Source organism: Pristiophorus japonicus, chromosome 8, assembly GCF_044704955.1.
Source record: "Pristiophorus japonicus isolate sPriJap1 chromosome 8, sPriJap1.hap1, whole genome shotgun sequence".
Taxonomy (NCBI): domain Eukaryota; kingdom Metazoa; phylum Chordata; class Chondrichthyes; family Pristiophoridae; genus Pristiophorus; species Pristiophorus japonicus.
Genome location: NC_091984.1, coordinates 119,008,565 through 119,152,743, shown reverse-complemented (window position 1 = coordinate 119,152,743; position 144,179 = coordinate 119,008,565). Strand labels below are relative to the sequence as shown.

The window sequence follows — 144,179 nt, the reverse complement described above, 5'->3', positions numbered from 1 at the left end:
TTCGAAGTTGCTGATTGTGTATGTGTTTCGTGTGCTGCATACCATTGACCTTCACTCTACTGTTCCCTTCCCATCGTATCTGCTCCTTCCTCCTCCCACCCCTGTATTTTAATTTTATAATGAGCAGGGAATAAGCGCAGAGGACAATAGTGTAAGTAAAAGAATCTGAAATTTATGGAGCATTTATTTGTCTTCAGGAAGTCACAAAGCACTTAACAGCCGAGTTATTTTTAGAAAAAACTGTTAAACATCATCTCTCATCTTTTGAGAGTGCTGATTCTTGCCGGGGTATAGTTTCATTAGTGTTAATTTTACCACAGTGGTCATCACAGCTGAGCCTGCTGTCCTTGCTCAACCGCACACACACAGATCACTGGATAGCCATCACTAGAAACCCTAACTGATTTTCTTTTTCCCTTTCTCTGAGCCCAGAGGCACTAACTGCAAACTGAGATCAATTCACTCGATATAAACTGGGATCAAGAAAAGGAATCTTCTTTGTCTGTACAGCTCTGTTCCACAACAAGTACTGCCTTTACCAACAGCTGTCGGGGGGGAGCTGGTTCAAAGCTAAACCTCTTTTATCATTGAGCCATATATTGCCAACCTTGCAACAGTGATTTACTATGTAATATTCTCTAAGACTATCACTATCTCTAGATTTTTGTTTGCAGATATATAGATGAATTATTTACCTTTGTTCAGGTACAGCTCTCTGATGTTTTTAATGATTACAAAAACCAAGCACTCCTATGAATTATTATCTCTAAATGACATTACACAGGGAAACGGTGGCCAATCGCCTGTGGGGGAAAGCTGCAATGTTGCACAGTGGATTCTCAGAGTAGAAAGTTTTTCAGGTCAAGTCACTGAGAAATTATTAATTATGACCGCCAGTCTTCAAATTTTATTTTATTGCCTGTTCCCAGCTTGATTTTAGAATGTATTCAGCGACTATTCTTTGAATACCGTTGAAGTCTGTTCATTGGCACTGTTTAAGAGCTAGAGCATCATTTTTTTCCACACCTGTGCTTGAGATGCAACCATCATTCAAATAGTACAACTTTCAAACATTTTATTAAAAAAATACTTTGATTTTAAAAGAAACTTTGGTGGAGAACATTTGAGAATTTGTTTTTCTTTGCTCGTGGTCCTCAATTCTCAGATTTTGTTCAGTACCCCTAGTATACTATATTTCTTTGTTTCTATGATGCCTTAATGTTTTTATAAAATCTTTTATTCACTTAGTATCCTGCTCTGGAGTAGCAAAATAATTCCCTTATATCTTCTTAATCGTGTGCTCTTTTTATTCTCTAGCCACTTTGTTTTGGATGTTATTAAGACCATAATAATGTAAATGGTAGAGAATGAATAATAAGGAAACAATGTTAATCTCTGGGTTTAAAAATCCACAAACCACTTGCTTTGTCTCATGGTTTAAGAGGTTTTCTGAGCTCTCGCAATTAAATAAATCCTTTAATAGTCACTTCCTTTCTATAATTTTGTCTTTTGAGTTATTTAAGTAAATTTAAATATCCTGCTATGAGGTGCTTTTCAAAAATGGACTATTGCACTAAACAATAGAATCTTCTGATTTCCTGTTCACTTCATGTGCGGTAACTTTCACATTCCAGCCATGAACTGTATTGTGTAACTTGCAATTGTTTTCTCTTTCCAGATTTGATGGCCGAGTGGTAGCAAAGCTCCCATTTGTCCCCTTGTCATACATCCAGGGACTGTCCCATCGCAACCTCCTTGGAGAAGATTACACTGACTGTTCTTTCATTTTCTTGTACATTTTATGTACAATGTCTATTCGACAGGTAAGCATACCTCATAAGGAGCGGCGAGTACAGAGGAGAGAGTGTGGAAAGACATGTCGACATTAAACATAACATTTACACAGAACACCAAACTGCCAACAAAGACGTGGCATGAAAATAAAACCAAAGTCATTATTAATATCTAAACTTAGAACTTTATGTAGGGCAAAGATCAATCTTTCTTTAGCTGACTCCAAGTTTGAGAGCTCCTGCTAACAATAATTAACTTCTGCTGATAAAAATCTAAAAGGAAAAAAAGTAATGGCATATGATACAATAGTACATTGTGATATGGATTAAGTCTGACTTCATTCAGTTTTAATCAACTCAAATTGAATTTTGTCGTGCTAGTGCTCAGTACACTTCTGTGCAAACTATTTCATGCGCGGTATCTGATGTGGCCTGTATAGCATTGTTCTTTTGCATAAATGTTTGGCATATTGCAAATAAATTAATAACATTTGCCTGTGATTTAGAATGCCTGATTTAAACTAACTGCAAATGGTTTAGAAGTTAAACTTCACTTCATGATGTATCTTCCTGATTCACCTCTGTATTCTCATACTGCAACAGTTTCACTCGAGAGTAGCTGGTGCTGGACTTCGTACTCTACTACATTTTATGTACAGGGTATTTTCAATTTCAAACATGAAAATAATTAACAGCCTAGAGTACAGTAACATTTATTTTTTAAGTATACTTTCTATTCATTTTCTATTTAGTAATATTGGGCCCAAGTTTCCACACGATAAAAAACGGGCGCCCCTCCGAGCTGGGCGCCCGTTTTTCGCTCCGAAAACGGCGCCGGAAAAAAAACGCGCGATTCTGGAGCACCCTGCAGCTCCATGTCTGCTTGGCGCGGCGCCCAGGGGGGTGGAGCCACCACTCGCGCCGATTTTGTAAGTGGGAGGGGGCGGGTACCATTTAAATTAGTTTTTTTCCTGCCGGCAACCCTGCGCGTGCGCCTTGGAGCGTTCACGCAGTGTGAAGGAAACATTGGCACTCGGCCATTTTTGTAGTTCTTTGTCGCTGTTTAGTTTTTGAACATTTTTTAATAAAAGCACATTGCCATCAGCACAGAGGCTTCTTGCAGCAGTGAGAAGGCTGCAGGACGCCTCAGAAAGTTGAGGCAGCCTCCCCCCCACACGGGAACGAACAAACGGCTGCCTCCTTCCCCTCCCCGCGGGAACCAACGGCTGCCTCCTCCCCCCCCCCCCCCCGTGGGAAGAAACGGCTGCCTCCTCCCTCCCCCCCCCCCCCCGTGGGAACGAACGGCTGCCTGCCCCCCCCTCCACGGGAACGAACAAACGGCTGCCTCCTCTCCCCCCCCCCCCCCCCCCCCCGTGGGAACCAACGGCTGCCTCCTCCTCCGCCCCCGTGGGAACGAACGGCTGCCTCCTTCCCCTCCCCGGGGGAACCAACGGCTGCCTGCGCCCCCCCCCCCCCCCCTCCACGGGAACGAACGGCTGCCTCCTTCTCCTCCCCCCCCCCCCCCCCCCCCCCCCCCCCCCCCGCGCGGGAACGAACGGCTGCCCCCCCCACCCCCCAAACGGCTGCCTCCTTCCCCCCCCCCCCCCGCAGGAACGGACGGCTGCCTCTCCCCCCCCCCCCCCCCCCCCCCAGCGGGAACGAACGGCTTCCTCAACTTGTGAGGCTTCCTGCAGCATTCTCCCTGGCTGAAGCACTTTCACACAGGTAGGAAGATGGTTTATTTAATCTTTTCTTTGCTTATAAATTTTTATTCAGGTTGGATTTATTTGTATAATATTTGTATAAGTATAAATAAGGATTTATTATAGAATTTAATGACTTCCCTCCCCCCGCCCCCCCCACCTCGTTCCGGACGCCTAATTTGTAACCTGCGCCTGATTTTTTAATGTGTAGACAAGGTTTTTTCAGTTCTACAAAAATCTTCACTTGCTCCATTCTAAGTTAGTTTGGAGTACGTTTTCACTGTGGAAACTTTGAAATCAGGTGTCAGTGGCCGGACACGCCCCCTTTTGAAGAAAAAATTCTGTTCCAAAGTGAAACTGTTCTAACTGACTAGAAATGCAGAAAAAAAAATGTGAAGAATTGCGATTTCTAAGATAGTTCGTTCTCCACCAGTTGCTCGTAAAAATCAGGCGCAAATCATGTGGAAACTTGGGCCCATTGAGTGGAATTGGTTTGTGTGTGCTTAGTTGTGAGTACTGTATGACTTGGTTTGCTGAGTATTTTTACTTTGTGCAGGAGTGTTCTTTACTCACTACATTAGAAGGGAAGGAAGAAGTGTAAATCCTGTCTTAAGAGTTCCTTCGCATTTCCTGTGTTTAGGAAATTATTTTGAGTGGATTTATTTGTGACTGATGTTCCTTGATGCAGAAATCTTTACCTCACATTTTTTCTTGGATGACAGTTTTCCATGTTTTGATATTTATTAACTCAAATCAGCCTTTCTTAATGTTCATATTAAGAAAAATATGTTCCTTGTTTTGCAACCCATATTGAATTTTTAATTAAAATGCATAAATGTTCATCTAACACCCATTAATTTGCAGATTTTGGGGGGAAACATTTGTTAAAGCCCTTAAGTACAGAATATAACTCATTTTAAAAAAAAAATATTTCGAAAGCAACAGTACTGAAATCTTACTCAAATGTTTTAATCTTTTTCTGTGCGTTTATATCAAGTTTATGTTACTGACTAAAAGGTGACCTGTTACTAATGTAATTGTTCAAATTTGTACTATGATCTTATCACTGGACTTGCTTTCAAGCAATATTCTTGGTTTATTAGTTTTCTTTCTGCTTCTCATAGAATATTCAGAAACTACTGGGTCTGGCTCCTTCCCGTGCAGCTACCAAACAGGCTGGAGGATTCCTGGGACCTCCACCTCAAGCTAGCAAATTCTCATGATGAAACTGCAGTGTAGTATTGAACACCAAACATCTGTCTGCTAGATGCGGTATAATTAGTACTATTCACAGCTAAAGAGGCCATTTGAACTTCTTTTGTATCTAGCAATAAGTGAAATGCCTCTTGGGTGGCAAGATATAGAAAGGCTGGTGTGTAAAATTGTTGAAATATTTCCATGATATGAAACTGCCATTTTTAGGAAACAAAATCAGAAGCCAGGTAAACCATTTTCTGCATGAGTGTGGTTTGTTTGAATTGTGGAACAGATAATGTCATTAGGCTTAAGATGGTGAAATTTTAAAACAAGCTCCGAACTACCCGTATTATTTCTTGTGGTTATATTGGATTTGGTTAAATGTATAAGTTCAATAAAACCAGATTTTTTCTGAAGCAGTATTTTTTGAAATGTTGTCCCATGAAATGGAAGATTAATTTGTGTAATGCAGCTGATATCTGGAAAGAATAAAAGCTTTTAATCTTACAAGTCCCAACTCTGATCATTTTTTTGAGTGCATTAACAAAACAAAAAAATGCATTTGACGCCACTTTACAATTCACAGTTGAACCTGTAAATTGACAAATTGTGATCCTGTAGTACTTCAATACTTCAATCTTTTTTTTTTTAAATGTGTCCCCGCCAGGAGTTAAATTTAAAAAGTAGGACTTCAAAGGTAGTAATCTCAGGATTGCTACCAGTGCTATGTGCTAGTCAGAGCAGGAATTGCAGGATAGCTCAGCTAAATACGTGGCTTGAGGAATGGTGCAAGAGGGAGGGATTCAAATTCATGGGACATTGGAACCAGTTCTGGGGGAGGTGGGACCAGTACAAACCGGACGGTCTGCACATGGGCAGGACCGGAACTGATGTCCTAGGCGGAGTGTTTGCTAGTGCTGTTGGGGAGGGTTTAAACTAACAAGGCGGGGGATGAGAATCTATGCAGGGAGGCAGAGGGAAGTAAAAAGGCGGCAGAAGCAAAAGGTAGGAAGGAGAAAAGCAAGAGTGGAGGGCAGAGAAATCAAGGGCAAAAATCAAAAAGGACCACATTACAACATAGTTCTAAAAGGACAGAGTGTTTAAAAAAAAAACAAGCCTGAAGGCTCTGAGTCTCAATGTGACGAGTATTCGTAATAAGGTGGATGAATTGACTGCTCAGATAGCTGTTAACGGGTATGATGTAATTGGGATTACAGAGGCATGGCTCCAAGGTAACCAAGGCTGGGAACTCAACATCCAGGGGTATTCAATATTCAGGAAGGACAAACAGGAAGGAAAAGGAGGTGGGGTAGCGTTACTGGTTAAAGAGGAGATTAACGCAATAGTAAGGAAGGACATTAACGTGGATGATGTGGAATCTATATGGGTAGAGTTGCGAAACATCGAAAGGCAGAAAACATTATTGGGAGTTGTGGACAGACCACCAAACAGTAGTAGGGAGGTTGGGGATGGCATCAAACAGGAAATAAGGGACGCTCGTGCAATAAAGGTACAGCAGTTATCATGGGTGACTTTAATCTGCATATTGATTGGGCAAACCAAACTGGTAGCAATACTATGGAGGAGGATTTCCTGGAGTCTATAAGGGATGGTTTTCTAGACCAATATAATCAAGGAACCAGCTAGAGAGCAGGCCATCCTAGACTGGGTCCTGTGTAACGAGAGAGGATTAATTAGCAATCTGGTCATGCTGGGCCCCTTGGGGAAGAGTGACCATAATATGGTACAATTCTTCATTAAGATGGAGAGTGACACAGTTAATTCAGAGACTAGGGTCCTGAACTTAAAGAAAGTAAACTTCCACGGTATGAGACGTGAATTGGCTAGGATAGACTGGAGAATGATACTTAAAGAGTTGATGGTGGATAGGCAATGGCAGACATTTAAATATCACATGGATGAACTGCAACAATTGTACATCCCTGTGTGGCGTAATAATAAAAAAAGGGAAGGTGGCTCAACCGTGGCTAACAAGGGAAATTAGGGAAAGTGTTAAATCCAAGGAAGAGGTGCATAAATTGGCCAGAAAAAGCAGCAAACCTGAGGACTGGGAGAAATTTAGAATTCAGCAGAGGAGGACTAAGGGTTTAATTAGGAGGGGGAAAATAGAGCATGAGAGGGAACAAAGCTTGCAGGGAACATAAAAACTGACTGCAAAAGCTTCTATAGATATGTGAAGAGAAAAAGATTAGTGAAGACTAATGTAGGTCCTTGCAGTCAGAATCAGGGGAATGCATAATGGGGAACAAGGATATGGCAGACCAATTGAACAAATACTTTGGTTTTGTCTTCACTAAGGAAGACACAAATAACGTCCCGAAAATACTAGGGGACCGAGGGTCTAGCGAGAAGGAGGAACTGAAGGAAATCATTATTAGTCAGAAAATGGTGTTAAGGAAATTGATGAGATTGAAGGCCGATAAATCCCCAGGGTCTGATAGTCTGCATCCCAGAGTACTTAAGGAAGTGGCGCGAGAAATAGTAGTCATTTTCCAACATTCTATAGACTTGGGTTCAGTTCCTATGGATTGGAGGGTAGCTAATGGAACCCCACTTTTTAAAAAAGGAGAGGGAGAGAGAGAAAACAGGGAATTATAGACCGGTTAGCCTGACATCGGTAGTGGGGAAAATGTTGGAATCAATTATTAAAGATGTAATAGCAGCGCATTTGGAAAGCAGTGATAGGATCAGTCCAAGTCAGCATGGATTTATGAAAGAGAAATCATGCTTGACAAATCTTACAGAATTTTTTGAGGATGTAACGAGTAGAGTGGATGTGGTGTATTTGGACTTTCAAAAGGCTTTTGACAAGGTCCCACACAAGAAATTAGTGTGCAAAATTAAGGCACATGGTATTGGGGGTAATGTATTGAAGTGGGTAGAGAACTGGTTGGCAGACAGGAAGCAAAGAGTGGGAATAAACGGGTCCTTTTCAGAATGTCAGGCAGTGACTAATGGGGTGCCGCAGGGTTCAGTGCTGGGGCCTCAGATATTTACAATATACATTAATGATTTAGATGAAGGAATTGAATGTAATATCTCCAAATTTGCAGATGACACTAAGCTGGGCGGCTCTGCAAGCTGCGAGGAGGATGCTAGGAGGCTGCAGAGGGACTTGGACAGGTTAGGTGAATGGGCAAATGCATGGCAGATGCAGTATAATGTCGATAATTGTGAGGTTATCCACTTTGGTGGCAAAAACAGGAAGGCAGATTATTATCTGAATGGTGACAGATTAGTAAAAGGGGAGGTGCAACGAGACCTGGGTGTCATGGTACATAGGTACATAGGCACATAGAAAATAGGTGCAGGAGAAGGCCATTCGGCCCTTGGAGCCTGCACCACCATTCAATAAGATCATGGCTGATCATTCACCTCAGTACCACTTTCCTGATTTCTCTCCATACCCCTTGATCCCTTTGGCCGTAAGGGCCATATCTAACTCCTTCTTGAATATATCCAATGAACTGACATCAACAACTCTCTGTGGTAGGATAATTCCACAGGTTAACAACTCTGAGTGAAGAAGTTTCTCCTCATCTCAGTCCTAAATGGCCTACCCCTTATCCTTAGACTATGTCCCCTGGTTCTGGACTTCCCCAACATCGGGAACATTCTTCCTGCATCTAAACTGTCCATTCCCGTCAGAATTTTATATGTTTCGATGAGATCCCCTCTCATCCTTCTAAACTCCAGTGAATACAGGCCCAGTCGACCCAGTCTCTCCTCATATGTCAGTCCTGCCATCCCGGAAATCAGTCTGGTGAACCTTCGCTGCACTCCTTCCTGAGAACGTCCTTCCTCAGATTAGGAGATCAAAACTGAACACAATATTCCAGGTGAGGCCTCACTAAGGCCCTGTACAACTGCAGTAAGATCTCCCTGCTCCTATACTCAAATCCTCTATGAACGCCAACATACCATTTGCCACCTTCACCGCCTGCTGTACCAGCATGCCAACTTTCAATGACTGATGTACCATGACACCCAGGTCTCGTTGCACCTCCCCTTTTCCTAATCTGCCACCATTCAGATAATATTCTGCCTTTGTGTTTTTGCCACCAAAATGGATAACCTCACATTTATCCACATTATACTGCATCTGCCACGCGTTTGCTCACTCACCTAACCTGTCCAAGTCACCCTGCTGCAGCCTTTTAGCGTCCTCCTCACAGCTCACACCACCACCCAGCTTCGTGTCATCTGCAAACTTGGAGATATTACACTCAATTCCCTCATCCAAATCATTAATGTATATTGTAAATAGCTTGGGTCCCAGCACTGAGCCCTGCGACACCCCACTAGTCACTGCCTGCCATTCTGAAAAGGACCCGTTTATCCCGACTCTCTGCTTCCTGTCTGCCAACCAATTCTCTATCCACGTCAATACATTACCCCCAATACCATGTGCTTTAATTTTGCACACCAATCCCTTGTGTGGGACCTTGTCAAAGCCTTTTGAAAATCCAAATACACCACATCCACTGGCTCTCCCTTGTCCACTCTACTAGTTACATCCTCAAAAAATTCTAGAAGATTTGTCAAGCAGGATTTCCCTTTCATAAATCCATGCTGGCTTGGACCGATCCCGTCATTGCTTTCCAAATGTGCTGCTATTTCATCTTTAATAATTGATTCCAACATTTTCCCCACTACTGATGTCAGGCTAACCGGAGTATAATTACCTGTTTTCTTTCTCCCTCCTTTTTTAAAAAGTGGTGTTACATTAGCTACCCTCCAGTCCATAGGAACCGATCCAGAGTCGATAGACTGTTGGAAAATGATTACCAATGCATCCACTATTTCGAGGGTACTTCCTTAAGTACTCTGTGATGCAGACTATCAGGCCCCGGGGATTTATTGGCCATCAATTTCCCTAACACAATTTCCTGCCTAATAAGGATTACCTTCAGTTCCTCCTTCTCACTAGACCCTCAGTCCCCTAGTATTTCCGGAAGGTTATTTGTCTCTTCCTTCGTGAAACCAAAGTATTTGTTTCATTGGTCCACTATTTCTTTGTTCCCCATTATAAATTCACCTGAATCTGACTGCAAGGGACCTATGTTTGTTTTCACTAATCTTTTTCTCTTCACATATCTATAGAAGCTTTTGCAGTCAGTTTTTATGTTCTCAGCAAGCTTCCTCTCATACTCTATTTTCCCCTTCCTAATTAAAGCCTTTGTCCTCTTCTGCTGTATTACAAAATTCTCCTAGTCCTCAGGTTTGCTGCTTTTTCTGGCCAATTTAAATGCCTCTTGGATTTAACACTATCCTTAATTTCCCTTGTTAGCCACGGTTGAGCCACCTTCCCCGATTTAGTTTTACTCCAGACAGGGATGTACAATTGTTGAAGTTCATCCATTTGATCTTTACATGTTTGCCATTGCCTATCCACCATCAACCCTTTAAGTATCACTCGCCAGTCTATTCTAGCCAATTCACGTCTCAAACCATTGAAGTTATCTTTCCTTAAGTTCAGGACCCTAGTCTCTGAATTAACTGTGTCACTCTCCATCTTAATAAAGAATTCTACCATATTATGGTCACTCTTCCCCAAGCGGCCTCGCACAACAAGATTGTTAATTAGTCCTTTCTCATTACACATCACCCAGTCTAGGATGGCCAGCCCTCTAGTTGATTCCTCGACATACTGGTCTCGAAAACCATCCCTAATACACGACAGGAAATCTTCCTCCACCGCATTGCTACCAGTTTGGTTAGCCCAATCAATATGTAGATTAAAGTCGCCCATGATAACTGTTGTACCTTTATTGCACGCATCCCTAATTTCCTCTTTTATGCTGTCCCCAACTTCACTACTACTGTTTGGTGGTCTGTACATAACTCCCACTAGCCTTTTCTGCCCTTTGGTATTCCATAGCTCCACCCATATAGATTCCACATCATCCAAGCTAATGTCCTTCCTTACTATTGCATTAATTTCCTCTTTAACTAGCAACGCCACCCCACCTCCTTTTCCTTTCTGTCTATCCTTCCTAAATGTTGAATACCCCTGGATGTTGAGTTCCCAGCCTTGGGTCACCCTGGAGCCATGTCTCCGTGATGCCAATTACATAATATCCATTAACTGCTATCTGCGCAGTTAATTCATCCACCTTATTCCGAATACTCCTCACATTGAGGCACAGAGCCTTCAGGGGGTTGTCTTTTTAACACCCTTTGCCCCTTTAGAATTTTGCTGTAATGTGGCCCTTTTTGCTTTTTGCCTCGGGTTTCTCTGCCCTCCACTTTTACTTTTCTTCTTTCTATCTTTTGCTTCTGGCCCCATTCTACTTCCCTCTGTCTCCCTACGTAGGTTTCCATCCCCCTGCCATATTAGTTTAACCCCTCCCCAACAGCACTAGCAAACACTCCCCCTAGGACATTGGTTCCGGTTCAGTCATTGAAGGTAGGCTTGCAGGTACAGCAGACAGTAAAGAAGGCAAATGGCATGCTGGCCTTCATAGCGAGGGGATTTGAGTATAGGAACAGGGAGGTCTTACTGCAGTTGTACAGGGCCTTGGTGAGACCACACCTTGAGTATTGTTTGCAATTTTGGTCTCTTAATCTGAGGAAGGACATTCTTGCTATAGAGGGAGTGCAGTGAAGGTTCACCAGACTGATTCCCGGGATGGCAGGACTGACATATGAAGAAAGACTGAATCGACTCGGCTTATATTCATTGGAATTTAGAAGAATGAGAGGGGATCTCATAGAAACATATAAAATTCTGAAGGGATCGGACAGGTTAGATGCAGGAAGAATGTTCCCGATGTTGATAAAGTCCAGCACCAGGGGTCACAGCCTAAGGATAAGGGGCAAGCCATTTAGGACCGAGATGAGGAGAAACGTCTTCACTCAGAGAATTGTAAACCTGTGGAATTCTCGACCACAGAAAGTTGTTGAGGCCAGTTCGTTAGATATATTCAAAAGGGAGTTAGGTATGGCCCTTACGGCTAAAGGGATCAAGGGATATGGAGAGAAAGCAGGAATGGGGTACTGAAGTTGCATGATCAGCCATGATCATATTGAATGGTGCTGCAGGCCCGAAGGACCGAATGGCCTACTCCTGCACCTGCTTTCTATGTTTCTATGGACGTCTCAAAAGTGCTTTACAGGCAATGAAGTACTTTTTTGGAGTGTATTCACTGTTGCAATGTGGGAAACGCTGCAGCCAACTTGCGCACAGGGAGAAGGAATCTGAGAATCTGCCCACCTTTCAATGCTGGGTAGTATCTCGAAACAGGTATTTTTCCAAGGAATATTTGTGTTTACCAAGGTGATGGACGTCTATTGAAGGGAATGGAATACTTTCATACTTTCCCACTTTCCGCAACTTGTGTCTGCATGAAGTAAAGTTCGTATTACTTTTCCTCAACAATAACATAACTCAGACCTCCAGAAGAGGCCAAGCAGAGCATATACTCTTCAATGTCACACTGATGGACTGCTGTATTGACAGAAGTGCCATTATTTAGATGAGATGTTAAACTGAGACCCTTCTGCATGTTTATAGGAGTAACAGATCTCATGGCACTATTTGAAGAAAAACGGAGTTCTAATTTCCTGGCCAATATTCCTCGCTCGACCAACACCATCAATAGTTCTTTGGCTGTTTATGGGATCTTGCTGTGTGAAAATAGGCTACACAACACTTGAAAAATAATCTAATAGTTGTAAGGCACTTTGGAATATCCTTTACACCTTTGAAGTATGTTGGGATATTTTTCTATGGTAAAGGTGTATAAATCCAAGTTGATCAGGCCCTGTATAAATGCAAGTTATTTCTTTTAAATTTTGAATTTAACACTTTATGCACAAACAGTCCTTATTGCCCTTGTGTACAGTTTTGGATTAAATGTAGTATCTCCAAATTTGCGGATGACACTAAGTTGGGTGGCAGTGTGAGCTGCGAGGAGGATGCTGTGAGGCTGCAGAGCGACTTGGATAGGTTAGGTGAGTGGGCAAATGCATGGCAGATGAAGTATAATGTGGATAAATGTGAGGTTATCCACTTTGGTGGTAAAAACAGAGAGACAGACTATTATCTGAATGGTGACAGATTAGGAAAAGGGGAGGTGCAAAGAGACCTGGGTGTCATGGTACATCAGTCATTGAAGGTTGGCATGCAGGTGCAGCAGGCGGTTAAGAAAGCAAATGGCATGTTGGCCTTCATAGCAAGGGGATTTGAGTACAGGGGCAGGGAGGTGTTGCTACAGTTGTACAGGGCATTGGTGAGGCCACACCTGGAGTATTGTGTACAGTTTTGGTCTCCTAACCTGAGGAAGGACATTCTTGCTATTGAGGGAGTGCAGCGAAGGTTCACCAGACTGATTCCCGGGATGGCGGGACTGACATATCAAGAAAGACTGGATCAACTGGGCTTGTATTCACTGGAGTTCAGAAGAATGAGAGGGGACCTCATAGAAACATATAAAATTCTGACGGGGTTAGACAGGTTAGATGCAGGAAGAATGTTCCCAATGTTGGGGAAGTCCAGAACCAGAGGTCACAGTCTAAGGATAAGGGGTAAGCCATTTAGGACCGAGATGCGGAGGAACTTCTTCACCCAGAGAGTGGTGAACCTGTGGAATTCTCTACCACAGAAAGTTGTTGAGGCCAATTCACTAAATATATTCAAAAAGGAGTTAGATGAGGTCCTTACTACTAGGGGGATCAAGGGGTATGGCGAGAAAGCAGGAATGGGGTACTGAAGTTGAATGTTCAGCCATGAACTCATTGAATGGCGGTGCAGGCTAGAAGGGCCGAATGGCCTACTCCTGCACATATTTTCTATGTTTCTATGTTTCTATGAATTAGACTGCTAGTTTAGCAGTATTCTTTGCTGTAATGGGTAGTTTTAATTTTGTGTGTATGTGCTCATTAGGAATGGGATTCCAAATGGAAAGGTTGGGGGTGGGTGGGGGATAGATAAAGAAAGGAATTTTCTCCATTGGATTGGCTAGATTTGATTCCAAGCCCCAGCATTGAAAACAGTGTGCTACTGTTCTCTTTCCCCACCCCAAAAAACCTTCCCTTTTTTCAATACTTATGTGAGAGACACAAATGATACCAAACTTCAATATATTCTGAAATATACATGTGAGAATATTTCAGACCTTGCTTTTGTCTGGTGTAGGTCTATGTGCAAAAGTAGAAGCTTGTTTTATTTTATGGTTGTTGAGTGGACTTGTTCTGCCAAGAAATTATTACATTTGCAGCTCCAGTAGCAGGAGTGCTACTACTAATTAATCTACAAACATAAAAGTACAGTTTGTTATGCAGCTACTAGAGAAGCAGTAGGGATTTATGCCATCAGGATTCTATCTTTTTTATAACCACCCTTTTGGTTCCTCCACCTCTTGCCACTTTCATTTGTTTAGATGATCTCATTGAATTTACAAGCTTGAAGGAGCTACCAAGACTGATTGTTAAAAGTTCTGCTTAATTATTAGAATTCTGTTGAAGTCAGGGTTGATTCAGCAGCAACTATGCATATATTGGGCTTCCTCGCAATGTCAGGTTCAATTGTCTGTTGACGTGGTTAGCATTTAATGTTCAGACAAAACTATTCCAATTAAGTCATTGTAATGAACACAACAGAAAGATAGCAATTCTTTGACACTCTTGAAAGGGAACCCGATGTTAATGATCCCTTTTTAAAACAATTTCAGACTTTGCTGACGGAAATCAAATACAGTATCTAACAATACTAGGACATTCCTGCCTCTAAAATATTAAAATCTGTCGGTTCGTTTTTAAGTGTAAACCTAGTTGTATTTTTATGTATCTGCAATGATGCAACTAGCTAGCCAGGAGAACTTTGGTAACATTTTCCAAGTCCCTGTACAGCTGCATGATCTAAATTAATTGACTTCATGCAGCAGGGAGAGGAGTACAGACACCCGGTAATGTGTCTTTCACAGTCTCTTAACATTAGCAGATTTTATTTAAAATGTAAATTTAAATGCTTGAATTACTTGCAGAATACCGTTGAAGTAGAAATATCTCCCATAACCATAATTTTTGTGTGGTGTTTTTCTCTCAGCAAACATCTTTTGTCTTAAAATAGAAAAAAAAATATTTGGTTGGGCAGCAATCCAATCATAATGCAGTAACCTTGGAATCCTGAGAAGCTGGATTTCTTAAGATAACTTCCAGGCTTACTGGCTTTTTTCTCCTGAAAATGTATAAGCTATTGTATATTTCCTACATTACAATAGTCACTACACTTTTAAAGTCCTTAATTGACTGTAAAGTTCTTTGGGATATCCTGAGGTCGTGAAAGGCGCTATATAAAGGCTGTGTTTATTTGCACTAACTGAAAGGCAGCAGTTTCTCTGATTGGCTCTCCATTTTCACATGACCTATTGCTGATTGGTCCCGTTGGAGGATAAGCCACACCCTGAAGTTCCTTTGGAATGTGTAACTGGAATCGCCCAGCCCAAGTTCCAACTGACTTTCTAATTCGTAATTCGATCCATTTTGACTTCAGAAGCCACAGGATAGATCTCCCCAAAAGCCACCAAGTTCCAGCCAAAGCCCCTTACCCCAGCGCAAGTGCATCCCTCCCCCAGCTGAAGACCCTTACCTCAGCACATGTGCTGCCTCCCACAGCCAAGTTCCAGCCGAAGTCACTTACCCAAGCTCAAGACCTCAGATGGGGCATTGTGTTAACATGTTTATTGTGTATGAAGTGAACAGTGACAGTGTCGTGACTTCTGGATTTAATCCACTCCAATGATTTCCCCTGTAACGCATGCACCAGGGAGTTGGAAGAACGTGATCTCCCCTCCAATTGCCCCCCACCCACCCCTATCTCTGTGTCTTTTTCCCCTTCCTCACACAGGCTCTCTCTCTTCCCCGCCCCCTCCCCCAAGCTCTATCTCCCCCCTCCCCCTACCTCCCCAAGCTCAGTCTCCTCCCTTCCCCCCCCCCTCCGTCTCCTCCCTTCCCCCCCCTCCAAGCTCAGTCTCCTCCCTCCCTCCCCCCAAGCTCAGTCTCCTACCTCCCCCCCCCCACCCCCCCCAAAGCTCTGTATCCTCCCTCCCTCCCCAAGCTCTGTCTCCTCCCCCCTACCCCCCCAAAGCTCTGTATCCTCCCCCCAAGCTCTGTCTCCTCCCTCCCACCCCCCCTCCAAGCTCCATCTCCCCCTCCCTCCCCAAGCTCAGTCTCCTCCCTTCCCCCCCCCTCCGTCTCCTCCCTTTCCCCCCCTCCAAGCTCAGTCTCCTCCCCCACTACCCCCCAAAGCTCTGTCTCCTTCCCCCCCCAGCTCTGTCGTCTTCCCCCCCCCCCAGCTCTGTCTCCTCCCCCCCCCAAGCTCTGTCTCCTCCCCTCCCCCAAGCTCTGTCTCCTCCCCCCAAGCTCTGTCTCCTCCCTCCCACCCCCCTCCAAGCTCTGTCTCCTCCCCCCCACCCCTAACTCTGTCTTCTCCCCCACGCCCTCACCCCAAGCTCTGTCTCCCCCTCCCCCTCACCCCCCCAAGCTCTGACTCCTCTCCCTGCCCCCCCCAAGCTCTCTCGCTCTCTCTTTCCCTTCCCTCCCCCCACTCTCTCTTTCCCCCTCCCACCTCTTTCCCTCCCTCCCTCCCCCCAAGCTCTCTCTTTCCCTCCCCCCTCCCCCCCCCAGCTCTCTCTTTCGCTTCCCCCACCTCAGCTCTCTTTCCCCCCACCCCCCCAAGCTCTCTCTTTCCCTACCCCCACCCCCAGCTCTCTCTTTCCTACCCCGCCCCAAGCGCTCTCTTTCCCTACCCTCCCCCCCCAAGCTCTCTCTTTCCCTAACCCCCCACCCTCCCAGCTCTCTCTTTCCTTCCCCTCCCCCCAACCCCATGGAGCACTTTACGGTGCCCCTTGACTCTACACTCAAACTGCCGCTCGAACTGGTCCTGGCCTCCAGCTGTGTGATTGGAGGCTCCTGATGGAGTGGAGGCAACGTGTGAGGCCGGTTTCGGATCATGGGGTGGGGGACGGCGTCGGTGATATTTGTCCCAACTCCCGCTTCTCAATGCATGCGCAGAAGGGAGATTCAGTACAAATAGTTACTCCGCTATATAAATGCAAGTTCTTTTATTGTGGTCCAAGCTTCTGTTTTTATGATTGACCTGTCCAATTTAGAGCTTCTCCTACCCTTTATCATCTTGATACAAACATTCTGAAGTGTTGCATGTCATTTCCTTTTGCTACTTTTACAGAAACTTTATTTGGCAGGCCCTCTTCTCCTCCTCCCCCCAACCCATACTAAACAATAATGTCCTCTCTGCAGTTTGTGCTAGATGAATCAATTACCGCTGAGTCACTGTGAGCAGTTGTAAGTATGATGAATTTGGAATGCCCTTGTTGCTGTAAACCTTCGACTACATGGATAATTTTCTCACACACTATTTCAACGTGAGACTTAAACCCTCTGCATTAACAGAAAACTAGCAGTCGTGGCAACTTGTGCTGTTAATTTTAATAAAAGTTGAAATTTCAATAGCGATATATTTTGATAGGTTCACCTTTTCGAAAATGGATTTGCAGATGTGCATTCACCCTACACTCTCTGAATTGTACTTGGCAAGTTTCCTAACTGATTTACAAAGCTCAAAGATAACCTGGTTAATCGAACACTACTTCCCCTGCTTTAGCACAAGAGTAAATGTATCAATGAAATGTGTTTTTATTGCAATTAAAAAATGCCATTGACAAAAAAATTTTAAAACCTGAGAGCTGCATCCTAAGCCTGTGTTTACACAAATGATTGCACCATCTGGTATTGACAGGATTTCAACCCAAACCACTTGTGATGGGAGACTTAATTTGATGCTTTTCATTCTTCACAGAATATATTTATTTAAGATATTCCATCTATGTATCTCAAAACATTTTCATCAACCTTACTGGATAAATCCTCAACTTTATTTAGAAGGATGACATACCCTGATTAAATGAGTTAAATTTCAGCTGTATGCTAAGGTGCAAGGTTTGGCTTTATGGTTTTTTTTGTGACATTTATAGTTGGCGATTTGTTTCTCTGTGTCTGAACATGGGGTTAACAAACGCCTATCTCACTCACGCTCTCTTACTTTCCAGATATCAATTACCACTCTGTCATCAACCATTCCTCGATTGAGGAGGATTCTTGCGATGACTTTTCCAGTGGCCCAGATGTAAGAACATAAGAAATAGGAGCAGGAGTAGGCCATTTGGCCCCTTGAGCCTGCTCCGCCATTTAATAAGATCATGGCTGATCTGATCATGGACTCAGCTCCACTTCCCTGCCCGCTCCCATAACCCTTTATTCCCTTATCACTCAAAATCTGTCTTATCTCCACCTTAAATATATTCAATGACCCAGCTTCCACAGCTTTCTGGGGCAGAGAATTCCATAGATTTACAAACCTCTGAGATGAAATTCCACCTCATCTCAGTTTTAAATGGGAAGCCCCTTATTCTGAGGCCATGGGCTCAAATTTGGTACACCCCTTTTTTCGGCACACTCAACAGAGATGCGCCTACTTTGTGGGCTGAAAACGGCGCTGAAAAATGTCCCCCGATTCTGGTCGTTGTGTTGCCTCTCCCAGTGCTTGGCACGGCGTGGCCAGTCGATTGGGGGGTGGAGCTAGGGCCCTGCGCAAGAAACAGTGCCGGCAGCTCTCCACATGCGCATTGGAATGTGCGCGCATGCCCCCAGCGTGCTCCTCGCCCCCAGCGCGTCCTGCAGCTTGTGTGGGAGGGACCGGATACTCGTTGCCTCTATCCTGGCCGAGTGGTCTCGCACCGGCTGGGCCTGCTGTGGAATGCACTTTAGATAAGCTGAGTAGGAACAGGAGTGGGGTCAGACAGAGAGGATTCTTTGGCAAGGGATTGGAGCTGGAATCTGGATTTACTTCTGTTGCACCGGCCGGCCCACTGACTTTCCGGGCCGAGTTTTGATAGGAAGGTAGGACTTGGTTTTATTTATTTTTTCTTCTTGAATGTTTTTATGTGTTCTTGAATGCTTATTACTTGTTGTGCTTTGTTTAGTGCTTTGCAAGGTCCTCTCCACTTCTCTTCCCGCCCCTATCTCTGGCCGAATGGTCTCTGATGTACCTACCTGCGCTGATTTCTTAACTCTCCGCAAGGGTTTTCTGTGCGGCCACAAGTGGCCACATACGCTGGCCTAAGTTAGTTTGGAGCAATTATTAGCTATCCAAAGTGGCTTAACTGGCCAAGACGGGCGTAGGTGGCTGGTAACGCCCCCTTTTGAAAAAAAAACGAAGCTAAAAAAATTCTATCTGGCGCAAACTGAATGTGCAAAATGGGGATTTTTAACATACTCCAGAAAAATAAATTTGCTCCAAAAAACTCCTGGGCAATTTTGAGCCCTGTGTCCCCTAGTTTTAGTTTCCCCTATGAGTGGAAATATCCTCTCTGCATTCACCTTGTCAAGCCCCCTCATTATCTTGTATGTTTCGATAAGATCACTTCTCATTCTTCTGAACTCCAATGTGTATAGGCCCAACCTACTCAACCTATCTTCATAAGTCAACCTCATCTCTGGAATCAACCTAGTGAACCTTCTCTGAACAGCCTCCGATGTAAGTATATCCTTCCTTAAATACGGAGACCAAAACTGTACACAGTACTCTGGGTGTGGCCTCACCAATACTCTGTACGGTTGTTGCAGGACTTCTCTGCTTTTATACTCTATCACCCTTGCAATAAAGGCCAACATTCCACTTGCCTTCCTGATTACTTGCTGTACCTACATACTAACTTTTAGTGTTTCATGCGCAAGGACCCCAGGTCCCTCTGTACTGCAGCACTTTGTAATTTTTCTCCATTTAAATTATAATTTGCTTTTCTATTTTTTCTGCCAAAGTGGATAACATCACATTTTCCCACATTATACTCCATCTGCCAAAGTTTTGCCCATTCACTTTACCTGTCTATATCAGGGAGATTCCTCTGTAGTTGCCACAGTCAGGCTTATCCCCTTTTTGAAGATGGTCACGATTATGGCATTTCTGAGATCTCCTGGCATGCTCTCCTTCCAGATAAGAGCGATTAGGTCCTGCATTCGTGCCAACAGTGCTTCTGCGCCATACTTTAGTGCCTCAGCGGGGATTCCAACTGCTCCTGATGCCGCCTTCTTGAGCTGAAGGATGACCTTTTCTACCTCGTGCAGGGCTGGGGTTTTGCTGAGATGGTGGCAGGTAGCATGCTGCGGGATGGAGTCAAGGACACTCGTGTCGAAAGCAGAGTCTCAGTTAAGGAGATCTTTGAAGTGTTCCTTCCAACGGACCCTGACTGCCCCAGTGTCCTTAATGAGTGCCTCTCCATTCTTGGCCAGCAGTGAGGTGGGGCATTGGGTGCTTGGGCCGTAGGTAGTCTTGATTGCACTGAAGAATCCTCACACGTCATGGTTGTTGGCCACTTGCTGGATCTCCTGTGCTTTCTCCACCCACCATCTATTCTTTAGGTTCAAGTTTTTTGTTGGACCTCAGCCTGCAGCTGCCTGTAGAGCTGCTTTGCTGCTCACGAATTGGGTTGCTGCTTTAACTTCAGAAATGCCTTGCGCTTGCAGCTTATCAGCTCCTGGATCTCCCGGTCATTCTCGTCAAACCAGTCTTGATATTTCCTGGTTGAGTGACCGAGCGTCTCTTTGCAGACACTGGTTATGGTTAAGACAGAGGTCCTCCACCAACCTGACCCCGCCACACATCACTTCCGCACCCCCCTGTAAGGGGAGCTTGGGTGTGGGTTCGAATCCACACTCCCCTGAGGTTCTGTACGTGCGATTTATGAGGGTGGGTGAGTAATGAGGCACCAGACACAGTGGGTAAGAGTACAAAATGGCTAATGTTGTTTATTTAGAATAGCAAACACAAAGATAGAGGGCATAGGAAGAGGTCATAAAATAGCAGTAATGGCAAAATCTCATTCAACAACCCGAAAAATCTCGCAACAGGGAAGGGGAAAACAAGAGGTTAAAACATTCCACTCACACACAACCACACCTCCCACTCCCACCCTTCCTACCAACTCCTAACCTAAATTGAGTCTGTGAGGGGGTTTGGGCTCTACTCACAATTCCATCAACTCCGGGGTTCTGGAGCACTTATTTCAGCTCGGGGTTCCTCTGGGGTGGGTTTTATGTTGTTGCGTCGGTTTCTTCTATCTGCCTCTCGGTTATCGTCAGACTACAGCTATGAATCCAGGTTATTGAACCAGGTGTCCAGGTCTGCACAGCTCTGCGTGCCCCAGCCTGATGCTTCGGCTATTCTCACCCTGTCCAGTGTGTTCAGGGCTAACAGCAGCACGTGCTGCCACTTACCAACCTCGTGGGTTTTTAGTCTCGACCAAAATCAAAGTTTGCAAAACTCTCTCAGCTCCTTTCCCCCCAGCAGCCAGCAGCTCTTTCAAGAACTGACCCCAAACTGTGTTTCCAACTGCTCCAGCTGCATTCCCCCTCCAGCAGCCAGCAGCCTTTTCAAGAACTGACCCCAAACTGTTTTCCTCCACAACTCCTGCAAGTCTTTTCCTCTCCACACCTTTCCTCCACTGTGAACTCTGCCCACAACTCTTTTTGGTCCACAACTCTTTTCTGGTGGTTCTGTGTCCGACATTTGCATTCAATTCAGTTCTGGTCTTTTCGCGCTCAAACCCAGTGGGTGGTCCATTGTGTAAGTTTGGGCGGGGAGATAGCTTTGAATATTTAATCAGAAGATGTCACAGGTACACGTAGGTGTGAGGACCAGGGTATTGTTACAGGGCACATAGGTGCCTGAAAGTCTGTGGGTCCTTTGTTATAGTCCTGGGAGTCAGTGGGCCATTCCTGCAGTGATTCATGGTTTTGATTCCGAGCTATTGTCCATATTAATTAGGTAGATAATGGCCCACATTCGTAGTTTGATTTGGGGGGAGGGGGGGGGGGGGAAAGTCATTTTCAAATTGGACCGGGGAGTCCTTATTGGTTGAGGATTTCCCCACTTCAGGCCCGACTCGACCCCTGATTGGCCTGCCAGAATGCACTTTCCCCCCATTGGCCAGTGCCTGTCTCGCTTGTGAGCCCAGACTCCACAATGTCTGTATCCAATGTCTCTATCAGCCCATACATTTTCCTAGCCTGCTTTTAACTTGGCCAAAAATGTTCATTTAGTGTATGGAACGATCCCACGTTAGTTTTCTTGTCCTTACGATGTTTCAAATGCGGCCGTGGATTTTCGAACCTTATACTCCCCCAAAAATCAAAATCCACAGCACGGCCTTGGGCAAGGTGGACCTTTTTCCATACCTCGGGAACCTACTATCCGCAAGGGCAGACATCGAGGACGAGGTCCAACACAGCCTCCGGTTGCCTTTGGAAGAGAGTGTTTCAATACCAGGACCTCCAGTCTAGCACCAAGCTTATGGTCTACAGGTCAGTAGTGATACCTGCCCTCCTATATGGCTCAGAGACGTGGACTATATACAGCAGACATCTCAAAGCGCTGGAGAAGTACCACCAGCGATACTCTCACAAGATCCTGCAAATCCACTGGGAGGATAGGCGCACCAACATCAGTGTTCTCGCCCAGGCCAACATCGAAGCACTGACCACACTCGACCAGCTTCAGTGGGCGGGCCACATCGTCCGCATGCCCGACACGAGACCCCCTAAGCAAGCGCTCTACTCGGTCCTCCTACACGGCAAGTGAGCCCCAGGTGGGCAGAGGAAACATTTTAAGGCCACCTCCTTGGTAAAGTCCAACATCCCCACCTGCACCTGGGAATCCCTGGTCCAAGACCACCCAAAGTGGAGGAAGAGCAACCGGGAGGGCGCTGAGCACCTCGAGTCTCGTCGCCAAGAGCATGCAGAAATCAAATGCAGGCAGCGGAAGGAACATGTGGCAAACCAAGCTCGCACCCACCCTTTCCTTCAACCACTGTCTGCCTCACCTGTGGCAGAGACTGTAATTCCCGTATTGGACTGTACAGCCACCTGAGAACTCACTTTTAGAGTGGAAGCAAGTCTTCCTCGATTTCGAGTGATTGCCTATGATGATGATGATGGTGACGATTCCTCGCCTACAGCTAGGGAATGGGAAAGATGTTACGTGGAGCTTGGGTTCTGTCAAACTCTCTTGGACATGACATCTATTTGATAACTCAAGATTCTTGACCTCCAAGCTAAGGTAAAGCACTTTCAGTATCTTTAACCAAGGAACTATTCAGTGGAGTAGTAAGAAACTATGGCCGAATGTTCTGCTAGGGTGCTCCTGGAGGGTGAGGCATTGAGTAAGGAGGAAATTAATTCTGTCATTCCACTCTCTACAGCTGATGATATACTTGTGAAAAAAATGTTAATTTCCACAGCTTAACATTACCCACTGAAGGATTTTAGCTCTACCAATTGCTTATGGTAAGTCAGAAGATGCGCTGCTGTATAAGGACAGGAGCATTGCACCGTGTATTTTTCTGTTGCTAAGCTGGAGCTGGTGTGTCCCTTTTAAGATCACATAATCTAATTGATGTATGGACACTCGGGCTGAAATTGCCCGTGCTGGATTTGCAGCGCATAATTTGAATTAGTAATTTGTCTTATGCAGGCGTGGATTTGGCCTCTTTTAGGAAAAGAAATGGTATGGGCAGTAACCATGCGTTTTTGGCGGGCGACGCTCAGCGGCGTGCGACTCACATCAGCACGGCCCTGATGGCATCAGCGTGTCGTTGACGCTCCGCGTCATGTCAATGCAGAGCAACGTCCCGCCCCTTCTCTTAAAGGGGAAGGCCTCTGCGATCTGAGCAGCATCTTCAGTGCCGCCCGGCGGACGCCATTGTCGGGTCGACTGAAAATTTGTCCGACACAAAAAAAGATGGCGGCTGCCGCGGCGGCACCTCCCCTTTGAGTGGTCAGGTTACCACATCCACCACAGCTTCTCACACCGAGAAGCCGCCGGTGGCATCACCCTGTATAGACCTCACTCCCATGGTGCAATTTCTCCCGAGGGGCGCAAAGGGGTCGGCGCGCATGGCGGTGATATCATTGCCAGGGTGCTGCACAAAACCCTTTTCACCCGCCGACCCCTGGGGGCAATTCCGGGGGGAGTGCTCTGTGTGCACCACCTGGGCGAAAACCTTTAGCGCACACATATCACCTGCCGCCGTCACTAACTGGCCCTGTGCAAAGGGGCAATTTCGGCCCCTCAGTGCTTTGGGTTTTTTTCACCATTTTTTCCAGAGAGGATTTTGAAGGGAGGACGTGGGGTGGGGTGCGACAGCGGGGAAGAGAAAGAGTTACTTTAAATGTGTGAATAAAGTGTGCTTTAAAACCCGAATATGTTTTTTTAAAGGCACTGCTACGATAGGTAGTTTAAACAATAATGAACTAATTTTTGATGTTATTTCGCCCATAGACTAAATAATCAATTTGTAACCTCTCTTGGCAGTCAATAAAACACCTCACACCTATTGTGTTGGGTAGTCTGGTCCCCTCAAGCTGTGAACAGGAGAACTACAAGACAGGCACAAGTAGGTGGGCAAATCCAGCAAGGCTGGTTTAAAACCAGCTGTATGGAAGTTTTTACCAGGCTCAAAAAAAAGAAAGACTTGCATTTATATAGTGACTTTCACAATCACCAGATGGACTCATAGCGCTTTACAACCAATGAAGTACTTTTGGATTGTAGGCACTGTTGTAATGTAGGAAACGTGGAAGCCATTTTGTGCACAGCAAGCTCTCACAAACAGTGAAAATGTGATAATGACCAGATAATCTGTGTTTGTTATGTTGATTTAGGCATAAATATTGACCATCATCATCATTATAGGTGGTCCCTCGAACGAGGATGACTTGCTTCCACATGAGTTCACAGATGTTTCAATGAAGGACCCGATGTTCCAGTCCTGAACTCCAATTGGGGATGTGGAACATGCCTGTGCGTGGATTTTTTTAACATGCGTTGACCGTTGCACACCAGCCACCACACGAGCTTGACGGAGCTAGACCTTTATCCAGTGGCAAGAGGTAACCAGGACGACTGGAGACCTGCTCTGCTGCATAGGCCTAGTGCGCACACATATCGCAGTGCTGCCCCTAGGCCCTCGGCTCTTCTGGTAGGGGTTCGGGGTTGGTTAGGGGTTTGAGAAAGGTTAATACTAGTCTCTTAAAAGACATTCAGTTCAAATCCCAAGAAGACAGTTGCAAAACTACTGAACTAAATTGATTCTTTTTAAAATGCTGCACTGGAGAACCACAATTGCCTCAGTGTAAACGGATCCCATGGACCCCACAGACAAGAAAGGTCTCTGGTTCAATCTCAGTCTAAGCTGAGTCGGTCTATCTAGCTTTGAGGTCAGGAGGGCAAGGGACAACTTGTCTCAGCCCAGGAAAATAAATAACAAGCAGGACTCACTCTCCTGCGGAGGTCAATCAAGGAGAGGATAAAGGTCAGGTGTGAATCTCTCTTCCCCCACCGCCATACAGTCGAGGTGCTGGCTGTATAGGGCTCTCTTAGCTGGGTCTCTAAGTGCCTCGGCATTAACTTTTTTGCGGAACTGCTTCTGCTCCAGGCCAGGTCCAAGATCACTCCAACCACAGTCATTGAGCTGCAGAATGCGGACGATGCCTGTGCCTGTGCACTTTCAGGGGCTGAACTCCAGGATATAGTCAATGTATTCACTGAGGCATATTAAAGCATGGGCCTTATGCTGAACATCCGTAAGACAAAGGTCCTTCACCAGCCTATCATCGCCGCACAGCACTGCCCTCCAATCATCAAGATCCACGGCGCGGCCCTGGACAACGTGGACCATTTCCCATATCTCGGGAGCCTCTTATCAACAAAGGCAGACATTGATGCGGATATTCAGCATTGCCTCCAGTGCGACAGAGCAGCCTTCGGCCGCCTGCGGAAAAGAGTGTTTGAAGACCAGGCCCTCAAATCTACCACCAAACTCATGGTCTACAGGGCTGTAGTAATACCCACCCTCCTGTATGGGTCTGAGGCATGGATGATGTACAGAAGGCACCTCAAGTCACTGGAGATATATCACCAACGATGTCTCCACAAGATCCTGCAAATCTCCTGGGAGAACAGGTGCACCAACATCAGTGTCCTTGACCATGCTAACATCTCCAATATTGAAGCACTGACCACACTCGATCAGTTTCGCTGGGCAGGCCACATAGTACGCATGCCAGATACGAGACTCCCTAAGCAAATGCTTTATGCAGAGCTCCTTCATGGTAAACGTGCCAAAGGAGGACAGCAGAAACATTACAAGGACACCCTCAAAGCCTCCCTGGTAAAGTGCGACATCACCACTGACACCTGGGAGACCCTGGCCTTAGACGCCCGAGGTGGAGAAAGTCCATCTGGGAGGGCATTGAGCTCTTTGAGTCTCAACGCAAGGAGCATGAAGAGGCCAGGTGCAGGCAGCGGAAGGAGCGCGCGGAAAACCAGCCCTACCGACCCCTTACCCCGACGAATGTCTGTCCCACCTGTAACAGGGTCTGTGGCTCCCGTATCGGACTGTTCAGCCATCAAATAACTCACTTAGGGAGTGGAAGCAAGTCCTCCTCGATTCCGAGGGACCGCCTATGATGATGATGACAGTCGAGGTTCCTACAGGAAGATGAGCAGTCAGTCATTTACCAGTGGATGATCCAGCACTAAGACTCATACCCCAGCAGAAGTTGGCAACTTCAAGTGAAGGACTAACTGAAAAAAGTGATTAAAGAATCATACCAATTTCTTTTAATTCCCAACCGATTGTCTTACCTTTCAGTCGGTTGTTTTAGGTGCATGAATGCATCATTCACTGCTCACGCCCATTACAATTTTATGCATCTTACTTTGTAAAAATACAAAATTTGTACATTAAGACATTTCATGTAGAAAATTAAGTTTAATATAAGCTTAATCTCAAAGAACAATAGAGAAAAATAATTTTCAGAGAGGTCTGGCCTAGTGGACTATACAAGCTCATTTCCACTCAACAAAATATTAAGCGTTAATAATTTCGGTGTTTTTTTTTAAAAAGCATTGCAATGCTATACCTGTATTGAGTTAAATTACATCAATCATGCTTTAATTTATTGTAAAAGATACCAAACATTCAGGACTGAATCTGCCATTAGAGGTCAAGCACGCCTGCCACAGTCGCCAAGGCAACCTAACAACAATCATCCATTTACTTGCCATTTCTTTAATTATGTCACTGTATTTTAAATAACGGAAGATTAAAGTCATTAATCTATGCAACATTTTCTCTGTTCCATGGTCACTGGACATTTCAGATTATCTCCAAATTGCCTTGAGTTTTGCTTTAGAACTGAAATTGTACTGGAGCTAGACCAACTTCAACTATGGTTACTTTTAAGATACTGAATGTTTGTTTCATTATCTAATTGCTGATATTTAGAGCAGCCATCTATTCATTTGAAAAAGAATGATACATGGCTCGTCAGCAGATCACAGATGACATTGTTTGCTATTGCTGCCTAAAATTCATCAGCAAAACTTCAAAATATTAATAGTTTTTTTTTAAACGCTAGATTAAAAAAAACAGATTTTAATTAACGATTATGCAGGAGGAATTTGTGCGTGCTCAGAGTCATTCTGCACTGTGCTGAAAGCTAAAGTAAACTGAACTTAAACCACAGAGCTCTGGGAATTTCCATGTAATTTCTGCCAGCCTGAAATAGAGACATCACAATTTAAAGGTACAAGGCCATCGACAACTCTATACAGCAGCCTTCAGTCTGTGGAAAATATCCAACTGAAACTCATCTTTCTTAAGTAGATTAAATAAAAATGAATTGGAACTAGAAACTAATAGATGTTCAATACTGAAAAAAACAAAATAAATCTATATTAAAAGCCATTTGGAGCCAGAGTTTCCTTTTCACCATGTCCCCACAAGTAAATACATCTAATGTCCACTAGTATTAAAGTAACATTCATAACCCATTTTGGCCTCTTAGAATTGGGCTGCTAAACTGTTGAACAAACAATATTTATTGAAGATGATATGCATGCAATTTTCTCTCTTCGCTTACATCTATATAGTTTACTATTTGAATAAAAAAGTAGTCAACAAAAAATTCACATTTTATCATAAAAATGTAATTTTTGAGTACCTCAATCCATTTTTTTAAATTTATGATCAGTTACATTTGTTTAAAAAAAAAAATCTGCAGCATTCAACTACTCTATTCCTTTTGCAACGACTTTCTGGTAAATGTTAATAAGTTACATTTCTAATACATCCAAAAAAATACTGTTCATGTACACAACATTGAAGTTTACCAACACGAGTCAAACATCTGCCTATTGTTTCATACAGGCATAAAAAAATCTTACACTTTTGTTGAGTAGTTTTCCATTTCTTCCTGCAAGCAAAGTATGCCACAAAAATAATCAGAAATAAAATCCAGGACTTTTCAAATGAACATAAATATGAATGATTGAGTGGAGAAACATTCCACTGTAGTAAATAATCCAGAAAAGTAATTAAAGTTCCCCTCAAAAAAAGTTGCTGAACTATCGTTTTAGATGAGATACAAGTTACATAATGATCCAAGCTTAGTGTTTCTCTATTCAGGTTTGGCTGTGTCCCTTGACATATCAAAGGGAAAAGTTTAGTTTCAATGTTCAGAGAATTGATACTGTTCCATTCACTATTCTGTGAACTTTTATTTTGTTTGTTCGAGAGAACAATCTATTTCGTAATGCAAATAGTGTAATGTAGGGAAATAATTTTGTAAGCCTCTACTTAGTAAAAGGTGCTGCATCTTTGAAGTTTTCAGTATTGATTCTTGACGATGAAGTTTTATAAAACAATTCTATTCTCAACTAACATTCCTTAAATAGCTCCTATAATCAAGGTTGAACAAAACTTTACACAGTTTAACTTGTACAGCTAGCTGTCAACAAGATTTGGAACCACATTCTATTTTAAGATTAGCTATCGTTGCCACAGTTAAACAGTAAGAATAGTTTACTGAGGTTCATTGCTTTGCATTGCCTAAAATAAATTCAAATTTGGTTTACATAGACATTCAGTCAACTAAGAACTCCAAAAGCAGATAAACGTCACAACATTTACTGCCCATTGTATGGTCACAACTTTTTCTGAGAGGTTGACTTTTAAATCATGTATTAAAAGAAAAATACAACCCCTAGTAAGGTTTCATAAGCATTGAAATGTTGCATTGGCTTCATACATAGCCTTTATACATGGTTGGATAAATCATTTACATTACAGTTAACATTGGGCATCTTGGATTCAGATTTGTCATCAGTGCACTTTCTTTACGCGATACCTGCCATGTCCTCTGTAGCCTTTCTCTTTTGCCATGCTGGCGCAGGCGTTGTGCTTGTTTTGCTGCAAGTGGTTCCAGTATTTGATTAATTCACTGGGCTGGAACTGATGGGAGGTAATCAGATGGCTATATTTACAGCTGGAATAAGAAACTCGCCAGTGATTGAAGAGGAACTCATTGGTAGTGGCACAGGGTCAATTCTCAGTTTGGCAAGACATATACCAACATCGACATCCTCTAAATGCAAACGCCTGATGCTCAAAGAGACATTGGAAATCTTTTCAGCTAAGTCCCCAGAGAAAACATACCCAGTTCCCGAACAAAACACTGGATAGCACTCACTGGGATAGAGTTCTGGAGGCATGTACCATTTGCTATCCTTGTTGCGATTCGGGGAATAACCACACATCAGATATCCAGTGAAATAGTTGTGACGTGGAGGATGTACAGGCTTTAACAGTTTGTTTATTAAATACTCCGTGTTCACAAACATGTCGCTGTCCGTCTTCATAACATACTAGGCATGCGGGCAGTATGTTGCGACCCAGTTCATTCCCATCAGAGTTTTAATAGTTAGATTATAATATGTATCCAGAAAGTCTTGTTGAATAATGTCATGATACTGTCTGCTTTCTTACAGTAAAGTCTGCTGAAAGCTGCCACCAGCCTTTCTAAAACCTAGGAGAAAGAGATGTACCATACGTAATCCAGGGGCAATGCTTTCATTTCCCCAGGTTTGTTTAATGGCGTGTCTCGCTTCAGTTTGGCTAGGTTCAGCTGCAATCAACACAATTAAGAATGGGCTTTGTCCTTCACATTTGTGTGGTTCATTAATAATGTACTTGTATTGGTGATGAGGTATATACCCTATTTTCTTTTCATGGTATGTAGTTCCATTAGCACTCAATACGTCCCCTAAAACCTGGAGGAGAAAGTGCAGTGCTAGAATTCGCTGTCTGAATCTTGTGTACTTGAGCAGTCTCTTTCCAAATGCTCCTCGTTGTGCTCTGGTTGGTAGTACTTTTTGGTGACCTGAATCCCCTTATTGTATGAGAAACAGAATAACCAGTTTCTCTTGACCAGGTTTTGCTAGTTACCCAGTCATGCTGATTAATGAACAGAAACATTGCAAACAAAAACACAAGGCATATCATTGCAATAATATGAGTACAAAACCGAGACCATTTAACATTCCGGGTCATCTTCATTAGGCAGCAGTTCTTCTCCACTGAAGCATGTTGTAGCGGGGCTGTTTGCAATGCCTAATGCTTTTTTGCTCTCACATTGGCTGTGTTTTATTGCACAGCATATTCTATTAGGCTGTACCTTATTAAAGTGCTTCGGGAGCTTGGTTTTTGTAATGTATTAGTGTCTGTTTCTTCAGAAAATAAATGGGATAGGTTGGTATTTGGCCTATTGCAGACCTTATTCCTTTTATCAGCTCATCCAAATGAAATCAGTGAGTAAGTAATTCATGTTTACGTATGAATATGTATTGAGCTAGAAGTTCCATTCAAGCAGTATATTTATTTCAGCAAATGTGGATGACATTTGATATCCAAATTTCCAGATTCTTTATTCTTAATATTCCGCAGAAGGAAACTGCAAGACAAATGAGTCATTATAATTTGTACTCAGAGGTTCAAACTTATACATATTGCATTAAATTCAGGTTATTGACACAGTAGAAAGTGCTCATTATGTTTGTGTATATTTTAAGTATCAAAATTCTTCCGTTTTAATATATTATTACAATGGGCACAACTTGAACAACTTTTAATGCTTTTTATTACACATCTACATCATAAGGGCATTATAGTTTCTATTTTACATATTGGAAGTGAGAAATTGTACATTTTGCCATGTAGAGAAGATTTCATCTACTGTCGTAGATTATTTTAGTGAAATACTGCATTGTTACAGTTACACCAGCCTGTCATTTTGAATTTTTAATCAAATAATTCAAATTCATGTGTGTCCCATCCATGTTGCAATCATAAGAAACATAAGAAATAGGAGCAGGAGTAGGCCATTTGGCCCCTCGAGCCTAATCCGCCATTTAATAAGATCATGGCTGATCTGAAATCAGTAAACATTCAAGTCTTAAACAGGGCAGACTGGAGGGATGATTATAAAAGAATCACGTTAGTCATAGTGCACGGCTGAGCCTTGTCTCTGTCAATCTGTACTGTATTTTGAAAGTCAATGAGGAGATGCACCTGTCAAAATTAATTTTCAGGCTTCAGTTACTTCATTGCAGAGTCTTTGAACACTAGCACATGATAAACATATCTACATGTCATTCACCTTTAAACATACTTAAGAACTATGAAGTTGAAAAGAGTAGTTTTATCGTGTTGCAGTAAGTTTTAAATTAATATTTGTGCATGATGAGTTTTATGATTTGCTACATCTTGCCATGTACTACAAAAAAACAGCTTCGGTATTGCTACTGATGAAATGAAACCTGAAACATGGGCAGTCCTGATTTCATACAAATACAACGTTAAAGCATTTTCTAGTACTTGCAGAAACTCACAAGTCGTTGTCTAATATCTGTAGGTTATGTCTTTAATTTTGTATCTAGTAGAGGTTAATGCCTATATCTCTACACAATGCTTTTGACAATATTTAACAGACCAAAACACCGATTTTAACTCTGCCATTGATAGCAATATTGTTGAATATTGTTAAAAGCAGCTAACAATATTTTCCTGAACATTGAATTATTTATTCCAGCTTCTGGAGGACTCATTTAGTTTAAAAAAAAATTAAGCTCTTTAATGTCAAAATTGATTTTATATTGTCTTAATGTCACTTGAAATCTTTAGCACATTGCTTGGCTCGAAGGAATGCAGTTAGTTTTCTAAAAGTTAAAAGCAAAGGCTGGTATAACTGGACAAACAGTGTATGACAACATCTCAGCAATTTGTAGTCAAAAATTAATTCACAATAGTTAGAGAACTCTGTTTAATGGACGAAACAAATAAAATCTTGGCTATTTGCTCCAGTTGTTATAGTTTCAACAGTCCAATCAATAAATATGACCTCAAAATACAATGTCCACATTTGTGGTTATGAATGTATGTGAAAATAATGCATTTTAGACTTAATCACTGGCTATGTTAATCAATACAGCCTTGCTTATTCCTTCAGTACACTGTAGCTAGATCGAGCAAGAATTATTTATTTTTCCCATATATATCATAACTTTCAATTGAGCAGGTAGATAAATGGCTAAGAATCAAGATACAAATTTGGATTATTCTTCATGCTATTGTGAAAATTCAGTAAGAGATTTTATACTCAAGGATTTTATTTAAGAACATGTATGTTCAATAAATAGACCATTCTTTCAGCTTAAGTTACAATATTACATTTGCATATAAGGATTGTATTCTACATAAAACATTTAAAGCTCTATAAATACTTAGCATTTAAGTGTAAGATTTGTTTTATGCCTGTATGAAATATTGACCAGGACATCGGGGATAACTCCCCTGCTCTTCAAAATAGTACCATGGGATCTTTTATGTCCACCTGAGTGAACAATAGGGGCCTCGGTTTTACAACTCATCCAAAAGACAGCACCTCCGACAGCGCAGCACTCCCTCAGCACTGCACTTGCGCTCAAGTCCCTGGAGAAGGAGAATGCAGAAGGTTAGTTCGGAGTTATTTTGTTCCAATCATGCAACTGATGTGGGGAAGGGTGGTGCATTTAGTGGGCCAAACATTGCGGTCACTGGCGTACCTCTGAAATATGTCGCCGACCTGAAAAAAGAATACACACCTAGCTGATGCAAAAACATGCACTCTGACACTAAGAGTAGGAGGACAGCATAATGGTTCACGGATCCCAAGGACACAGCCTGTACGGATGTGTACCTGGGATCACATGTGCCTGGTGCTCCAATCAGAAAACTAATTTCTTTCATTCATTTAAATTACTACATTACTTAATTACTTAATTATAGCGTTTAAAATACATACAGATTTGGCTTTTATAGTGGGAGTCCAATTCATTCCTCATAAATCCCACTTCTAAACAAATACTTTGTACTGTGCAGAAAGCTATGAAATGTAAATGTTATTTATCCCCTTGCACTGTGGAAATGCCATCTGAGATCGTGCCATCATACCCACTGCAAATTCCACACGATTATTTTATATTATTATGCAAAGACAAGGTGTACTGGTTGATCTAAATGATTCTGATCTTAACAGATACTATACATGTTCACTCTCTGTGAAATAGAACATCTTCACGGTTCCACATCTGGCTTTGTCTTTCCAAGTAGTGTCTCTGTCTGCCTTGGAAAAGATTGCAGCATATGCACATGCACAAAAGCCACGAATATCCAGTTCAGAGTACACATTGTTATACCCCTGGTTAATGCTAGTTGGATATTGGGCAGTACAAGCACAACACGAACCATAAAATGCCTGATTGCTTCTTTCTTTCTGCAAGAGTTACTTTTCAAAAGTTTGTCATGTATTCCAGCCTTTGGATTAATTATTAACATGATGCTTACATCTTTGCTGGCGATTGGGGGTGGGGAAAAGTTGGTACTTAAGGCCTGGAAATTATTTTGTGTACCCTCCTGGAAAGCCAGTGGTGTGTAGGTATGGCCATGCCCATCCAAATGAACCCTAGAATGTGTTTAAGGGAAGGTGAGATAAACACATGAGAGAGAAAGGAGTAGAAGATTCTACTGATAGTTAGATGAAGAGGGGTGGAAGGAGGCTTGTATGGAGTGTAAACACTGGCATGGACTATTTGGGTTGAATGGCCAGTTTCTGAGCTGTAAATTCGATGCATGTAATTAGTTCAGCTACATTTTAGCATAAACAGAAAAATTAGGAAATTTAAAGTATGAAAATGTAGGCTATCCAGAAGTGGTGCAGCCTAATTGCACCAAATGCCGACGCCTTACCATTGAACCTTTCATCAGACAACACTGCATCTATTCAGTTATAGACATTTATTCTGTAATGTTTACACGTCGATAGAAGGTTGACTATCTTGGTCCAGGGAATATTGTAAAACCTACACTATCCTCATGAATGCTTGAAAGGGATGAAGACCATCATGATTTACCACTTGGCCAAACATTAATGATGGCATAAGATCACAAAAAATGGAAGAGGAAGTTGTGGAGATCAAGGATTCAACTTAAACATAGTTGAAGAACAGGAAAATTAATATTTTGGAAATGTATTTTAATTGAGAAAGTATGATAAAGGACTATGCCCCATTGTGCAGGACCATATATTTAACTGTGTCATGGCAATGATAAAAGACAAGTTCTGTTGGCTTCCAAATCCCTTAACAAAAGAGAACAGTTGTGCTTGGTTTTCACACTGATGTATATTCTCAACATAGCAGTTACAGCAGGGTACATTGATGGCCTAACTGTGCATGTTTATTCAGTTATTTACTATACTTTGAGTGCAAGGAAGATTTAAAGAAGATTTTAAAAGATAATGCCCAGAATGTCAAGGTAGATCAATATGTGACACTTCCAAAGCTATACTGTCCAGCCTCCGATCCTCTAACTTTCTCTGTAAATATCAGCTCATCCAAAACGCTTCTGCCCATATTATATCCCTCATCAAGTCCTGCTCACCCATCACTCCTGTCCTTGCTGATCTTCTGCCCCAATGCCTCCAATTTAAAATTCACATAGAATCATAGAAGTTTACGGCATAGAAGAACATACGAAATAGGAGCAGGAGTAGGCCATTTGGCCCCTCGAGCCTGCTCCGCCATTCAATAAGATCATGGCTGATCTGATCATGGGCTCAGCTCCACTTCCCTGCTGGCGCCCCATAACCCTTTATTCCCCTATCACTCAAAAATCTGTCTATCTCCATCTTAAATATATTCAATGACGCAGCCTCCACAGCTCTCTTGGGCAAAGAATTCTATAGATTTATAACCCTCTGAGAAGAAATTCCTCCTCATCTCAGTTTTAAATGGGCAGCCCCTTATTTTGAGACTATGTCCCCTAGTTTTAGTTTCCCCTATGAGTGGAAATACCTTCTCTGCATCCACCTTGTTGAGCCCCCTCAGTATCTTATCTGTTTCGATAAGATCACCTCTCATTCTTCTGAATTCCAATGTGTATAGGCCAAAACTACTCAACCTATCTTCATAAGTCAACCCCCTCATCTCCAGAATCATCCTAGTGAACCTTCTCTGAACATCCTCCAATGCAAGTATATCCTTCTTTAAATACGGAGACCAAAACTGCACGCAGTACTCTAGGTGTGGCCTCACCAATACCCTGTACAGTTGTAGCAGGACCTCTCTGCTTTTATACTCTATCCCCCCTGCAATAAAGGTCACCATTCCATTTGCCTTCCTGATTACTTGCTGTACCTGCATATTAACTTTTTGTGTTTCATGCACAAGAACCCCCAGGTCCCTCTGGACTGCAGCACTTTGCAATTTTTCTCCATTTAAATTATAATTTGCTTTTCTATTTTTTTTCTGCCAAAGTGGATATCCTCACATTTTCCCACGTTATATTCCCATTTGCCAAATTTTTGCCCACTCACTTAGCCCGTCTATATCCCTTTGCAGATTTTTTGTGTCCTCCTCACAATTTGCTTTCCCACCCATCTTTGTATCATCAGCAAACTTGGTTACATTACACTCGGTCCCTTCATCCAAGTCATTAATATAGATTGTAAATAGTTGAGGCCCCAGCACCCAGCCCTGCGGCACCCCACTAGTCACTGTTTGCCAACCGGAAAATGACCCATTTATCCTGACTCTTTGTTTTCTGTTAATTAGTTAGCCAATCCTCTATCCTCTGACCATTCAGCCCATTGTGTCAACACTAGCTGAAAAAGAGCTATCCAGCCTAATCCCACTTTTGAGCTCTTGGTCCATAGGCTTGTTGGTTATGACACTGCAAGTGCTTATCAAAGTACTTTTTAAATGTGATGAGGGGTTTTGCCTCTATCATCTTTTCAGGTGTTGAGTTCCAGACTCTCACCATCCTCTGGGTGAAAATAATTCTCCTTAACTCCCCTCTACTCCTTCTACCAATGACTTTAAATCAATGCCTCTGGTTATTGACTTCTCTGTTAAGGGAAATAGGTCCTTCCTATCCACTCTATCTAGGCCCCTCATAATTTTATACACCTTAATTAAATCTCACCTCAACCTCATCTGTTCCAAAGGAAACAACCTCAGATTATCCAACCTTTCCTCATAGCTAAAATTCTCCAATCCTGACAGCAACCTCGAAAATCTCCTCTGTACACTCTCTAATGCAATCACATCTTTCCTGTAATGTGACTAGAAATGTACGCAGTACTCTATAGCTGTGGCCTAACTAGTGTTTTATACAGTTCTTGCATAACCTCCTTGCTTTTCTATTCTATGTCTCAACGAATAAAGGAAAGTATCCTGTATGCCTTCTTAACCACCTTATCTACATGTCCTGCTCCCTTCAGGGATCTGTGGACATGCACTCCAAGGTCCATTTGTTCCTCTACACTTCAGTATCCTGCCATTTATTGTGTATTCCTTGCTAGCCCTTCCCAAATGCATTACCTCATATTTCTCCAGGTTAAATTCCATTTGCCACTTTTCTGTCCACCTGACCAGCCCACAGTTTTCTTCCTGACTATCAACAACACTACCAATTTTTGTATCTGCAAACTTCTTAATCATACCCCCTACATTGAAGTCTAAATCATTCATGTATACCACAAAAAGCAAGGGACCTAGTACTGAGCCCCGCGGAATCCCACTGGAAACAGCCTTCCCAGTCACAAAAACACCTATCGACTATTACCCTTTGCTTCCTGCCACTGAGCCAATTTTGGATTCAGCTATTCCATGGGCTTTTACTTTTCTGACTAGTCTGCTACGTGGGACCTTGTCAAACGCCTTGCGAAAATCCATGTGGGATCTTGTCAAAAGCCTTGATATGCCAAATTCACTACCCTCCCTCCTTGTTACCTCCTCAAAAAATTCAATCAGGTTAGTCAGACACGATCTTCCCTTAAGAAATCCATGCTGACTGTCCTTGATTAATCCGTGCCTTCCTAAATGACGATTAATCCTGTCCTTCAGAATTTTTAAACATCCTCATGTTTAAATCCCCACATGGCTTTGCCCTTCCCTATGTCTGTAACTTCTCCAGTCCTCTGACTCTGGTCTCTTAAGCATTCTCCCCTCCCTTCACCCCACTTTTAGTCAGCCATGCCATCAGTTGTAATTCCACCTCCCCTCCTTAAATCCTTCTTTGGCGCGGTGTCCATTTCTATCTGATTACACCTCTGTGAAGTGCCTCTGTGCATTTTTCAACATTAAAGGTGCAATATAAATGTAATTTGTTCTTATTTTAAGTTACACTTACATAACTCCCCTGTTTGGGGAAAATAATTGAATTTTGTACAGAATTAATGGCTAAAAGAAGAAACTATTGTGACACATTCAACAATAAATGCAGTTTATCAGTGCAAAGTAATAAAGTGAATTCACTAAGATGCCAAATTGCATTGCACACACAAATTAGGGCCATAACATCTCCCACCAATCACAGAGAGGGGGAGGGAGTTACTTCTGCTGATCTAGCCTGATTGGAGAGAGACAGCGAACGTCTATTTTAGGTCCGTTGGAAGATATATTATTGCACACTTCTTTTTATTTTTAAAGAACGTGCACACTCGCCGTAAACATTTTCAAATAAAAAATAGCAGCAGTGCCGGTTGCACAGGTTTTATTTGCATTTGTTGGGTTTTGTTTTAACTTCCAACACATTTGCAAGTCCGCTCTGGGCTGGGGCTCCTCTCTGTGACTGAAGCACCGCTAGGCCTGTATGGAGATCCTACGGACTCGACTGATGTCAACTCCCCTGCTCCGCGCTGCCTCCACCGGCGCTTTCCAACTCAAGGAGCCGCTGAACTACCGGCACGGGGGCCGAGTGCAGCCGAACAGAGGGGATGGGGACGGCAGGAGCGAGAAGGTGCATGAACCTGCCTCAGGTAAAGCATCTGCAGGGGGAAATCTTGTGTCAATAGCTGCCGCCACCCTGTCCAGCATTATAACGGTTGAAAGATGATCTGAAATGATACAATCTTTGCAAAGATAATTGAGTTCAAAATGTTCACAGGATAGCCTGAGTACATAACCAAAGTGAACTTAACAGGGACATTCCCTGACACTGCTGGTGTGTATTGTGAATAGAGGAAATGTCTTCCTGCCCTTACTATCTGCAAGTAGTCTGTCATAGGACACTTACACTGCTTGGTATAGATCACTTTATAAACATACAAAATCTGCATTATAATTCCAGGCAAATTGGCATGAGTTTGAGATTTTTGGCTCAAGCCACGAGACTGGCTCAAAGTACCCTTGCACCATTTTGACTTTCATGCAACAGTACAATTGCAATTGGTGCAAAGTCAGCTTTAAATTTTTTTAATGATCTTGAAAGTGCTCAACTTTACCATCGTTGTCTTTCTGATAGCAACAGACAGCTGTTGCTAACATTGTGCATTTGTGGTATGTGCTTGTGTGTTAAGCACATATGTACGGAGCTCTGTGGTGGCAGTTGTATAACAAGATGCTTCTGTCTTGCTCTGAAAACAGTTACCGCTTCCAACATTAAAGGAGTCATACCACCTTTACTGTGGAGTTTCTGGGCAGAGACCGTTCTTGCAACAGTGGGTGCAGAACCCCATTGCACCTGTGCTTATAGTGTGACAATTCCATTACTGTTTGAACCACTGAATCCAAACAGTTTGGACCGTCTCGACCCCAAGACCACTACCATCACATTAATGGTCAAGTGGCAGCAGCATTGCATTGCCTCCAATATAACTTGTGTTCAGAATGTGATGGCAAAACACTGAGGGTACCTCAAGGTAGTCTTGCACCTGGCATAAGTCCAACCACAGTGGCATGCTACTCATGGTGCTATAACAGCATCTTTACAATCTGCATTATAACAAAATAGCATGAGGGTACCCCAAAGCAGTTTCACACCAAGCGTCAACGGATGTAAGCCTGAGGTATTCTGGTTTTCTTTGAGACTTGTGAACATAGGAAAATGTGGACAGAAAAAGACCAGCTGTGATGTCTTGTGCATCAGGTCAAGAGACTTCCTACCCTCTAGGTGCCATGTAGTCTTCTGGAAAAACCAGATCAAAAATCCAAGGCCAGTTAGGGGAAAAACCAATCTGGAAAAATCCTCTCCGATCCCTCTAGGTGATCAAAACTAATCCAGGAGATCACATTGATCGTGACTTGTATGAATTGATGTATATTTCTTGTACGATGCAAACTCTGCCAGGAACAGGCCTAGCTCCCTCTTGAAGGTAAACAGTGCATCCATCCTTCTCATCCAAAGGCACAGTCTGCGACTCTAATAAATTGCTAAAGAGGAATGCAAGGTGTTCGGAAAGCACAAGTACCAACTCACTGAAGTCCCTCGGGTGGATATCTGGACATTTAAATGCATCCCAATCTATTTTGATGTTTTTAATTCTATCTAAAATGATGGCCATTTAGTTTAACATTTACAATTTGATTAAAGATTGATGCGAAGTAATCATTTCATCATCATCATCATAGGCGGTCCCTCGAACGAGGATGACTTGCTTCCACACCAGATGTTTCAATGAAGGACCCAATATTCCAGTCCTGAACTAGAGGGGTGGAAGATTCCTGTGCGTGGATTTTTTTAACGTGTGGTGACCTTTGCACATCAGCCACCACACAGGCTTGACAGAGCTAGGCCTTTATCCAGTGGCAAGGATTAACCAGGACGACTGGAGACCTGCTCTGTTGCACGGACTTCGTGCGCACACATATCGCAGTGCTGCCCTTGGGCCCTCGGCTCTTCTGGGCCCCCTACCCCATTTGCCGCACCTCCGCCACAATCTCTCGCCGCTCCTCCCATATCTCTGCCATCCCGAGAGTCCATTTGGACCTGTCCCTGGGAATTTTCAGATGCCCTATACAGTCTTTAACATGACCTCTAACTTCTAATGTAGCTAAAAATGTATTTGCCATTCCTACCACAATTGTATACTATCCTCTTCTCCAGTGTCTGACTGGTCACCTACTGAGGCAAATTAGACTATAAACAAAATTATTTTCATCGATTAAAAGAATGTAATTCTCAGGATATATACCATGCACAATTAAAGGAAATAAAAGCTCAAATAGCAGCTTTTATTTCCTTTAATTGTGCATGGTATATATCCTGAGAATTACATTCTTTTAATCGATGAAAATAATTTTGTTTATAGTCTAATTTGCCTCAGTAGGTGACCAGTCAGACACCTTGACTTAGTCTTGCCATGTGCTCTTTTGACTTTAGGGACATGCATGCTATTTTGTGCTTTAATAAACTCTCAAGATTTACCAGTTGTCTACAGTATCGGTAGCATCCCCACCGAGTTGAGTTAAGCAATTGACCCGATTTAAGTCTTCTGCCATTCAGTAAAGCTAACACTTTTAAAATCTAGAATTAACTAGAGAGTTTTAATACCTAGAATTTTACTAACCAATTGAAATTGAATAATATTGTGGTCACTGTTGCTCAGGTGTCTCTCTTCCCCCGCCCCACCAACATGGAGGTCTGATACCAAATTAGGCTCTATACTACATACTAGATTGAGTCCATGACTACCCCTGGTTACCTTATTAATGGGTTGAGTTAAGAAACTATCTTGTTTAATTTCTACAAATCCTTCAGCTGCACTGCCCACAACGTTAGATGGTTTACCATTATGCCAGCAAATTCCTGGAAAATTACAATCCCCCATATAACAGATATCACACGTTAGGAATTTGTTTCCACAGTCACATGGAACTTGGAACACCACTAGGCACATACTTGTGTTTTGGAGGATATAGGTATCCCCAATGTATCATAAAATTAAATAAAATATAAGGCACAGAACAGGCCATTCAGCCCAACCAGTCCATACTGCGTTTTATGCTCCACGAACCTCCCCTGTCCTCCCTCATCTAAATCTGTATCTATCAGCATAGCCCTCTATTCCCTTCTCCCTCATGCTTATCTAGCTTCCCTTTTAATGCATCTATACAATTTGCTTCAACCACTCCCTGAGGTAGCGAGTTCCATATTCTCACCACTCTCTGGGTAAAGAAGTTTCTCCTGAAATCCTTTTTTGTTTTCTTGGAAATTATTTTATATTGATGGCCTCTAGTTTTGCTCTTCCCCACAGGTGAAAATGCTCTTTCTGTTGTTTATTGAAACCTTTCATAATTTTAAAGACCTCTATTGGGTCACCACTTAGCCTTCTCTTTTCAAAATAAATGAGACCCAGCCGGTTCATCCTTTCCTGTAAGTATAACCTCTCAGTTCTAGTATCATCCTTGTAAATCCTTTTTGTGCCCTCACTAGTGCCTCTGGATCCTTTTTATAAAATGGTGACCAGAACTGTATGCAGTACTCCCAAGTGTGGTCTATCCAAGGTTCGATACATGTTCTCAACTTTTTAATTCTATGGGCCCAAGTTTCCACACGATAAAAAACGGGCGCCCCTCCGAGCTGGGCGCCCGTTTTTCGCGCCTAAAACAGCGCCTAAAAAAAAATCGCGATTCTGGAGCGTTCTGCAGCTCCTTGTCTGCCTGGCGCGGCGCCCAGGGGGGCGGAGCCTACACACGCGCCAATTTTGTAAGTGGGAGGGGGCGGGTACTATTTAAATTAGTTTTTTTCCTGCCGGCAACGCTGTGCGTGCGTGTTGGAGCGTTCACGCACGCGCAGTGTGAAAAAAACATTGGCACTCGGCCATTTTTGTAGTTCTTTGTAGCTGTTTAATTTTTGAACTTTTAAAAAATAAAAGCACATTGCCATCAGCACTTGCAGCCTTCTCACTGTCTACTCCCCCCGCCCCCCCGCGGGAAGAACAGGCGCCTCCTACCCCCCCCCCCCGGCAGGAAGAACGGGCTCCTCCTACCTCCCCCCCCCCCCCCCCCCCGCGGGCAGAACGGGTGCCTCCTCTCTCTCCTCTCCCCCCCCCCGGCGGGAAGAACGGGCGCCTCCTACCCCCCCCCCCCCCCCCCCACCCCCGCGGGAAAGAACGGGCGCCTCCTCTCCTCCCCCCCCCCCCGGCGGGAAGAACGGGCGCCTCAGGCTGACTGCAGAATTCTCCGTGCCTGAAGCACTTTTACACAGGTAGGAAGATGGTTTATTTAATCTTTTCTTTGCTTATAAATGTTTATTCAGGTTGGATTTATTTGTATAATATTTGTAGAAGTATAAATAAGGATTTATTGTAGAATTTAATGAGTTCCCTTCCCCCTCCCCCCCCCCCCCCCCACCTCGTTCTGGACGCCTAATTTGTAACCTGGGCCTGATTTTTTTAATGTGTAGAACAGGTTTTTTTCAGTTCTACAAAAATCTTCACTTGCTCCATTCTACTTTAGTTTGGAGTACGTTTTCACTGTGGAAACTTTCAAATCAGGCGTCAGTGGCCGGACACGCCCCCTTTTGAAGAAAAAATTCTGTTCCAAAGTAGAACTGTTCTACCTGACTAGAAATGCAGAAAAAAAAATGTGGAGAATTGCAATTTCTAAGATAGTCCGTTCTCCACCAGTTGCTCCTAAAAAATAAGGCGCAAATCATGTGGAAACTTGGGCTCATAATCTCTAGAAATAAACCCGAGTGCTTGATTTTCTTTTTTTATGGCCTTGTTAATCTGTGTCGATACTTTTAGTATTTGTACCTTTCCGCCAGAACATAAGAACATAAGAATTAGGAACAGGAGTAGGCCATCTAGCCCCTCGAGCCTGCTCCGCCATTCAACAAGATCATGGCTGATCTGGCCGTGGACTCAGCTCCACTTACCCGCCCGCACCCTGAAACCCTTAATTCCCTTATTGGTTAAAAATCTATTTATCTGTGACTTGAATACATTCAATGAGCTAGCCTCAACTGCTTCCTTGGACAGAGAATTCCACAGATTCACAACCCTCTGGGAGAAGAAATTCCTTCTCAACTCGGTTTTAAATTGGCTCCCCCGTATTTTGAGGCTGTGCCCCCTAGTTATAGTCTCCCCGACCAGTGGAAACAATCTCTCTGCCTCTATCTTGTCTATCCCTTTCATTATTTTAATGTTTCTATAAGATCACCCCTCATCCTTCTGAACTCCAACAAGTAAAGACCCAGTCTACTCAATCTATCAGCATAAGGTAACCCCCTCATCTCCAGAATCAGCCTAGTGAATCGTCTCTGTAACCCCTCCAAAGCCAGTATATCCTTCCTTAAGTAAGTTGACCAAAACTGCACGCAGTACTCCCGGTGCAGCCTCACCAATACCCTATACAGTTGCAGCAGGACCTCCCTGCTTTTGTACTCCATCCCTCTCGCAATGAAGGCCAACATTCCATTCGCCTTCCTGATTACCTGCTGCACCTGCAAACGAACTTTTTGGGATTCATGCACGAGGACCCCCAGGTCCCTCTGCACCGCAGCATGTTGTAATTTCTCCCCATTCAAATAATATTCCCTTTGACTGTTTTTTTTCCCCAAGGTGGATGACCTCACACTTTCCGACATTGTATTCCATCTGCCAAACCTTAGCCCATTCGCTTAACCTATCTAAATCTCTTTGCAGCCTCTCTGTGTCCTCTACACAACCCGCTTTCCCACTAATCTTTGTGTCATCTGCAAATTTTGTTACACTACACTCTGTCCCCTCTTCCAGGTCATCTATGTATATTGAAACAGTTGTGGTCCCAGCACCGATCCCTGTGGCACACCACTAACCACCGATTTCCAACCCGAAAAGGACCCATTTATCCCAACTCTCTGCTTTCTGTTCGCCAGCCAATTCTTGATCCATGCTAATACATTTCCTCTGACTCCGCGTACCTCTATCTTCTGCAGTAACCTTTTGTGTGGCACCTTATCGAATGCCTTTTGGAAATCTAAATACACCACATCCATCGGTACACCTCTATCCACCATGCTCGTTATATCCTCAAAGAATTCCAGTAAATTAGTTAAACATGATTTCCCCTTCATGAACCCATGCTGCGTCTGCTTGATTGCACTATTCCTATCTAGCTGTCCCGCTATTTCTTCCTTAATGATAGTTTCAAGCATTTTCAACACTACAGATGTTAAACTAACCGGCCTATAGTTACCTGCCTTTTGTCTGTCCCCCTTTTTAAACAGAGGCGTTACATTAGCTGCTTTCCAATGCGATGGCACCTCCCCAGAGTCCAGAGAATTTTGGTAGATTATAACGAATGCATCTGCTATAACTTCCGCCATCTCTTTTAATACCCTGGGATGCATTTCATCAGGACCAGGGGACTTGTCTACCTTGAGTCCCATTAGCCTGTCCAGTACTACCCCCCTAGTGATAGTGATTGTCTCAAGGTCCTCCCTTCCCACATTCCTGTGACCAGCAATTTTTGGCATGGTTTTTGTGTCTTCCACTGTGAAGACCGAAGCAAAATAATTGTTTAAGGTCTCAGCCATTTCCACATTTCCCATTATTAAATCCCCCTTCTCATCTTCTAAGGGACCAACATTTACTTTAGTCACTCTTTTCCGTTTTATATATCTGTAAAAGCTTTTACTATCTGTTTTTATGTTTTGCGCAAGTTTACCTTCGTAATCTATCTTTCCTTTCTTTATTGCTTTTTTAGTCATTCTTTGCTGTTGTTTAAAATTTTCCCAATCTTCTAGTTTTCCACTAACCTTGGCCACCTTGTACACATTGGTCTTTAATTTGATACTCTCCCTTATTTCCTTGGTTATCCACGGCTGGTTATCCCTTCTCTTACCGCCCTTCTTTTTCACTGGAATATATTTTTGTTGAGCACTATGAAAGAGCTCCTTAAAAGTCCTCCACTGTTCCTCAATTGTGCCACCGTTTAGTCTATGTTTCCAGTCTACTTTAGCCAACTCTGCCCTCATCCCACTGTAGTACCCTTTGTTTAAGCATAGTACGCTCGTTTCTGACACAACTTCCTCACCCTCAATCTGTATTACAAATTCAACCATACTGTGATCACTCATTCCGAGAGGATCTTTTCATAGGTTTATATGTGACCTGCAGGGCTGCTGACCGAGGGCCGTGTGGCTTTTTGTTGGCCGGCGCGGACACGATGGGCCGAAATGGCCTCCTTCTGTGCTTTAAATTTCTATGTTTCTACTTCCAGATCCCTTTGCTTCTCTACCCCATTTAGATTCTTATTTTCCAAGTAATATGTGACCTAATTTTTCCTACCAAAATGTAAAACCTCACACTTAGCTAAGTTGAAATTCATTTGCCAATTATATGCCCATTCTACAAGTTTATTATTGTCGTCTTGTAATTTTTTGCAGTCCTGCTTAGTATTGACTATCTTCTCCCCCAATTTGGAGTCGTTTGCAAATTTAGAAATTGTGTTTTTAATTCCAAAGTCTAAATACTTAATATAAATTCTTGCAGCCAGCTAGTTATCCATTCTGCTACTTGTCTCCTGATTCAGCATGCTCTGACCTTATTCATTAGTCTGTTATGATCAGTGCTTTGGTTAGGAGAACGTGCAAATTTAAAATCACTACTACAAGAACGAGGAATGAGGTTAGGAGAATATGTTGACACAGCGGGTTATGGAAACAGTGATGGAAGCAGAATCCATAGTAGATTTTAAAAGGGAAATGTATGAATATATGAAAAAGAAACATTTTGAAGGGTTTGGGGAAAGGGCAGGGAAATAAGTCTTGAATGGGATAGTTTCAGCGAGCTGATACAGGAGGACCGAATGTGCCGTGAAAATTCTATAATTCTGCAGCTAGAGTTGGCTTTCGATATACCACGATCATGCTGGTAACTTGGCAGCTTATATGTTGAGGGCATGAGACTAGCAGATGATGCCTGCTGTGAACCTTTGCGAGTACATTTAATTTTTAAAGTTTAAAAACTTGTTGAAGACATGCTGAAGGTTACTTTACCAAGCTATTGCTTAAAAATTTGGTAATTTGTCTGGTCATGCACATGTAAATCAGCCCTTTAATGGTCCATCGCCAAAGTTTCCAATAGTGGAATATTTATTTCCTCATTGTGACGAGTGGTGATAAACAAGGGAGTGAGGGGGTGGGGGGATGGCGGGGGAAGCTGGCAACAACGGCAGAATAGGCACATTTTTGGGCCTAACTTCCAGGTTGTGCCCACGGAGGAATTTCCAAGCCCCTCGTGCCAGTAATGTCGCACAAACAGCCATGAAATGAAAGTTGGTGGTGGCACTATAAGAACTTTCAGCTCTTTGAACAGTTGCGTGAGATCTTTAAATTCCATTTGAGACACCAGAACATCTTAACACCACTGTTTTCCAACTTCTCTGGGTGTCAGAGTTTCAGTAAATTCTGATGTATGTAAGACCCTGAGCCTAATCTCACACTTTTTCTTCATTTGTGCACTTGAATTGTAGACACTCAAATGTACGTTCTTGCTTAAGAAAAATGTACCTCCATATCAGAAGTGAGCATTGTACTGTTTTTGCACTTGAATAAATTATGTACCTTGCTTGTAATGTGGATGATTCTGGGTCATTGCGACGCACTCCTAAAAGTGCTTTTATCTGACTCGACAGACACATTCTACCTACGTAAACTTGAGGTCATCCAAAACTTGGCAGCCTGTGTCCTAACTTGCACTAAGTCCTGCTCACCCATCACTCCTGTGCTCGCTGACCCACATTGGCTCCCGGTTAAGCAACACCGCGATTTCAAAATTCTCATCCTTGTTTACAAATCCCTCCGTGACCTCGTCCCTCCCTATCTCTGTAATCTCCTTCAGCCTCGCAACCCACCGAAATGTCTGCGCTCCTCAAATTCTGCCCTCTTGAGCATCCCTGATTGTAATTGCTCAACCATTGGTGGCCGTGCCTTCAGCTGCCTGGGCCCCAAGCGCTGGAACTCCCTCCCTAAACCTCTCCGTCTCTCTACCTCTCTTTTCTCTTTTAAGACGTTCCTTAAAACCTACCTCTTTGACCAAGCTTTTGGTCATCGACGGTAATTTCTTATGTGGCTTGGTGTCAAATGTATTTGCTTTGTCTTTAACACTGCTGTGAAGCACCTTGGGATGTTTTACTGTGTTAAAGGTGCTATATAAATACAAGTTGTTGTAGAGCACTGTGGATTGCAGCCACACAGGTCTTGTGCTGTCGACAACATTTGCAAATGAAAATAACGAACTTCACACAGTTTAAAAACAGCAAGCTTTGCCTTTTTAAGGATTTGCGATCTTCTGTCAGAACAGACGAAGGAGGTTTGATAGGGTAGACGTAGAGAAGGTAGAGACTTATGGGGGGGTGGGGGAGGGAGTCCAAAACTAGGGGTCATAAATATAATATGGTCACTAATAAATTTAGTAAGCAGTTCAGGAGAAAGTTCTTTACCCAGTAATTACAAATGGTCCAAAAAGGATTATATAGCACATGTATCATGCTGGGAGATTAAGGATGGGCTGATCAAAGGGCAAGGCTGCAGATGTCACAACTGCCTTTCAAAATACTGCTCCTCAATTCTCTGCTGCACAGGCAGGCAATGCTTCAATCGCACATCAAAATCTGAAAACAAAGTTATGGAGAAACTAGCCACGTGTTTAAAACAACAAGAACAATATGAGGCACTGCAGCATTGAATCTCATAAAGGTGGCTTCAGAATGCGATATATAGAATTAGAAAGGACAATTGGATCAGAATGTCTGGTTAATATTGTTGTGTATGTACTGTAACACTAGACCACTGAATTGATCTTCACACGGTATACACCATACCTGTACCACCAGAGGGTGCTACTGGTGGAGACCTAAGGGTCACCTGCACACTGCAGATAACCAAATATAAAAGGGAGCTCACCTCATTGTGTCCTCACTCAAGGAGCTGCAATAAACGGACTAAGGTCATTACAGTTCAAGTACAATACCCTTATCTCGTGGATTCATTATTAGAATGCATGCATATACCACGAATATCGTACTCTGCTCTCCCCCAGCTCTCGATTGCTTCCGCAACTGCTGTTTCAATTTATTGACACATCTACCTCCCCAGACAGTCTGTTCCACATGTTAACAACTCGCTGTAAGGTACTAAGCTATCTGTTCACCGTTCCTTTCCTGAGCCTGACTGTCCCCAGGTAGAGTTTGAGACATCAGGCATATTATAGTTAATTTTATCCTTGCCCCTTTAGGATCCTGAATATTTCAATATGATCTCCCCTGAGCATTTTCAAGTGTAAAGGTTCCCAGTTTCTGTAGCTGCTTCTCATAACATAGTAGTCTGGTCCGAGGTATTGATGCAATCACTCTTTGCTCCACACTGTCGAGGTAAATCTTGCCCTCAGCTGAATGTGAATGGATGGCTGGGAACTCATAGTTGCCTAGTGCCACATTGGAGTAACTACTTTTGTACATCTGACCTGATTTTATCTTAATTATCATTTCAAGTTTAATATTTTTATTTATAATTGTGTTTAGTGTTTATATTGTGTTTAGTATGTATATTGCAAATTAGGCTGCCTCATGTATGTTGAAATGCTCTTTTGGTTTGTAAAGTCTGCTTGATGCTCCCATGGGTTGGAGTCCCACACCAGAGCTTGAGCAAAGAACTAGGTTGACGCTACAGTGTGGGAATGAGGGTGTGTTCGATTGTCAGAAATGCTGACCTTTGGATGAGATGTCTAAGGGCCACCCTGCCTGTTCTGTTTCAGATGGACTTTGAAGTTCTCATGACACTGTTCAAAGAGCAGAAAGTTCTTAAAATTTCTTGACCAACTTTCATCTCATGTCTGATTGTGTGTCATTACTGGCACAAGAGGCCTGCAAATTCCTCTGTGGGCACAGCCTGGAAGTTAGGCCTGAAAATATGCCCATTCTGCCAATGTCCCGTTACGTGCTCATTTTCTGCCAATCTCATTAGAATATGTCTGAACATAAAAAATGGTCGAAAACACCATAAACAATCGGGGCCCAAGGAAAACATCGAACTCTCACCATATAGTGCCCTTCTTTAAGTATGAAAATTAAAGTTTCAACAGGATGAATAGGCACTTTTCTCTTGAAAAAAGAAGGCCGCGGGGTGAGCTAATAGAGGTCTTTAAAATTATGAAATGTTTTGATAGAGTGGATACAGAGAGAATGTTTTCAGCTGTGGGGAAAGAGCATAAACTAGAGGCCATCAATATAAGATAGTCACCAAGAAAACAAATAAGGATTTCAGAAGAAACTTCTTTACCCAGAGAGTGGTGAGAGTATGGAACTTGCTACCACAGGGAGTAGTTGAAGCGAATAGTATAGGTACATTTAAGGGCAGGCTAGATAAGCATATGAGGGAGAAGCTGATAGAGTTTGATGATAGAGGAAGGATGGGACGAGGCTTGAGTGGAGCATTAACGTCGGCATGGACTGGTTGGACCGAATGGCCTGTTTCTGTGCCGTATATCCTATGCAATACAATGTAAAACTCGTTCAACCATCATTCATGCATATTTGAGAAACTTTAGCTATTCAAATCTTGGAGTCTGTTTGGAACTTCCAAGAGATACAGTTCAGACTAGTGCAGATCTCAATGGTCAAAATACAAGAAGAAAAGAAATTGCATGTATCAGTTATTTTATAAAAGAACGGCTTAGCATTCTTAGCATGGCTTAGTAGTTAAACCTAAAACAAGGTCTGATATTGTAATACTTTACCACTTGTTGCAGACTGGGAAAGGATCTTGCAGAGGCGTGAATAATTCCAGCAGCTAAAATCATTAACAGAAAGGTGGTTCTGTTTGTTGCTGGGAGCCAAAAGCTTACCTCGATGTCAAGGCTAGTGAAAATGCTCGCGAAGACGTAACAAGTTGACACTTGCCTATGAGAGTGAGCTAAAATACAAAAGCTAAAGAACCGAGCGTAAGAAAGATAGAGAAGATGCCAATACTGACCCTGAAATTCCCTTTTGGCCTTCCCACAGGCATTTTAGAGAAAAAATACGCACCTACCTTAAGCTGCTGCCGTCGTTCGACTTTCCAATGCTGTAGCCTGAGCTGACTGCGCGTCGCAGCACGTGCACGTCGGGACATGCGCAGGCCTGGAGCTGGAATACCATGGCCCTGGGCAGCCAATCAGGTAAAGTATATATTCATTTAGTAATAGGAGTTCCGTAGGGTACTAAACTCCTATTACTATGAATGAGAACCACCCCCCCCCCCCTAAACATCCAAAACAGTAATAAAAAATAGAAAATGTACACTACATTCATTTAAATTAAAGTTATTAATGTCTTTTTAAAAAAAAAAAATATTGTCCCGATTTTAAAAAAAAATAAACTTACCATTGTGGGGAGGGTTTTTAAATGATAATATGTTTTAATAACTTTATTTTTTATAAGTTTTTGTATTTTTTAAAACACAATCCGCCTTATTACTAATGCTCCTTGCATTGAGACTCAGCCTTCAGGCTTGTTGTTTTTAACATTCTTTGTCCTTTTAGAATTATGTTGTAATGTGGCCCTTTTTGATTTTTGCCCTTGATTTCTCTGCCCTCCACTCTTGTTTTTCTCCTTCCTACCTTTTACTGCGTCCCCCTTTTTACTTCCCTCTGCCTCCCTGCATGGATTCCCATCCCCCTGCCTTTTTAGTTTAAATCCTCCCCAACAGCACCAGCAAACACTCCGCCTAGGACATCAGTTCCGATCCTGCCCAGGTGCAGACTGGTCTCACCTCCCCCAGAACCGGTTCCAATGTCCCAGGAATTTGAATCCCTCCCTCTTGCACCATTCCTCAGCTCGAGGAGCTGAATGGCCTATTCCTGTTCCTATGTGTACGTAGATGCCAAAAAGCATTTGACAAAAGTACCACATGAAAAGCTAAAAGTCAAGCTCAAAGCTGTGGGGATTCAAGTAAATATTGGGGCTCAATTTTCCCCAGTTATCTTCGCCGTTTTTTTGGCGTGCGCCGCTTTTTTTGGTGTAAGTTAAAATATCGAACTTTCTCAAGTTTCTGTGCCAGCGTAACTCAGTTACAATTTTTAGGTTAATATTTTTTTTGCATCATGGGGGTGTAACCTGATGTTTGCGGCAGTTTTTCACATTTGAGCAAGTTTGGCCAACTTACATTTTTCCCAGAACGGCGTATGTGACTACTCCCGAAAAACCTTCTGGGCACTTAAGAAAAATCAGCGCACATTAAAAAATCGGCACAGAAAGATGCCATTGTTTTTATGCGAAGTTTTGGAGGGGGTCAAGAAGGCAAAGAATATCCATCATGAAGCTTAATTTTTTTCAAAGTCAAAAGGGAGAAAATAGAAGTCTAATGCAATTCTTTAATTTTTTTTTGAAACTACCACACCATCACCGAACGTCTCCTCACCAGGCTCGAGGGAGCGATTCTGCCGGCCGACCCTCGAGCCCGGTGAGGAGACGTTCGGCCGGTGGTGGGGTAGTACTTTGAAAAAAATCAAAAATTTAAGAATTACATTGGACTTCATGGCACCAAATGTCTTCATTGAATGCCTAGCTTCCGGTTCGAAGCAAGCCTATTAGGCCTGCGCAGACCATGGTGTGGTCAATACTTGGGCGTTGACCTTTTGGGGGGGGGGGGGGAGGAGAGAGGGAGAGAGGGAGAGAGGGAGAGGGAGAGAGGGAGAGGGAGAGGGAGAGAGGGAGAGGGAGAGGGAGAGGGAGAGGGAGAGGGAGAGGGAGAGGGAGAGGGAGAGGGAGAGGGAGAGGGAGAGGGAGAGAGAGAGAGAGAGAAAAGAGTGCTTTGTCTTGCTATTTTGAGCTTCTTGCAAAGCTATAATTTAATTATGGGGGCAGTATTGACTGCCATACCTCGTGCAAGCCTTCTGCATAATGGTGCCGCGGAGAAGATTCATTAGACATCTTCGCATGAGGAACCTCAGAGCATGTAGGATGATGGGCAGGAGGCCTTACCCACATCAGGTATATAGAGACAGGTGTTCATACCTGCATCTGAGTGATGCAGACTGTCTGAGAAGCCTGTGTTTCCTCAAAAAAGTTGTAACCGCGATCTGTGAGTTAGTAAAAGCAGACCTGCAACCTAGAAGCGTCAGGACTGCTTTGTCAGTTGAAGTAAAGGTTACAGCTGCACTTTCATTTTATGCAGCTGGATTATTCCAGGCCACAAATGGGGATGTGTGCGCCATCTCTTAACATGCAACACATATCTGCATTCGGCAGGTGACTGCTGAACTATATTGCCGAAGGAATAACTACACAAAGTCCCCCATGACCACCCAGGCAATGCGTGACAGGGCTATGGACTTCTCCAGGATTGCTGGCTTCCCAAAGGTACAGGGCTGCATTGATTGTACCCACACCGCCTTGCAAGCACCTTTGGAGGATTCCGAGATGTACAGGAACAGAAAAGGCTTCCACTCCATGAATGTGCAGCTCGTCTGTGACAGCATGCATCGCATCATGTCAGTTGATGGGAGTTACCCTGGGAGCACCCATGATGCGTTCATCCTATGCGAGAGCATTATATCTGCCATGTTTCAGCAGCAACCAGAAGAGCAGAGCTGGCTGCTGGGGGACAAAGGGTACGGCCTCGCCACCTGGTTCATGACCTACGCTTAACCCGGACGGAAGCTGACTGGGAATACAACATGTCGCACATTGCGATGCGCAGCATAATAGAGAGTACCATTGGCATCTTGAAACAATGTTTCCGATGCCTGGACCATTCCGGAGGCTACTTGCTATACTCCCCTGAGATTGTCAGTCAGTTCACTGTTGTGTGCTGCATGCTGCACAACTTAGGCATCATGAGGCAGCAGCAGCTGGTAGTAGAAGACCCACCTGAGGTGAGAGTGGCTGATGAGGAGGAACATGCAGATGATGAGGAGGAGGACGAGGAAGCCATACAACTACCTGAACCCGAAGCATCAGGGCGGAGGAGGGCGGGCCGTCGTGCCCCTTTAATGATTGCTCGAACCTTGCACCAGCAAGTGAACGCTGCCTGAAGGTTCAGCGGCAACTATTCCAAATGGACCATGTTTACTGTTTGGACCTGTTCAGTAATGTTGTGTTATGTTAATGGAACAAATAATGGAAATGATTCAGTTATAATTTAAAATATATTTTATTCAAAAGTTTAACAATTGTTTGTACTTAACTTTAATAAAAATATTCTTGTATCAAACTAAAGTTTTCAGTTAAGATCACTTACAAACTTTTAAACTTGTAAATTTACATAACTTACAAAAAACTTTTAATTTGAGAACAGTTACAACAGTAACAATAATAACAACAGTAGCAGCGCTGCACCCATCTCTCCTCCACCTTATTCTAAGACCGCCTGGTGCACTTGGTCTTGGTGACTCCATCCCTGCCCACAGGCGGTGGTGCAGCGTTTCTCGGGTTGATACCAAGCTTATTCTTTCAAGCATCTCGGGTAATGTGCACTTCTTGATTGGGTGCGTGGGTAGGCGGTAATGTGGAAGGCCCGGCTTGGGCCTCTTCAGAGGCTGGTCTGGGGATTGGAGTGGGAGTGGCAGTTGATTCTGTCAATGGCCGTGGGGTCTGGGTGTGTTCCCTTATTCCAGCAGCTACCTGCGACATTCCCTCCCTCATGTGCCTGGACAGTGTTCCCATTTCTCGTGAGAGTGTTGTTATTTCTCCCGACAGTCCTGATACCTCGTCACCCACTCCACTGATGGTGTCCAGGAGTGATCGGATAAAGTCAATGCTCTCTGCACTCATTGCCATCATGTGTTAGATCCTGCACTTCAGGAGAGCACTGTGAAACTCTCCTTCCCCTCCTCGCCCTGGTTGTGCCTCGCTGCACCCCACTGGGACCCGCAGCCTCGGACGGTGGGGCCCTGGGTGTGGCTCGCTGCACCCCACTGGGACCCGCAGCCTCGGACGGTGGGGCCCTGGGTGTGGCTCGCTGCACCCCACTGGGACCCGCAGCCTCGGACGGTGGGGCCCTGGGTGTGGCTCGCTGCACCCCACTGGGACCTGCAGCCTTGGACGGTGGGGCCCTGGGTGTGGCTCGCTGCACCCCACTGGGACCCGCAGCCTTGGACGGTGGGGCCCTGGGTGTGGCTCGCTGCACCCCACTGGGACCCGCAGCCTTGGACGGTGGGGCCCTGGGTGTGGCTCGCTGCACCCCACTGGGACCCACAGCCTTGGACGGTGGGGCCCTGGGTGTGGCTCGCTGCACCCCACTGGGACCCACAGCCTCGGACGGTGGGGCCCTGGGTGTGCCTTGCTGCAGTAATCTTCTGCAAGTTGGTTCCAGCATTTCTTTTCTTTTGGTGAAACTTTTATGTGACCTCTTCTGGTGTCCAGTTCGTGCCATCTGGCCTCAATTACAGTAACTAATGCCTCCACTTTGTCCTGTGAGAAATTCTTGGTCCTTGAGCCACATTGCATATTGTATTGCAGCTCCGATTTTTCCACTAAGAATTAAAAGTTCTGACACACAACTGGATCTTTAAAAATGCCCGAATGCAGACCAGGAGGTGTACTGGGCATGCGTGACCATAGCAGTTACATAAAAAAACTTTTTTTTCGCGCATGCGCAGAAGGTGGGGTAACATCGCTTTTTCAGCGCAGACATTAGGCTCCACCCCCCGAAGTTAAAAGACAGGCAGCGCGGTGCCAATTTCAAAAATTAGAATTTTGGAGTAGTCAGGGCCAAAAAAAAACGGGCATAACTCCTGAAATATGCCAAAGAAAATATTGGGGAAAATTGAGCCCATGGAAATGGATAAGAAATTAGCTGAAATATAGGAAACAATGGGTACTTGTTAGAGGAGTTATGTTAGTTTAAAATATTTATCGATGATTTGGATGAGGGGACCGAGTGCAATATATGACAGTTTTCTGACTATACAAAGCTAGGTGGGAACGTAAGCAAGAGGCTGTGAAGGGATGTAGACCGATTTAATTGATTTGTCAAGAAGGTGGCAGGCGGTGAACAGGACTTGGTGCACATTAGGATATGGCAACAGAGTTTTGCATGTGTTCAATTTTGAGAAATGGTAGGCCAGCCAGGAGAGAATTTGAATAGTCGAGTCTGGAAGTAACAGTAGCCAATTTGAGGAATGGAATTAGTAGTGAGGGAACAGACTTTATGGCAGGGCCGAAGACAATGGCTTCAGTCTTCCCAATATTTAATCGGTGGAAATTGCGGCTCATCCAGTACTGAATGTCAGACAAGCATTCAGACAACACATGCAGTGGAAGGGTCGAGAGGTAGAGCTGGGTGTCGTCATAATTTGTTAGAGGATGTAATTTGTGACTTTGATTCGGGCCATTTCATTGCTGTGGTAGGGGTGGAAACCTGATTGGCCAGATTCAAACATGTAGTTGCAGAAAAGGTGGGCACTGATTTGGGAGGCGACAACATTTCAAGGACGTTGGAGAGGAAAGGGAATTTGGAGATTGGGCTGCACAGAGGGGTTGAGGAAGAGTTTTTTGAGGAGGCGTGTTGGTGAGGGCAGATTTGAAAGGGAGGGAGACAGCACCTGAGAAGCAGGAGCTGTTTACAATATTGGCTAACCTGGGGGGCCAGTAGGGGAAGTTCCCTAATGTAGCTTCATTTCATTTCATTTAAACTGTAAATAGATAATTTTTTTCATGTTAAGTAGTCTGTTTATGGCAGTTAGATTGGCACAAGAAATATTAAGGGAGCATTAATGAAGATGCCACATCAGATTAATAGAACGCCTCGTTTTTACACTGGTCATCGGACCTCAATCCTGAGCACCTTACCGGTAGATCCAATCAGGGCAGCAGCGGCAGAGAGCGGACATTACCAGGAGAATGTGACTGTGTGTGATGCAGGTTGGGAAATGGAGCAGCAGTGAGCCTGCAGTAATTGAAGATGTTCCAAAGGAAGACTATTGGAGAAGAAGGTGTAGGTCCCATGTGCAATGTAAATGTTAGTGGATGGCAGAGGTTCTGCATAGTGCATGCTTTTTTTTATGTGGCACAGCATAGTTAGCAATAATTTCCTATATTACAGCAGTGACTACACTTCAAAAAATACTTCATTGGCTATAAAGTGCTTTGGGACATCCTGAGGTCGTGAATGGCGCTATATAAATGCAAGTTCTTTTTTTTCTTTCAGACTGCCTGTTTATATTTTTGTTTCTCTCAACCTCCTCCGTTCCTCTCCTGATGGCACTGCCTTATGCCAGGATATCAATACAATTTGGACTCAACTAGTCACAGGCAAGCCCACACTCCCCATGTGGCCTTAAGCTCAATGGAACGAGCAGAAGCAAAAGTTAAACAGCATATAGATAAATTACAATATTGCAATTGTAATTACAAGAATCCAAAACTAGGGATTATAAATACAAGATAGTCACTAATAAATCCATTAGGGAATTCAGGAGAAAGCTCTTTACCCAGAGAGTGGTTGGAATGAGGAACTTGCTACCACACAGAGCAGTTGAGGTGAATAAGATGGATGCATTTAAGGGGAAGCTAGATAGGCACATGCGGGAGAAAGGAATAGAAGGATATGTTAATGGGGTTAGATGAAGTATGGAGGAGGCTTGTGTGAAGCAAAAATACCAGCACAGACTAGTTGGGACGAATGGCCCGTTTCTGTGCTTGCAATTCTATGTAAAAGCATAGAATGTCTCAGTTTTCATGAATCTCTGAAGTAACGCTCTTCATTTGGAACATCGTGATGCAAAGTTTCTATATGAAATCAGATATTCACGGACTGCTCCAATGCTGCCCACCCCTCCTTCCCCAGCTTGGTAGATGCCTCGCCAAGTACAGATTCACTGAAGACACATTGATAGCCCCAATTTTACCCTCTTTTTTTTGCTTTGAAGTTTGATCTGGGACAAACACTTTCAACAAAAATGTTCAGAAGCACAGAGAGAGTTAAATTTCACACCTGTGAAAAAAGCATTTGTGACCGAGTGATAGCCCTCTCTTTGCCGCCCCCCCCTAACTTCCCCACCAGTGAGCTGGCCAGCACAATTAATGTTGGTTATTTAAGATGCTTGTTAAAGAAACCTTTTCGAAATGATGTTAACACATGATTTTCCTGTAATAGAGATACAGTCCTATTACAGGAGTAAAGGAGGTATTTTCAACTTATCGCTATACTGCCAAGCTATGAATTTTCCACAAAGAAATATCAATTATAATTTTAATGATTTTAAACAAGACTGGCTTCTGATCCAACACAACGATTCCACAGGTACAAACTTCTCAAGGGGCTATTCTGGATGTGTTAGTCTGGAGAGTAAGTAAATGGAAATAAATTAACCCAGAGTGATTCAGAGAAACAGAGTTAACATTTCTGGTCAATGACCTTTCCATCAGAACATGTCTGAGTGAAAGGTCATCGACCTGAAACATTAACTCTGTTTCTCTCTCCACATTAAAACAGAGTGACTACACTTCAAAAAGTACTTCATTGGACGTAAAGCACTTTAGGACGTCCTGAAGTCGCGAAAGGCGCTGTAAAAATGCAAGTCTATCTTTCCACAGATGCTGCCTGACTTGCTGAGAGTGTTGCTGCATTTTCTGTTATTTCAGATTTACAGGATCCGCAGTATTTTGCTCTTGTTGCCAGAGTGATTCAGTCTTGTGGATAGTGTCGTGCCCCAATCAGATCAGTTAACAGTGCAGACCAGGGATCAAATGTGGGACTTTCCCAGACTGTTTGCCTCAGTTTCGTGCTAGGCAGTGTATTTACTGACTGAGCAAATTCTAAGAATTGAACTATTTCACCAAATCCGTTTGACCGTTCTCTTCCTGTGCTCCAGGACCTAATGTTTCCTTTTCTTTTTGTAGGTCGTGTGATATGTGACTTAATTTGTTCAGGACAACAGGAAATAGATCTTGCTGTGCAGAACGCTAAGGAAGCATATACAACCTGGAGTCGACTGTCGGGGTTAGAAAGAAGCCGTATCTTACTCGATGCTGCAAGACTCATAAGGGTATGAGGGATACATTTATATTTATAGCCCACTACAGCAAAAACAACCTCATAGAAACGTTTAAAATTCTGACTGGGTTAGACAGGTTAGATGCAGGAAGAATGTTCCCAATGTTGGGGAAGTCCAGAACCAGGGGACACAGTCTAAGGATAAGGGGGAAGCCATTTAGGACCGAGATGAGGAGGAATTTCTTCACCCAGAGAGTGGTGAACCTGTGGAATTCTCTACCACAGAAAGTAGTTGAGGCCAATTCACTAAATATATTCAAAAAGGAGTTAGATGAAGTCCTTACTACTAGGGGAATCAAGGGGTATGGTGAGAAAGCAGGAATGGGGTACTGAAGTTGCATGTTCAGCCATGAACTCATTGAATGGCGGTGCAGGCTAGAAGGGCTGAATGGCCTACTCCTGCACCTATTTTCTATGTTTCTATGCATTTATATAGCACTGTTAACATAATAAAACATCGGAAGGTGCTTCACCGGAGTGTTATCAGATAAGATTTGACACCGAGCCATATAAGGAAATGTTAGGATAGATAAAGAGGTAGATTTTAAGGAGATTCTTAAAAGTGGCGATTGAGAGAGGTGGAAAGGTTTAGAGCGACAATTCCCGAGTTTAGGGCCTGCATAGTTGAAGGAACTTGGGGATGCACAAGAGGCCAGAATTGAAGGAACACAGAGTTAGCGTAGTGTTGTAGGGCTGGAGACGGTTGCAGAGATAGGGAGGGGATAGGCCATGGAGGGATTTGAACATCAGGATGAGAAGTTTACATTTGAGGTGTTGCTGGACCAGGAGCCAATGCAGGTCAGCGAACATGGGGATGATGGTTGAACTCCAAACCATCATCAACACCTTCACCGAAGAGTACGAGAGCATGGGCCTTACACTAAACATCCGTAAGACAAAGGTCCTCTACCAACCTGCCCCCGCCACACAGTACTGCCCCCTGATTATCAAAATCCATGATGAGGCCTTGGACAACGTGGACCATTTTCCATACCTCAGGAGCCTACTGTCCACAAGGGCAGACATCGATGACAAAGTCCAACATCACCTTCAATGTGCCGGTGCAGCCTTCGGTTGGCTGAGGAAGAGAGTATTTGAAGACCAGGACCTCAAACCTGGCACCAAGCTCATGATCTACAGAGCAGTAGTGATACCCGACCTATATGCTTCAGAGACATAGACCATGTACAGCAGGCACCTCAAAAAGCACTGGAGATGTACCAGTAATGCTGCCTCTGCAAGATCCTGCAAATCCATTGGCAGGATAGGTGCACCAACATCAATGTTCTCGCTCAGGCTAACATCCCCAGCATCGAAGCATTGACCAAGCTCGATCAGCTCCGATGGACGTGCCACATCGCCCGCATGCCCGATATCAGACTCCTAAAACATGTGCTCTACTCAGAGCTCCCACACGGCAAGCGAGGCCCAGGTGGGCAGAGAATCGCTTCAAGGGCACCCTCAAAGCCTCCTTGGAAAAAGTCCAACAACCCCACCGACACCTGGGAATCCCTGGCCCAAGACCGCTCAAAGTGGAGGAACAGCGTCTGGGAAGGCGCCGAACACCTCGAGTCTCTTCGCCGGGAGCATGCCGAAGCCAAGTGCAAACAGCGGAAGGAGCGCACAACAACTCGAGCACCCCACCCACCCGTCCCTTCAACCAGTCTGCCCCACCTGTAAGTCCCGCATTTGACTCACCAGTCACCTGAGAACTCGTATTAGTGTGGAAGCAAGTCATCCTCGACTCCGAGGGACTGTTTAAGGAGGAGGAGGGCGAGGGCGACCTGCCATCCCGGGAATCAGTCTGCTGAACCGTCGCTGCACTCCCTCAATAGCAAGAATGTCCTTCCTCAGATTAGGAAACCAAAACTGTACACAATATTCAATGTGCAAGAGGCCAGAATTGGAGACGCGCAGAGATTTCGGAGGGTTCCAGGGCTGGAGAAGGTTATAGAGATAGGGAGGGACAAGGCCATGGAGGGATTTGAAAACAAGGATCAGAATATTAAAATGGAGGCATTGCTTAACCAGGGGCCAATGTAGGTCAGCGAGCACAGGGGTAGCATTCCTAATTGCCCTGAGATGGTGGTGCTGGGCCATCTACATGAACTGCTGGTAACAGTTTGATACAACTGAGTGACTTGCTGGACCACTTAAGAGTATGGCCTGGTGTCAAATATAGGCCAGACCGGGTAAGGATGGCAGGTCTCCTTCCATAAAGGACATTAGAATGACATTCTGACAGCTTTCTGGTCATTTTCACTGATATTTTCTTTACTGAAGTCAAATTCTCAAACGGCCACGGTGGGATTTGAACTCGCATGGTCCAAGCCTCTGGATTACTAGTCCAGTAACATAACCACTACGCTACAGTACTCGTGTGTCCAACTGCGGCCCTGGCTAAAATCAGCTGGCTCAGAACAGAGGGAGGCATTGGCCCTAGGACCTTCCGACAGTGTATGGCTCTGAGCTACACTGCCTTTACCCACTGAGCCATTGGCACAAATCACCAACGTTGGAGTTGCTACAAATGCAAGTGGTGCTGCTGAACTACAATTAAAATCTGCTTCCAAATTGCTTTACTTGTGATTTGGTATCTGCCCGTTTTATTTATGATGAACAGCACCTTCAGTTTTATGTGCAAACGAAAGGTTAAACACACCAAGTACTTTCTCCCTCCCTGTGAGAGAAGGAAGGAAAGGGACAGAATTAAGAAGGTGCAAGAGTAAATAAAACAAACTTAAACCCTCGAATAAAGTTCTTTTGTAGATACATAATCCGAATATATCGCTCGATTTTATATGTGTTGCAAGTAGCTGAGAAGGAGCAGGAAGGTGGAGAGCTGGTTTTACCAGATTCATTTGTCTATTCTACTGCTGATTATTCCCCTCGTCCCCTCTCCTTTCCTGGAGGCCCAGGTTTGTGGTACCAAGGATTGCTGGCAGCCCTCTGGTATCTCGCCCTCTGTGAGATGACGGATGTTGCAGGATATTTAGCTATCAAGAGCATCGCAGCTGAGCTCCATCCTGTTTTTGCCCATCATCTGCAAATGCAGATTTCCCAGCTGGTGTTGCTGGGTAGTGATCAGGATTGGAATCTTGGCTGAGCCTTCCCCATCCCAGTAATGGTGTGGTCAATTGATTTGAGCCCATTGATTGATTCCCTGCCTGTGATCAGTCCGTGCGCACGGTAATCAAACCTGGTGGCTTGTGGTTTGTGCATTTATTCCCGAAGCGATCAGGGAAACCATACTGTCTTCATTGGCCTTTATTGCAAAGGGGATGGAGTATAAAAGTTAGGAAGTCCTGCTACAACTGTACAGGGCGTTGGTGAGACCACACCTGGAGTACTGCGTACAGTTTTTGTCTCCTTATTTAAGGAGGGACATAATTGTATTGGAGGCAGTTCAGAGAAGGTTCAGAGGTTGATTCCTGAGATGAAGGGGTTGTCATATGAAGGCAGGTTGGGCCTATACTCATTGGAGTTTCGAAGACTAAGAGGTGATCTTATTGAAATGTATAAGATTCTGAGGAGGTTTGACAGGGTAGATGCAGAGAGGATGTTTTCCCTCATGGGGGAATCTAGAACTAGGGGGCATAGTCTCAGAATAAGGGCTCGCCCATTTAAAACGGAAATCAGGAGTAATTTCTTCTCAGGGTCGTGAATCTTTGGAATTCTCTACCCAGAGAGTTGTGGCGGCTGGGTCATTGAATTAATTAAGTTGGAGATAGGCGGATTTCTGAACGATAAGTAAGTCGAGGATTATGGGGAGTGGGCAGGGAAGTGGAGTTGAGGCCAGGATCCGATCAGCCATGATCTTATTGAATGGCGGAGCAGACTCGAGGGGCCAGATGGCTTGCTCCTGCTCCTATTTCTTATGTTCTTATGTTAATATTTGGTAGCTAGTCAACACAGCACATTAGCACGCTAGCACTGGGGCATGGAATTACAGCTGTGATTTTCCCATGTGGCAAGTTTCTGACTAGTTGCCCAACAGGCACAGAGTCCAGCTGTTTTCCTTATTGGGAAAGAGGAACGAGGGACGGAAAGATTCCCACCAGCTGTTCGGTTTCCGTCTAACAACCAGTCTTGAGTGGCCTTTCTGTCGCAGCTTGGGAACAGATCATCTATCAGTGCTTTTGGCTGGGGACTGTTATGTGAAGAATTAAAGGAGGGAAGGAAATTAATCTTTGAGGCAAGGGAAGAAAATTAGAAATGTAAATTACTTCACCCAACAAGTTGCGAACTTGTTTTTCTGGCCATACTCTGTCTATGGTACTGTAAACACGGGCTTAGGCTGATGCGGAAATAACCCTTTTGGTACGCACCATTCGTTTCCAAGCAACGTAACCATGATTGCCGAAATGGTTTGTGAACAATTGACTCTGGTTCTATTGTATCAGATTTATGCTGTTTCATGGTGTGACTGATATAATCCTTAAGTTCCCTTCTATTTCTCATCTATATCCTGCCCCTTGGCGATACCATCCGAAAACACAGAGTCTGTTTCCACATGTACGCTGGCGACACCCAGCTCTACCTCTCCACCACTTCTCTCGACCCCTGCTTAGTACCTAAATTGTTGGATTGCTAGTCCGACATCCAGTACTGGATGAGCAGAAATTTTTTCCAATGAAATATTGGGAAGACCGAAGCCATTATCTTTGGTCCCCGCCACAAACTGCGTTCCCTAATCACTGACTCCATTACTCTCCCTAACCTCAATCTGAGGGTGAACAAGACTGTTCACAACCTAGGTGTCATATTTGACATTGAAATTAGTTTTCGACCACATATCCGCGGCATAACTAAAATCGCCTTTTTCCACCTCCGTAATATTGCCCGCCTCCGCCCCTGCCTCAGCTCTTCTGCTGCTGAAACCGTCATTTATGCCTTTGTTACCTCTAAACTTGACTACTCCAACTCACTCCTGGCTGGCCTCTCACATTCTACACTATGTAAACTTGAGGTTATCCAAAACTCGGCAGCCCATGTCCTAACTCACACCAAGTCACAATTACCCATTACCCCTGTGCTTTCTGACCTACATTGGCTCCCAGTTAAACAATGCCTCGATTTCAAAATTCTCATCCTTGTTTACAAATCACTCCATGGCCTTGCCCCTTCCTATCTCTAATCTTTTTCAGCCTCACAACCCCACAAGATGTCTGCGCTCCTCAAAATCTGCCCTCTTGAACATCCCTCATTATAACTGCTCAACCATTGGTGGCCATGCCTTCAGCTGTTTGGGCCCTAAACTCTGGAACTCCCTCCCTAAACCTCTCTGCCTCTCTACCTCTCTTTCCTCCTTTAAGCCGCTCCTTAAAACCTACATCTTTAACTAAGCTTTTGGTCATTTGTGGCTCGGTGTCAAATTTATCTGTTTTGTCTTGTGACACTGTTGTGAGGCACCTTGGGACGTTTTACTATGTTAACTTTGATTTATATAGCGCTGTTATTATTTTTAGTTGTACTCCTGTGACTTTTGAATTTCCGACCTCTCGTCCATATCTCAATGACATTTTAATGCAATTGTTCCTGGGCGGAGTGTCATTTGTAAAATTATCGCATTTTTGCCAGTGGAGGAGATGCACATGCACTTAGTTCATGCCTTTCCACTGTCTGATTGTTCAATTACCATATCCTGTTCAGCAAGATTCTCTCCACACTGCCACCTCTTGCCCAGAGGGCAGAACATTTTAGCAAAGGTTGCCATGTAGCCAAATGACTGACTGTCAGAAGTGCCCGGGATTGGCCCAAAGTGACTACTTCCTGCAAACACAAACAAAACCGAGCTGGAAGCACACCGCAGACCAATCAGCATCTGCGGAGCGAAGCGACAGGTTGACATATGTGGTCCCTACCCGAAACATCGACTGTCTGCCTCCCCGCGGGTGCTGATTAGCCAGCTGTGTGTTTCCAGCCTTTTCCGTTTGTTTCAGATTTCTGGCTTTTGCAGTATTTTGCTTTTTATGAGGATACTTCATGTGGTTGCCTTCATCTCTTGATATTCCAGACAATATTAGGGACCTACAACATGGATGATTGTTGCTATGCCTTGGTGACATAGCATTGCTACTTTGAATAAGCATGCTCTATTTCAAAGATGAGCAGGGTAGTTTCCCTCTGGTGTCCTGGCCAATATTTATCCTAAACCACCATCACTAAAATGGATTATCTGGTCATTATCTCATCGCTGTTTGTGGGACCTTGCTGTGCACAATTTGGTTGTTGCATTTTCCTACACTATAACAGTGACTACACTTTTTAAAAAAAAATACTTACTTGGCTGTGAAGTGCTTTGGGACAACTTGAGATCATAAAAGGCACGATATAAGTACAGGATATTTTCATTTTTGTGAATCTTTTTGAAGACATGGATGAAACGCTGTCATGGCCATTGCAAGGGTAAGTCAGTGGGGAGCTAGCTTGAATTTTCTGCGGTACCTCCTAACAGTTGGTACCAAGTCACACTGGCTAATGCAGGGGGCAACCTAAAAGAAGCGGGGCGGTGGGGGAGAAAGGAGAGAAAGCTTCGGTAGAATATGAAGTGAAAGAACAGTTGCCTTGTCCTGTCAATAGTTGTACAAACAACTAAAATGCTTGCCTTTTTCAAAACAGGAACAGAGAGAAGATATTGCAATTGTGGAGTCCATCAATACGGGAAAGCCCATCACCGAGTCCCGAGCTGATGTGGACTCAGCATGGCAGGCTGTGGAATATTACGCTGGAATTGCTGGAACTCTAGCTGGTAAGAATAAGTGTGCAAAACTGAACAAAAATCAAAACCTGAATGGATTAATAAGTGAGGGGAATTCCATCTGAAGTCTTGGTAGAGCTTAGCTGAATCCCGCCATTGGTGGCCGTGCCTTCAGCTGCCTTGGCCCCAAGCTCTGGAACTCCCTCCCTAAACCTCCATCTCTCTACCTCTCTTTCCTCCTTTAAACCTACCTCTTTGACCAAGCTTCTGGTGATTTTCCCTAATAACTCTTTATATGGCTTGGTGTCAAATTTTGTTTGACAACGTTCCTGTAAAGCGCCTTGAAGTGTGTTACTATGTTAAAAGATGCTATAGAAATGCAAATTGTTGTTGATCTCTTTTGTTGTCAATCTCACTTCTGTTTTCCATTGATTCTGCTTATTAGTTACATTTCTTTATGAATTCACTCCCACCCCTGCGTAAAGCTGCGCAGTACTGTATCTGACCACACTGTGGCACCAAACTGTAGTCATTCCTCTGACGCACCCAAAAATTCTTTCAGAAATTCCTCCTTTGACGTGATTGAAACTGGTGGGTGTTTCTGGAAACTTCATTCTAACACACAAACTGCCATTTCCTTTGTTGCTGACCTGACGTGTTTAAGCTTTTTATAACCCCCTGCTCCAGTTCTCTCCCTTCACCCTTCCCCTCAGTGAAGGTGAGGAGATTAATGTTTTCTTTATAAATTATTGAGAAACAAACCAATAAAAAAAAAGAAAGACTTGCATTTATAAAGCGTCTTTCACGGCCACCGGATGTCTCAAAGCGCTTTACAGCCAATGAAGTACCTTTGGAGTTGTAATGTGGGAAATGTCAGGACACAGTTTCTGGGACAGCAGCAGCTCTCTGGCACTTCGCCTGAAGGTTATTCTTTGCGTGTGTGAGCCAGGATGTTGAACTTGCACTAACTAATTTGGTAGCGTGGGCTGTGAAGGCCAAGTTATTTTTCTAACTAGGATTACTGGATAACAACCTGAGTGCAAGACTTTAATGATTGTTCGCTTTTATGTTCTTCTTTCTAGCCTAGAATCTGAGAGACATTCTATAGTGATATTTCCCCACTGCTATGTCACGTGGTGCACATTTCGAGTGCGACATTTATACTGACTTTGTGCTTTACAGAAGCAGTATTCATTGGAGATTTTGGTAGCCAAATTGTCAATACCTGTTTTATGATTTCCCCACCAGCAACCTGTCAGTTAAGGTGATGGATGGATGCGCACTGGGCTGTTTTTGTTAAGCAGGGGTATAAAGGTTACGGAACCAGTTAGATGAAGTTAAGATGCAGATCAGACATGATCTCATTGAATGGCTAACGGGCTCGAGATGCTGAATACCCGACTCCTATTCCTATGTCCTGGCTCCATTCCTCTCATGCGGAGTTCTTGATCTCCATTATCTTGCCATAAGGAGGGCCCGAATTATCACAACTTGCATTTCTGAAGCTCTCCTCGGATAAAGGAAGAGATCCTGAAGAGCATTACAGAGCAATTAGCAGGCACCTCCCCACAGGAAAGGGGAAATCCGAGGCTCAGTTGCCCCAGGGCAAAATGACATACCCCTGTTAGCTGACATCGAGAAGCCTGCAGCCTGCCCACCGCCTTGGGCAGAGGCGGCCCAAGGAGTAAAATGGAGCAAACTATTTTTTACACACCGTACATGATCAATCCATTTATTCATTGTAGCACAAATATTGCCTCCAATCTAGAAATGTGAAAAGTAACATAGAGCAAATCTGTCATATCACTGGGGAGCATATCTGAAGTCCTGTTGTATGTGATATTCATCCAACAAATGGGCTTGGTGTAATAATGTAATTGAGGTTTGTGTTATTAGATTGGATTTGTTTACAAGATAAAACTGTAAGCAATAGGACTTCAACATGTATTCTCTCTCTTTATATCCTCAAGTAGTTTAGTAAATGAATAAAAAAGGAATTAAAATGGAGGAATCTCAAGTGAGATTAAAATGGCAGTACCCAATATCTCGAGGACCATCTTGCCCAGTTGAATGCCTGACTCCATGGATGACTGTTCATCCAGTCCTTTGGCAGAGCTATGCACACATTTATTGATAATTACTGATCTTGTTCTTACACTGTGGAAGCTTGTATTCAACACTGAAGCAGCGACTGTGTTGTCACCCCAGGGAATTCCCGATCTGAATGAGGCATCGTATTGTTTCTTCACTCTTTCTTTTTTTTTGTCATTAGTTTTTTTTTAAGTGGAACAATTGTACATTTTCTAAATCTTGCACTAAGTATCTTCCCTCTATTCCTGTGCACAGGCCAGCATATCCAGCTCGCTGGAGGATCGTTTGCTTATACCAGGAGGGAGCCCTTAGGTGTGTGCGTGGGGATTGGGGCCTGGAATTACCCATTCCAGATAGCCTGCTGGAAATCTGCCCCGGCTCTGGCTTGCGGTGAGAGCAAACATTGTCTTTTCATCTTGCGCCAGAAAAGTATCCTAATTTTAAAAAATTAAATCCATTTTGATTAGTTAACGTAAACATGGTCCGTCTGATCTCCTGGGGGGGTAGTGCTGGACAGGCTAATGGATCTCAAGGTAGACAAGTCCCCTGGTCCTGATGAAATACATCCCAGGGTATTAAAAGAGATGGCAGAAGTTATAGCAGATGCATTTGTTATAATCTACCAAAATTCTCTGGACTCTGGGGAGGTACCAGCGGATTGGAAAGCAGCTAATGTAACGCCTCTGTTTAAAAAAGGGGGCAGACAAAAGGCAGGTAACTATAGGCCGGTTAGTTTAACATCTGTAGTGGGGAAAATGCTTGAAGCTATCATTAAGGAAGAAATAGTGGAGCATCTAGATAGGAATAGTGCAATCAAGCAGACTCGACATGGATTCATGAAGAGCAAATCATGTTTAATTTACTGGAATTCTTCGAGGATATAACGAGCATGGTGGATAGAGGTGTACCGATGGATGTGGTGTATTTAGATTTCCAAAAGGCATTTGATAAGGTGCCACACAAAAGGTTACTGCAGAAGATAAAGGTACGCGGAGTCAGAGGAAATGTATTAGCATGGATCGAGAATTGGCTGGCGAACAGAAAGCAGAGAGTCGGGATAAATGAGTCCTTTTCGGTTGGAAATCGGTGGTTAGTGGTGTGCCACAGGGATCGGTGCTGGGACCACAACTGTTTACAATATACATAGATGACTTGGAAGAGGGGACAGAGTGTAATGTAACAAAATTTGCAGATGACACAAAGATTAGTGGGAAAGCGGGTTGTGTAGAGGACACAGAGAGGCTGCAAAAAGATTTAGATAGGTTAAGCGAATGGGCTAAGGTTTGGCAGATGGAATACAATGTCAGAAAATGTGAGGTCATCCACCTTGGGGGAAAAAAAAAAACAGTAAAAGGGAATATTATTTGAATGGGGAGAAATTACAACGTGCTGCGGTGCAGAGGTACCTGGGGGTCCTTGTGCATGAATCCCAAAATGTTAGTTTGCAAATGCAGCAGGTAATCAGGAAAGCGAATGGAATGTTGGCCTTCATTGCGAGAGGGATGGAGTACAAAAGCAGGGAGGTCCTGCTGCAACTGTACAGGATATTGGTGAGGCCGCACCTGGAGTACTGTGTGTAGTTTTGGTCACCTTACTTAAGGAAGGATATACTAGCCTTGGAGGGGGTACAGAGACGATTCACTAGGCTGATTCTGGAGATGAGGGGGTTACCTTATGATGATAGATTGAGTAGACTGGGTCTTTACTCGTTGGAGTTCAGAAGGATGAGGGGTGATCTTATAGAAACATTTAAAATAATGAAAGGGATAGACAAGATAGAGGCAGAGAGAGGTTGTTTCCACTGGTCGGGGTGACTCGCACTAGGGGGCACAGCCTCAAAATACGGGGGAGCCAATTTAAAACCGAGTTGAGAAGGAATTTCTTCTCCCAGAGGGTTGTGAATCTGTGGAATTCTCTGCCCAGGGAAGCAGTTGAGGCTAGCTCATTGAATGTATTCAAATCACATCATAATTCTAAAAGGACAAAGGGTGTTTAAAAAAAACAAGCCTGAAGGCTTTGTGTCTTAATGCAAGGAGTATCCGTAATAAGGTGGATGAATTAACTGTGCAAATAGATGTTAACGGATATGATGTGATTGGGATTACAGAAATGTGGCTCCAGGATGATCAGGGCTGGGAACTCAACATCCATGTGTATTCAACATTCAGGAAGGATAGAATAAAAGGAAAAGGAGGTGGGGTAGCATTGCTGGTTAAAGAGGAGATTAATGCAATAGTTAGGAAGGACATTAGCTTGGATGATGTGGAATCTATATGGGTAGAGCTGCAGAACACCAAAGGGCAAAAAATGTTAGTGGGAGTTGTGTACAGACCTCCAAACAGTAGTAGTGATGTTGGGGAGGGCATCAAACAGCAAATTAGGGGTGCATGCAATAAAGGTGCAGCAGTTATCATGGGTGACTTTAATATGCATATAGATTGGGCTAACCAAACTGGAAGCAATACAGTGGAGAAGGATTTCCTGGAGTGCATAAGGGATGGTTTTCTAGACCAATATGTCGAGGAACCAACTAGGGGGGAGGCCATCTTAGACTGGGTGTTGTGTAATGAGAGAGGATTAATTAGCGATCTCGTTGTGCGAGGCCCCTTGGAGAAGAGTGACCATAATATGGTGGAATTCTACATTAGGATGGAGAATGAAACAGTTAATTCAGAGACCATGGTCCAGAACTTAAAGAAGGGTAACTTTGAATGTATGAGGCGTGAATTGGCGAGGATAGATTGGCGAATGATACTTAAGGGGTTGACTGTGGATGGGCAATGGCAGACATTTAGAGACCGCATGGATGAACTACAACAATTGTACATCCCTGTCTGGCGTAAAAATAAAAAAGGGAAGGTGGCTCAACCGTGGCTATCAAGGGAAATCAGGGAGAGTATTAAAGCCAAGGAAGTAGCATACAAATTGGCCAGAAATAGCAGTGAACCTGGGGACTGGGAGAAATTTAGAACTCAGCAGAGGAGGACAAAGGGTTTGATTGGGGCAGGGAAAATAGAGTACGAGAGGAAGCTTGCAAGGAACATTAAGACGGACTGCAAAAGCTTCTATAGATATGTAAAGAGAAAAAGGTTAGTAAAGACAAATGTAGGTCCCCTGCAGTCAGAATCAGGGGAAGTCATAACGGGGAACAAAGAAATGGCAGACCAATTGAACAAGTACTTTGGTTCGGTATTCACTAAGGAGGACACAAACAACCTTCTGGATATAAAAGGGGTCAGAGGGTCTAATAAGAAGGAGGAACTGAGGGAAATCCTTATTAGTCGGGAAATTGTGTTGGGGAAATTGATACGATTGAAGGCCGATAAATCCCCAGGGCTTGATGGACTGCATCCCAGAGTACTTGAGGTGGCCTTGGAAATAGCGGATGCATTGACAGTCATTTTCCAACATTCCATAGACTCTGGATCAGTTCCTATGGAGTGGAGGGTAGCCAATATAACCCCACTTTTTAAAAAAAGGGGGGAGAGAGAGAAAACAGGGAATTATAGACCGGTCAGCCTGACCTCAGTAGTGGGTAAGATGATGGAATCAATTATTAAGGATGTCATAACAGTGCATTTGGAAAGAGGTGACATGATCGGTCCAAGTCAGCATGGATTTGTGAAAGGGAAATCATGCTTGACAAATCTTCTGGAATTTTTTGAGGATGTTTCCAGTAGAGTGGACAAGGGAGAACCAGTTGATGTGGTATATTTGGACTTTCAGAAGGCTTTCGACAAGGTCCCACACAAGAGATTAATGTGCAAAGTTAAAGCACATGGGATTGGGGGTAGTGTGCTGACATGGATTGAGAACTGGTTGTCAGACAGGAAGCAAAGAGTAGGAGTAAATGGGTACTTTTCAGAATGGCAGGCAGTGACTAGTGGGATACTGCAAGGTTCTGTGCTGGGGCCTCAGCTGTTGACATTGTACATTAATGATTTAGACGAGGGGATTAAATGTAGTATCTCCAAATTTGCGGATGACACTAAGTTGAGTGGCAGTGTGAGCTGCGAGGAGGATGCTATGAGGCTGCAGATTGACTTGGATAGGTTAGGTGAGTGGGCAAATGCATGGCAGATGAAGTATAATGTGGATAAATGTGAGGTTATCCACTTTGGTGGTAAAAACAGAGAGACAGACTATTATCTGAATGGTGACAGATTAGGAAAAGGGGAGGTGTAACGAGACCTGGGTGTCATGGTACATCAGTCATTGAAGGTTGGCATGCAGGTACAGCAGGCGGTTAAGAAAGCAAATGGCATGTTGGCCTTCATAGCGAGGGGATTTGAGTACAGGGGCAGAGAGGTGTTGCTACAGTTGTGCAGGGCCTTGGTGAGGCCACACCTGGAGCATTGTGTACAGTTTTGGTCTCCTAACTTGAGAAAGGACATTCTTGCTATTGAGGGAGTGCAGCGAAGGTTCACCAGACTGATTCCTGGGATGGCGGGACTGACATATCAAGAAAGACTGGATCAACTGGGCTTGTATTCACTGGAGTTCAGAAGAATGAGAGGGGATCTCATAGAAACGTTTAAAATTCTGACGGGTTTAGACAGGTTCGATGCAGGAAGAATGTTCCCAATGTTGGGGAAGACCAGAACCAGGGGTCACAGTCTAAGGATAAGGGGTAAGACATTTAGGACAGAGATGAGGAGAAACATCTTCACCCAGAGAGTGGTGAACCTGTGGAATTCTCTGCCACAAAGTTGTTGAGGCCAGTTCACTAAATATATTCAAAAAGGAGTTAGATATAGTCCTTACTACTGGGGGGATCAAGGGGTATGGCGAGAAAGCAGGAATGGGGTACTGAAGTTGCATGTTCAGCCATGAACTCATTGAATGGCGGTGCAGGCTCAAAGGGCCGAATGGCCTACTCCTGCACCTATTTTCTATGTTTCGATGTTTCTATAGATAAGGGAATTAAGGGTTATGGGGAGCGGATGGGTAAGTGGAGCTGAGTCCACTGCCAGATCAGCCATGATCTTGTTGAGTGGCGGAGCAGGCTCGAGGGGCTTGATGGCCTACTCCTGTTCCTAATTCTTATGTTCTTATATATGGACTGGCTTTGATCACCTGAGGGGGCCAGAGAGGAATTTCCCAATCTTGTTTCCCTTATTGGCCCTGGACCTTTATGCTTTTTGCATTTCCCGGAGGATTACGTGGCTGTAGGGGTGGAGTGGGAAAGGTGGGGGTGGGCAGGAAGTGTCTAGTCATGATGCTTGATGGTCTTTTCCTGCCCGTCGTTTTCATATATTCATATGATTGATTATTTACACCCTGGCACAGTCTTCTGCCAAGATAGCTTTGCTGCTGATTATGGAAAAACAATCAACATTTCATTTAATTTCCAGGGGTTTCAGGAAAAACCTTTTGGTTAACAGAGGAGCAAGATATTTGTTTTATCGTTAGGAGCCAAAATTCCTTGGAACAAACCTTTTTTTGCAGTGAATCCATCTTAGTTACAACACATTGCAGGGTGGAGAAGAAATGGGTATTTGGACTTGGTGGAAAACCCGTTTAAGATTGTGGACTGATTTGTGCACAGCCACGCAGTTCACAGATCAATTCATTTGGCAGAGGGTTGTGCTTTGAGCAGTGTGACCGATACCATGTTTCCATGGCTCTGCTCCCTGCAGCTGTGGTCGCTTCAAAATACGGTATTGCAGAAAAATCTGTTTTATTACCCAAGTAAAGCACGGTGTAATATGATTTGCCGGAAATCAAACACGTGGCTGAGAGGAATGATGCGTGATATTTTTGTTAAATTCACTTTCTGTGGAACTTTTGTGGTAAGCAGAAGGATACTTTGGGCCCGAGTTTGGTGAATCGAAGTTCCGTGCAAAGGATCGCTAAGATCCTGATGGTACTTTGGGTGGAAGTTTGGTGAAAAAATGTGGGAAAGACCGCCCGGCAGTTAAAATGGGCCATGCACGCTGATTCTGGGCAGCAGCGGGCAGTAGCTCCCATTCTGGGCGGCAAATGCGATCCTCGGCAAAGTTCTGCCGAGGATAGAATCGGGCCCAGGGAGGGAGGAATGGATGAAATACATTTTTTTCACAACAATTTAAAAAAAAAACCACCAGAAATCCTTCAGGGGACCCCATCCACCTAAATCCATGCAAAAGAAATAAAGAAAAGAAAGTGTACTAACCTTTTCTTGCAGGTCTTCATAGTTATCTGTGATATATTCACAGAGCACAGCACACATAGCTCCTAACATGGCAAGCAGCTCTCTCGGAAGCCTCCGGAATCTGCTTGGTTCTGTTTATTATTAACTGTGCAGTTGCAGTACACAATACGTCCACATCCACAGCGTGGAGCTACAAACATTACAAGCTTACAGACATTACACTTCTCCCTCCTTAATGAAGAAGTTATAATAACAAACATCATACATAACTTTCATGTTTATACATAACACAGGATATAAACTTTTTTTTCCCCTAACATTTACAAATTTAACTTCACCACTTATTTTCTGTTTCGAAGAGGATACCTTCGCTCTCGAACAGAACCTTCCAAATATGGTGTTGAATCTAAACTAATTCGAAGCTCATCCTGAGGAATGTTTTTCTCCATGGAATTTCCTTGATTTTCATTTGAACTCACTAACTTCAGGCTCTTTGTTTTCCTGACTTGGACTCAGACATTCATTCTGATTGTCTCCTGGATTTGTTTCCAGTACATTGGATTTAGGATTTGCTACTGGTATATTAAAACTATCTGATGAGTCAGCAATAATTGAATCATTCCCACCTTCAACTCCTTCCATGTCTATAGGTAAAATATGATCAATATGAACAAACCTAACCTGTCCATTATCAAACAGCTTTTCCAAATATGTGCGATGACCACATATCTTCACCACTCTTCCTGGTAACCACTTTAACCATTTATGGTGATGGTTCTTCATTCTCACCTTCTGGTTTAATTTCACACTTCTCTCTTTTACTCTACCTCTATCATGATTTTCTGTCTTAATTGTGTCTCTTCTATGGACTGTGCCAAATTTGGTTTTAACAACAAGAATCTGGTTTGTGGCTGTCGTTTGAGAAACAACTCTGCTGGTGTTCTACCAGTAGTTGTATGAGGAGTATTTCGATATGTAATCAAAAAATTAGCCAATTTGTGATCCAATGACCACTGTCGTTTCCTTGGATTTGGATCTAACATTTGTTTTATGAGGGCACGTTTTGTTTTACTTGTTATTTTCCACATAGGAAACATCTCAACCCACTTCGAATGGATATCAATCACAATGAACAAGGAGGCCATTTCCATGGCTGTAATGGTACAGGTGGTGGTTGCTTGCTTACCGATTGACATGTCGTACACTGACTCACGATGTACTCTATATCTTTATCAAGACCTGGCCACTATAAATAACTGCGTGCAAAACTCTTGGTCAAGCACATTCCCAGGTGCTGGTCATGGAGGTCTCCTAATAATTTGGACCCCACATGATACAATCTTTATCGACTGATAATTCATTCCTACGAATGAAGAATGGATGTGTATCTTTGTCTGTTACCTGGTTTGGCCATCCATTTGCAATATACTCATACACCTTTGACATCACTGGGTCACGTTTGGTTGCTCTACCAATCTCTTCAGCTGTGACTGGCAGTTCATCAATGTATGAAAAATAAGACACTTCTTCCCTATTGGGTGTAACCTGTGATGGGGAAGGCAATCTAGACATTGCATCAGCATTACTGTGATCAGCTGATCGTCTGTATTCAATATCATATGTATATGCTGACAAAATCAAAGCCCATCTCTGCGTTCGGCTGCAGCTAATGTTGGAACTGGGGACTTTGGATGGAGGATTGCTGTTAGGGGCTTATGGTCCGTAACGATGGTAAACTTACGGCCATCAAAGTATTTGTGAAACTTCTTGACCCCAAAAATTAATGCCAAAGCTTCCCTTTCAATTTGCGCATAATTACTCTCACTGGCACTGAGAGTGCGTGAAGCAAAAGCAATTGGTCTCTCCTCCCCATTATTTGATACATGAGAGATTACTGCCCCAACTCCTTACGGAGAGGCATCACATGCTAGCTTAATCTCCTTAGATATGTCACAGTGAACTAACATGGTGCTCTCTACCAATTTGCTTTTACACTCCTTGAATGCTGTATTGCATTCTTTTGACCACTTCCAATGGACCTGTTTTTTCAAAAGTTCATTCAGTGGATGTAATACTGTCGCCAAATTTGGTAGGAACTTCCCATAATAGTTCAAAAGACCCAAGAATGAACGAAGTTCAGTGACATTCCTGGGAGTGGGTACATTTCTAATTGCATCCCATTTTTCCATGGTTGGATGTAAACCATCTTTGTTTACTCTGTACCCTAAGTACTCCACTGAGTTTTAAAATAACTCTTACTTTGTGCTTCTCTAGCTGTTTGAGGACTTCATTCAATATGTTATTATGAATTTGACTATTTGGTGCTGAAATTAGTATGTCATCCAAATAACAGACTACCCCTTCAATACCTTGCAAAATCTGGTTCATCACCCCTTGGAATATGGCAGGGGCGGAAGACACTCCAAACGGTAGCCTATTAAATTGATATAGGCCTAGATAAGTATTTATAGTCAAACATGACTTGGACTCCTCATCTAGTTCAAGCTGTAAGTAGGCATTCGTAAAATCCAGTTTTGAGAAGATCTGACCACCTGTCAGTGTTGTGAACAAATCTTCTATATTCAGCAATGTATTGGGGACATTACCCTCTAGAACCTGGTTTACGGTTACTTTATAATCACCACACAATCTTACCTTACCATCGGACTTGGGTACAACAACAATGGGTGTTGCCCAATTATATTGATCTATCTTCGAAATAATGTTCTCAGTCTCTAGTCTTTTGAGTTCTTGCTCAACTTTCTCCTTGAGTGCATATCGTATGGAACGTGGCTTGTAGTAAACCGATCTAGCGTCCTTCTGTACCCTGACACTCGCCTTGAAGCCTTGGATCGGACTACCCGTTTCGCAGAACATCTTCAGATACTTCTTGATAACCTCATCCGTTGATGAAAATCTCGCTTCCACACAGAAAATCTTACTCCAATCCAGCTTCAGTGAGCTCAACCAATTTCTTCCTAGTAAAGCAGACTTGTCTCCTTTCACTACTATTAGAGGCAAATTCTGAAATTGATCTTAATTTTTCTCCGGTACGGTGATACGACCTACCACAGGAATTTTCTCTCCCGAGTAGCCTCTCAGCTCTATCTTGGATTTCTCCAGTTGAAAATCACGCAATTTGTCGAGGTACAGCGATTTCGGTTATACACTTACGGATACACCCGTGTCAATTTCCATTGGTATCTTGAATCCCGCAACATATATGTGGCTTTTGATGCTTTCAGAATCGCTGTCCGTTAACCTCGTGCTCCTGATGACTTGTAACTCTTAACATCTCCTCGTCCTGTTGTTGTTCTTCCATGCTATGTAGTCTCTTGGGATTTCTACTCATAGCTTTGAATGCTGGACTCATAGCTTTGAAAGCTGGTTTACCCTTCAGTCGGCATGCCTTCGCAAGATGCCCAGTCTTCCTGCAGAAGAAACACTCTGCTCAAAGTTGTCCATACGTGAAGGCAATGTGTTGTCCCAGGCACCTATAGCACGACTTCGACGCTCTGTTAGAATTTCCAGTTTCTGAGACTTTGGGCACCCACCATCTTTTACTTTGAATCTGCAGGTGATTTACCTCGACTGACGACCGTAATTATTATTTAATTTTCGGGAATATTGTTCGGCCATGCCCATCGACCTCGCTGTCTGACAAGCAATCTCAAAAGTCAAGTCACCCGTCGTCAATAACTTCCTTCTGATCGCATCATTTTTCACCCCACAAACAAAATGATCCCGTAATGCTCGGTTTTGAAAGTTTCCAAAATTACAATGCATCGATAGCTTTTTTAATACTACGATGTAATCACTGATACTTTGATCAGTCTTTTGATTCTGAATCCCAAACCGATAGCTTTCAGCAATTTCTAACGGTTGGGGTTATAGTGCTGCTCCAGCTTCGTTAAAATCTCTAAGCATTGTGTCTTTTGGCTCGTCAGGCACAAGCAGATTTATAAGGGTTTCATACAGTGCCGGACCCGCCTCCAATAAGAAGATCACTCTCTTACGTTCCAACACAGCCCGGTTCTGGACTGCATTGTCTGGAACTTCGATTATGCTATTTACAGTGAAATCCATTTCTAGCTGATCCACATACGCTTTAAAACGTTCCCGGTCATGTCTATATTCCTCCAAATGTCCGATTACACCTGCCATTTTAATCTCTAGCTGTTCATACCGTGTGCTGTATTTTACCTCAGATTTTGTAGCTTTTTTCCAAAGACAGAAACTTCCAAAGTGTCTCTGTCAGCTGGCTGAATCCTTCCCCAACAAAATTTAAGCTTTAAATCATCTGAAAAATCCCATCTCATCGCAAAATGTGATATATTCACAGAGCACAGCACACACAGCTCCTAACATGGCAGGCAGCTCTCTCGGAAGCCTCCGGAATCTGCCTGGTTCTCTTTATAATTAACCCTGCACTTGCAGTACACAATACGTCCACATCCACAGTGTGGAGCTACAAACATTACAAGCTTACAGACATTACATTACCGTTCAGGTACCACCTGCCTCCACGCTGCGGCCTCTTCTGCTGCTGGAGCGGAGGACCGCCCGGACCAAACTGGGAACGCAGCGGACGGGAGAACTCTTGTGGGCCTTGCACGCCGGTGCCGCCAGCAGACGCTCCCCAACGGTCTTCTCTCCCCGTCGGCGTGAGGACCTGACCAAACTCGCTCGGAGGGGAGAGCACCGGCAGCCGGTGGTGAGGCGGCCAAACTTGGGCCCTTTATTTTTTAAGGACGAGTGTATTCTACCCTGGACATGATATTATTCTGCTCAGGTAGGGCCGCATTTCGGTGGCCTGTCTATTAAAGGCTATAAACTCTAATGCTGAAGTAAATGCAATCTCGGGCCAAGCAGAGTTGAATTGCTGTGTGGTCAGTGAGAACTGCGGGGTGGAATCAGTGTTAAACATGCCTGCACAGTCATGGTTCTGATTTTTGTGCCTGCAGGAAAAGATTTATCTTCCGAGGGTGCTATTGATGTCTTTGTGACGAAAAATATTTAGTTTCATTCCCATCACAATAACCAATCTTGAGCTATAATACCACATTGTAGCAGATGAGCGCATCCTATGTTGTCCAGATCCACCTCAGCTGATGCTCATAAGTGTGTGTGCTTCACCAAGTTAGCGTCGTGTGCCTTGGTTTTATCTCCGGACGTTGCGTGCAAATGAAGCAAAGTGGGAGGAGAGACAATCTTTTTATTCTGAGAAGAAAAGACGCCTAAAAATAATCTGAAATTTCTACCTTCTGCCCAAACAGGAAATGCCATGATTTTCAAGCCTTCACCTCTGACCCCTCTGACTGCGGTGATGCTCGCCGAGATCTACACTGAAGCTGGGGCACCGAATGGGTTGTTCAACGTGGTTCAAGGGGCTGCAGAAACTGGAGATCTTCTGTGTAGGCACCTGAGTGTGGCAAAGGTTTCTTTTACTGGTAGCGTATCCACTGGAATCAAGGTAAATGCTGGTTGGGGTTACGGGGGCAAATCATGAAATGCTTTGTTGAAGCTATGCAAAATGGTCTGCAACTGTTATTTTAATTAACAGATCATCCAAACTAAGATTAAGCGTACATCGCCTGGGCCCATGTGCCGAGACTGTAGGCACAAGACCACTGAATAGTGGTATTGTGTTCCTAACACAGATGAGACTGCACACAGGAAGGTTAAAGTAATAGTGACCTCAGTCTTTAATAAGACACTCCAGAGTGAGGAACAGGCCTTAGGGGGCCGGCTTATATTCAGTTCTCCCAGGGGATGCTGGGATCCCTTGGGACTTCAGGGGATGCACTCCCTGGTGGCGGAAAATGGGAGTACACGCTTTACAGATACACAGCATCACTCCCCCACAAAGTCAAAGTGAAAACTATTTACAAGGTGAGGCGATTGGGAGCCTTTCTTTCCCTGGTGGATCGCCTCGGTACAAATGTCTGTTCTGGTGTGTTGGCTGTGCCCTCGCTGGGCTGGCATGTTGTTGGCCCTGCAGGGCTGCTGGGTGAGCCTGGGCTGTTGGGCGTGATGGGTTTGATTTCCTGGTCCGGGGTGGTGTCGTTGATCCTTTGGGTGTGTGTTGTGGGCCCGAAAAAGGTGTGTCTGCTGTGGGTTGTTCAGGGCAGTCTGAACCGCAGCCTCGTTTGGTCCAGGTGCTTTCTGCAAATTTGTCCATTGTCTAGTTTGAGTACAAACACCCTACCCCCCTTCTTTAGCTATCACCGTGCCCGTGATCCACTTGGGACCATGTCCATAGTTTAGCACATACACAGGGTCATTCAGATCAATTTTCCGTGACACAGTGGCGCGACCATCGTTTGCATTTTGTTGCTGCCGCCTGCTCTCTACCTGATCATGCAGGTTGGGGTGAACCAGCGAGACTCTGGTTTTAAGTGTCCGTTTCATGAGTAGCTCAGCCGGGGGCACCCCTGTGAGCGAGTGGGGTCTCGTGCGTAACTGAGCAGTACTCGGGACAGGCGGGTTTGGAGTGAGCCTTCTGTGACTTGTTTAAGGCTCTGTTTGATCGTTTGTACTCCCTGCTCTGCCTGCCCATTGGAGGCTGGTTTAAACGGGGCCTAGGTGACAATGTTTGATTCCATTGCGGGTCATGAATTCTTTAAATTCGGCACTGGTGAAACATGGCCCGTTGTCACTGACCAGTTTGTCAGGCAGGCCGTGGGTGGCAAACATGGCCCTCAGGCTTTCAATGGTGGCGGTGGCGACATTATTTCACATTCAATCCATTTTGAAAAAGCATCCACCACCACCAGGAACATTTTACCGAGAAACGGGCCCGCATAGTCGACATGGATCCTCTCTGGGCGCGTTGCTCAACTGAGCACACGCTGCATTGCCGCACACAGGACTCTAAGTCAGAGTTGATACTGGGCCACCACACGTGGGATCTGGCTATTGCTTTCATCATTATTATACCCGGGTGTGTGCTGTGGAGATCTGAGATGAACATTTCCCTGCCCTTTATGGGTAGCGCTGTGCGCTTGCCTCACAACAGGCAGTCTGCCTTAATGGACAGCTCGTCCTTTCGCCGCTGGAACGGCTTGATTAGCTCTTGCATTTCAACGGGGATGCTGGCCCAGCTCCCATGCAGTGCACAGTTTTTTATTCTGGACAGCAGAGGACCTTGGCTGATCCAAGTCCTAATCTGGAGGGCCGTGACAGGTGATTTATCATTTTCAAACGCTTCCATGACCATCAATAAGTCCGCGGGCCGCGCCACCATCAACAAGTTTGCAGGCTGCGCCATTTCCACTCTCGTGGTGGGCAATGGTAGCTGACTGAGAGCATCCGCACAGTTCTCGGTGCCTGGCCTGTGGCGGATGGTATAGTTATACGCTGATAGTGCGAGTGCCCACATTTCTATGCGGACTGAGGCATTAGTATTTATCCCCTTGTTTTCAGTGAACAGGGATATGAGGAGCTTGTGATCGGTTTCCAGCTCAAATTTGAGGCCAAACAGGTACTGATGCATTTTCTTTATCCCGAACACACATGCTAATGCCTCTTTCTCAATCATGCTGTCGGCCCTATCGGCCTTAGATAAGCTCCTGGAGACATAAGCGACAGGTTGCAACTTCCCCGCAACGTTAGCTTGTGATAATATATACCCGACTCTGCACGACGACGCCTCACGTGCTAGCACAAGTCTTTTACACGGGTTATACAATACAAGCAGCTTGTTGGAGCATAAAATGTTTCTGGCTTTCTCAAAAGCAATTACTTGATTTTTTTTTTCCCCATACCCAGTTCTCACCTTTACGCAATAATACATTGTAGGAGCCCTAAGAGGGTGCTTAACCCCGGTAGGAAGTTACCAAAATAGTTGAGTCCCAGGAACGACCGCAGCTCCATGACGTTCTGTGGCCTGGGCACGTTCCTGATAGCCTCTGTCTTGCCGTCTGTGGGCTGAATGCCACGAAGATGCATTTCGACCTCTTCAGCCGCAGCCCTACGCGATCCAGTCACTGGAGGACCTCCGCCAGGTTTTGTAGGTGCGCGACGGTGTCCTGACCCGTGACCAATATGTCGTCCTGAAAGACCACCGTGTGTGGTACCGACTTGAGTAGGCTCTCCGTGTTTCTCTGGAAGATCGCTGCAGCCGACCGAATTCCAAATGGGCATCTGTTGTAGATGAACAGTCCCTTGTGCGTGTTGATGCAGGTGAGGCCCTTCAAAGACTCCTCCAGCTCCTGCGTCATGTAGGCTGAAGTCAGGTCGAGCTTGGTGAACGTCTTGCCTCCTGCCAGCGTCGCAAATAGGTCGTCTGCCTTAGGTATCGGGTATTGGTCCTGCAGCGAGAAACGATTAATAGTTACTTGATAATAGCTGCAAATCCTGACTGTGACATCACTTTTGAGTACTGGAACAATTGGGCTGGCCCACTCGCTGAATTCCACTGGGGAGATGATGCCCTCACGTTGCAGCCTGTCCATCTCGTTTTCCACTCTCTCCCTCATCATGTGAGGTACCGCTCGTGCCTTGTGGTGAATGGGTCGTGCCTCTGGGACCAAGTGTATCCGCAACTTCGCCCCGGAAAAGTTTCCAATGCCTGGCTCAAAAAGGAAAGAAATTTGTTAAGAACCTGGGTACATGAGGCCTCATCGACATGTGATAGCGCTCGGATGTCATCCCAGTTCCAGCGGACTTTGCCCAGCCAGTTCCTTTCAAGCAGTGCGGGGCCATCGCCCGGGACAATCCAGAGTGGCAGTTCGTGCACCATGCCCTTGTAGGTGACCTTGACCATGGCGCTGCCCAGGACAGTAATAAGCTCTTTGGTGTATGTTCTCAATTTCGTGTGGATGGGGCTCGGGGCTGGTCAGAGTGCCTTGTTGCACCACAGTGTCTCCAACATCTTTTTACTCATGATGAATTGGCTAGCGCCAGTGTCCCAGTTCCATGGCTACGGGAAAGCCATTCAATTTTACATTTAGCGTTATAGGTGGACATTTCGTCGAAAATGTGTGCACCCCATGTACTTCAGCATCTGCCTCCTCTCTCTGAGGCTCGAAATTGCTTTGATCCACCATGGACCGATCTTCCTCTGCCACGTGGTGGTTAGCAAGTTTTGCAGAGCTTGCAGCTCGTCTACAAGCTCGTTGGAGGTGCCCCATTGTTCCACAGCTCTTGCAAACATACCCTTTGAAGCGGCATGAATAGGCTGAATGGAAGCCTCCACAACGCCAACAAGGTGTGAATTGCCATGCATTCATCCTTTGTTGCGGACTCTGTCATCTGGGTCACCTGGCAGTTGCAGACTCGTGGTTTCTGCCCTGTGTATTTCTGCTCGCAAACACAGTTCCAGTTAATTTATGAACATTGCTAGCACTTGTGTGCTGAGAGATTTGTTTGGTGTTATCACTGGTGGACATGAACGCAATGGCCTTACTGAGGGTTGTGTCTCTACAGTCAAACGTTTTCGTAGGATGGTCTCGTGGCCAATGCCCAGTACAAAAAAGTCTCTGAGCATTTGCTCCTGGTAGCCATCAAACTCACATTGTCCTGCAAGTCGCCTTAACTCGGCGACGTAGCTCGCCACTTCCTGACCTTCAGATCGCTGTCACGTGTCGAACCGATACCTCGCCATCAGCATGCTCTCCCTCGGGTTAAGATGCTCCCGAACCAGTGTACATAGCTCCTCATACGACTTATCTGTGGGTTTCACCGGAGCCAGAAGATTCTTCATGAGGCTGTAGGTCAGTGCCCCACAGACCGTGAGGAGGACCGCTCTCCTTTTTGCAGCGCTTCCTTCTCCATCCAGCTCGTTGGCTACAATGTACTGGTCTAGCCGTTCGACATAGGTTTCCCAGTCCTCACCCTCCGAGAACTTCTCCAGGATGCCCACAGTTTGCTGCATCTTTGCGTTGGATTCGTATACTCGTCGCCAGTTATTGCGTTCCTAACACAGATGAGACTGCACACAGGGACATTAAAGTAACAGTGACCTCAGTCTTTATTAAGACACTCCAGAGTGAAGAACAGGCCGGCTTATATACAGTGATCCCAAGGGATGCTGGGATCCCTTGGGACTTCAGGGGATGCACTCCCTGGTGGGGGAACATGGGAGTGCATGCTTGACAGATACACAACAAGTGGGACATGAGGTTTGTTCATACTGATGTATCAATTTCGGGGGTGCAGTTGTGGAGAGGTATTGCTCAGATGCAAACGACTTACCGAAAGGGAGGAAGAGGTGCATAGGGGGCTCTGGTGCAGCTTTTCGGGGTAAGTGCATGAGCAGCATCGGTGTGTAGTCTGGGAGAGTGGGGAGGAAGTTATCTTTGTGAATTCCAAATTCCACTTTTCCCTTGGGAACTTCCTTGCATCGTGCACAATCAAAGCCTGAGGGCAAAGGCTGGACGGACGCCTTCTCTCCACCTTCGCTGCTCTCCAGCATGACATTGGCAAATAAAGGAATCTGACCCAGACTAGGCACCTGTAATTCCTTTTATCCACCCCTCCCCCATTTGTCCCGTGGAGTCGAGAAGCTCCTGGTTTCTTGGCAGCTTCTCGTCGTGGCATTGGCCGAAATGTAACGGTGAACTGAGCACATGGCCCCACGTTTTCTGCAGCTTCAGCACGGTGTGGCACTGAAGGGTTTCGTCATTCCTGTGTATTTACATTGCAATCATTTTAGAAACGGTGTACTGTATATTTTTTGAAATATACTCTGTCCTTTTCTCTCTCTAAGGCACTGCACATGTTGGGTTACTTTCCACCTTCAGGTGTACTTTGAGGTGTGGTTACCCATATCAGATTGCCCTTTGCAGGTGTGAGCCTAGATGTTGGTTGGTCACCATCGTTTTCACCCATGGAAGGAGGTTGTCCGCTGCCCAATGTTCACATGCTTCCTTTGTGTACCTTGCCACCTAACGTCACAAAACAGTGACCAAGAGCAGAAACCCTAGCTGATTTAAAAAAATATGTTCTTATTCCCGCCCCCCCCCTCCCCGCTCCCCCAATTCCTCAAACCAGGAACATTGAAACCAATCGTAGCATGTCTGCTGCTGCCCTGACTGAACTCAGGATTGGAGCCTGGCACCTTCTTGGTCACTACGACTGATTACCACGCTGGCCAGTAAGGAAGAAGGAAAGTGCTTGCATTTTTCTAGTGCCTTTTACAACCTTGCGACGTCCCAAAGTGCTTTGAAGTACTTTTTTGAAGTGTCATCACTGTGGTAATGTACTACACTATATTTTAATGATACACATTAACAACTGAGCCATAAGAGCAGTTTGCAGCTTACTGTTGCAAAAATAAATTGTGTTGTCCGGCAGGTTTTCTGAATGATTACTTACATGGGATATACGGCACAGAAACAGGCCATTCAGACCAACCAGTCCAACCAGTCTTTAACACTAAGTCGTGCGAGGATGGATATGACTGGTTGAAACCGGTTACTGCAGATATTTAATATTATGCCTGTGAAGAACCAGGAAGTGCCATTTGAGCTCGGGGGAGCCGGGAAAACTGCATTAAACAGGAATACAGATTGGTGTGTGCATTGTAGACCTAATCTTAGATGCGAACTGTCAATTTGGCTCAGCTGGTTGCACTCTTGACTCTGAGTCAGAAGACTTTGCGTTCAATCCCCACTCCAGATTTTGAGCGCAAAGCTCGGCTGATGCTCCATGAGGGAATGTGCAATTGTTGGAGATGCTGAACATAAGCTGGAAAATTTAATCAAGGCTCCTTATATTTATTCTGCCAGCTCAGGTGGACGTTAAAGATCACTATTCAAAGAAGAGCAGAAAGCTCTCTCGATGTTGTAGCCAACATTCTTCGCTCAGTTATAACACCAAATAAGAGCTTTTCCCCCCCGCCCCCATATATTAACTGGTCATTTCACCACTGTTTGTGGGCTTCTGCTTTGAGCAAGATGGCTGCTGCATTTGCCTAAATTAGCAACAGTGACTGTATTGCAAAGTAATTAGTTGCACATGAAGCACTTTGAAACATTCCTCCGAGATACAACAAGCCACTATATAAATGCAAGTTCTTCTCTTCAGATATTTAGCGCAAAAGTAACATGAGTGGAGTTGGAGGTTACTCTCTGAGAAACCTGCCATTTGAAACCACCTGTGGAGATAGGTGATTGATTCAGGATTTGTCAAAGCCCCAGCTCCCAAATGTACACGGCACTGAGCAAACATTCTGTCTCTGTTCCTGACTCTCCAGATCATGGAAACGGCTGCAAAAACGGTCAAGCACATCACCCTGGAACTCGGAGGAAAATCTCCACTCGTTATTTTCTCCGACTGTGATTTGGAAAATGCTGTGAAAGGCGCAATGCTGGCAAACTTTCTGTGTCAGGGAGAGGTATGTAAACAAAGCCACTTTACCTGATCTTGGATTACCGACCAGTTTTTAAAATGTATATATATTTATTAGCCATTTTATACATGTAAATAACCTGCACTGTTGGCAGGACGATCGGCACAACCTCCAGTGAGTTGCTTAGTTAGGCTCTTTTGTTTCCAGCCTATTTCTGGAACATTCTATGCTATCGCAAGCAATCTGCTTTGTTTTAATTATAATACTTAGTGTTCAGTCATCACCAGTAAAAAGTGAGCTTTGTTGTGTATAGAAGAACTCCACGAGGCTGAGTACTGTGAGCTAAACTTAGTGTGACCTTAGTCTTCTTTATTACAACTCCAGAGTGCCTAAACAACATGGCAGCCAACCTTTAAAACTGGCCCTGCATGTGTGTGCAGGTGACCATTAGGACTCCAACAGTCGCACCCTCTGGTGGCAAGTATTACATAGTTACATACATAACAAGCTTTACCTAAATATTGGAATAAGGTGTATAACATTTCTCCACTAAAACATACTTCCTGATGGGAGCCGAGGATTTTGTTTCAGGACAAATCCAATCCGGCCAATTACTGCCCCATCGGTTTTCTCTCGATCATCAGGTGTCATCGACAGTGCTATCAAGTGGCACTTGCGCACCAATAACCTGCTCATTTTGGGTTCTGCCAGGACCACTCCGCTCCAGACCTCATTACAGCCTTGGTCCAAACATGGACAAAAGAGCTGAATTCCCAGAGGTGAGGTGAGAGTGACTGCCCTTGACATCAAGGCAGCAGTTGACTGAGTGGGGCATCAAGGAGCCTGAGTAAAATTGAAGTCAATGAGAATCAGGGGGTAAACTCTCCACTGGCTGGAGTCACACCTAGCACAAAAAAATATGGCTGTGGTTGTTGGAACTCCATCATCACAGCCTCGGGACATCGCTGCAGGAGTTCCTCAGGACAGTGTCCTAAGTCCAACCATCAACAGCTGCTTCATCAATGACCTTCCCTCCTTCATAAGGTCAGAGGTGGGGATGTTCGCTGATGATTGCACAGTGTTCAGTTCCATTCGCAACTCCTCAGATAATGGAGCAGTCCATGCCTGCATGCAGCAAGTCTGAACAACATTCAGGCCTGGGCTGATAAGTGGCAAGTAACATTTGCACCACACAAGTGCCAGGCAATGACCATCTCCACAAGAGAAAGTCTAACCACCTCCCTTTAACATTCAATGGCATTACCATTGCCGAATCCCCCACCATTAACATCCTGGGGGTCACCATTGACCAGAAACTTAACTGGACCAGCCTCATAAATACTACAAGAGTGGGTCAGAGGCTGGGTATTCTGCGGCGAGTGTCTCGCCTCCTGACTCCCCAAAGGCTTTCCACCATCTACAAGGCACAAGTCAGGAGTGTGGTGGAATACTCTCCACTTGCCTGGATGAGTGCAGCTACAACAGCACTCAAGAAGTTTGACACCATCCAGGACAAAGCAGCTTGATTGGTACCCCATCCACCACTTAAGCATTCACTGTGGCTGTAGTGTGTACCATCTACAAGATGCAAGGCAGCAACTCACCAAGGCTTCTTTGACAGCACCTCCCAAGCCCACAACCTCTACTACCTAGAAGGACAAGGGCAGCAGGTGCATGCCCCACCACTATCACGTCCAAGTTGCCCTCCAAATGTCACACATATCCTGACTTGGAAATATATCATCTTTCTTTCATCATTGCTGGCTCAAAATCCTGGAACTCCCTCCCTAACAGCACTGTGGGAGTACCTCCATCACACGGACTGCAGCGGTTCAAGAAGGTGGCTCACACCACTTTGTCAAGGACAATTAGGGATGGGCAATAAATGCTGGCCTTTCCAACACTGTCTACATCCCGTGAATGAATGAAAGGAAATGGTGCATTTATTTTATTCATTCAACTTTATAAAGGTGGCTTTACTTGCATTTAAGTTGATGTTGATCAGGTTGTTTCCCTTCCTCTGCTTTTTTTATATTACTTTTCCCCTTTTTAAAGAAAAACCGTATTGTCCCCTGAAGGTGCCAACACATGCTTGCTATGGTTGCAGGCCGAATCTTTGGTGCTTTACCCAAGTGTCCATTCTACACTTGTGTGCTTGGCCCGTGAATGCTCATCCCATGGGAGGAACCACGGCAGTGCCCAATTCAGACGTTAATCAATACACACTATCCAGAGGGTCAGCCAATGTACTAATTAAGAATGGAAACCCTGACTTTCTTTTCCCCACTTCTGGCCTTTTGCGGTCAATTATAGTATCCCTATACATTGTTGAAAGCGTTAACTCTGCACAGACTGGCGATTGAACTTGGAATCTCCCTAGTTGTATGATTCTGTTATGCACGTATCAGTCTTCAGAGGAAGCCCTTCCTTTTTGTTGTTGTTAACAACAACAACAACTTGTATTTATATAGCGCCTTTAACGTAGTGAAACATCTCAAGGCGCTTCAAGGGAGTATTATAAGACAAATCAATTCAACACCAAGCCGTATAAGTAGGAATTAGCGCAGGTGACCAAAAGCTTGGACAAAGAGGTAGGTTTTAAGGAGTGTCTTGAAGGAGGAAAGAGAGGTGGAGAGGTTTTAATAGGGAGTTCCACATTAATTGTAAAACCATTGCGTATCGATGAGACAAGAAACCGTTTGATTTTGAAATTGTTCCCATTGGAGGCCATATATTGCAATACTATATCTTATCTGTTTAACCTCCTGCAGTGTACCTCCTGATAGGAAGTTGCTGTAGATGTAGTTGGTGCTAACTATATTTCGGCATATATTACAAGAATGTGGAACTCAATGTGGTGGTCTGTTTCCTGCATTGGTTATCTCACCCAGTACATAGTGGCTGCAATTACTGACTGATTTGAAATTCTATTTTAAAGTCTAGTTTTGCTTATTTGACGGGATGTTTGCATTGTAATATTAAACCCTTTAATTTCCTCGTAGAATTGCATTTAGAAAGTGAGACTGTCAGAAACGAGGAGAGCTAGTATAGCATCGTGCAATCCAAAGGCTTCCCACACACAGTTTGAATAAACATCCTCTCAATCGATATTAAGCTAGTAAATTCTAAGGACTTATCTGAAACGTATGAAAATATAGATTATTGGATAACCTCGGGTTAGGGAATTGTTGGGTGATGAGCTTCTTAAATCTTCTGTTCAAATTTTGAGAATGACCTATGCCTGTTCCTGTCTCATGCTGTTGTAATTCATCATAAAGTTAGCCAAGAACTTATACACACATGTGGAAGATATTGCCATTTTCTCTAGTTAAAATGAGACTTCCAATTCTCACTCTGACTGTTCCAGACTTCAGACTGTGGAACTTACAAGCTTAATATTGATTAAGAGGATGTTTATTCAAACTGTGTGTGTGTGAAGTCTTTGGATTACAAGATGCTATACTAACTCTCCTTGTTTCTGATCTCCCTCACTTTTTGAATGCAATTCTGCGTCAGACAGAGGCTAACCACTGACCCCCCCTCCTTCAACTCTCTGACTCGAGCATCGGAGTGCCAAGTAGCTAATTACATGACCACCTTGCATGAGAGACTCTGCTCCCTTGATGTGGTTGCTATGGCAGTGGTGTTGTCTCGTTCACTAGGCCCCCTGCTGAGTGCAATGAATGAAAGCCATTCTTGCATTATAGGTGTAAGCAGCCCTGGAACGTGTTCAGTGTCCACCCCTCAATTGTCTCAAAACTGATATGGAAGTCATCCAAGATCAGCAGTTGAATCAAGGCCTTGATTTAAGGTCACGTGCGAAAGATGGAACATCTGACTATGCAGCACTCCCTCAGTATTGTACAGAAGTGTCGAGCCTGGGTTATGAGCTCAGGTCCTGCAGTAGGGCTTGGACACTTGACCTTCTGCCTCCGAGGCGAGAATACTACCACTGAACCAAGGCTGCCACTTGATACAGATAGTATTTTGTTTGCTGGCCACGCAACATCTGTGGAGAGAGAGAAACAGAGTTAATGTTTCAGGTTGATGCCCCTTTGTCAGAACTGGAAAAAGTTAAGAGATGTAACAGGTTTTTAAGCAAGTGTAGGGGCAGGGAAAAGGGGAGGGGAGGAGAGAACAAAAGGGAAGGTCTGTGATAGGGTGGAAGGCAGAGCGATTAAGAGACAAAAGGGACGATGGTGCAAGGCAAAAGGAGATGGTAATGGGACAAGTTAAGAAACAAAAGATGTGTCTAGATAGGGTGTAAATGGAGATGGCAGAATCATCAACAGCTGCCGTGGGAAAGAGAGAAAAAAGTTGGGGCAGAGGTTATGTTTTGAAATTGTTGAACTAAATGTTGAGTCCAGAAGGCTGTAAAGTGCCAAAACGAAAGATTGGTGCTGTTACTGGAGCTTCATTGGAACAGTGCAAGAGGCCGAGGATGGAGAGATCAGAGTGGGAGTGCAACGGAGAATTAAAGTGACAGGCGACCGAAAGCTTGGGGTCATGTTTACAGACTGAATGAAGGTGTTCTGCAAAGCGGTCACCCAATCTGCGTTTGGTCTCCCCAATGTAGAGACCACGTCGTCGTGAGCAGTGAATACGTCATCCAATCACAGACCTTCCCTTTTGTCCTTTCCTCCCCTCCCCCTTTCCCTGCCCTTGCACCTGCTGAAAAACTTGTTACATCACTAACTTTTTCCAGTTCTGGCTATAAGGGTCATCGACCTGAAACGTTAACTCTGTTTCTCTCTCCACAGGTGCTGCCTGACCTGCTGAGTATGTCCAACATTTTCCGTTTTTATTTCAGATTTCCAGCATTCGCAGTATTTTGCTTTTGTATTTTATTTGTTCTTTACCTATTTGGGGTCAATGCATATGGTAATTATTGTGTATGAAGGCACCTTGTTAATGACTCCACAAGGCAGGGGTATGGTACTTAAACTGTGACGACTAGTCCTTTATTGCAGCTCCTTGAGTGAGGACACTTAAGAGGTGAGCTCCCTTTTATACTGGGTTACCTGTAGTGTGCAGGTGACTCTTGGGTCTCCCGCAGCAGCACCCTCTGGTGTACAGGTAAGGTGTGTACAGTGTAAGGGTACATTCAGTGTTACAGTACATATAACATTACATCATAACATTGTAGGCATGCATACATCACAGGAATGTACCTTTTTTTTGTTTTTAGGTGTGCAGCAATGGCACCAGAGTGTTTGTACAGAAAGACATACTGTCGAAGTTTGTGGAGAAAGTAGTGGCAAAGACGAAAGCAATAAAAATTGGGGATCCACTGCTTAAAGATACCCAAATGGGAGGGCTCATTAGTCGCCCACACCTGGATCGAGTGTTGTCCTATGTAAAGCAGGCCAAGGATCAGGTATCCAAACATTTTGGTTGTTCTAAATTTTCTGCACTAATTGTTCTAACTAATCATATACTTTGGTGAGACCACACCTGGAGTATTGGTGAGGCCACACCTGGAATATTGTGTACAGTTTTGGTCTCCTAACTTGAGGAAGGATGTTCTTGCTATTGAGGGAGTGCAGCGAAGGTTCACCAGACTGATTCCCAGGATGGCAGGACTGACATATCAAGAAAGACTGGATCAACTGGGCTTGTATTCACTGGAGTTCAGAAGAATGAGAGGGGATCTCGTAGAAACGTTTAAAATTCTGACAGGTTTAGACAGGTTAGTTGCAGGAAGAATGTTCCCAATGTTGGGGAAGTCCAGAACCAGGGGTCACAGTCTAAGGATAAGGGGTAAGCCATTTAGGACCGAGATGAGGAGAAACTTCTTCACCCAGAGAGTGGTGAACCTGTGGAATTCTCTACCACAGAAAGTTGTTCAGGCCAATTCACTAAATATATTAAAAAAGGATTTAGATATAGTCCTTACTACTAGGGGGATCAAGGGGTATGGCGAGAAAGCAGGAATGGGGTACTGAAGTTGCATGTTCAGCCATGAACTCATTGAATGGTCGTGCAGGCTCGAAGGGCCAAATGGCCTACTCCTGCACCTATTTTCTATGTTTCTATGTTTCTATTTGTAGCATAAATCTGGGACCTTAATCTGGAGCAGAGTGAGACTCCCTGGAAAGGGGTGGAGGGGCGGGTCTTACACTGCTTTGGTTTAGACATTGCACTGGAGGTCTGTAGAACTCCTTGGCACATTATAGATCTAAGTGCAGTTAATTAAAATGTTTAGGCAGCTTGGCAGTGCTGCCTTTAAACATTTATATTTCAACTCCTGGGAGAGGAAGTCTGCGCATACTTGCACTCAGGCATGTGCAGGGCTCTGTCCTGGGCTGAGGATCGGGTATGCTTGGCTGGATCCAAGACTGCAGCTTACTGGTCTCAATGAAATGGATTTGAATCCACCAGCTAGTGCTCTTTGTGCACAGGGGCTGATTTTATTAGTGAGATTATAGTAAAGAGTCAGACAAAGCTTGCATCTAGAACTATCAAGTATCTAAAAGGAACTTGTACAAAAACAAGTATATGGCTGATGATGATGAAAGCCTGGCAACTGGTAAGAATGCTAACCTTCTAGATTGTGCAAAATCGAAATGATGAAGTGTTAGATTAAGGTCGGCAAAACTGAGGCCAACGTCTTGGTTCCCATCAGCACCTCCAGAACAGGCTGAGGCAGGGAGCCTGGAACCTTGCATGTCCTGCTCGATCACAAGCTCAGCTTTCTCCCCCAGCATCTATTCCGTTCCCAAACCACTTACTCCCTCCTCCACGGTGTTGCCCATCTCCCCTCTGATGTCAAAACCCTAGTCATTCTGTCGTCTTGACGAGGCTGAATTTCTCCATTGCCCTTCCAGCTGGCCTCTGCATCAAGCTTCAACTCATTCTCAATGCCGAAATCCGTGAGCTCACTTACACTCCATTCAACATTCCCATGGCCCTCTCCTGACTGAGCTTCACTGACTTGCCTGTTGATTTCACAATTTTTGTCCTTGTTTTCAAATTTCTATACAGCTTCACCCCCAACCTACTGTGGCGATCTCTTTCTTCCTTGCATTCCTCAACGCACTCAACCTCTCTTGGTACAGTAGCATAGTGGTTATGTTACTGGACTAGTAATCCAGAGCCAGGACTAATAATCCAGAGCCAGGACTAATAATCCGACGACATAAGTTCAAATCCCACCACGGCAGCTGGGGAATTTTAATTCAATTAAATAAATCTGGAATAAAAAGCTGATAAAACTAATGGTGTCCATGAAACAATCGGATTGTCGTAAAAACCCATCTGGTTCACTTATATCCTTAAGGGAATGAAATCTGCCGTCCTGACCCGGTCTGGCCTATATGTGACTCCAGACCCACAGCAATGTGGTTGACTCTGAAATCGTATATTGTATAAGGCGGCTCACCACCACCCTTCTCGAGGGCAATTAGGGTTGGGCAATAAACGCTGGCCTTGCCAGCGACGCCCACATCCCGTGAATGAATAAATAAAACTTCCTCAACTCCACCCTTGACAAATGCTCTTTCACATACTAAGATCCTGAGCTCTGGAATTCACTCCCCTCTTCCCTCCACCTTGCCGTCTTTGGAAACCCTCCTGTGGCTGTCCTTTGGTTCCCCATCCTAGCCACTCCAGCCCCTCCCCTGTGTCCTATGCTTAGTGTATCCCTTTGCACATTAGTGTAAACGCTCTGCGACATCTTCCTGCACATGAGCAGTGCTGTGTAAGTGCAAGTTGTTGCTGTGGCATTTGAGTAGTATTGGTTGGTATGTGACTGGTGTGATCTTGATCCTTGTTTACAGGGTGCAACTGTTCTGTGTGGTGGAGATGTATTTGTTCCCGATGATCCAAAACTGAAAGATGGATATTTCATGAAGCCCTGTATTCTAGGTATTGTTAACCAGTGCTGCAATTAATAGATCAAAACAATTAGAATGTAGCTGAAACCAGAAAAACATTTCTTTAAAATATTTGACCACTTGATTGGTGTAAAGTGATCCTTTGTGGTCACTAACCTCAACCCAGTGTATTATAAATACATGTGAAGTAATTGTTCAGCCATTGAACGTAAACGAAACAACTTGCCTACCAAGGATACAATATATTTAAAATGCTTAGTTACAATTGCGCTGCTCCCCACAACAGTCTTCACTTGTGCTCATTGCAAAAAGCAGCTTCCATCAATGGGCCGTAGTGGGATGTAGAATACCTCCGGGCGAACAATCTACTCTTTTATCACTGAGTTATACTGCATATAATGCAAGATGCCAACTCGTGATATCTGAGTGGCAGAAAATGCCATGCTGCCAGACTATGTATTTCAGGCTCATCATGGGTTTTTTTAAATTACAGGAAATAAATCTACACAAACCAGGTAATTCAGATGAAACCGTAATACATTACCCAACTGTTGCTTTTGTCAATTTTCTGAGACAGAACTTGGAATTTCTGAATGAGTCCTTTTAATTTGAATCTTTAGATGAGTGCTTTACATAAATTCACACAGTGACAATTACGAAGTTCTATCTCACTATAGTGACCTGGAAACAGGTTAATCTAAGTGAAGTAATGATGAGCAGCCATCTTCTTTTAATATTAATTCTCGGGATGTGGGCATTGCTGGCAAGACCGGCATTTATTACCTATCCCTATTTGCCCTTGAGAAGTTAGTGGTGAGCCTGTCTCAAGGCCTTTATGCCATAAGAAATGTTATGTCATAGGCGCTAACTTTAAGACAACAGTGAATTTCCAAGCAGGCTACTCCTGATGGGGCAGCCACTACTATATTGGCTGTCTTATTCTTGCATACAGTAGTTAATAAACAGTGGCTGGCCGCCATGTTAAGTGAGCACCTATCCTCCTGCCCGGGTGTGTACATTACACACACACACACACACGTCTTGTACTTTACAACAGCGACTACACGCCAAAAGTGCTTTGGGAAAGGTGCTGCATAAATGCAGTTTCTGGCTTTCATTTATAAAATATCCTAGTGCCATGATTTCACTATACTTTCAATGAAAGGATATAACGTAGAAATCTTCTAACTTAAAACAGGATGAATCCCTGTTTCTGTCTGGTGCAGTGGATGGACGTTATGAGATGCTGTGGCACGGAGTAACAGTGCACTGATTCACACCCATAGGTGATGAGTTCCTGATTTCAGAATGATCCCCTCTGGGAGTGCTGTTCGATCTCCAGAGATGGTCTGGACGTTTCAGAGAATGAGCCCCGTGAGATCTCTCCTGTACATGACTCGGTGTTTCAGTGGGGGTCATCTGGTCCTGCTCGCAGTTGGAGAATTGTACCTGACACCGGGGAGAGGGGCAGAGCTTAAACCGAGGGGGAATTAAATTCTTCATTTCCAGTTGTGTGCTGGTTGTGAACCTGTGGTGTTCATAAGTAATGATCTGTGTGTGTGTGCAGGGGACTGCAGTGATGAGATGACCTGTGTTAAGGAGGAGATATTTGGACCCGTTATGTCAGTGCTGGCATTCGATTCCGAGGAGGAGGTTCTCAAGAGAGCAAATAACACCAACCTTGGTTTGGCAGCTGGAGTGTTCACCAGGTACAGTGCTCCTCACACTTCTTTAATGCTACGTCCTTCATTTAATAAGTACCAGCAGGTTGTTTTTTTTCCTCCTAGTATGGGCCTAGTTCGATGACTAAGCAGGGATGGTGGTACAGATCCCTGTGTCTCTGAATGGCGAGAGAGGGAAGCCAGGGAATTATAGACCAGTTAGCCCAACATCTGTTGGGAAATTGCTAGAGTCTATAATGAAGGATAGGGTGACTGAGCACCTCGCAAATTTTCAGTTGATCAGAGAGAGCCAGCATGGATTTGTGTGAAAGGTAGGTCATGCCTGTCAAACCTGATTGAATTTTTTTGAGGAGGTGATTAAAGTAGTGGTCAGGGGAATGTCTGTGGATATTATTTATATGGACTTCCAGAAGGCATTTGATAAAGTCCCACATAAGAGCCTGTTGACTAAGGTAGAAGCCTACGGAATTGAGGGCAAATTATTGACCTGGTTAGGAAATTGGCTAAGTTGCAGGAAACAGAGAGTAGGGATAATGGGCAGGTACTCTAATTGGCAGGATGTGACTAGTGATGTTCTTCAGGGATCTGTGATGGGGCCTCAACTATTCAGTCTTTATTAACAATTTAGATGATGGCATAGAAATTTGCCAATGACACTATAAAGATAGGCAGCATTGTAGACAGTGTAGATGAAAGCATAAAATTACGATGGAATATTGATAGATTAAGTGAATAGGCAAAATTGTGGCAAATGGGTTTCAATGTAGGCAAATGTGAGGTCATATAATTTGGACTTAAAAAGGATAGAACAGGGTACTTTATAAATAGTGAAAAGATGAAAACAATGGAGGTCCAAAGAGACTTGGGGGTTTAAGTACATAGATCATTAAAATGTCATGAACAGATCCAGAAAAAAATCAAAAAGGCTAATGGAATGCTGGCCTTTATATTTAGAGGACTAGAATGCAAGGGGGTAGAAGTTATGCTGCAGCTATACAAACCCCTGGTTAGACCACACCTGGAGAACTGTGAGCAGTTCTGGGCACCACATTGGGCTCAAGTTTCGGCCTGAGTTGCTCCTATTTTTTTGGAGCAACTAGTTTAGAATGGAGCATCTTAGAAATTGCAATTCTCGGCATTTAGTTTGCTCCAGTTCTAGTGAGTTGGAACAGTTTCATTTTAGAACAGTTTTATTTCAAAAGGGGGCTTGTCCAGCCACTCACTGCTGTTTTGCAAGTTTAGGCAGCGAAAACTTACTCCAAACTAACTTAGAATGGAGTAAGTGTAGATTTTTGTACGCTCAGCAAAACCTTGTCTACACTTTAGAAATCAGGTATAGGGAACGAGAGTTGCGGGGGGAGGGAAGTTTACAAGCATTAAACACTTCACTTTTACAAATAAAGAGCCATCATCAATAATAAATGATAAATAAATCAACCAATAAAATCAAACAAAAAATAAAACATAAAAAATAAAAATTAAAAAATCAAACAAAAAATAATCAATCAATAAATAAAAAATTAAGTTTCTCCTCACCTACTGCAGCACCAGGAGCCCTCGAACAGCGTGCTGGGACGGGCTCCGCCCAGAGATGCCAGTCAGGCGGGCCCCGCCACCGCCCAGGACTTCGGGCGGGCCCCACCCCCAGCGAGATGCCGGGTGGGCGGGCCCCGCCGCTGATGCCATTTTGGGCAGGGCCTGCACCCAGGAGATGCCGGGCCACCGCCGAGGACTTCGGGCGGGGCCCGCTCCCAGCAAGATGGCGGGCGGGCGCGCCGATGAGGTAAAGGCTGTCAGGCCACTCGGCTTGGGATAGGGGCGACATCCCTTCGGCCAGGGATAGGGTCGTCGCCCGGGGACAGGACACGCTGGGAGGACCAGGAGCTACTGAGCACGCGCGCAGCTGCTAGCACTGTTTGGTGCAGGGCTGTAGCTCCGCCCCCAGCAGCTCCTGCTGCGCCGAGCTGGAAACGGGCCGACAGATATGGGAGAATCATGAGTTAAGTATTCGGCGCAATTTCTGTTTTACAAATTAGGCGGGCCTCTCCGATGTGCGCTGATGTAACGGGGGTCAAAAACCTGAGCCCATTAAGGGGAACAGATAGGGTAGATAGAAACTATTTCCGCTGGTTGGGGAATCTAGGATTAAGGGTCATAGTCTAAAAGTTACAGCCAGACCTTCCAGGAGTGAAATTAGGAAACACTTCTACACACAGAGTGGTAGAAGTTTGGAACTCTCTTCCACAAATGGCAATTGATGCTAGATCAATTGTTAATTTTAAATCTGTGATTAATAGCTTTTAGTTAACCAAAGGTATTCAGGGATTATGGGCCAAAGGCGGGTATATGGAGTTAGGTCGCAGATCAGCCATGATCTCATTGAATGGCGGAACAGGCTCGAGGGGCTGAATGGCTTACTCCTCTTCCTAGGTTAGGAAGGAAAAAAAGTGGCGGAAGTCACAATCTTTACCCCTACGTGACACCTACTAGCGCCTGCACAGGTATGGACGCCTGGTGAGATCAGGCTCGGCTGTTACACAGCCCACAGTAGAATAGCTTTCCGACACTTGGGTCTAGAATTTCACACACACACTGAGCATTTATACAAGTTACCACAGCTGATTGGCGCATGTGGAATTTTATCCCAGCGAAGAGTCGATGTGTTCAGGAGAAGGGCATAAAATTGATACAACAGCACCTTGAGCACCAGTATCTTGATGCATCATTAATTCCAGCAGAGCAACATGATATGATTCTGTTCCATTTGATCAAGTGGATATTTTAAGACCACTTTTCATGCCGTTCTATTGACTGCAATGGGACAGAGTATATCGTGCGTTGCGTGTAACGGGCAGCCGATCAAATACTGCCTGCTTTGCACCACCGCCTGAAGAATTTCTACCTTAGTGTGTCATATATCAAAACCCTTTGATTACAGCATTTTCGGTGTAGCGTTTCTGTTACATAAATGAGTTTTCACTATTGCACATGTCATTCTAATGAAATGCACACATAGAATCAGTTGGATTTGATCAGTTTGATTAATGATGTCTACCAGCTTGGCAACCTAGTTAGCGTGTACGGTGTGTTGCGTGTCGGTGTTTAGCTGATGTGCAGTAGATAGATTGGTTTCAAACTGGAATAACCTGTGCACCTTGATTCTTGCTGTGACCACAGGAGGAACAGTGTTCAGCATGTAACCAGACACACACTGGGTGGGAGTAACAAACACACTGCAGGACCAAGTATTCTATCATTGTGAAACAGGGAAGAAATTAGCAAGTATTGGGCACTGAGTCCCATAGATTGTTGGAGTATTACTGTTATTATCAGTGATTTGTTGAAAGGTAGTGTATATTGCCCAGTGTCAATCACTGAGGTAGCCCTTTTATATTTGGGGTTCAACTAATTCACTGCCTGTGTACATTTGCTTGACCCTGTGTGAGCACTGTTCAATCTATGCATCTCAGAACGAGGGACAGTAAACTCTCTGGATTTGACTTGTACCTTCATCACGAGTAGTGATTTAAAAAATGGATTTCACCTTAAATAACCCTGCTTTCAAAATCACTTCACTTCTGGTCATCTTGGTGTCCGACTTCTATCACCATATTTAAGTGTCACCAAACTAAGTTACTAAAAAACCTATACCTGTAGGATTTCTTTGCCTATTACAGAGTACACACACTCATCCCATAAGGGACACATCTCACTTAGCAAAGACCAGAGAGCTTACGGTACAGGCTGACAAAGCTATGCTGGCATTTAACCAGCAAGAACTATGTAGCTTACTTCCAGAGCACTGGAAAGCATTCCTGTTTACCAATCCTGCTCGATGAGGCTTGACAAGTGAGAGGGAAAGCCCGTTCTGTAAGATCTGGCTACTTCCCAAGGGACAGTCTAGGCAATTATCTTTCAAGTAATGAGCACTTTTCAACATTGAAATGGAAAATATTTTTGTACTTCAAGTATTGCAGTGAATAAAGGAATGATGGTGGGGAGGGGATGGGCAGTTTGCTTATGCTCTCTTCAGAGATGTTGGACAATTTTTTTGTAGCCGGTAATGTGTGTTTTTCAGAGATCTGACTCGAGCTCATCGGATGGCCACTGCTCTCGAGGCAGGGACATGTTTTATAAACAACTACAATGTCTCCCCAATTGAGTTACCTTTTGGAGGATATAAAATGTCAGGTAAGGAGGAATTTTGTTTTTCGAGAAACATTTGTAATTTTTAAAAAAAAAAAGCTTTGACTGAAAAGTAATCCCAATTCAATTATTGCAGGGTTTGGAAAAGAGAATGGAACAGCGACAGTTGAATATTATACGCAGCTAAAAAGCGTTTATGTGGAAATGGAAGATCTAGCATGCCCTTTCTAAATTGCCACAATCCCATCTGTGTGTGCCTGAGTTCAAAGTGTTGTTTCAGGTTAGTCAGTACCAGCTTAGTGTTGCAAGCAGTGAAAAGCTAATTTTCTTATCACTGGCTTAAAATATCCAAACTGTGTATCTACTGATATTCTTCAGTTAGTGTCGGTGATGGCTTGTGTTCACCATTTAAACTATGTTCAGTTTGTCATCATTTGGATCCTCCGTAAAATGATTTTTGCTGTCCATAGCATTCACTCTGAAAATTAAAAATGTAATTGTATTTTTAATTAAAAAAATTACAAACCTGCATTAGTGCCTTTTAACTAACTTATTCTCACCTGCATAGGCATAATTTCAGGTCAGATTGAAGCACAATGTCGGTTGACAAATTTCCATGAAAAATAAAACTTTTTTGGATCCATGAAAGTTCCGACCTCAACTGGTAAACTTCCTCGTAGCGTCAGTCTGTTATCCTCTTGCTAGGAAGGAAGGTAATGCAGTATCTGTAATAAACTAGGTATCTATGTTCTGCACTGCTTATTTAGGTATTAATCTTATGATAGTCACATCTGCAGCAGTGCACTTTGTAAAAACAGATGTCTATACCTATAATCTGGAGCATCATTAATATACATGGACTAAAACTCGAGTCCTGACCTTCCATGGGCAAAGGAACAGTAGATCCACCTGTGCTTTGTGTCAATGAACATGAAAGGTGAGAGAGAGATGTAAAACTTGCTACCTTCTTCCAGTGATGGAAAGTTAATTTTACATTGTAGGCAACAAGTTTAATACTTAATTTAACACCATGGAGGTGTTTTTTTTTAGTAAACTCAAGATTAACTAGTAAACTGAAGATTAACATTTGCAGGAGGTGCTTTTTTACTCGGTGTCTATAATAAGAAACTTCAGCTCATCATGAGCATTTCTATTTAATCTGCTTGTTAAAGTTACCTTTTCCAATAATTGAATTTCCTTTACAACTTTGTGGAACACACCAGCTTTTAATAAGAAATGGAAGCAGAAGTAGGCCATCTGGCCCCTCGAGCCTGCTCTGCCATTCAATATGATCATGGACTCAACTCCACTTCCCTGCCTCCAATGCAAGTATATCCTTCCTTTAAATAAGGAGACAAATACTATACAGTACTCCTGGTGTGGTCTTGCCAATGTCCTGTACAGTTGTAGCAGGATTTCTTTACTTTTATACTCCATCCCCTTTGCAATAAAGGCCAACATTCCATTTGCTTTCCTAATTACCTGCTGTACTTGTATGCTAACTTTTTGACCATGTACAAGGACCCCCAGATCCCTCTGTACTGTAGCATTTTGTAATCTCTCCCCATTTAAATAATTTGCTTTTTTATTTTTCTTACCAAAGTGGATAACCTCTCATTTTTCCCACAATATTTCATCTGCCAAATTTTTGCCCACTCACAGCCTATTTCTATCCCTTTGCAGATTCTTTGCGTCCTCCTCTCAACTTGCTTTCCCACCTATCTTAATATAATCAGCAAATTTGGTTACATTATAATTGGTCCTTCATCCAAGTCATTTAGATTGTAAATAGTTGAGGCTCCAGCACCGATCCCTGTGGCACCCCACTAGTTACAGTTTGTCAACCTGAAAATGACCCATTTATCCCGACTCTGTTAGTTAGCCAATCCTCTATCCATGCTAATATATCAACCCCATGAGCTCTTATCTTGTGCAGTAACCTGTGGTACCTTTGGATGCCTTCTAGAAATCCAAATACACGCATTTACTGGTTCCCATTTATTTACCCTGCTTGTTACGTCCAAGAACTCCAGCAACATTGTCAAACACTATTTCCTTTTCTCTTGGTTGCATTATGATTTTCTAAATGTCCTGCTACTACTTCCTTAATAATGGACTCCCAGTATTTCCAGATGGTTAGGCTAACTGGGCTATAGTTTCCTGCTTTGTGTTTCCCTCCTTTCTGTTTCCCTCCTTTCTTAAACAGGGACGTTACAGTTGCAGTTTTCCAATCCACTGCGACCTCTCCAGAATCTAGGGAATTTTGATGGATTAGATTTCAGAGTGAACTCATGAGTAACATGTGGTACTTGGTTACTTCGCTCGTTATACAGCAGTGATATAAAATGACCAGTTAATCTGTTATGGTGCTGTAGGTTGAGGGTTGGGTGGGGGAAAACTCCCCTTCTGTGAAGGTGCCATGGGATTTATTTCTACCAATACAAGCAGATGGGGATCTCTGTTTATCATCAGAAAGATGCTCCTCCAACAATGCAGCACTTCACAGAGATATCAATTTAGATTATGTGCTCTGGCCTGGAGTGGGACTTGAACTCAACCTTCGGACTTGGTTAAGAATACTACCAAGCCAAGATGATGACCCTATTTTCCCATCCTAGGCCTTTATGCTCTTGAACTAATTGAGGAGAAACCTTAAATATGGTCATAACTGATGAACAAACTCAACTCTCTTCTCTCCCCTCCCCCAGCAGTTTGGTCTGTCATATTCTACTTGCCAACTAATATTTTCCAGCAGAGGTGCTCAGTTTAAGGGGAATTGTTACAAATAATGTTTCCAAAATGTAATGTGTAGGATGCTGTCAGGGTGCATTGGTTTGATACCCAGAAATTAATAAAACAATTGACATATGTAACGTTACCATTTTATAAAAGGTTCAGAGTACAACTTTCAGAAGCAAATGTCTGTTGTTAATCAGCAATAGTTTTCTGATAATCAAGTCTACATTTTTCACACGGTTATAAAATCAGGTCTCAATCCGCGAGTTTAACATTCATAGCAGGATGGCAATGGCTGTGCCATTCTAGGTGGTGGCATCCAAATGACACTACAGTCCCCATGAGTGCCAAGAGAGCCAATGAGCTAAATCCACCGTAATATCTCTTCTTAACTTCTGAGTGGGGAAACAAAGTGAAAAGGAAGTGTTAACCATACTAAAGAGGCTCATTATAATTTATACACTATAAAAAAGGACAAGAGTTAGATTAAAGAAAAACTCCAGGTTAACTTTTCCTTAATAAAGTTCGTCCAGCACAAAGAAAATTCACTTTCACCTAATACTGAAGCTGAACAATTCACTATTAAATACAAACTAATTAAAATCTACAGTTTTTCTTCAAAGAACTGGGCTTCAAGTTGTCAAAATTAGAGATGTCACATAAGACCCATTTTTATAGATAGCTGAACAACAACTTGGATGCCTTTAACATAGTAAACATCCCAAGGCGCTTCACAGGAGTGTAATCAAACTGAATTTGACAGCAAGCCACACAAGGAGCTATTGGGGCAGGTGACCGGTCAAAGAGGTAGGTTTTAATTGACATTTTAAAAGATGATCATGCTCTCTCCTTTAAGTGTAAAACATCGAGACCACTCTGATGGGTTACATTTTAGAATATTCTATGTTCAACACTAATGTGTTTGGGAATCTCTTGCTGTGTTCTAACTGGCATGTCTGGTTCAGTCCATCAGCCTGCTGACTCTTGGAGCCCTTCAACAACTGGTATCCAAGGCACACTTCCCATGCAGGACGATATCTCAAAGCACCTAACCCCAAGGACAATGAAAAAAGGTTTGGGGTGGGGGGAGGGTTTTAGAAGCATTAGGTACCAAAGCAGAGGGATCTGAGCACCATTAATTGTTCCTCTAACAGAGTACCAACAATTCAATTTTTAACATGACACAGCAACCTACTAATGGCCGGACAGTGGAAATCTCATCAGGAGAGAGAAAGCAAAGTTGTTCTTGGTTAATTTGGCACGGTTTTGCTCAATAAATACAACCGTTAAGAAAAGCTGCATTTCCTCTCCATTCAAATGGACAACTTCACTTAAAATCTATGCCAAATTGCTTAATTGGGCTTGCCAGATAGGCTTGAGTCGGTGAGAAATTTGGCATAAGTTCCCAAATTGGCTACATTTCTGTTTTGGTCTCTCCTTGGGGTGCGGACACAGTCGAGTATATAGGCCTGCTCGCCTTTACTCAAGTACACAACATTCAAAATACTGGGGCAGTTCTTCAACATTCCCTCTACAGAAACCAAGAATTAAGATTTTAAGTGTTTGTGACTAAAATATTTACTTTTGTCAGTTGGATTATTGAACATCTTTTTTCATGCTGAATGCAGCACATAAGGTCAGTCATTGCTCATTGTTTCTGGAAGTTTGGTGGAATACACATCCATGTCTGGCTAAGTTTCACATCTAGAGTGTACATACATCCATGTAGTTCAAGGCCTTGATCTGTGTATTTTCATTGTTGTTACACTTGGATGGGAACCAAATTAACAGATCAAACTATTTGACAGATCACTAAATCAATCATTCTGAACAATTCAATTTGGCCAGTTTAACACTTGGGTACAATGTCTTTATGCAATATTTTAAAGGACAGATCTACTTTTGAACATTCAAGGTAGCAGACAACCTGCTAATGTAATGTAATTGAAAGAGGTTTCTACTGTACTTTGTGCATCTTCAAAGGATGTGGATTACATCTGATGTGGTCAATCTTCAACTAGCAAAGAGCCTGAGCTCGATCAATGGCTGTGTGGTAGAATTTCTCCATGTTAAGAAATGAGACTGTATCCAAGGACCACAAGAACATAATAGGAGCAGGAGTAGGCCATTTTGCCCCTCGAGCCTGCTCCGCCATTCAATAAGATCATGGCTGATCTGATCATGGACTCAGCTCCATTTCCCTGCCTGTTCCCCATAACCCTTTATTCCCTTATCGCTCAAAAATCTGTATCTCCACCTTAACTATATTTAATGACCCAGCCTCCACAGCTCTCTGGGGCAAAGAATTCCATAGATTTACAACCCTCTGAAGAAATTCCTCATCTCAGTTTTAAATGGGCAGCCCCTTATTCTGAGACTATGTCCCCTAGTTTTAGTTTCCCCTAGGAAATATCCTCCCCTCATTATCTTGTATGTTTCAATAAGATCACCCCTCATTCTTCTGAACTCCAATTTTCATAAGTCAAACCCCTCATCTCCAGAATCAACCTAGTGAACCTTCTTTGAACAGCCTCCAATGCAAGTATATCCTTCCTTAAATATAGAGACCATAACTGAGTGCAGTACTCCAGGTGTGGTCTCACCAATACCCTGTACAGTTATAGCAGGACTTCTCTGCTTTCATACTCTATCCCCCTTGCAATAAAGGCCAATATTCCATTTGCCTTCCTGATTACTTGCTGTACCTGCATACTAACTGTGTTTCATGCACAAGGACCCCTAGGTCCCTCAGTACTGCAGCACTTTGCAATTTTTCTCCATTTAAATTATAATTTGCTTTTCTATTATTTCTGCTAAAGTGGATAACCTCAATTCTCCTACATTATACTGCATCTGCCAAATATTTGCCCACTCTCTTAGCCTGTCTATATCCTGTTGCTGATTATTGGTGTCCTCCTCACAATTTGCTTTGTATCAGCAAACTTGGCTACATTATACTCGGTCCCTTCATCCAAGTCATTAATATAGATTGTAAATAGTTGAGGATCCAGCACCGATCCCTGCGGCACCCCACTAGTCACTGTTTGCCAACCGGAAAATGACCTATTTATCCTGACTCTGTTTTCTGTTAGTTAGCCAATCCTTTATCCATGCTAATATTACCCCCAACCCCATGAGCTTTTATTGTGTGCAGTAACCTCTATGTGGCACCTTATTGAATGCCTTCTGGAAATCCAAATACACCACATCCACTGGTTCCCCTTTATCCACCCTGCTCGTTACATCCTCAAAGAACTCCAGCAAATTTGTCAAACATGATTTCCCTTTCATAAAACCAAACTGACTCTGCTTGATTGAATTATGCTTTTCTAAATGTCCCTTCTACTGTTTCCTTAATAATTTACTCCAGCATTTTCCCAACAACTGTTAGGCTAACTGGTCTATAGTTTTACTTTTTGTCTGCCTCCTTTTTTTTTATAAAATAGGGGCATTACATTTGCGGTTTTCCAATCCGCTGGGACTGGCCCAGAATTCAGGAAATTTTGGTAGATTATAACCAATGCATCCACTATCTCTGCAGCCACTTTTAAGACCCTAGGATGCAAGCCATCAAGTCCAGGGGACTTGTCTGCCTTTAGTCCCATTATTTTACTAAGTACTACTTCATTAGTGATTGTATTAAGTTCCTCCCTCCCTATAGCCCCTTGATTATCCACTATTGGGATGTTTAATGTCTATTGTGAAGACTGATACAAAATATTTGTTCCAACATCTCTGCCATTTCCCTGTTCTCCATTATTAATTCCCCAGTCTCATCCTCTAGGGAACTGTTGTAGGAGGTAGGCACCTTTAGAATATACCAGAACACTAGGCATGAGGCACCTGCTAGATATATCTAACCGCATATAAGTTTAAAGTGGCCACACATAAAATGGCTGCCCAGGCATGATGGGAAATCAGGTAGTCAAGCTGTGAACTGTTGAATGTTCAATGACCGAGCAATAACCCTGTGAGGCCCACTATAGGAATGCCTTGGATGCAGGATAAGAATAATGAGAGAACCCATCTCCCGTAAATAAGGCCATAAACCAATTAATTCCCCAGGAAGAAAGAGATAAGGAAACCCATCTCCTGTAAACAAGGTTATAAACCAATTATTTCTCCAAGAAAGAAAGAAATAGGGAGAGAACCTATCTCCTGTAGTAAAGTCATCAATCAGCCCAAGCTGACAATAACCGAACATATGGTTCCTGAGACACTAGGGGAATTCTATTGGGTTAAAAGAACCTATATGTAATCTATAATCGTTGTGATTGGCTTGTGTCCAGCCGTGATGGGCTGTGTAACTGTAGTAAACTGTAACTGTTGTGAAACATATAAAAGTGCATGTAACCCTTTGTTCTGTGGAGAGAAGCCTGGACTCAGTCTTGTGATTTCCTCCCCGCTGAGCGTTAATAAAGGCCGCGACGGCGTTGGAACCGACTGAGTGTTGAGTGATTCTTCTGAGAAAACACTAACGCTAACAGGAACCAACATTTACTTTAGCCACTCTTCCTTTTTATATACCTGTAGAAACTCTTACTGTTTAAGATTTTGTGCTAGTTTACTTTCATAATCTATCTTCCCTCTAAGTCATTCTTTGCTGGCTTTTAACAATTTCCCAATCCTCTGGCCTCCCACTAGTCTTGGCCACATTGTATGCCCTGGTTTTCAATTTAATACCATCCTTTATTTCCTTCGTTAGCCACAGATGGTTATCCCTTCTCATTAGGATATATTTTTGTTGCGAGTTATGAAATATCTGCCACTGCTCATCAACCGTCCCACTCTTCAATCTATTTTCCCAGTCCACTTTAGCCAACTCTTTCTCGTACCTTTTGTATTTTCCTTAATTTAAGCTTAGGACCCTGGTTTGAGAACCAACTTTCTCACCCTCCAACTGAATTTGAAATTCAACCATATTCTGATCACTCATTCCTAGAGGATTCTTTGCTATGAGATAGTTTATGAATCCTGTCTCATTACACAGTACTAGATCTTAAGATAGCTTGCTCCCTGGTTGGTTCCACAACATACTGTTCAAGGAAACTATCCCGGCTACACTATGAACTCTTCAAGGCTACCCTGGCCAATTTACTTTGTCCGATCAATATGAAGGTTAAAATCGCCCATCAATCTATGATGTTGAGGTAGTGCAGGAGAAGCATATTTGTTTTGATAGGGAATAATAAATGTTATAAATACTGAAAATAAACTGTATTGAATACACTGGACATTTGCCAGTGTGAAATAAATGTTATTTGGTTTGTATCTTAGAGATGAAATCACATGACCATGTATTCCAGTATGTCAGAATATTTTTAGGCAGATAAATCAGCAGATATGGAGCAAAGGCCTATTTACAAACAGCCACCGTGTAGATTCTCAAATCATAAATCTTGCACCTTTTACTAATTAATTCCGTGGAGACAAAATGTTGAATGAAAATTATTTTGGAGGCCCTGTATTTAAGTTAACAGGTGGATGAGTGCAGCTCAAACACTCAAAGCTCAACAGCATCCAGGATAAAGCAGCCCACTTGATTGGCATCCCATCCTCCACCTTCTTAAAGGGATGAGGGCAGAGTTGGCTAAAGTAGACTGGAAACAAGGACTAAATGGTGGCACAATTGAGGAACAGTGGAGGACTTTTAAGGAGCTCTTTCAAAATGAAAGAAAAGGAAGAAATAGCAGGACATCTGGATAGGAATAGTGCAATCAAGCAGACGCAGCATGGATTCATGAAAGGGAAATCATGTTTAACTAACTTACTGGAATTCTTTGAGGATATAACGAGCATAGTGGATAGAGGTGTACCGATGGATGTGGTGTATTTAGATTTCCAAAAGGCATTCGATAAGGTGCCACACAAAAGGTTACTGCAGAATATAAAAGGTACGCGGAGTCAGAGGAAATGTATTGGCATGGATAGAGAATTGGCTGGCGAACAGAAAGCAGAGAATCAGGATAAATGGGTCCTTTTCCGGTTGGAAATCAGTGGTTCGTGGTGTGCCACAGGGATCAGTGCTGGGACCACAACTGTTTACAATATACATAGATGACCTAGAGGAGGGGACAGAGTGTAGTGCAACAAAATTTGCAGATGACACTAAGATTAGTGGGAAAGCGGGTTGTGTAGAGGACTCAGAGGCTACAGGGAGATTTGGATAGGTTAAGCGAATGGGCTAAGGTTTGGCAGATGGAATACAATGTCGGAAAGTGTGAGGTCATCCACCTTGGGAAAAAAAAAACAGTAAAAGGGAATATTATTTGAATGGGGAGAAATTACAACATGCTGTGGTGCAGAGGGACCTGGGGGTCCTTGTGCATGAATCCCAAAAGGTTAGTTTGCAGGTGCAGCAGGTAATCAGGAAGACAAATGGAACGTTGGCCTTCATTGCGAAAGGGATGGAGTACAAAAGCAGGGAGGTGTTGCTGCAACTGTATAAGGTATTGGTAAGGCCGCACCTGGAGTACTGCGTGCAGTTTTGGTCACCTTACTTAAGGAAGGATATACTAGCTTTGGAAGAGGTACAGAGACGATTCACTAGGCTGATTCGAGAAATGAGGGGGTTACCTTATGATGATAGATTGAGTAGACTGGGTCTTTACTCCTTGGAGTTCAGAAGGATGAGGGGTGATCTTATAGAAACATTTAAAATCATGAAAGGGATAGACAAGATAGAGGCAGAGAGGTTGTTTCCATTGGTGGGGGAGACTAGAACTAGGGGGCACAGCCTCAAAATACGGAGGAGCCAATTTAAAACCGAGTTGAGAAAGAATTTCTTCTCCCAGAGGGTTGTGAATCTGTGGAATTCTCTGCCCAAGGAAGCAGTTGAGGCTGGCTCATTGAATGTTTTCAAGTCAAAGATAGATAGATTTTTAAGCAATAAGGGAATTAAGGGTTATGGGGAGAGGGCGGGTAAGTGGAGCTGAGTCCACGACCAGATCAGCCATGATCTTATTAAATGGCGGAGCAGGCTCGAGGGGCTAGATGGCCTACTCCTGTTCCTAATTCCTATGTTCCTAAATATTTACTCCCTCCACCATCAGCACACCATGGCTGCAGTGTGTACCATCTATAAGATGGACTGCAGCAACTCGTTAAGACTTCTTTGACGGCAAACTCGCGATCTCTACCACCAGGAAGAACAAGGGCGCATGAGAACACCATGATCCTGACTTGGAAATATATTGCCTTTCCTGCATTGTCGCCGAGTCAAAATTCTCCCCAATGTCATTGGGACCACAGCAGTTCAAGAAGGTGGGCAATTAGGGATGGACAATAAATGTTGTCTTGGCCAGTGACACCCACATCCCATGAATGAATATTAAAAAAATGCTGGAGTTGCATCTTCAGTCGTTTAATCATGTTGTTGCTAAATGTTTCGTCTCATTAAATGGAGTCGCTAACTATTTTTAAAACCACTACTCGAAGCTAATGTGACCATTAATGTTGAACCCAAATAGCATGAGTACTAAAACGTAAAATAGCAAGTAGTCATCCTGCCCTTTCATAGAAACATAGAAAATAGGTGCAGGAGTAGGCCATTTGGCCCTTCGAGCCTGCACTGCCATTCAATGAGTTCATGGCTGAACATGCAACTTTAGTATCCCATTCCTGCTTTCTCGCCATACCCCTTGATCCCTCTAGTAGCAAGGACTACATTTAACTCCTTTTTGAATATATTTAGTGAATTGGCCTCAACAACTTTCTGTGGTAGAAAATTCCACAGGTTCACCAATCTGGGTGAAGTTTCTCCTCATCTCGGTCCTAAATGGCTTACCCCTTATCCTTAGACTGTGACCCCTGGGTCTGGACTTCCCCAACATTGGGAACATTTTTGCAGCAATACAAGAGCAGGAAGGTTATGCTTGAACTGTATAAAACACTATAGTTAGGCCACAGCTAGAGTACTGTGTACAGTTCTGATCACCCCAATACAGGAAAGATGTGATTGCACTAGAAAGGATACTGAGATTTACAAAGGTGTTGAAGAATGTGTGTTATGAGAAAAGATTGGATAGACTGGGTGTGTTTTCTTTGGAACAGAAGAGGCTGAGGGAGAGACCTTTTTGAGATAGGAAGGACCTATTTCCCTTAGAGAAGTCAACAACCAGGGGGCATAGATTGAAAGTAAGTGGTAGGAGTTTTAGAGAGGAATTTTTTTCACCCAGAGGGTGATGGGGGTCTGTAATTCACTGCCTGAAAGGATAGGAGAGACAGAAACTCACCACATTCGAAAAGTACTTGGATGTGCACTTGAAGTGCCGTAACCTACAAGGCTACGGATTAAGAGCTGGAAAATGGGATTCGGCTGGATAGCTCTCCTTCAGCTGGCGTGGACACTATGGGCCAAAGTGTCCTCCTTCCGTGCTGTAAATTTCTATGATTCTATTTCTATGAATGACATCCTATGTAAAATTCTACATTTGGAATCATACTGAAACAAAGCTGTTTATTTTCCAAACTTAATTTAGGTTGAAACACTCACCTCCAGTGTAATAGCCATGTGCATAAACAACTCTTCCAATTATCCAAACTCCTCCGAGTGCACTGGCCAGTCGCTACAAACAGAAACAGCAGTGGTAAGGTCTGGTCAGCTTGGCACAGTTAGTAGGACTTAAGTCAGAACTACAGACTAGAGCACATAATTTAAGGTTGACACTTCAGTGCAGTAATTAAGAGTGCTGCATTGCCTGAAGAGCTATCGTTCTGTTAATGAGGCCCAGAATGCTTACGGAGGTGGGTGCAAGCGATCCCATGGCAACATTTCTTCCTCAGCCAAAACCACTAGAAACATGTTACTTTATCATACATTTGCTTTTTGTGGGACCTTGCTGTGTGCAAGTTGGTTGCTATGTTTGCCTATATAACATTGATGACTATGCTTGTAAAGTGCTTTGGGGCTATTTGGAGAACATGAACAGTAACTTATAAATACTGAAATGTATATTAAAATATTGGGGAAGTAATCACTAAATGATACCAATTTTGAAGTAGTCAACAACAATTCAAAACAAAAAAAAAATCAGTGCATCCAATTAAAAAAGAATCAAGTGATCCTTTGGAGAATGTATTAACAGAAAAGTTTAAATTTATATAGCATTGTATCACTTCTTTAGACTAGCCCATAATGAATTATTTTGAAATTACGTATCTGGGCGAGTGCAGCAGCCTTTTTGTACACTTCAAAAATCCGACAAGCAGCATAAAGATGAATGTTAGTGTGATTCAGAAGCTGACTACAAACTGGTTGAATTCAGATCATGCCAAACCAAGGGCAGTTGAATGTGAGGAATAGCTTGAGTACCACACAGCAAGTGGGACAACAACAGATGGAATTGAATATGGACAAATGAAACATTTGGCACAGAAATATGGACAACTTGTAGTCCATGAATAGTGTCAATAGTGAAGAATGCAGTTGAAAACAAATCAAGAGAATTGGAGTAGCTCGGCACAGCAGCACTCAACAAAACATAGAAAATAGGTGCAGGAGTAGGCCATTCGGCCCTTCGAGCCTGCACCACCATTCAATAAGATCATGGCTGATCATTCCCTCAGTACCCCTTTCCTGCTTTCTCGCCATACCCCTTGATCCCTTTAGCCGTAAGGGTGATATCCAACTCCCTCTTGAATATATCCAATGAACTGGCATCAACAACTCTCTGCGGTAGGGAATTCCACAGGTTAACAACTCTGAGTGAAGAAGTTTCTCCTCATCTCAGTCCTAAATGGCTTACCCCTTATCCTTAGATTATGTCCCCTGGTTCTGGACTTCCCCAACATCGGGAACATTCTTCCTGCATCTAACCTGTCCAGTCCCGTCAGAATTTTATATGTTTCTATGAGATCTCTCCTCATCCTTCTAAACTCCAGTGAATACAGGCCCAGTCGATCCAGTCTCTCATATGTCAGTCCTGCCATCCCAGGAATCAGTCTGATGAACCTTCGCTGCACTCACTCAATAGCAAGAACATCCTTCCTCAGGTTAGGAGACCAAAACTGAACACAATATTCCAGGTGAGGCCTCACCAAGGCGCTGTACAACTGCAGTAAGACCTCCCTGCTCTTATACTCAAATCCCCTAGCTATTAAGGCCAAGATACCATTTGCCTTCTTCACCGCCTGCTGTACCGGCATGCTAACTTTCAATGACTGTTGTACCATGACACCCAGGTCTCGTTGCACCTCCCCTTTTCCTAATCTGCCGACATTCAGATAATATTCTGCCTTCGTGTTTTTGCCACCAAAGTGGATAACCTCACATTTATCCACATTATACTGCATCTGCCCACTCACCTAACCTGTCCAAGTCACCCTGCAGCCTCTTAGCGTCCTCCTCACAGTTCACACCGCCACCCAGCTTAGTGTCATCTGCAAACTTGGAGATATTACACTCAATTCCTTCATCTAAATCATTAATGTGTATTGTAAATAGCTGGGGTCCCAGCACTGAGCCCTGCGGCACCCCACTAGTCACTGCCTGCCATTCTGAAAAGGACCAGTTTATCCCGACTCTCTGCCAACCAGTTCTCTATCCACGTCAGTATATTACCCCCAATACCACGTACTTTAATTTTGCACACCAATCTCTTGTATGGAACCTTGTCAAAGCCTTTTCAAAGTCCAAATACACCACATCCATTGGTTCTCCCTTGTCCAGTCTACTAGTTACATCCTCAAAAATTCCAGAAGATGTGGCAAGCATGATTTCTCTTTCATAAATCCATGCTGACTTGGACCGATCCTCACTGCTTTCATCGGTAATAATTGATTCCAACATTTTCCCCCACTACTGATGTCAGGCTAATCGGCCTATAATTACCCGTTTTCTCTCTCCCTCCTTTTGTTAACAAGTGGTGTTACATTAGCTACCCTCCAGTCCATAGGAACTGATCCAGAGTCAATAGACTGTTGGAAAATGATCAATGCATCCACTATTTCTAGGGCCACTTCTTTTAGTCTGGGATGCAAACTATCAGGCCCTGGGGATTTATCGGCCTTCAATCCCATCAATTTCCCGCCTAATAAGGATATCCTTCAGTTCCTCCTTCTCACTAGACCCTTGGTCCCCTAGTATTTCCGAAGGTTATTTGTGTCTTCCTTCATGAAGACAGAACCAAAGAATTTGTTCAACTGGTCTGCCATTTCTTTGTTCCCCATTATAAATTCACCTGAATCTGACTGCAAGGTACCTACGTTTGTCTTTACTAATCTTTTTCTCTTCACATATCTATAGAAGCTTTTGCAGTCAGTATTTATGTTCACGGCAAGCTTCTTCTCATACTCTATTTTCCCCCTCCTAATTAAACCCTTTGTCCTCCTCTGCTGAATTCTAAATTTCTCCCAGTCCTCAGGTTTGCTGCTTTTTCTGGCCAATTTATGCACCTCTTCCTTGGATTTAACACTATCCTTAATTTCCCTTGTTAGCCCCGGTTGAGCCACCTTCCCCGTTTTATTTTTACTCCAGACAGAGATGTATAATTGTTGAAGTTCATCCATGTGATCTTTAAATGTTTGCCATTACCTATCGACCGTCAACCCTTTAAGTATCATTTGCCAGTCTATTCTAGCCAATTCACGTCTCATACCATTGAAGTTACCTTTCCTTAAATTCAGGACCCTAGTCTCTGAATTAACTGTGTCACTCTCCATCTTAATAAAGAATTCTACCATATTATGGTCACTCTTCCCCAATGGGCCTCACACAACAAGATTGCTAATCAGTCCTTTCTCATTACACATTACCCATTCTAGGATGGCCAGCCCTCTAGTTGGTTCCTCGACATATTGATCTAGAAAACCATCCCTAATACACTCCAGGAAATCATCCTCCACTGTATTGCTACCAGTTTGGTTAGCCCAATCTATATGTAGATTAAAGTCGCCCATGATAACTGCTGTAGCTTTATTGCACGCATCCCTAATTTCTTGTTTGATGCTGTCCCCAACCTCACTACTACTGTTTGGTGGTCTGTACACAACTCCCACTCGTGTTTTCTGCCCTTTGGTATTCCACAGCTCCACCCATATAGATTCCACATCATCCAAACTAATGTCCTTCCTTACTATTGCGTTAATTTCCTCACTAACCAGCAACGCTACCCGACCTCCTTTTCCTTTCGGTCTATTCTTCCTGAATGTTGAATATCCCTGGACATTGAGTTCCCAGATTTAGTCACCCTGGAGCCATGTCTCCGTGATGCCAATTATATCATATTCATTAATTGCTGCCTGTGCAGTTAATTCGTCCACCTTAATATTCCTCGCATTGAGGCACAGAGCCTTCAGGCTTGTCTTAACACATTTTCCCCTTTAGAGTTTTACTGTAATGTGGCCTTTTGATTTTTGCCTTGGGTTTCTCTGCCCTCCACTTTTACTTTTATTCTTTCTATCTTTTGTGTCTGCCCCCATTCTACTTCCCTTTGTCTCCTGGGTAGGTTCTCATCCCCCTGCCATATTAGTTTAACCCCTCCCCAACAGCACTAGCAAACACTCCCCCTAAGACATTGGTTCCAGTCCTGCCAGGTGCAGACCGTCCGGTTTGTACTGGTCCCATCTCCCCCAGAACCGGTTCCAATGTCCCAGGAATTTGAATCCCTCCCTTCTGCACCACTTCTCAAGCCACGTATTCATCAGAGCTATCCTGCGATTCCTACTCTGACGAGCATGTGGCACTGGTAGCAAGCCTGAGATTACTACCTTTGAGGTCCTACTTTTTAAATTTAACTCCTAGCTCCCTAAATTCACCTTGTAGGATCCCATCCCGTTTTTTTACCTATATCATTGGTACCTATATGCACCATGACAACTGGCTGTTCACCCTCCCCCTCCAAAGTGTCTGCAACCGCTTCGAGACATCCTTGACCCTTGCACCAGGGCGGCAACGTACCATCGTGGAGTCTCGATTGCGGCCGCAGAAACATCTATTTATTCTCCTTACAATTGAATCCCCTACCACGATCGCTCTCCCACTCTTTTTCCTGCCCTATTGAGTTATCTGTAGCCAATTGGTACCAGTCAGAGAAAGCTGCACTCAAACTTTGTAGTATTCTGTAGTACTCTGGCCAGATCAATTTGAGGCAAGCGAAACAAGATTCAAGCACTGGAAGCTCGTGAGATGAGCCAGGAGTTTGATCTTTAGCATCAGAGGACTAAGGTGTTCGGAAAGACTGGAAAAATTTGGGACTTTTCAGCCCTGAGTGAGGCATCTTTCTGAATGGATAGCTAAGTTATACCAAATGGGCATCTTCATCTGTATGTATTTTGTGATATTCTGAAGAATGGAGTTCCTTGGATCTACTGACCAAGTTCCACAATACAAAGCGTAATTTCCAGCTAGGTTTGGCAGTGTGCATATCAAAGTCTGGATTGGAAAAACTGCACGGATTTTGATGAATATTGTGCTCATTAAAAGGAGAGGGCTTCATTGTTCAGGAATGAACCATTCTTTCATGTGTCACCCACTCTCAGCATCCAGTACTTCAAGTCAGTCTGAAGTGATCTATACTCTGGCCAGACCATGCACTTTGAATTTGGGCCTAAAGGTTCACCTTTTGTATCAATAAGGAATCTGCTACTTTTCAGAACAGCAATTCTCATGTAATTTGATGGAGATTGTCAGCTTTATATACGTAACTAACAGAGAAGGGAAGTGTGCGGGAGGAGGAAATATCCCCATGGCATCAGTCTGCTCTGGATTTGAAAGAGGATCTCACATGTGAAATGACTGATGAGATGGATTAGTTCACTCAGTCCCTACTAACTACGCACCTGCCATTTCAATTAAACACTTCAACCGAGGGGGGGGGGGAGGTGTCGTGTTAGACAGTGACCGGTCATCTCTGGGACGAAATCTAGTCCAAAGTGATGGAATGAAAGTGGCTGTCCTAAATGAAATTACTTAGGGAGGTCCCAATCTAGTTCTTAGTGGACATTGGGAATCTCAATGGATATGGAAAAATGCCACACTGGTCCACTGTGGGAAGCCCTTCATGAGCAGTAATAGATGGAGCTCTACTCTGCTATCTCCTATTGGATGCCAATCGTGGGTGCCTAGAATAACCCATTCACTGCCACCCTTCATTCAGATGAGCACAAAACAAGTCAGTATGAGAAAAGGCACATTTGATCATGTTTTGGAACAACGCATATGGTGCAGTTTAAACATTTCAGAATGAAGAGCTATCAAATGCAATTTCTAAAAGTTATATTGAAAGATTAATAAAATATCTAAATGAAAGATCTACAGGGATAAAACTGTCAATTTTAGTGAAAGCCCTTGCAGTTTTCCCCTCCCCCCCCCCTCTTTAAAAAACCTCACTGGTGCATCTGTTTTATCTCATGTTATTTATTTACAATCTATAGGGAAACAGCAACACTAGCTCATTATTAACTTTACTTATCATCTCAGTACCTTTTAAAACAACTTGTAAGATTACCCAACAAAGTGTTTTTCAAAATCACTTGTGGAAAAACGGTCAAAAGAAAAAAAAAGAGGTTCAATAAAGAAATTTGTGAAACGTTACTTACTGGGTGCTGCATTCCACCAATTGACAAAAAGAAGAGGAAGGCTGGATAGGTTTCCAGTCTAAAACATGTAGCAACAGGGAAGAGAAAAAGTCATTAACATTGATTCATTTTTTTTTCTAGATTTGTTGGACAGTAGAATCAAGCACATTGGAAATGATAGCTGGTCACTACAGCTCACAGTAACAGAGGTCAGTCAGGAAAGTGGATGGAGCCCCCTTCAATGGGCAACCAGAGAGGGTAGCTACTGATCAACAGTCATCTGTGCAATGAAACATTATGGACCAGCTATGCACGAGGGAGGTAGCCGTTTAAAAAAAAAAAACCCACCTTTAAACAAAGATAGCGATTGAAGACATGAAACAGGAAAAGTGTGAGCAGAGTCTAGGGGCAGAGCTCTAGTTGATTGAATTAATCTTTCTCTCTCCACCACCCCCCCCCCCCCCACATACAACAGAAGTTATTCGAAAACCAATCTGTCTATCCAATTGCACTGCTCAATATAGGTGGCACCACAGGCTAGAGAAATCACTGAATAAGTAACCCATTTAAAATAAACAGTGCAATATCTGTTACGTAGCACACAGGAATGTTGGAGGCATTAAGCATTCATCCACTGCTATCCTCAAGTAATGCATTTCAATGGATTCGTAATCTATCTTACTGTCTTGGAACGTTCACCTTCAAGTCCACCACCTGCTCCCTGTACTCCCTTCCAATCCATCTCTGAATCATCATAGAACAGTACAGGAGGCCGCCATTCAGCCCATTGAGTCTGCATCAGCTCTTTTGAAGAGCAATCCAGTTAGTCTCACTCCCCCCACGCTTTCCCCATATTTTTTTCTCCTTCGAGTATTTATCCAATTCCCTCTTGAAGGCTACTACTGAATCTGTATCCACCATCCCATCAGGCAATACATTCCAAATCCAAACTACTTGTTGCATAAAGAAGTTTTTCCCTTCATGTCGCCTCTGGTATTTTTTCCAATCACCTTAAATATCTGTGTCATTTGTTATTGACTCTTTGGCATTGGAAACAGTTTATCATTATTTACTCCAGCTCATCATCATCATAGGCTGTCCCTCGTATCAAGGATGACTTGCTTCCACGCCAAATATTTCACAGATGTTTCAATGAAGGACCTAGTATTCCAACCACCACACGGTTTTGACAGAGCTAGGTCTTGGACCAGGGGCTAGGATTAACCAGATGATTGGAGACCAGCTCTGCTGCACGGACCTAGTGCGCACACATATCGCAGTGTGTGCTGGCCCGTGCTGCCCCTGGGACCTCGCCTATTCTGGGCCCTGAACTCAGCTCTCCTGGGCCCAGATCATGTCGCTCTACAATCTCACCACTCATGCTGTACCTGCCCATGCTCCAATCACCGAAATGGATCTTGGTGACGTCCAATCCAGTCGCCCTCTTCGCTCTCCTGCTGCAGCACGTGCTGCTCCTTGGAGTGGTATGCCCAGCCTGCGAGCACCATTACGCTATCTGAACCCTTCACGAGTATAAACACCTCTATCAAATCTCCTCTAAGGAGAACAATTGCAGCTTTTCCAGTCTATCCATGGAACTGTAATCCTTCATCCCTGGAATCATTCCAGTAAATCTCTTCTGTACCCTTTCCGAAGCCTTTATGTCCTTCCTGGTGCCCAGAATTGGACACAATACTCCAGCTGGGGCTGAACTCATGTTTTATATAGGTCTAGCATAACTTACTTACTTTTGTACTCTGCCTCTATTTATAAAGCTCAGGGTTTCATATGCTTTATTAACCTGTCCTGCCAACTTTAATGATTTGTGCACAAACACACCCAGATCTCGGTTCTTTCACCCGTTTTAAAATTGTACCATTTAGCATGTATTGTCTCTTCTCATTCTTCCTACCAAAATGTATCACTTCACACTTGGATGTTAAATTTCACCTGCCATGTGTCTGCCCATTCCACCAGCCTGTCTATATCTTGAAGTCTATTACTATCTTCCTCATGGTTCACAACACTTCCTAGTTTCGGGTTATCTGCACATTTCAAAATTGTGCCGTGTACCCCCAATTCCAAGCCATTAATGGATATAAAAAACAGCAGTGGTCCAAGTACTGAACCCTGGGGAACACCACTCTATACCTCCCTCCAGTCCAAAAAACAGCCAGCCATTCACCACAACTGTTTATCCCTCAGTCAATGTTGTATCCATGCTGCTACTGCTTTTATCCCATGGGCTTCAATTTCAGTTAACAAGCCTAATGTGGTACTTTATCAAACACCGTTTGAAAGTCCATATGCACATCAACTGCACTGCCCTCATTCACCCTCTCCGTTACCTCATCAAAAAACACAATCAAGTACCACATATTAGGCTCTCGGCAGCATTTAAAGCCTCTAAAGTCAGCCTGCAGGGCTGCTCATGTAATTAAATATTATTGTATACAACCTTGCCGTTCAGTTTGACCCCAGGTCAAGAATTCAGTCAGCAAGACTGTTTTTTTCCCCACCACCAAACACTATGCTAACCAGCAGAACCATCAGCAATACCTTCTTCACGGAGGATAAATGTCCCTTTATTTCCAACTTCACAGACTTCAGTTAATCCAAAACACTGCCCTCAGATGTTCTTCACGTGAGGAGTGCTATATAAATACAGCTAACAGTACACTGTAACCAGTTGACGATAAACACAGCTTATAACCTAAAGGAGAAGCTGTAGTCCACATTAATTTTGCTGGTCTAGTGGATCAATTTAAAACAGTTAAAAATCACATGCTCATCTTTCAATAAGGATTGCAAGTCAAATATTATAAACTGGAAGATGGCCAATTAAGTAATTTATCTTGTCACGGTTTGACCTTAATTAGAATTTTTTTTTAAAAACTGTCCTTTTGTTATATACAAAGGTCACAGTTCAAAACTATGGAAATTATTATGGAGTGCATATTAAGTGACACTTACGTATTTTGGTGAGCACGTTGGATACAGTTGAACAAGTGTCCGGTCTCAGGATCATCACTGTACATCACAGGGAACTTTATATATAAAAAGAGAAACGTACATTATTAGAAACGGAAGGCCCCGTTATGCTGCTATTTAGAGCAGGGTGGTCCAGATGTGGGCTCAAATCCAACCTGCAGCTAGCGTGACCTAGAGTGAATGCACTTGGAGAGTAGATTTCAAGTTGAGACTTTACTGGAATTACTGTACCCAAACATGCACCGAGTGTAACAAGTTAACACAAGAAACATTGCCATTTACATAAACTAGAAAAATCTGGGTCCTGATGTACCTGTTTGAGAACCAATAGCATAAATAAAAGCATATGTATTGCAGTGTGGATGAGGAAATTAAATGGATTGAAGTTCATGGTCTCCACACATAGTCAGCTTTTAATTGCAAAGAGTAACAACAGTCCACTCAAAATTTCAGCAGATCCCCCATCAAAGCCCCTGGACTCAGGAATATGCTCTGACAGCTCACCATCCTCCCACCAGCCTTACAATCTCTTTAGACCCCTCTGTCCTCTTCCAGGTGAAGCACTCCACATATTGCATCCCGAATGTCATTTTTGCCTACCAGTTACAACAGTTTAGAAAATCCTTCAAGAAGCCTCATCTCCCAATTCACACATTGTCAGCAACACAATGGTGCACACTTCATAACTTGGCAACAGAACAGGAAATACTTTTTTTTACTCCCCTCTCCTGATCACATTCAAATTGACATTGAACATTAATTACATAAGAATTAAGAGTACGAGTAGGCCATAGCCTATCCTGGACCATTCAATAAGATTATGGCTGATCTTCGACCTCAACTCCATTTACCCACCATATCCCTGGATTTCCCTAGAGGCCCAAAATCTGTTAATCTCAGCCTTGAATATACTCACACCCACCAGTCAGAACGCTAAATGGAATTTAAAAAATGCACAAGAACTTAAAAATGTTTAATTTACTGTTTGAAAAATAAATTAGTCAAGGAAATGTTCCATCCCAAACCCTCCCCACCCCAGTTTCCAAAATGATAGAAAGGGCCCCCAAGTTTCTCATTCAAATCTCCAGACTTAGTATTCAAGAATAAACTCCAAAATCACATCATTTTCCAGTCAAGTTCAAAGACAAATTCTTCTTAGTCCAACATGCAGCAGTTGACACAGAAGACAGTTACAAAACTGCAGTACAGACAACATTCACTGCAGCCAAGAGTTTATTCACACTTTTCAGCTCCCTGGTTTTGCTCAGAAAATTAATTTGATGAACCAATCTTTTTTTGGTGTCCATCTGTCTGTTTGAGGACAATGGCAGCGACCCATAGTTGTATCAATTTCACCATGCAATAGTAAGAAAGGACATTAGCATGGATGATGTAGAATCGGTAAGGGTGGAGCTACGGAATACCAAAGGGCAGAAAACGCTAGTGGGAGTTGTGTACAGACCACCAAACAGTAGTAGTAAGGTTGGGGACAGTATCAAACAAGAAATTAGGGATGCATGTAATAAAGGTACAGCAGTTATCATGGGTGATTTTAATCTACATATTGATTGGGCTAACCAAATTGGTAGCAATGCTGTGGAGGAGGATTTCCTGGAGTGTATTAGGGATGGTTTTCTAGACCAATATGTTGAGGAACCAACTAGGGAGCTGGCCATCCTAGACTGGGTGATGTGTAATGAGAAAGGACTAACTAGCAATCTTGTGCGGTGCCCCTTGGGTAAGAGTGACCATAACATGGTAGAATTCTTTATTAAGATAGAGAGTGACACAGTTAATTCAGAAACTAGGGTCCTGAATTTAAGGAAAGGTAACTTCGATGGTTTGAGGCGTGAATTGGCTAGAATAGACTGGCAAATGATAATTAAAGGGTTGACGGTGGATAAGCAATGGCAAACATTTAAAGATCACATGGATAAACTTCAGCAATTGTACATCCCTGTCTGGAGTAAAAATAAAACGGGGAAGGTGGCTCAACTGTGGCTATCAAGGGAAATTAATGATAGTGTTAAATCCAAAGAAGAGGCATATAAATTGGCCAGAAAAACCAACAAACCGGAGGACTGGGAGAAATTTAGAATGCAGAGGAGGACAAAGGGTTTAATTAAGAGAGGGAAAATAGAGTACGAGAAGAAGCTTGCCAGGAACATAAAAACTGACTGCAAAAGCTTCTATAGATATGTGAAGAGAAAAAGACTAGTGAAGACAAACGTAGGTCCCTTGCAGTCAGATTCAGGTGAATTTATAATGGGGAACAAAGAAATGGCAGATCAATTAAACAAATACTTTGGTTCTGTCCTCACGACGAAGACACGAATAACCTTCTGGAAGTACTAGGGGACCGAGGGAATAGTGAGAAGGAGGAACTGAAGGATATCCTTATTAGGCGGGAAATTGTGTTAGGGAAATTGATGGGATTGAAGGCCGATAAATCCCCTGGGCCTGATAGTACTTCTGGGATGCAGACTTAAGGAAGTGGCCCTAGAAATAGTGAATGCATTGGTGATCATTTTCCAACAATCTATCAACTCTGGATCAGTTCCTATGGACTGGAGGGTAGCTAATGTAACACCACTTTTTAAAAAAGGGAGGGAGAGAGAAAGCAGGTAATTATAGACTGGTTAACCTGACATCAGTAGTGGGGAAAGTGCTGGAATCAATTATTAAGGATGAAATAGCAGCACATTTGGAAAGCAGTGACAGGATCAGTCCAAGTCAGCATGGATTTATGAAGGGGAAATCATGCTTGAAAAATCTTCTGGAATTTTTTTGAGGATGTAACAAGGGAGAACCAGTGGATGTGGTGTATTTGGACTTTCAAAAGGCTTTCGACAAGGTCTCACATAAGAGATTGGTGTGCAAAATCAAAGCACATGGTATTGGGGGTAATGTACTGATGTGGATAGAGAACTGGTTGGCAGACAGGAAGCAGAGAGTCGGGATAAATGGGTCCTTTTCAGAATGGCAGGCAGTGACAAGTGGGGTGCCGCAGGGCTCAGTGCTGGGACCTGAGCTCTTCACAATATACATCAATGATTTGGATGAAGGAACTGAGTGTAATATCTCCAAGTTTGCAGATGACACTAAACAGGGTGGCGGTGTGAGCTGTGAGGGGGACGCTAAGAGGCTGCAGGGTGACTTGGACAGGTTAGGCAAGTGGGCAAATGCATGGCAGATGCAGTATAATGTGGATAAATGAGAGGTTATCCACTTTGGGGGCAAAAACGCGAAGACAGAATATTATCTGAATGGTGGCAGATTAGGCAAAGGGGAAGTGCAGCAAGACCTGGGTGTCATGGTACATCAGTCATTGAAAGTTGGCATACAGGTACAGCAGGCGGTGAAGAAGGCAAATGGTATGTTGGCCTTCATAGCTAGGGGATTTGAGTATAGGAGCAGGAAGGTCTTACTGCAGTTGTACAGGACCTTGGTGAGGCCTCACCTGGAATATTGTGTTCAGTTTTGGTCTCCTAATCTGAGGAAGGACATTCTTGCTATTGAGGGAGTGCTGCGAAGGTTCACTAGACTGATTCCCGGGATGGCAGGACTGACATATGAGGAGAGACTGGATCGACTGGGCCTTTATACATTGGAGTTTAGAAGGACGAGGGGGGATCTCAGAAACATTTAAGATTCTGACGGGACTGGACAGGTTAGATGCGGGTAAAATGTTCCCGATGTTGGGGGAAGTCCAGAACCAGGGGACACAGCCTTAGGATAAGGGGTAGGCCATTTAGGACCGAGATGAGGAGAAACTTCTTCAATCAGAGTTGTTAACCTGTGAAATTCCCTGCCAGAGAGTTATTGATGCCAGTTCATTGGATATATTCGAGAGGGAGTTAGATATGGCCCTTACGGCTAAAGGGATCAAGGGGTATGGAGAGAAAGCAGGAAAGGGGTACTGAGGGAATGATCAGCCATGATCTTATTGAATGGTGGTGCAGGCTCGAATGGCCTACTCCTGCACCTATTTTCTATGTTTCTATGTAAGTCAGTCAAACTTTATCTCAAACAGTATTACATTTCTAGGCACTCGTGGAGTGATCATTGCCTGGGCATAACCCAACAGTAAAGCAATCCTTCTTGCAAATTAGTTTTTTCCCTCTGGAATCTAAGCATGTGGAAACCAAAGTCTCCTCCTTTATCCTCCCCCCTCCCCCCCCCACCACCATCATCATCTTCCTAAATGGGATGACAGTGTTAGTGATCTTGTTGACCTCGAGCTGAAAAAAACACTACAATTGGTCTCAGCATTTCTGAGCTAGGGAAACATCCAGAGTTGTCAAGGGAGATTGGCATTCAGTGGCTAACTGCTGGAACGAGCATAGTTTGAATGGCAGGCAAGGACCAGCTCAGGCGAGACAATAATGGCCTCCATGCTGAAATCAGCAAGCAACAAATGACGAATGATCATTCTGTTGAGATACTGGAGGTTGCCTGCAGCTCCTCGTTCTCAAACACGAGATGGGAGAGAGAGACGAGAGGATGGGAGAGAGACGAGAGGATGTTCTGGTTATTCCTGTTCATGGAGGTGTGCCATCCTGTTTATTTAACAATAGCTGAGTCAACATTTCAATTATTTTTGTTAAGCTTCAACCTCTTTAGCTTCAAGTCAGGCAGGGCAGAGGTGGGTTTGAATACAAAAAGGTACTCTGGTGAGGAGCTAATTATATGACACAATTTGCAATTATGCATTGTGGTTTCTACTTCACACCGTGTTGAGAAATCATCACTGCCCTAACATAAAAATGTAACCAGTGTTGGGAGTGGGGGGTGGAAGAGAAAGATCATAATTGTTGCTGAGGAGATGAGGAAATAAATAATAAATAAAGAGGCTTGTGACATAGATCACACAAGCAACAAAGTCAGTCAATAGGTCAAATACAAATGACATAATTGCTGTGCAAATTAACATAATTAAGCAATGTTTGCAGAGTGTTGTAAATCTCCATATTCTGCCAGTTTAATGCTTGTTCACGTTGGTGACCTACACTGGAACTAATCAATAACTAAATTCGTCACAGGCATCAACTTCTAGAATTCAGAGGGGGTTAGTTGGAACAGATTTTAAATAATATACAAGACTAAAAGAATTGTTCAGAGTAAAGTTATGTTCATTATTTTAGGTATTGAACAGGATAAATTCAACCTATTTAATCTTTGCTTGATCTCAAAGCACATACCAACACACCTACACTGAAACCTGAAAGGCTGTCACAAGAGGCCTGTGGGAGAAGTAGTGGCAGTTTAAGACATATCAAGAAACAAATGATTGGACAGTGAACTGATTCACATTGGATTCATCGACTTCAGTGGCAGAAGTTGCTTTTTCAGCAGAATCCAGAGGCGACTCCAGCAATCGTGCTCCTGGGCATAAACTCACCTCCACTTTGTACTTCTTGCGCGCTGCCATGACTTTGTGAGCAAGGTAGCTGACCATGACGAAGCTGGCTGCACCAGTCAGTGCGACATACCCATATTCTTTCGAAAGTACCACCATCTTTTCAACCCTAAAAAGCAACAAAAAAAACAGGAGCAGTGAGTTTTTTCTGCTGGTGATAAAACAGGACAGTTTCTTGACTACCCACTGGCACATTTTCAGCAGTATCCAGGGGTTTACTCTCCTGCCCATCTTTACCCCACCACTGCCCACCCTTGGGTTGAAATCTTACCTCCAAAAGGCAAAATGGCCAGGATCAGCACGACAGCACAGTACTCTCAGAACTCTCTAGTGCTGTGCCCCATTACACCACCTTAATTCAATTTCAATCTGTTGATTTCCAAAGGGTCAAATAACTGAGCTAGTTTGTTGCAAAGGTGAGTGTGTCTCAGTTAATTAACTGCGTATTATCTCATTGCTGTTTGTGGGACCTTGCTGTGTGCAAATTGGCTGCCATATTTCCTACCTTACAACAGTGACTACACTTCAAAAGTACTTCACTGACTAAAGCGCTTTGCAGCATCTGAGGTTGTGAAAGGTGATGTACGGATGAAATTCCCCTACCTCAATAATAGAAGCATAAAATGCAGGAAATATTGCAGTCAACGTTTTACAGGCAGGACGGGAGGGTGCAAAATACATGGCGAGAAATGCAGAAAAAAGTTGTGTGATAAGAGTAACACACACATTGCCACATTCTGGCTCTTGGACAAAGCAACTCAGCAGCAGAGCTGGCTGAAAGCATAGAAGTGAGCATAACTTGAACAAAAATGTGATCCAAAGCCAAGGGCGTGTGTATATAATGACACAAATGCCATTAGAAAAAGCATAGAATCTAATCACCAAAGCGCTGACAGTCAACCAAGAAACCTCCTACTGATATGGCTGCTGCCCACAGAAGCAAAAATGCAACACTGATTTATACAGAGGTCTTAAACGGAGTGGAGTTAAACAGAGTGGTTTACTTGGAAATTTGAAGAGGGGGAAGTTTAAAATCAATTAAAAAAGTAAAAATAGGTAAGTGATATTTCACTAACTGCTGGGATGGTCAGTTTTTCTCTCATTTCTTGGACACTGGTTTAAATTAAGAGCAGGGATTATAAACTAAATGTTCAAAATTTAAATTCTTAACTAACTGAATACATTAGCGATGATAGGGCAGGTGGTGTGTTTCTGCTGTTGCATGTGGGAGCTGGTGGATACCATTGAGGTCCACGGTGACCTCATCTACAGCAAGTGTCTGCAGCTCAAGAAACTTCAGCTCCGTATTGATGAGCTGGAGTCTGAGCTGCAGACACTACGACACATCAGGGAGGGGGAAGAGTTACTTGGATGCCGTGTTCTAGGAGGCAGTCACACCACTTAACTTAATTAATTCAAATTTGTTTCGCGGTCAGAGACAGGAGGATGTGACTACAAGTGAGGAAGGTGTGTGGACCCAGGAGGTAATGATGGAGGAACCTCGGCCCTTGCTCTTGTCCAACAGGTTCGAGGCTCTTACTCCATGTGTGGCTGAGAGCAGGGACTGCAGGGAGGATGAGCAAACTGACCACAGCACCATGGTACAGGGGGCCAGTCAAGTGGTGGGGGGTGGGGAGGGAGGCAGGGGGGCAGTAAAAAGAAACTTTGTAGTGGTAGAGGACAATATTATTAGGGGGCTAGATACTGTCTCTGCAGCAGAGAGCATAAGTCCTAAAGGTTGTGTTGCCTGCCCGGTGCTAGGGTTAAGGACATCTCCTCTGGGCTGGAGAGGAACTTGGAGTGGGAGGGAGCAGATCCATTTGTTGTGGTCCATGTGGGTATCAACGACATAGGTAGAACAAACAAAGAGGTTCTGTTGAGGGAGTATGAGCAGTTAGGGGCCAAATTAAAAAGCAGAACCACAAAAGGTAATAATCTCTGGATTACTACCTGAGCCACGAGCAAATTTGCATAGGGTAAATAAGATCAGAGATTTAAACACGTGGTTCAAAGACTGGTGTGGGAGAAATGGGTTTGTGGGACACTGGCACCAGTACTGGGGTTAAGAGGGAGCTGTTCTGTTGGAACAGGCTCCACTTAGACCGTGCTGGGACTAGGGTCCTGGTGAATTGAATAATTAGGGCTGTAGAGAGGCAGGGTTGCACTGGGGGAAATGAAAATCAGAACGTGCCAGGAAGGAACAGAATGTATGAACAGAAAACAAATAGTCAGGATAAATGGTTCATTCTCTGGCAACTAGTAACTAGTGGGATGCTGCAGGGATCAGTGCTGGGACTCCAACTATTTACAATCTATATCAACGACTTGGAAGAAGGGATGGAGTGTAATGTAGCCAAGTTTGCTGACGATACAAAGACGGGAGGAAAAGCAATGTGTGAGGAAGACACACAAAATCTGCAAAAGGACATAGACAGGCTAAGTGAGAGGGCAAAAATTTGGCAGATGGAGTATAATATTGGAAAGTGCGAGGTCATGCACTTTGGCAGAAAAAAAAAATCAGAGCAAATTATTTAAATGGAGAAAGATTGCAAAGTGCTGCAGTACAGTGGGACCTGGGGGTACAAAAGGATAGTATGCAGGTACAGCAAGTGATCATGAAGGCCAATGGAATCTTGGCCTTTATTGCAAAGGGGATGGAGTATAAAAGCAGGGAAGTCTTGCTCCAGTTGTACAGGGTACTGGTGAGGCCACACCTGGAATACTGCGTGCAATTTTGGTTTCCATATTTACAAAAGAATATACTTGCTTTGGAGGCAGTTCAGAGAAGGTTCACTATGTTGATTCTGGAGATGAGGGGGTTGACTTATGAGGAAAGGTCGAGTAGGTTGGGCCTCTACTCATTGGAATTCAGAAGAATGAGAGGTGATCTTGGCAAAACGATTATGAGGGGGCTTGACAAGGTAGATGCAGAGAGGATGTTTCCACTGCTGGGGGAGACAAGAACTAGAGGGCATTATCTTAGAATAAGGGGCCGCCCATTTAAAACTGAGATGAGGAGAAATTTCTTCTCTCAGGAGGGTTATAAATCTGTGGAATTTGATGCCTCAGAGAGCTGTGGAAGCTGGGACATTGAATAAATTTGACAGAAAGAGAGAGTTTCTTAAATTATAAGGGGTAAAGGTTATGGAGAGCAGGCAGGGAGGTGCTGCTGAGTCCATGATCTGATCAGCCATGATCTTATTAAATGTCGGAGCAGGTTCGAGGGGCCGTATGGCCTACTCCTGTTCCTATTTGTTTATGTTCTTATAAAGGTGAATCAGAAAGTGGGGTCAAAGCAGGAAAAAAAGTGAATTCAGATAATATTCTGTCTTCGTGTTTTTGCCACCAAAGTGGATAACCTCGCATTTATCCACATTATACTGCATCTGCCCACTCACCTAACCTGTCCAAGTCACCCTGCAGCTTCTTAGCGTCCTCCTCACAGCTCACACCGCCACCCAGCTTAGTGTCATCTGCAAACTTGGAGATATTAAACTCAATTCCTTCATCTAAAATCATTAATGTATATTGTAAATAGCTGGGGTCTCAGCACTGAGCCCTGCGGCACCCCACAAGTCACTGCCTGCCATTCTGAAAAGGACCCGTTTATCCCGACTCTCCGCTTCCTGTCTGCCAACCAGTTCTCTGTCCATGTCAGTACATTACCCCTAATACCATGTGCTTTAATTTTGCATACCAATCTCTTGTGTGGAACGTTGTCAAAAGCCTTTTGAAAGTCCAAATACACCACATCCACTGTTCGCCCTTGTCCACTCTACCAGTTACATCCTCAAAAAATTCTAGAAGATTTGTCAAACATGATTTCCCTTTCATAAATCCATGCTGACTTGGACCGATCCTCTCACTACTTTCCAAATGTGCTGCTATTTCATCTGTAATAATTGATTCCAACATTTTCTCCACTACTGATGTCAGGCTAACCATCTATAATTACCCATTTACTCTCTCCCTCCTTTCTTAAAAAGTGGTGTTACATTAGCTACCCTCCAGTCCCTAGGAACTGATCCAGAGTCGATAAACTGTTGGAAAATGATCACCAATGCATCCACTATTTCTAGGGCTACTTCCTTAAGTACTCTGGGTGCAGACTATCAGGCCCCGGGGATTTATCGGCCTTCAATTTCCCGAACACAATTTCCGGCCAATAAGGATATCCTTCAATTCCTCCTTCTCACTAGACCCTCGGTCCCCTAGTATTTCTGGAAGATTATTTGTGTCTTCCTTCGTGAAGATAGAACCAAAGTATTTGTTCAACTGGTCGGCCATTTCTTTGTTCTTCATTATGAATCTGACTGCAAGGGACCTACGTTTGTCTTTACTAATCTTTTTCTCTTCACATATCTATAGAAGCTTTTGCAGTCAGTTTTTATGTTCCCAGCAAGCTTCCTCTCATACTCTATTTTCCCCCCTCTTAATTAAATCCTTTGTCCTCCTCTGCTGTATTATAAAATTCTCCCAATCCTCAGGTTTGCTGCTTTTTCTGGCTAATTTATATGCCTCTTCCTTGGATTTAACACTATCCTTAATTTCCCTTGTTAGCCACAGTTGAGCCACCTTCCCCGTTTTATTTTTACTCCAGACAGGGATGTACAATTGTTGAAGTTCATCCATGTGAGCTTTAAATGTTTGCCATTGCCTATCCACCGTCAACCCTCCAAGTATCACTCGCCAGTCTATTCTAGCCAATTCACCTCTCATATCATCGAAGTTACTTTTCCTTAAGTTCAGGACCCTAGTCTCTGAATTAACTGTCACTCTCCATCTTAATAAAGAATTCTACCATATTATGGTCACTCTTCCCCAAGGGGCCTCGCACAATAAGATTGCTAATTAGTCCTTTCTCATTACACATCACCCAGTCTAGGATGCCCACCCTCTCGTTGGTTCCTCGACATATTGGTCTAGAAAACCATCCCTAATACACTCCAGGAAATCCTCCTCCACTGTATTGCTACCAGTTTGGTTAGCCCAATCTATATGTAGATTAAAGTCGCCCATGATAACTGCTGTACCTTTTTTGCGCGCATCCCTAATTTCTTGTTTGATGCTGTCCCCAAACTCACTACTACTGTTTGGTGGTCTGTACACAACTCCCACTAGCGTTTTCCGTAGCTCCATCCATACCGATTCCACAACATCCAAGCTAATGTCCTTCCTTACTATTGCGTTAATTTCCTCTTTAACCAGCAACGCCACCCCACCTCCTTTTCCTTTCTGTATCCTTCCTGAATGTCGAGTTCCCAGCCTTGGTCACCCTGGAGCCATGTCTCCGTGATGCCAATTATATCATATTCATTAACTGCTGCCTGTGCAGTTAATTCGTCCACCTTATTACGAACACTCCTTGCATTGAGGCACACAGCCTTCAGGCTAGTCTTTTTAACACATTTTGCCCTTTTAGAATTTTGCTGCAATGTAGCCCTTTTTGATTTTTGCCTTGGGTTTCTCTGCCCTCCACTTTTACTTTTCTTCTTTCTATCTTTTGCTTCGGCCCCCATTCTACTTCCCTCGGTCTCCCTGCATAGGTTCCCATCCCCCTGCCATATTAGTTTAACCCCTCCCCAACAGCACTAGCAAACACTTCCCCTAGGACATTGGTTCCGGTCCTGCCCAGGTGCAGACCATCAGTTTGTACTGGTCCCATCTCCCCCAGAACCGGTTCCAATGTCCCAGGAATTTGAATCCCTCCCTTCTGCACCACTCCTCAAGCCACACATTCATCTGAGCTATCCTGCAATTCCTACTCTGACTAGCACGTGGCACTGGTAGTAATCCTGGGATTACTACTTTTGAGGTCCTACTTTTTAAATTTAGCTCCTAGCTCCCTAAATTCATCTTGTAGGACCTCATCTTGTTTTTTTACCTATATCATTGGTACCTATATGCACCACGACAACTGGCTGTTCACCCTTTCTCTTCAAAATGTCCTGCTGGTGCTCCGAGACATCCTTGACGCTTGCAGCAGGTACCGATACGCTCGTGACCTTCCGCGCGAGGTGGGCACCGGAGGGACTGGAGTGCATCATCACCCCCGGCAATCACATTTTAATTTGATCTAAGTTTCCGTTAAAGTTTTCTTTGGAAATTTGTGGGTTCTAGTGCCCTTGCCAAAAGGGGGCACTTGATTTAAAGTTCTACTTAAAAATAGTAGCAAGTGATTTGGGGGTGGAGCGGTATGGAAAGAGAAGGGATTTTTTTTCTCCCCAATGATAACACAGCAAGAAGTGGTGTTGAAAGAGTGGGTGCATATTTTAAAGGAGAGAAGAGGAGATGGAACAAGGTGAGGTGCTCTAATGGAGAAGGTGCCAGAAGAGTAGGTGGAAGAGACCAAGGTGTGATTAAACTTAGGGAACGGGAGGTATATTGTCAGTTACCATAAGCTCGCCGTCACACCTGATAACCTGGGCTACTGCATAACCAGCTGAATGAAACACTATTTATATTTTGGAAGTGAGTAAAATAATCAGTTTCAGTTTCTCTCCAAAACATTTCAAACTTCACTTCAGTTTAAGGAGGGAGCGGGTGGTACAAAGTACACACAGCATCAGTGACCTGGAAACTCAGATAGTCTTATCTCAAGCCAAGCATTCATTTTGCACAAAGGGGTTGAATGAAGATTCCTAAATGAGACCGGGATCACACGGAGATTGGGCGGAAACCATACGTTAACGAGAGGATCTTCAGTATAACACATTAACTTTTATAACTATCAGGAAAGACTGAACAGGGCGGGGCTCTTTTCTCAAAAAGAGAAAGCTGAGGGGTAACCTTCAATAGTTAGAGGTCTTTAAAATGATGAAGGAATTCAATAGGAGTAAACGTAGTGAAGATGTCTCCACTTGTAGGGGTTTAAAAAAGCTAGGGGCCGCAAAAAGAAGATAGGATCGTCATCAACAAATCCAATAGGGAATTCAGGAGAAACATCTTTACTTAAAGATTGGCAAAAATGTGGAACTCGCTACCACATGACGTACTTGAGGCAAGTAACAGGCATAGAAACATAGAAAATAGGTGCAGGAGCAGGCCATTCAGCCCTTCTAGCCTGCACCGCCATTCAATTAGTTCATGGCTGAACATGAAACTTCAGTACCCCCTTCCTGCTTTCTCGCCATAACCCTTGATCCCCCGAATAGCAAGGACTTCATCTAACACGGATTTGTTAAGGAAAGATCATGTTTCACTAATCTGATTTAATTTTTCAAGGAAGTAACCAGGAGGGTCGATGAGGGTAGTGCATACGATGTAGTATATACGGATTTTAGCAAAACTTTTGATAAAGTTCCGAAATGGCAGACTGGTCACAAAGGTAAAAGCCCATGGGATCCAGGGCAAAGTGGCAAATTAGATCCAAAATTGGCTTAGAGGTAGGAAGCAAAGTGTAATGGTTGATGGATGCTTTTGTGACTGGAAGGATGTTTCCAGTGGGGTTCCGCAGGGCTCAGTACTGGGTCCCTTGCTTTTTGTGGTATACATCAATGATCTAGATTTGAATATAGGGGGTATGATTAAGAAGTTTGCAGATGACACTAAAATTGGCTGTATGGTTGATAATGATGAAGAGGAAAGTCATGGACTGCAGGAGGATATCAAGCTACTGGTCAGGTGGGAAGAACAGTGGCAAATGGAATTTAATTGGGCCAGATTAGATTCCTTGAAGTACTTATCATTGCATCTGCACCAGCCAACAAGAGGTTCTCCAGGCTAATCCCACTTACCAGTTCTAGGTCTGTAACCCTGCAGATTACAGTACTTCAAGTGCCCATCCAAGCACCTTTTAAATCTGGTGAGGGTTTCTGCCTCTACCACCTTTCCAGGCAGTAAGTTCACTTGAGGAGGGCTAATAAGGAAAGGGTATACACATTAAATGGAAAGCCACTTAGAAGTGCAGATGAACAAAGGGACCTTGGAGTGCTTGTCCACAGATTCCTGAAAGTAGCAAGCCAGGTGGATAAGGTGGTAAAGGCAGCATACGGAATGCTTGCCTTTTTACGAGATGCTGCCTGGAATGGAGAATCTTCACTATGAGGACATATTGGATAGGCTGAGTTTGTCTTCCTTGGAACAGAGGAGGCGGAGGAGAGACCTCATTGTGGTGTATAAAATGTTGAGGGGCCTGAATATAGTGGATAGCAAGGGTCTATTTCCCTTGATGGAGGGGTCAATTATGAGGGGGCATAGGTTTAAGTGGTTGGTGGAGGTTTAGAGGGGATTTGAGGGGAAACTTCTTCACCCAGAGGATTGTGGGGGTCTGGAACTCACTGCCTGGAAAAGTTGTAGAGGCAGAAACCCTCACCAGATTTAAAAGGTGCTTGGATGGGCACTTGTAAAGTGCATAATCTGCAGGGTTACAGACCTAGAGCTGGTAAGTGGTATTAGACTGGAGAACCTCTTGTTGGCTGGCACAGATACAATGGTAAGTACTTCAGGGAATCTAATACGGCCAGAGTGCTCTCCTAGACTAGTTTCGATCGCCTAGACGGGTCAGAGAGGAATTTTCCCAGTTTTTTTTTCCCCAATTGGGGTTTTTATCTGTTTTTTTGCCTCTCCCAGGAAATCACATAGCTCCAGGTGGGGTGGAGTGTAAAATGTTGCGATACATGGGGTATCACAGTTGTGTGGGGTGGACTGGTTGGGCCAGATGCTCTTTACCTGCCTGCCATTGTTCATAGGTTTATATGTAACCTTCAGGGTTGATGACCAAAGTCCATGTGGCTCTTTGTCGGCCAACGCGGACACAATGGGCCAAAATTACCTCCTTCTGCTAAATTTCTATGTTTCTAGCCAAGGCAAAAGACTAATGATCAATTGGGAAGGTGGGTTATCTGCAGACTTGGCTCCTGTTGATCAAGAAGTACCACATTAATTTCACCCATTTCTCTTTGTCCAAAACTAACCAGATTTCCATTTGCAATAACACAACTTGATCGTTAACTGTTGCTAACCCCTCTCTCCCCGCTCCCGATAATAAAAGAAGCGAACATACCCGATTACCGCAGCCTCTCGCTGTCCTTGCCTGACTTTAGACTCGCGTTGATCAATGCAGAGTGAGTGTTCAGGAACCTGAGCGTTTATAGTCACATTGCGGAGGAGTGGTTCGGAAAAGCGGGATCAGGGAAGAGTGGAGCGCAGAGTTTGCAGGGGTACCTGTCAAATAGGTTCGGTGGAAAGGTCTTACACCCGAAGTGATAACCCATCTGCTCCCTTTACAGTTTCTGACTTGAACTGCTGGTTGTATTTCCAGCATTTTTATTTCAGGCATCGGAGTCCTGCTAAACCTCCAATGCTGGGGAGCACTCAATCCAGCACTCGGAATCCAGTCCTGGAATTACTCAGGGTTTGAGAAACCCACTTGCCCTCTGCATTGTTCCCAGTCCTTTGCAGTCGATTTCAAGTTATGTTGTCTTAGTATTTAACGGGGCTTTAGTTGGATTAATAAATAATGAAATGAGCAAATTTAAGGCGAGTTCTTGTTTTTGTAAATTTAAGGCGGGATTCAGTTACTGAAAGGACTTTGTGCCCTTGCTCCTTGGCCTTATTTCAGTGTGCAGAGACAATGCATTTAGTGCCCCTCCCTCCCCCCGCCCGTCAACATTTCATTCAAAATATTTTTTTGTTGTTTTCAATGTTGTACTTTGAGTTGAGGGCCATCACTGTTGGGGAAATGCAAGTGTATCTATTTTGGGGGGGCGAGTGTCAGCATCAAACGACTCCAGGTATTTATAGCACAGCTCGATGCCGAGTAAAGCACCTTCCCCCAAACAATATTCCACAGCACCAACCTCAGAGAAGTCCCCCTACTGGCACTGTGATATTCTGCTGTTTCTAATTACGGAAGTTATTGTTGATTAATGGTTCTGAAGCTTCTCTAAGCCAGGCTGTACATTTAGTGCCAAACTTGTGGTGTTTTTTTGTATGATGAGACTGCTCAATCTAAATTCATAGTCAACAGAACTAAAGGACTTTAGTCCCATCGGAGCCTCGGTTTGATTTTGAATCCAGATATTAAAGTCCAGTGTCCAATCTAAACCACTAAACTACTCAGTGCCCTGAGAATGTTTTAACTAAGTTCATATCAGAAAAAATGATTAAATATTGTTGCCTCTGTCCCATCACAGGCAAGTTTAGTCCATGTCAGCAGTGTGGCTATCCCAAATTAAGTAATGCCAGATTGACATAGAAACATAGAAAATAGGTGCAGGACTGGCCAGTCGGCCCTTCGAGCCTGCACCACCATTCAATAAGATCATGGCTGATCATTCCCTCAGTACCCCTTTCCTGCTTTCTCTCCATGCCCCTTGATCCTCTTAGCCATAAGGGCCATATCTAACTCCCTCTTGAATATATCCAATGAACTGGCATCAACAACTCTCTACGGCAGGGAATTTCACAGGTTAACAACTCTCTGAGTGAAGAAGTTTCTCATTATCTCAGTCCTTAATGGCCTACCCCTTATCCTAAGACTGTGACCCTGGTTCTGGACTTCCCCAACATCGGGAACAATCTACCCGCATTTAACCTGTCCCATCCCGTCAGAATCTTGTATGTTTCTATGAGATCCCCTCTCATCCTTCTAAACTCCAATGTATAAAGGCCCAGTTGATCCAGTCTCTCCTCATATGTCAGTCCAGCCATTCCTGGAATCAGTCGAGTGAACCTTCGCTGCACTCCCTCAATAGCAAGAATGTCCATCCTCAGATTAGGAGACCAAAACTGAACACAATATTCCAGGTGAGGCCTCACCAAGGCCCTGTACAACTGCAGTAAGACCTCCCTGCTCCTATACTCAAATCCCCTAGCTATGAAGGCCAACATACCATTTGCCTTCTTTATAGCCTGCTGTACCTGTATGCCAACTTTCAATGACTGATTAACCATGACTCCCAGGTCTCGTTGCACCTCCCCTTTTCCTAATCTGCCACCATTCAGATAATATTCTGTCTTTGCGTTTTTGCCCCCAAAGTGGATAACCTCACATTTATCCACATTATACTGCATCTGCCATGCATTTGCCCACTCACCTAACCTGTCCAAGTCACCCTGCAGCCTCTTAGCGTCCCCCTCACAGCTCACACCGCCACCCAGTTTAGTGTCATCTGCAAACTTGGAGATATTACACTTAATTCCTTCATCCAAATCATTGATGTATATTGTAAAGAGCTGGGGTCCCAGCACTGAGCCCTGCGGCACCCCACTAGTCACTGCCTGCCATTCTGAAAAGGACCTGTTTATCACGACTCTCTGCTTCCTGTCTGTCAACCAGTTCTCTATCCACATCAGTATATCACCCCCAATACCATGTGTTTTGATTTTGCACACCAATCTCTTGTGTGGGACCTTGTCAAAAGCCTTTGAAAGTCCAAATACACCACATCCGCTGGTTCTTCCTTGTCCACTCTACTAGTTACATCCTCAAAAAATTCCAGAAGATTTGTCAAGCATGATTTCCCCTTCATAAATCCATGCTGACTTGGACTGTTCCTGTCACTGCTTTCCAAATGCGCTGCTATTTCATCCTTAATAATTGATTCCAACATTTTCCCCACTACTGATGTCAGGCTAACCGGTCTATAATTACCCACTTTCTCTCGCTCTCCCTTTTTAAAAAGTGGTGTTACATTAGCTACCCTCCAGTCCATAGGAACTGATCCAGAGTTGATAGACTGTTTGAAAATGATCACCAATGCATCCACTATTTCTAGCACCATTTCCTTAAGTACTCTGAGATGCAGACTATCAGGCCCTGGGGATTTATCGGCCTTCAATCCCATCAATTTCCCAAACACAATTTCCGGCCTAATAAGGATATCTTTCAGTTCCTCCTTCTCACTAGACCCTCGGTCCCCCAGTATTTCCGTTATTTCACAACATTTTATTAACATTTGTGCTTGTTTTACCGGTTAAAGGTGGAGTTAAATGGGTGTGGTTTGGATTCCTATTTCATCGCTTTCAGTATACAGTCCTTGCAGTGCACAATAAAGAAAGACATGCATTTATATAGCGCCTTTCACGACCACCGGACATCCCAAAGCGCTTTTTACAGCCAATTAAGTACTATTTTTTGACGTATAGTCACTGTTGTAATTTTAGTGATATTTTATACACAGTCAGAACTCATTCTGAAAGACTGTGCAAACTTTCCCAGAAAAAGAGGAATGGAATAAGTATTATCTATGGGTCACACACTATATACCAGATAACAACTTCACATTAATGACACATTAATCAACAACAATAACTTGCATTTATATAGTGCCTTTAACACAGTAAATCATCCCTAGGCGCTTCACAGGAGCGTAATCAGACAAAACGTGACACAGCCAAAAGATGAAGACATTAGGACAGGCTTGGTCACAGAGGTTGGTTTTAACAGAGTCTTAAAAGAGGAGAGAGAGAGAAAGAGAGAGAGAGGTGGAGAGACAATGAGGTTTGGGGAGGGAATTCCAGAGCGTAGGGCCTAGAGGGCTGAAGGCACGACCGCCAATGATGGGGTGAAGGAAGTGGGGGATGTGCATGAGACCAGAGCTCGCGGAGGGTTGTAACAGAGATAAGGCGGGGTGAGGCAATGGAGGGATTTAACCAAGTAATCCTTGGTTACTCGCAGTAGGAATATGTTGTTGCCAATCAATTAATATAATTGCAATTTGTCGTTTGCTTGCAGGCAGGAAAGTTCAGCATTAATTGAACTGTAATGCCGAGCCTAACGAGATACTGACACTGATAAACAAATATAGCCAGATCTCGTGGACTTTAAACTGATGAACAAAGAGCTCCCTATGTTAATTTCTGAGGACACTTCCTTCATGTCAGTGCACTATGTCAGCTTCTGATTTAAAATACCTTAATAGCAGATGGGTTGGCAGACGCAAGATGCTAATGAAAGCACGTGCTCTCGCTCGAGTCTTTGGTGCTCTTCCTGCTCATGCTGTGGTAATAAACTATACAATCCCTCCTAATGGTTGTCATTCCTAAGGAAATTCTGGTGCCTTTTGAGAGACTACATTTTTGGCAAATATATACTTCATCATCATAGGCAGTCCCTCGGAATTGAGGAAGACTTGCTTCCACTCTAAAAATGAGTCCTTGGGTGGCTGAACAGTCCAATGTGAGAACCATAGTATTTGTCACAGGTGGGACTGATAGTCGTTGCGGGAAAGGGTGGGTGGGGCGGGTTTGCCGCACGCTCTTTCCGCTGCCTGCGCTTGATTTCTGCATGCTCTCGACGATGAGACTTGAGGTGCTCAGCGCTCTCCCGGATGCACTTCCTCCACTTAGGGCGGTCTTTGGCCAGGGACTCCCAGGTGTCAGTGGGGTTGTTGCACTTTATCAGGGAGGCTTTGAGGGTGTCCTTGTAACGTTTCCTCTGCCCACTTTTGGCTTGTTTGCCGTGAAGGAGTTCCAAGTAGAGCACTTGTTTTGGGAGTCTCGTGTCTGGCATGCGAACTATGTGGCCTGTCCAGCGGAGCTGATCAAGTGTGGTCAGTGCTTCAATGCTGGGGATGTTGACCTGTGCTAACGTTGGTGCGCCTCTCCTCCCAGGGGATTTGCAGGATCTTGCGGAGACATTGTTGGTGGTATTTCTCCAACGACTTGAGGTGTCTACTGTACATGGTCCATGTCTCTGAGCCATACAAGAGGGCGGGTATTAGTACAGCCCTGTAGACCATGAGCTTGGTGACAGATTTGAGGGCCTGGTCTTTGAACACTCTGTTCCTCAGGCGGCCGAAGGCTGCACTGGCGCACCAGAGGCGGTGTTGAATCTCGTCATCAATGTCTGTTCTCGTTGATAAGGGACTCCCGAAGTATGGGAAATGGTCCACGGTGTCCAGGGCCATGCCGTGGATCTTGATGACTGGGGGGCAGTGCTTTGTGGCAGGGACAGGTTGATGGAGGACCTTTGTCTTACAGATGTTTAGCGTAAGGCCCATGCTTTTGTACGCCTCAGTAAATACGTCGACTATGTCCTGGAGTTCATCCTCTGAATGTGCGCAGATGCAGGCGTCGTCCGCGTACTGTAGCTCGACGACAGAGGTTGGGGTGGTATTGGACCTGGCCTGGAGGTGATGAACGTTGAACAGGTTCCCACTGGTTCTATAGTTTAGTTCCACTCCAGCGGGGAGCTTCTTGAGTGTGTGGTGCAGCATGGCAGCGAGAAAGATTGAGAAGAGGGTTGGGACGATATACTTCAACTGTGATACAGACAGCAATCACAGATCAGCTTGTCTGGCATAGCAATCCCACTCATTGTTATGACATTGATAATGGGGAGGGGAGAGAAGGCCACACTCAGATTAAGCAGAAATCATTTTGCGTGTCATTTCCTAATTTATAAATCATGTTCTTGTTTTGTTTGCAAGGAATATAATGGTTTTTAAAAAATATATTCCCTTTTTAGTTTTAAAGACATTCTCTTATTCTCTTTTGTTTCCAATGTTTTTTCTTTAACCTGTTTTTAAAAATACACTTTTAACCACAACCAAATTTCTTTTCTGCCCACCTTCGAGTTATAAATATTCTAAATACAATTTGCCACACATTCAAAACAGAGAATGCTGGAAATACTCAGCAGGTCAGGCAGCATCTGTGGAGAGAGAAGCAGAGTTAACTGTTGTGTATGAAGAAAGAGTCTGACTGGATACTGTGAGCTCAAAGTTAAGTGTGACCGTAGTCTTTTATTGCAGGTCTCCAGAGTGCCTCTCCAACCTGTGAGGCCTCCTTAAGTACCTGTGCTCCCAAGGGATTATGGGATCTCTTGGGACTCCAGGGGATGAGCCCTCTGGTGGCTGTACAGGGTATATATAAGTTTATATATATAACAACACACCCCCCCGCCAAAGTCAACAGTGTAACTATTTACAAGGTGACTCGATTGGGGGACCTTCTTGCCCTGATTGTTCGTCTTGGGGCAAATGCTGGTGTTGATGAATCATCTGTTGGGCCCTTGCTGGGCTGCTATGCATCTGGCCTTGCTGGGCTACCTAGTGTGGTGAGTCCTGCTGGGCTGCTGTGGATGATGGGTTCTGCTTCGTGGCCAACCCGCGGTGTTGGTTGCCACTGGTGTGTATGTTAGGGGGTCAAAGAAGGTAGGGTCCAAGGTGGTTTGCTCAGGATAGTCCATGAATCTGAGCTTGATTTGGTCCAAGTGTTTCTGGTGAATGAGTCCATTTAAAAGTTTAACCCGAAACACCCTGCTCCCCTCTTTGGCCACGACAGTGCCGGGAAGCCACTTGGGACCTTGTCCATAATTCAATACAAATACAGGATCATTGATTTCAATCTCGCATGACACATTTACGCTATCATGGTATGTACTTTGTTGAAGTCGCCTGCTCTCTACCTGTTCATGTAGATCAGGGTGAACTAACGAGAGCCTTGTCTTAAGTGCCCTTTTCATGAGCAGTTCAGCAGGTGGGATCCCAGTGAGTGAGTGGGGTCTCGTGCGGTAGCTAAGCAGGACTCGGGCTAGGCGAGTCTGCAGTGAGCCTTCCGTTACCCTCTTCAAACCTTGCTTGATGGTTTACACTGCTCTCTCTGCCTGACCATTGGATGCTGCTTTAAATGGGGCAGATGTGACATGTTTGATCCCGTTGCGGGTCATGAATTCTTTGAATTCGGCACTGGTAAAACATGGCCCATTGTTCGCTCATCAGGACATCGGGTAGCCTGTGCGTGGCAAACATGGCCCGCAGGCTTTCAGTGGTGGCAGCGGATGTGCTTGCCGACATTATCTCACATTCAATCCATTTGGAGTACGCATCTACAACCACAAGGAACATTTTACTTAAGAACGGGCCTGCATAGTCGACATGGACCTTAGACCACGGTTTGGAGGGCCAAGACCATAAACTTGATGGCGCCTCCCTGGGTGCATTGCTTAACTGCGAGCATGTGTTACATCTGTGCACGCAGGACTCTAAGTCCGCATCGATACCGGGCCACCACTCGTGGGATCTGGCTATCGCTTTCATCATTACGATGCCTGGGTGGGTGCTGTGGAGGTCACTGATGAAGGTGTCTCTGCCCTTCTTGGGAACCACTACCCGATTTCCCTACAGAGGGCAGTCTGCCTGTATAGACATTTCATCTTTGCGCCGCTGGAAATGCTTTATCTCTTCCTGCATTTCTGGGACACTGGACCAGCTCCCGTGAAGCACACAGTTTTGTACTAGGGACAGTCAGGGGTCCTGGCTCGTCCAGGTTCTAATCTGTCGGGCTGTGACGGGTGATTGCTCACTCTCAAATGCTTCCATAACCATGACTAAATCTGTAGGTTGCGCCATTTCCACCCCCGTGGTGGGCAATGGCAGCCTGCTGAGAGCATCGGCACACAGTTTTCTGTGCCTGGCCTGTGGTGGATGGCGTAGTTGTATGCGGATAACGTGAGCACCCATCTCTGGATGTGGGCCGATGCGTTAGTATTTCTCCCCTTACTCTCGGAAAACAGAGATATCAGTGGCTTATGGTCAGTTTCCAATTCAAATTTTAGCCCAAACAGATATTGATGAATTTTCTTTACCCCATAGACACATTCTAACGCTTCTTTTTCAATCATGCTGTAGGTTCTCTCAGCCTTAGACAGACTCCTGGATGCATAAACAACCAGTTGGAATTTCCCAAAATCATTAGCTTGTTGCAATACACACCCGACGCCATACGACAACGCATCACATTGCTTATACCAAACACTTACGTGGTTCATACAATACAAGCAATTTGTTTGAGCATAACAATTTTCTAGCTTTTACAAAGGCATTTTCTTGGCGTTTGCCCCAAACCCATTTGTCTCCTTTATGCAGTAAGGTGTGCAGTGGTTCTAACAGTGTGCCGAGACCCGGTAAGAAGTTACCAAAGTAGTTCAGGAGTCCTAGAAACGACCGGAGCTCCGTCAAGTTCTGTGGCCTCGGTGCATTCTTGATTGCCTCCATCTTCGAATCGGTGGGTCTGATGCCATCTGCCGTGATTCTTCTCCCCAGGAACTTCACTTCAGGTGCCAGTAAATGCATTTCGACTGTTTTAACCTGAGCCCCACGCGGTTGAGTTGACTAAGAACCTCTTCCAGGTTCTGCAGATGCTCGACGGTGTCCTGACCTGTAACCAAGATGTCGTCCTGGAAGACCACGGTGCGCGGGACCGACTTCAATAAGCTTTCCATGTTTCTCTGGAATATCGCTGCCGCTGATCGAATTCCAAACGGGCATCTGTTATAAATGAAGGGACCTTAGTGCGTGTTGATGCAAGTGAGGGCCTTCGATGATTCCTCCAGTGTACGCAAAGGTCATGTCCAGCTTCGTGAACGTCTTTCTTCCCACCAGCATAGCAAAAAGGTCGTCGGCCTTTGGTAGCGGGTATTGCAGGGAGAAACAATTGATAGTTACTTTGTAATCACCACAGATTCTGATGGTGCCGTCTCCCTTGAGGACAGGAATGATTGGACTGACCCACTCGTTGAATTCGATTGGCGAAATGATGCCCTCTCATTGCAGCCAGTCTAGCTTGATCTCTACCCTTTCTCTCATCATGTACGGTACTGCTCTCGCATTGTGATGGATGGGTCGCGCCCCCGGAATTAGGTGGATCTGCACTTTTGGTCCTTGGAACTTCCCGATGCCTGGTTCGAACAGCGAAGGGAACGTGTTTAAGACCTGGGCACACGAAGTGTCGTCAGCGGATGAGAGCGCTCAGACGGCGTCCCAGTTCCAGCGTATCTTTCCCAGTCAGCTCCTGCCTAACAGCGTGGTACCATCGCCTGATACCACCCAGAGTGGTAGCTTGTACACCGTTCCATCGTAGGAGACATTTACAGTAGTACCGCCGATTACGGGAATCAGTTCCTTTGTGTAAGTTCTCAGTTTTGTGCGAATTGGAGTCAAGACTGGCCTTGAGGCCTTGCTGCACCACAATTTTTCAAAAGTCTTTTTGCTCATAATGGACTGGCTTGTGCCCGTGTCCAACTCCATCGACATCGGGAGTCCATTTAGTTCAACCTTCAGCATTATCCGGGGACACTTAGTGGTGAATGTGTGCACCCGCCCCATGTACCTCTGCTTCCTCGGTCTGGTTCGTCGTGATCTGCCATGAATCTGTCCTCCTCTGCAACATGGTGGTTTGCAGGATTAACAGGATTAGCACATACATTGGAGGTGTCCCATTGTTCCACAGCCCTTGCAAACGTACCCTTTGAAGCGGCATGAATGGAAACGGTGATCACCCCCACAGTGCCAACAAGGTGTTAATGGCCTTGCATTCATCATCCTTGATGGTGGACTCTGAGACATCTGCGGACGTGCAGCTGCAGGCATGTTGGGTCTGCCTTGTATGTTGCAATTTGAAAACAACATCACTTTGTTCACAGTGCTGGCAGCAGCACTCATGTACTGAGAGATTTGCTTAGTATTGTCACTGATGGCAATGAATGCCTGGGCTATCGCTATGGCCTTACTCAAGGTTGGGGTCTCGACAGTCAAACGTTTGCGAAGTATCATTTCATGGCTAATGCCAAGTATGAAAAAGTCTCTGAGCATATTCTCCAAATGTCCTTCAAATATGCAATGTACCTCAAGGCGTCTTAGCTTGGCAACATAACTCGCCACTTCCTGGTCTTCAGACCTTTTGTAGGTGTAGAACCTGTACCTCGCCATCAGAACATTTTCCTTCGGGTTCAGATGCTCCAGGACCAGTGTGCACAAATCATCGTATGATCTCTCTTTGGGCTTCTCTGGAGCAAGCAGATTTTTCATGAGGCCATATGTTGGTGCCCCGCAGACAGTGAGGAGAATCGCCCTATGTTTGGCAGCATTCGCTTCTCCTTCCAGCTCATTGGCCAGGAAGTATTGGTCGAGTCGCTCCACGAAGGTTTCCCAATCATCTCCCTCCAAGAATTTCTCCAGGGTGCCCACTGTTCTCTGCATCGTTGGGTTCGTTATCTGTATCTTGTCGTCAGTTGTTATGTATGGAGAAAGAGTCTGACTGGATACTGTGAGCTCAAAGTAAAGTCTTTTATTGCAGGTCTCCAGAGTGCCTCTCCAACATGTGAGGCCTCCTTAAGTACTTGTGCTCCCAAGGGATCCCTTGGGACTCCAGGGCATGAGCCCTCTGGTGGCTGCACAGGGTATATACAAGTATACATATATAATATTAACGTTTCAGGTTGATGATCTTTCGTCAGAACTGCGTGCCGGTAGTTATCTCGTGGATACAGGGCTCCCAGAATCCACATTAAAAGAACAATATAACCTTGGAAGAAATGTAATTGTATTTTCAGAATAGGCATATAATCTAGTCTCACAGTGTGATGGGTCTCTACTTTAGCAACGTGCCTTTTTAAGCTATACGGTGGAAAATTTCTTCTATGTGCAACCAAATTGTAAATGTTCTCTTCATAAACTGGTTTACAATTTTGTTGCACATTATGAAATCTCCCCACGTGCCACAGGGCTGGGACTTGGATTCAGATTCCTGAGTATTGATTGGTGCAATCCGAACCTTGAGCCTTGGTCACTCGACTTACATGAAGATTTCAGCATCATATGATTTTCCAAATCTCGGTTTGAGTTTAAGACTCTTCTGAAGAGATAGAAGATGAGGGAGACAATTGGGAACTGGAATACAATTGCGAGAGAAGAGCACAACATAACCGTCCTAAAATTCCCCTTGAACCGCTCCCAAATCTCTTTTCTGCCCCATCTTCGAGTTATGAATGGC

At 43.9% G+C, this 144,179-nt stretch overlaps 3 protein-coding genes and 1 pseudogene across 5 annotated transcripts in view; 2 read left to right on the top strand and 2 right to left on the bottom strand.

Annotated features, from left to right (window-relative positions):
- tmco1 (transmembrane and coiled-coil domains 1) overlaps window positions 1-5,203 on the top strand; it is a 31,395-nt gene extending 26,192 nt beyond the window's left edge. Inside the window, exons 6-7 of the mRNA XM_070886204.1 lie at window positions 1,679-1,823; window positions 4,621-5,203. Coding sequence (XP_070742305.1) covers window positions 1,679-1,823; window positions 4,621-4,719 — 244 coding nt within the window. The 3' untranslated portion in view covers window positions 4,720-5,203. The remainder of the gene's footprint in view (window positions 1-1,678; window positions 1,824-4,620) is intronic.
- Window positions 5,204-28,909: 23,706 nt separating this feature from the next.
- LOC139268158 (beta-1,3-galactosyltransferase 2-like) lies at window positions 28,910-30,221 on the bottom strand (annotated as a pseudogene).
- Window positions 30,222-37,585: 7,364 nt separating this feature from the next.
- Window positions 37,586-117,027, top strand: aldh9a1a.1 (aldehyde dehydrogenase 9 family, member A1a, tandem duplicate 1). 3 transcript variants are annotated; one of them, XM_070887354.1, is made up of 12 exons: window positions 37,586-37,990; window positions 57,762-57,907; window positions 64,537-64,666; window positions 66,962-67,096; window positions 78,116-78,312; window positions 85,039-85,179; window positions 90,323-90,511; window positions 92,913-93,000; window positions 94,537-94,678; window positions 98,730-98,842; window positions 98,934-99,077; window positions 116,192-117,027. In XM_070887354.1, exons 1-11 carry the CDS (start codon window positions 37,825-37,827, stop codon window positions 99,026-99,028), a joined length of 1,542 nt encoding a protein of 513 aa, XP_070743455.1. In that variant the 5' UTR covers window positions 37,586-37,824; the 3' UTR covers window positions 99,029-99,077; window positions 116,192-117,027. The 3 variants fall into 3 exon arrangements, with proteins under 3 accessions (XP_070743455.1, XP_070743454.1, XP_070743453.1); XM_070887353.1 differs by lacking the exon at window positions 116,192-117,027 and adding an exon at window positions 102,499-105,976; XM_070887352.1 differs by lacking the exon at window positions 116,192-117,027 and having other exon boundaries at window positions 98,934-105,976.
- mgst3a (microsomal glutathione S-transferase 3a) lies at window positions 101,668-133,554 on the bottom strand. Its single transcript, XM_070887355.1, has 6 exons — window positions 133,465-133,554; window positions 124,443-124,569; window positions 119,024-119,097; window positions 116,072-116,129; window positions 110,028-110,100; window positions 101,668-101,928 (listed from the first exon to the last, which is right to left on the bottom strand). Exons 2-6 carry the CDS (start codon window positions 124,557-124,559, stop codon window positions 101,789-101,791), a joined length of 462 nt encoding a protein of 153 aa, XP_070743456.1. The 5' UTR covers window positions 124,560-124,569; window positions 133,465-133,554; the 3' UTR covers window positions 101,668-101,788.
- Window positions 133,555-144,179: the final 10,625 nt, after the last annotated feature.

Bases quoted from the DNA above. Each gene is read 5' to 3' on its own strand.
- aldh9a1a.1 (XM_070887354.1), top strand. From the start codon at position 37,825: ATGGAGATCCTACGGACTCGACTGATGTCAACTCCCCTGCTCCGCGCT. The intron at 85,180-90,322 runs GTATGTAAACAA...TTTTGTTTTTAG, and splicing joins ACTTTCTGTGTCAGGGAGAG to GTGTGCAGCAATGGCACCAG. The intron at 94,679-98,729 runs GTACAGTGCTCC...TGTGTTTTTCAG, and splicing joins GCAGCTGGAGTGTTCACCAG to AGATCTGACTCGAGCTCATC.
- mgst3a (XM_070887355.1), bottom strand. From the start codon at position 124,559: ATGGTGGTACTTTCGAAAGAATATGGGTATGTCGCACTGACTGGTGCA. The intron at 116,130-119,023 runs GTAAGTGTCACT...TACATGTTTTAG, and splicing joins CAACGTGCTCACCAAAATAC to ACTGGAAACCTATCCAGCCT. The intron at 110,101-116,071 runs GTAAGTAACGTT...TTCTGTTTGTAG, and splicing joins TTGGTGGAATGCAGCACCCA to CGACTGGCCAGTGCACTCGG.